The sequence below is a fragment of the Vicugna pacos genome, chromosome 26 (genome assembly GCF_048564905.1).
Source record: "Vicugna pacos chromosome 26, VicPac4, whole genome shotgun sequence".
Lineage (NCBI taxonomy): Eukaryota > Metazoa > Chordata > Mammalia > Artiodactyla > Camelidae > Vicugna > Vicugna pacos.
The window spans coordinates 9,058,830-9,203,008 of NC_133012.1; the positions used below are offsets into that span (position 1 = coordinate 9,058,830).

Here is a 144,179-nt window from a genome sequence, read left to right on the forward strand (position 1 = left end):
CCAAAATTAAATTAAAAAGCAAGTCCTAAAAACTAAAAGTGAAATAAAATAGTTGGTCTTAAGTGTATATTCTACTCGTGGCATAACTACATAGAGTAATTCTTTCAAGTGTCTTTAAAACCGTCATTTGACTGTACCACCTAGGGACAAAAGTAAACACAAACTTTGTCATCAGAGTATCCAAAATCTAGGTGATGTTAGTATCATTAAAATAAGAAATTAAGACTTCCGCTTCTGTAAAGATGGAGTGGAGGTACTTTTCCCTATTCCTCCCAGTAAGTACAGCTAAAATCCCTGAACATTATATAGAAATAAGCATTAGAAGACTTTGAAAGGTGGACAGAAGAAGGCAGACTGGCCAGGAACCTCGGGATCCAAGGAACAATACAGCGGTGAGTGCCCTGGGTTCTCTTTTTGCCTCGTGTATCCTGGACTGAGTGCCAGAAATACTGACAAGTACAGGCCAGTAAAGGAAGCAGGAAAAGCCTGGTCTCTTTAGCCAAAGGCCCAGCCAAGGGGCAGCCGAGCAAGACAGACAATTTGCAGACACTCTCCTCAAGTCAAACATCATCCCACCCCCATCCACCACGGCCGAATGGGGAGCCCAGGCTCCCACCGTGGCCTGACTGCTTGTTGCAGGCCCCCCTCAGCCTGCCTCTGACCAGGGTGGTGTCAGGGATGGACAAGCAGGGGGATGAAACTTTACCATCAGCAGTAGCCAGGACTCTCCCTGCTACGCTGTCAGGGGAGGTCACTTGGGGAGTAGTAACTAGGTGCTCCTGTCCCCCCCACAGGGGGCCTCGTGACGAGCCTGAACTTTCTACCCCCACCCGGCAGGAACAAGTTGCCTCTCCCCTATTACGATGTCAGTGGAGGCTAAGCAAAGAACCTAGACCTCAGTCCCACTGGCCACCAGTCAGGTGGCCTCCACCTGCTTTTGCTGGCGTGGTTTCAGAGGAGGCTGCTAAAATAGAAGATCTAAGTAAGAACCATAGTGTCATAAAGTCCAACATGTGTAGGATTCAAGCAACACTCACTCACAAAGAACCAGGAGAGTCTCAACTTGAATGAGAAAAGACAGTAGATACCAATACCAAGGTGACACAGATGTTATAATTATGTGACAAGGATTTTTAAAGCAACAATGTAAGGCTGTAATGAGTATTTATGAACATCTTTGGAAAAAAACAAAATTTCAGCAAAAAAGTTGAATACATAAAGGATAACCAAATGCAAATGTAAGAACTGAAATAAAAAACTCAGCTGATCGGCTCAAAAGCAAAATGGAGAGGACAGGGAAATGTTCCAGTGAACTTGAATATAGAAAAATAGAAATTACCAAATCTGACATAAAATAAACTGAAAAAAAAAAGAACCTAAGGGACCTGTGGGACTATAATAAATATGTAACATTTGTGTCCCAGAAAGAACAGAGAAAGAGAGAGGGTGTGCAAAAAAATAAAAAATGGACCTAGAGATGATCACACTAAGTAAGGCAGACACAGAAAGTCAAATATCATATGTTATCACTTATATGTGGAATCTTAAAAAAATGACACAAATGAACTTATTTACAAAACAGAAACAGACTCACAGACATAGAAAACAAATTTATGGTTACCAAAAGGGGAAAGGGGGAGGTGAAAGATAAATTAGGAATTTGGCATTAACAGATACACATTACTATATATAAAATAGATAAAAAACAAGGACCTACTGTAGAGCACAGGGAACTTTATCCAGTATCTTGTAATAACCTATAATGGAAAAGAATCTGAAAAAGAATATATATATATATATATATGTATATATATATATATATATATTCATATATATATCTGAATCACTATGCTGTACACCTGAAACTAACACAATATTGTAAATCAACTATACTTCAATAAAAGAAAAATAAAGACTAAAAATTTCCCAAATTTGGCAAAAGACATAGAGCCTACATATTCAAGAAGCTGAGAAAACCCCATACAGGCTGAACTCAAAGAAATCCATGCCCAACAAATCATAACCAAACTTCTGAGTACTAGAGACAAAGAAAACTCTTGGAAGCAACCAGAGAAGAATAATTCCTTACCTGTGGGAGAAACACAATTCCAGTGACAACTCACATAAGATTTCTTATCAGAAACTGGAGGCAGAAGGAAGTGGCACAATATTTTTCAAGTGATGTAAGGGGAGAGCTGTCAACCCAGAATTCTGTGGCCAATGAAAACAAGCTTGCAGAATAAAGGGGAAATCAAGACATTCTCAGGTGAGGGAAAGCTAGAAGAATTTGTTCCCAGTGGATCTACCCTCAAATAATGGCTTTATAAACTTCTGTAAACAGAAGAGAAATGAAAAGAGGAGAAACTTTGGAACATCAGGAAGAGAGAACAACAGAGTAAAACTATGGGTTAATGTGCTTTATGTTTTCCTCTTGAGTTTTCTAAAGGACATCGCATGGTTGAGGCGAAAATTAGAACACGTTCTGATATGGTTATCAGCGTAGGCAGAGGAAACTTTGTAGACAATCTGTATTATAAATGGGGGAGGGTAACGAGATGTAAAGAGAGGTAAGGTTTTGTTCATTTAACGTTGGTGAATGTTAGCGGTAGACTGGGATAGCGTGTATATATAATATAAGACCTAGAGTATTCATTAAAAAGGTTATACAGTGGGATATATTTAGAAACACTATAGACAAATAAAAATGGAACTCAAAAAAATGTTCAAGTGACCTACATGAATGTCGGAAAAAAACCAATTAAAATTGAAATAAAAAAAACCAGATGAAACAAACAGATAATAAAAACCAAAATGACAGACACAATCTCTCACCTATCAGTGATATTTCAAAGGCATTATGCTGAGTGGAGGGACAAAAAGCCTTCCTCAAAAGGTTGCATACTGTATAATTCCATTTATATAACATTTTCAAAATGAAAAATTACCCTGATGGACAAGAAATGAGTGGTCACCAGGGGTTTGGGATGGTGGGGGTGGGTGGGTGTGACTACAGATGGGTAACATGAAGGAGGTCACTGTGGTGACATAGTTATGTAATTAGCCTTGTAGGGGTTTCATGAGTCTATAGGTGGCGGAAAACAGCATAGAACTATCAATGTGCATTGTACCAATGTCAGTTTCCTGTGTTGATCTTATACTGTGGTTTTATAAGATATAACCCTTGGGGGAAACTGGATGGAGAGGTACAGGGCACTCTTCTGCATTATCTGCACGTTCCTGTGAATGTATAATTATATCACAATTAAATGTTTAAAAAATAAGTTATTTAAAAAATAACGTTTTGAAACTCACCAAGTTAAGTATGCACTCAGTGCTGTGGTAATGAGGAGACATAAGAGCTTGATTCAATATAAATAAATCAGGACAACTTCACAGAGGAGGCAACATTTGCATGGAAACTTGAAGGACAAATGTTTGAAGGCAAAGCACAAAGCTGAGCAAGGACATTTTAGGATTATGAAATTGTTGGTACCCAAGAGAGGAAAATGGGAGGGAAGAGCACATTTGGAGAAGGGCACATGATTCATTATGAACAGGATACGTAGGACTGTGGGAGAGCAGCGGGTCTAATGAATGAACACTGCCATTTCCATAGATATTCAAGGGGAACAAGTTTATTTGCCCATATCTATGCTGACTTACGTCTTTCCGCCCCAGTACAAATTTTATCACTATAGTTTCATGATAAAATATTGAGAAGCAAGAAACACTTTTTTCTTTTTTATGCCTCATGCCACTGACCTCCAGTTATCCTTCTTTATCATGCATGTGTGCTCAAAAAAGATGGTAGAAAAAGAGGACAGAAGCAGCCAGGCAGGCGTTGAGATGGAAGTGGATTTTAGACATTTGTTAACTGATGGTGGAAGTCACCATTAAACAAAAAAATAGAACAACTACCAAAAAATCGTTGATCCTGTGGGATGGAAAGTATCTGGAGTGCCCATCAGGGACAGGATGTACACGAAATGCAAGGTCGTGGGCTTTGTAAGAGGTTGCATTTGGGGAGAAAGCATGCTATGGTAATTCCCCAGATACTCAGAACGCGACCCCGGAAAATCAATACAAATGCCAAATGTTTCTTCTAGTTCCAAGTTACATTCAAATGATTGTAAGATGGACTTGCATCTGGAGGAAAAAGAATGAGGCTATTGTTTGTCCTTATGGGTCAAATATTTCATTAATTCATTCATCCTTTCATTTATCAAATATTTATTATGTGTTGTGTGTCAGGCATTCTTCTAAACACAAGGGCTTTCAAAGCTTAAAAGTAGTGAAAGAAATTTGCCACATAAGAGTTTCAGAACTTTTGCCAGTAAAAAAAAAAAATAGAAACATAATTATGATATGCAACAAACTGGGGAAAATGTTGGCCAAAAATAAGAAAGACAAGTGGTTACTAGACTTTAAAATACAAAGAGCTCATATAATTTTGCAATTGAAAAATTGGTATGAAACTAAATAGATAATTTAGAGAAGATTTATAAATGGTTAATAAATATATAAAGTGATATACATTGTCACCATCAATGAAAGAAATACAAATTTAAACAAAATACTTTTCACTATGGCAGGAAATAAAATATACACTGTTGCCAAGGGTGAAAAAATATATGTACAGAAAAGTTCAAATTTTCGAAAAAGTCTTTTCTCAATATGAGTTGAGTCTAAAAATGTTTAATAACTTGGTTCTAGAAAGGATTTGTCATGAGGAAATAATAAAAAGGCAGACAAAGAATTATATATAGTTGGATGTTCGTTTAGATATTAGAATAAACAATTTTAAAACAACCGAAATTCCAATGAGGCAGTGATAAAATAAATAATATGACATTCACACATTGTACCATTATGTAGGCATTGAAAATAGTGTTTCAAAGACTGACACATCATCTACAAATACCAAATAAAGAAGTCAGGATACATACGTGTATGATTGTTTTGTAAAATACTGTTAGATATATTTTCATTTTCTTTTTTATAATTTTCTGTGTTTTCTAAGTTTTCTACAATAAACATATTTTACTTTTTAAATTGGTAAACTAGTTATACTTTCAACAATTTTGTAACAGTTCATTAAGGAATTATGTATCAAAACGTTTTTCTAATTTTTTTAATAACTGAATGTTTCTTTGTAGAAAGTTATTAATTCATAATTACTATGTATGTATTTGTTGATCATCTATCTTTAACAGAATGTCAGCTTCTACCTCTGAATTTGGTTTTTTTTTTCTGTCTGTTTGCTTTTCTCTCTTTTTTTTTTTTTGGTAAACAAAGTTTATTCTAGGAAGAGCAACTCATTGTCTACCTCTGCTCTATGTAAAAGAATTTCCTGCCCTGAAGGAAATTTTCTGTATCTGCACTGTCCAATATTGTAGCCATCAGACACACATTGTGATCGAGTACTTGAAATGTGGCCAGTGCAACTGAAGAACTGAATTTTTTTGTTTTATTCAATTTTAATTAATTTAAATGTAAATTTATATAGGCAAACTCTGTATTGGACAGTGTAATTCTGGAGCCCAGAACAGTGCCAGGCAATGAGTAGGTGCCAAATGAACACTAGTATAGTGTTTGGGGAGGTAAATGCAAATTACTTGATGATTTGGCATCATTTGATGACATTGGGATAAGAACAGAGATAAAGTTTTGTATTATCCGACACATAATGTTAATATTAAAAATGGACTAGTTTGGGAGTTGTTGGCCCTAATATCAGAATGAAATGGGAAATGGTGGTTCTAGTGATATTAATAAATGCTTAAGAGCAGTATAAATAGAAATCATTTAATCCTCCCAATCTCAAAAGGTAATATCATTTCCCCCCATTTTATACATAAGGAAACTGAGGCACAGAGAGGCAAGGTGACTTACTCAGTGGAGCCAGGGTTCAAATCCAGGTAGTCTGGTTTCGTCTGTGTTCTTAGCCTCTATGATACAATGTGTAAATGGGCAGGTACCCTTTCTAACGACTGCGGTGCTGTTTGGTGTCCAAGCTACACAGGTCTAACGTTACAGCGGACTGAGGTGGATTCAGGTGGATTTTGTAAGCTGGCTCTCCTGGATCGGAGCACAGTGAACACAGTGCACAGTATCTGTTTTGCTTGGTTTTCACTGCGTCTACACAAACTCTTGACATTCATCCAACAAACACGTACTGTGTGAAACTAAGTGCCAGGTGTTGTGTTAGGTTCTGGAGCTACAAATATAACGAAGCTATGTTACCTTCCCTCCAGGATTTCAAACAGTAATAAAGAAAGATACACAAAAAGAGATTATAAAATCTGATAAGTACAAAATGAAAATATAAAAATAGCATTCTAGGAGCCTAGAGGAGAGAAAGAGAGAGAGAAAGAACATTTGGAAAGAATTGATACTGAGGGATGGGGTCCCTATTTCCACTCCACTTTCTGCTCTGCAGATTCCCCTTGGCCATCATTCATGCTGTAACACACCCAGGGATCATAGTCAGGGTTTGAAGGTGTGAGTTTGACCCACATCTACCGTTTACTAGCTGGTGACTTTGAGGCAAGTCATTTTGGTTTCCATAATGGGTTCAAACTTCACTACCCTGTAGATCTTACGGATTTCTTTCTTCATGAAAGTCAAAGTGACATCTTGCCTGTTACAGTCCAGTACAAAAAATAAAGGACTATGCCAGTGTCAGGAAGGTCTCTGATTTTTTAATCTATGCCATCTAAAGGGGGTGGAAAAGCAAGGCTTTTATTCTAGGAACTCTTGGGTGACTAAATGGCAGACCCATGCATGAATAATGAATGGAGTAGGCTCCCTGGAATGTGTCTAGACTTCAGGGGAATATCTGATCTAGCATCCCAAAGGATCTCATTTGCAAAATGTGGTGTCAGTGACTGCATTGGCACAGTGGTACTGCGTTACAGAAGTCTGGTTAGGAAGATGAAAGATAAAGGATGGCAAATCGAGTATGCAAGGTGGTGTCTGGAAGGCACTGTAGGCATTAGTGTTAAATCTACATTTCCTGTTAGTGGATCACAAGAGGGAGAAAAGCAGAGGGACCAGGAATATTTGAAAAAGAATAGAAATCTTTGAGCTATGACTTGAAGCTCATCAAATTAGCATTAAAGAAATTACATTTAAAATATACTCTCAAAGAGATTTCCCCTTTATCCTCAAAAAAGGAAAGAATAAATAAAACTCTAACACCGAACAGTTGACATCAGGCACCGTCACCCCAGTTTTGTAAGTAAAGAAAGAAAAAAATCTCAAAAGCTTAAGTGTCAAGGTCTCACCTGAAATCCCATTATTTGCACCACTGTGGACCCTCTTAGACCTATTTATGACCCTTTTACTTGGGATTAATATTCAAAATTTTCTTAAGATCTTTTAGCGAGTTAAACAGGAAAATAAACACAGGCGTAGAGCTTCACCTCATCAACCTTCAACCAGATTCAAGGATGTCGGGCAAATAAGCTATTGCTTGGCCTTTCCCGAGGCAAACTCACTTTCCTGGAGTGCCTGTTTGCAATGGCCAGAGGCTGTCTTCTTTGGAAGCCGGGCTCTGAGAATTCGCCTTAAAACAGAAGTTCCTCAGGCTACCCTAGGGAGCCTGGCATCTCTGGAAATCCTCTTATAAAAGACAGCCTTTGCTTAAAGCTTTAAATATCTTATAAAAGGCAAGGGAAGGTAGTGGCAATTATCCAAGGGATTCTAGCAAGAGAAGTGAATTTGGGCCTTCATTACCTCACTTTGTAGGCAAAAATCTCTCAGAGCCACGCTTTTCAATTATTATTGTGCAGAAATCTTGTTAAAACACAGATTTTTAACAAGGGATCTTGCTAACATGCAGATTTTAATTCAGTAGGTTTGGCGTGGGGGTGGAGAGCCTACGTCTCTAACAAGCTCCCAGGTGATGCTGACGCTAGTCTGTGGACCACACGTTCAGGAGCAAGGTTTTAGAGCATCTGCTTACTGATAGAATTTGCCCCAATTCTCCACATGCTATCTTTGGAACAGAGGGTCTCAGAATTTAGGTCACATTAGAATTACCTTGAGGAACTTGGAAAAAATGCCAAGTTTGATTTGGTAGACCTGGGTAGGGTCTAGGCATTTGTTTTTCTAACAAGTACCTCAGCTGTCCCATTTTCTAAGAAATGTTACTCTAGGGGAAATACAGCGGTGACCCAAGGTGTCCAAAAATACACGAGAAATGCTCAGTGGGGCCCAACACACAGCCTTTGGGACCAGTAAGTCTTAGCTAATAGGAGGTTTCTGTAAGTAGGGAACAGTATAAAATTCAATTAAAGAAGTTCAACCTATAAATTCAGCCAAATAAGGTAAAGTTAATGGAAGGGCTCACATGGGCTTCTGCGTTGCTAGGCAGATAAAAGGAGTCTCAAATCTCTTGTGATTACACCCCTTGTAATTTCATGCCGAAGGACCTGCAAAGTGACAAAGGTAGGAGCAAGCTGAGGGTGACCGGATCTGGCAGCTGTGACCCCGGAAGAGGGTGTGCACCAAACCCTCCAGTAAGAAGTAAGCGGACGCATGTGGCCCAACAGCCAAAACTGAGTCATGCTTTTGGTTTTCAGAAACTCCCTGGAAAGGTCTCTTGGTCTCTGCAAGCAGAGGTCATTCTGAGAGATGTGTGTTTGTTAGTGACGGTAAAGAAGCAATACAAAAGTGAACAAAACTGCTCCCTGGTGCAAACAGAGGTGGGTTCCTCTATGCTCCCCCACTTAGATAACCCCTCAGGAAGGAGAGGGATGACGGGGCGTCAGCTGCCCTTACGGAACTACAGGAGGACACAAGGTGGTGGAGAAAAGCAAGGTGGCGCTAAACAGGCGGTGAGTTAGGACCCAGAAAGATGAGATTTTGCAGTCCTGGCTCAACCACTCAGTGGCTGTGACATCTTGCATCATCGCTTCACTTCACCGGGTCGTGTGTCCTTCACGTACAAGAAAGGCATCAAGCTAGATTTAAAACGAAGTCCCATCTAGTTTGGGAACTCTGCGTTTTCATGACTGCAGCAGCTGTTTTCTCCTCACCAGGGCTACGATGAACTGAGAAGAACTGGGGGAGACGTCTGGGGACACTCACTGAAGCACGATGCCATTACATAGTTAGTGTATATGACGGTTGTCTGTGTAGACTTAATTATTTACTTTTCTAAGTTCATTATGGCAAAGTTCTATGGTGTGAAATGCCTTATACTCAAGAACTTTGCCTTTTGTTTTCCATTCTTTCCGACCCAGCCACTGCTTCAGACCACATACCTGATTCCCCAAACAGGTGAAGTCTCAGATCTAAAATAAATCGATGAAGGTTGGCTCCTTTTAGCAGTGACCTTGCCATTAATCTGTCATAGACTTTTCCGGTTGGTTTATTTGGAATATTCAGATAAATTTTTTTTAACTTTTATTAGCGGAATGGTAATCCCTAATACCTTCTAGTTCAGGCTTGGGAGTTAGATTATAGAATAGATTTGGACCCCATGTGGAGATAACACATCCACAGCTTAAACTTCACCTCCTATGTGAAGAATGCTTTGATTCCCTTACATGATAATTTATTCCTTCCTAATTTGACCTTATAAATCATTGCCCTTTCCTGCATTAGCCTTGAGCCTATCTCTAGGTGTGAGTGAGTAGACAGGTAATATATAATTTAAATTTATACCAGACACTGAAATGATGAGGTAGATTAAAATATGTATTAAAACCAGGCATAGAACTTGGTAAGGATCTCTATGTTGGACTAAAGTTTCATAGAGAAATGGAAGTCTTAGTATAGGAATGGGGACCCCTGGAGAAGGAGCTGGACAGGCGGGAAGGAGGAGTATTTTTCATACTGTAGCCCTGGGTCGCCTGCAGGGATGCAGAAGTCCGGTTCTAGTTCTGATGAGACATGCTCTGTAAACTTAGGGGAGCTTATTAACTCCCCTGATTTCCAGTTTCCTCAACTATCAAATGGAGATAATACTACTAAGCTCCTAAGGTGCAAATGATAATTAAATGACACATTCAACAGAGCCTGGTTCGAGGTACTCAAGTCAATGTAAGCTCATGATAATGAAAATGATATTGGACAGAAACACCAGCTGAGAGTGAGTAGGGGTTGGTCTATGGCAGATGGAATAAACCATGGAGATAAAGTCTAGGGCCAAATTCAAGCAAGAATAAAGCCTAACATGGGAACTAAGGGTCATTGGGCATTTTCTGAAATTAACTAATTTCAAATACTTACAACCCACTCTCTTTTGGTACTTCCTTTGTCCGAAAGCTATGAGTTTGGCACTGTTGCCTGATTATTCTGCTTTATACCTCACCCTCAACAGAGGATTTGGAACTTAGTGAAAGGGAATAAATTAACTTATAGTATTTCTTTCTCCAACGTATCAACTGCCTATGTTGTGACCCATAATTATTAAAATTATAATTGGCTATTGCCAAGTAGAGAACTGGAAGCAAAGAAATGAATTATGAAAGAATGGAAACTCTGTGGATAATTTTTATTCTTCTGAGTAATTTGTGCTACTCAGTGGCCTTCAGACAAACGAATCAATAACTATTATTTAGAGCTTCCCTCCAGCTTTGGGAGCCTTTTCTCTATCAGCGATCCTGTAATTTCATCAATACGGTGTCATTAGCCCTCCACAGTTAGCAATTAACCTTTATCCAACAAGCTCAGTTGTAGCTTTAGGATAAAACTGGCAGTCACATAGAATATGCTCAGATTTCAGTGGTATAGCTTGTTCTGTTTAAGATAGATGAAACAGCTGTTGAAGTTATAGTTCGAGCTCAAGTAAGTATCGATTCGTAAGAACCAATTTCCTGTTTTTAAGGCAACCCGAGGAAGCAAGGGGATATCCATATCAGTCACTTTTAATTTTGGTAAGAAGTAAAGTGCTCCCCCATAGGGGCACCGTAACATTCCGGCTTCTTGCAGGACTCATTAACGACAGCTCCATTTCAGATACCAAAATACATATTAGTATTCCAGTTACACTGCTGTTTGTAGAGTGCTTTCACACGGTTACTTCCAGTGATCCTCACAGCCACACCAGGAGGTAGTGGTAATTATGTCCTTTATTCTGATTGGAAAGTAAAGTTCACAAAGGTAAGGTAAATGGCCCTTCCTCCCACAGCCATTAGGTAGCACAAAGCCCTGGTCATCTTTAATCATTTTCATGAGTACTTTTGAGCAAAATCACATTCCTGGCTCCTTGCCCCAGATCTGCCAGTAAATTTCTGGATGACCTTGTAAGTTCCCTATCTGGTCCTCAGTGTCCTCATCTATAAAATCAGCTATAATAACAGGGTGTTGGTTCAATGAATGCTAACCTCATTTCTAGATCTGAAGTCTATGATTCCAGACATCTCCAAATTAATTTTGTATCTCAGCAAGAGTACTTTCGTGTTAATTATTGATGAAATTACCTCATAACGTCCCAGTCATTGTCCTATAGTATATTTCATAAGAGTAATGATATTTTTAGTAATATGAGCACCCTATTAGCATTTGTCTTTTCCATCTTTGCAAAGAGTTTTTGTTGACTCTTTTCTTTAAAATAGTGTCCAAGATTGAGAGATATACTCATAGGAATATTAACCATTAATTTTCCCCCTAGACCTAAAAAAAAGCTTCTGACATGTATTATAAGTAATTGGAATGATTTAAGTAGTCAAAACAAAATAATTAAGAGATGGATGGAGCAGGGATTCACTCCTACTGTTTACATTAATGTGAATTGGCTGGCATATAAAATGTCATTAGTGAAGGAGAAAAAGATTCCAGAGACAGGTCTACAAATAATCTGTGTATTAGATGAAAACATTCCAAGTAGAGAAAGAAATGCCCCACTTTAATTTGTCATAGACTAAATTAAATACAGAAAGAAATATAAGCTTTCGTTAAGAAGATTAACTTTTTGTTTAATATATAGGGACCGTTGGTCTCAAAGATTAAAACTGAATACAATCCAGTAGAGACACTGACTTTTTTAATCCAGAAAAACCTTTTGCAGAGAGAAAAAGGAGAAAACAACCTATTAAATCAATTAAAAACCCTGGAATATGTTCTGTGAGTTGTCTAGCTCTTAAAGAAGAATCCTATAGACCTTGCTTTTTCATCTTGTTAGAGTTGAATTCTGAAGGGAGTTAAATTCTCTTCAACTGCATGTTCTGCCAACAGCTCTGAGGTCTGTAAGGGGTTTAACGGGAGTGGACGAGGTCTGGAATACACCGAATGCTGTGATGTATAATCTTCAGCATTTCATTGAAAGTCTTGCCTTTATTTTTGTGTTTAAAATTATGAATTAACTTTAATAAAAAAATAATATGTCTTTACTTAGCAATACTGCTAAGTTTTAGAGCAGGACCATGGGGAGGGGTAGAGGGAGGGATGAAGATGCAGATAATTCTAAAATATCTTTCATTATATGATTAAGTACATACATGGAGCCCAGAGGATGGTACAAACATCTTCTCCATGAGTGACCCTTTCAGATCATGTTAATTTCACTTAGGATGAGTGTCGATGAATCCTTCTTCTCTGTTCTCTTTTGATGCAATGGATTACTCTATGCTGACAGGCATTCATAAATATTTTCTGAGGAGTTTATCCTTCTATACCCAAATATTTTTGTCATAAACCTTTAATTGTGACCCATATAGATAAACAAACATCTAGAGAAGTGTAGATTAGATGCACATTAACACATAAATTTGACTTTGCGAAGTATTAGTGTTCCTTAAAAAATTTTGTCCAGTGTTATCAATAAACAGAAAAATACACAATATAAATACCTATACTAACATACAAGTAATGATTATATTTTTTTAACATTTTTTATTGATTTATAATCATTTTACAATGTTGTGTCAAATTCCAGTGTTCAGCACAATTTTTCAGTCATTCATGGACATATACACACTCATTGTCACATTTTTTTCTCTGTGATTTATCATAACATTTTGTGTATATTTCCCTGTGCTATACAGTGTAATCTTGTTTAATGATTATATATTAAGAACCAGATTTTTGCACAAAGAAATATATTTTTACTGGGTTGAATCAGAGATTAAAAGGGGAAAAAAAGAGGCTGTTGGGGTTGAAGGTGGCTTCTGCTGGTTGTTGAGATTAAGTTGTACACATACCTTCACAGCATCTCTTCCAAACTCCTCATCCAGTGACATCATGTTGGAAGTTTGAATCAGCCTGGGTGGGAGTATTTATACAACAGGGTTCAGCAAACATTCCAAATCAGAATGTGTCCAACCAGTTTTGGAGAGCTCATTGGTAAATAATCACCAGCATGTCCACATCGCTGTCTAAGACCCTAAAGAACCTAAAGAGGACTTTTACAAGCCTTCATCAATTTCCAAGACTCCTTAATTTACACTGTGTATAGAGGGACTTACTCCACTCCTTTTCTTGCCTTCCCGTTGTTTGGGTTTATACATTTAGATGTATTTGCAGCAAATTTAATAGCTAAAATTCTGCCTAAAAATTTCACTGTGCTATATATATTAAATATCATAATGCTCCAAGAAAAATATAGTCATATTACACAGGTTAGGAGAAAATAAATAATAAATACATAAAAAAGGTAAGAATTGAGTTGCAGTAACATCAGCAGGATGGCTGAGCAGGAAACCCTGGACCCTCTTTTCTCCCATAGACACAACAGTTTGGCAATAACTTCTGGACAAATTCCCTTAGAGAGAAATCAGAAAGTGTACATTGTGACAACAATAGCATAAAGTGTGTGTGTGTGTGTGTGTGTGTGTGTGTGTAGTATAAATGTAGAGGTTCTATGTGTGATTGAACTTAAGTTGTAATTAGCTTACAATAAACTTATAACTATAGGATATTTTATATAAGCCCCAAGCTAACCACATACACATACAATACTTATATAAAAGTTTCATCAAAAGATACAGACTGGCTGAATGGATTAAAAAAATGAGACCCAACTATATATGGGTTTCAAGAACATCACTTTAGATTTAAGGCCATGCAATAACTGACAGTGAAATCATGAAAAAGATATTTCAGGCAAATGGTAACCAAGAGAAAGCAAGCAAGAGAAGCTACATTTATATCAGACAAAGGTTAAAAACTGTCACAAGAGACAAAGAAGGACACTTTATAATGACGAAAGTGTCAATCCACTGGGAAGACATTAAAAATTATAAGCATATGTGCACCTTACACAAGAGCACCTAAACATATACAGCAAACACTAATGGGGCTGAAGTAAGAAATAGACAACAATACATTAATAGTGGGAGACGTCAATACTCCACGTTCAATAATGAACAGAACATCAAGACAGAAAGTCAATAAGGAAACAGAGGACTCAACACCTAGACCAAGTGAACTAACAGACACGTACAGAACGTTCCCCCCAAGAGCAGCCGAGCACACATTCTTCTTAGGTGCACGTGGAGCTTTCTCCTGGATAGATCACAAGTTAGGTCACAGAACAAGTCTTAACAAATTTAAAAGGATTGAAATTATGATTTACCAAGTGTGTTTTCTGACCATAACAGCATGAAGCTAGAAACCAGTAACAGAAACTAGAAATCAAAACAGTAGCTGGACAATTCACACATAGGTAGAAATTAAACACTGCACTGTTGAACAGCCATTGGGTCAAAGAAGAAGTCAAAAGGAAATTAGAAGATACCTCGAGACAAACAAAACCGAAAGCACAACATACAAAAACTCGTGCAATGCAGCAAAACTGGGGCTAAGAGGGCAGTTAAAACGTCTGCATTAAAAAAGGAGAATGATCTCAAATAAACAGCCTCACTTTACAGCTCAAGGGACTAGAAAAAAGCCCAAAGTTAGGAAAAGAAAGGCAATAAAGATTAGAGCCGAAATAAATGAAATAGAAAAACAGTAACAAAAAAACCAATGAAATTAAGAGTTTTTTTTAAAGAAGGTAAACAAAATTGACAAACCCTTAGGCCAAGAAAAAAAGAAAAGACTCAAATAAATAAAATTGGTAATTAAAGAAGCAGCATTATAAACAATGACACAAAGATAAAATGGGTAAGAGACCACTCTGAGGAATTGTATATCAACAAACTGGATAACCCAGAAAAACTGAATAAAAAACATAAGTTACTAAAACTATACAACCTACCAAGACAAAATCATGAAGAAATGGAAAGACTGCATCTACCTATGACTTGTGTGGGTATTGAATTAGTAATCAAAAAACCTCCCAACAAAGAAAAGTCCAGGACCAGATGGTTTCACTGGTGAATTCTGCCCAATGTTTAAAGAAGAACCAACACCAACCCTTCTCAAACTTGTTTAAAGAATTGAAGAGAAGGGAACATTTCCATTTTATAAGGCCACCGTGACCCACAAGCCAAAGACACCACAAGAAAGGAAAACTATAGGCCAATAGCCTTGATGAATATAGACGCAAAGATCCTTAACAAAATACTAGCAATCTGAATTTAACAGCACATTAAAAAGATTATACACCATGACCAAACGGAATTTATCCCTGGGATGCAAGGATGTTTCAACCAGTAAGTGTCAGTTAATATGATGTGCCACATGAACAGCATAAAGGATAAAAAATCACATGGCTGTGTCAGTAGATGCAGAAAACATGTTTGACAAAATTCAATTCCCTTTCATGAAAAAAACTTGCTCAACAAACTAGGAATAGAAAGAAATGACCTCAACATGATAAAGGCCATATATGAAAAGCCCACAGCTAACATACTCCACAGTAAAAGACAGAAAGTGTTTTCTCTACGATCAAGAAGGCAAGAATGTCCACTCTCACCTTCTATTCAACCTAGTACTGGAAGTCCTAGCCAGAGTAATTAGGAAAAAAGGAGAAGAAATAAAAGATATCCAAACTGGAAAAGAAGAAACAAAATTGTTCCTGTTTGTAGACAGCATGATTAACCGAATAAATGTTTTTATGATTCCATGTCATCTCCACCATGTTTATTACTTGTACTTCATGTTTTATTTTTTTAGTGGCTGTTCAAGGACTTCTAATATACACTGTAAGTTATCAGAGGCTGCTTTCAAATATTATGCACCTTCACGTACAGTGTAACAACTTGTACTATTATACTTTCCTCCCTCCCATCCTTGTGCTATCTGTGTTAATACATATTGCTTCTGTATATATTTATAAACTCCACAATGCATAATGCATTGTTACTACTTTTGCTTGAAACAAAAGTAGTTTAAAATGGTTGAAGATAAGGAAACGTGTCTTTTATATTTATCTTCCTTTTTACCGTATCTGGGTATCTTTACTTCTCTGTGTAGATCCAAGTTTCCATCTAGTATTCTGCTCCTTCAAACTAGAAAGCTTCCTTGAACATCCCTTGCAGTGCAAGATTTTTGGCAATGAAACCTCTTAGCTTTAGTTTGTCTGAAGTCTTTATTTTACCTTCCTTTTAAAAAGAAAGCTCCTTTGGGTAGAGAATCTGGGTTGAGAGTTTTTTTTTTTCTTCTTTAAATACTCTGAAGATGTCACTCTGCCATTGTCTGATTTGGGCAGTTTCTGAAGAGAATTTTGCTGACATTCCTGCCTACGTTCCTTTATGTGGATGTTTCGTTTTAATCTGGCTGCCTTCAACATCTTCTCTTTATCCTTCATTTTCAGCATTTTTACTATCATTTGTTCAGGGGTGGTGGGTTTTTTTTTTAATATTTATTGTTTTTTTAAAAAAAATTCTCTAAAATACTTGGATCTGTTTGTTTTCTTTCATTCAATTTGGAAAATTCTGTGAATTGGTTTGGGCTGCATGTGACAAAGAACCTCAAATGACAATAGATAAAAACAAAGTAGGAGTTTGTTTCTCTCTCATAAAAGGAATCAGAACATGGGCAGCCCTGAACTTTTATGGCAGCTGGATCACCATCAAGGGCCAAATTATTTTTATTTTTTGTTTTACAATGTTTTTTTATGGTGCCTTGTGGTCTAACATGGGTGCCTGAAACACAGTCATTATTTTAGCATTCCAGCCATCAGAAAAAACAATGGGGGAAGGGAGAATGTACCCCTTCCTTTAAAGATGCTTGAGAAACTTCTTAGAAGTCTCATAGGATAATTCTGCTTGTGTCTCTTGGCTAGAACTTAGTCACATTGTCCCACTGGTCCCAAGGAAGACTGGGAAATACACCTTTTATTCTGGAGGGCCATCTAAACAGCTAAAACTCTGGAGGTCTGTGACTAAGAGAATAATGATGATTATATATGAAGATGGAGCTCTTTCCCACAGCTGCTCATGCAAGTCATCTCTATAACCTGTTACAACTACAGATAACTGGTGTTTCAGTTATCCATTGCTTTGTAACAACCACTCAAAAACTTAGTGGTTTAAGATAACATTATTTCCTTCTTTCTCATAATTCTATGCTTGGATTGGCTCCGTTGGATGGTTTTTCTAATGTACATGGAGTCTGCTGAGCTCACTCCTGAGGCTGATTTCAGATGAGAGCTTGGCCAGCACTGGAATATCCAAGACAGCCTTGCCCACGTGTCTGGGGCCCCCGTAGGGAAGGCTGGGATGTCCAAAAGGCTGTCATCTCTGTCTCTTCCTCCATCAGGAGAGCCAGGTCTCTCTACCTGGTGACTGAAGGCTCTAAGGAGGCAGGTGTAAGTTACCAGGTCTCTTAACGCCTGTGCCCAGAACTGTCACAGTGGTACTTCTGCTGGTCAAAGCAAGCCACAAGGTGATCCCAGATACATGAGCAGGAGGGGGAGCGTATAGCTCAAGTGGTAGACTGCATGCTTAGCATGCATGAGGTCCTAGCTTCAATCCCCAGTACCTCCTCCAAAAATAAATAAACAAATAAGATACATGAGCAGGAGAAACAGACTCCACCTTTGTGTGGTAGGCGAGGCTCATGCACAGAACGAGAGGAGGAATTGCCGTCGGTCATCTTTGGAAGCCATCTACCACAAGAGGTCACCGCCTCAGTCAGAGATTCTCAGTAAGCTAGGAGTTTGCTAACATTGTCTATATTAGGATGGAAGGAAGAAAAGAGGAAACTCGTGGGTGATGGGGTTTCATATTCAAGAGTGAGGATCACTGGCTCACTCTGTAATCTCGCCAGAGTCCCAGCAGATCTTGGAGGCAGCACATAGAAGTACCATAATTTCTAAACAGAGCGGCTTCTAAAACAACAGAATTTCTCTCCCATAGTGCTGCTGGCATTGTAAACTGGTATGGCCTTTCTAGATAACGTGTGTCCCACTGACTCGGTAATTCCAGTTTTAAAGAATGTATCTAAAGCACGTTATTTTAACAGGTGTGAACAGATCCACAACCAAAGATGTGTAATGCAGTGTTTTGCATACTGGTGAAAAACTGGAAATAATTGAATATTTATTAGAAAGGGGAGATTTATCTAGAGGGCTAATAGAATACACTACTGTTTTAAAGAATAACAAAGTTTGCCAGGTCTTCACCATATATGTATGAGTTGGTAAAAGCAGCCCAAAGAGGAGGATATAAAATTACACATGTATACATTTCACATAGCTATCTTTTTTTTTGCAAAAATATACATAAACAAGTGGAAGGATATTTATATATATATAGATAAAGAAGTTAATAGTGGTCATATTATGGTTTCTATTTCTTTTTCTCACTTGTATTTTCTAAATTTTTTTTACAGTGAACAAGCATTATTAATGTACTAAAATAATATTATATTCAATATTAAATAGTAAGGCTATTATTGCATGGTATTCCACTTGGCTTGGTTTCTGTTTTCCAAACATAACCATGTGAGTGAGTTTATGTGAGTTCTCGTTGTTCTAACCAAGGAACGGAGAATTACATTCAGACATTCCCTTTCTGGATGTGATTTTAATTTGCGAGCCCCGCCGTCCGTGTGAGGCTTGTTGCATCACTTCTTATGAGAGGTTATTGTTCCGCCCTTCAGCAGCACGTGGGAGTCCTTACAACAGAACTAACCTTGGGGTTGTCACCTCTGGTAGCAAAGGAGGGCAGGGCCCTGGGAACCTGGATGTTTTCTAAACCTGCATAGAAAGCCAGAGAATCAAAAAGAATGGGAATCATGGTGGAAATATTTATTAAGCTATAACTTCATTTCAGAAGGTCAAAATCCCACATTATTTTATGAGGTTTTAACTAACTCACTAAAGTCTTACCAGTTATCACGTGTCTGATTTGGGGAGGATGTTCAATAAAACAGTGACCTCTGTCAATACGGGAAGCTGGGGAGAGTTTAACGTGGTTTATTTTATCCTATCTGGATTCTCCCTTCCTTCTGCTAAGTTATTGGTTTAATGGTGGGCCAGCAGCCCAAGATGGTCCAAACAGAACGACGGTCAAGAATTTTGTTCTGTCTTGGGTGGAGAGACACTTTCTCTCCCCCAGATGCAAATGAGGAAGCTGTTAACTCTGATTTCTGCTTGGCAGCCATTCTGTGAAGAGTAGGAATGCCAGACTGAACACAAAGGTGATGCTTGGAGAAGGGTGAACCTCACCCTGTTGAGGAAAATGATATTAGACTCTTGACTGAATTCGACCTGGAGCCTAAACTATCTCTGGACTTTCTAAGTGATAATGCCAATAAGTTGTTTTTTATTATTTAATTCAACTTAAATAGGTTTTTCTAATTATTGGATTAGAAAATATCTTAATAGATACAGATATCTAGGAATGGAGTTGCCGGATGTGGTGGAGGGCACATCGTTTACAATTTTGGTAGACAGTGTCAGACTGCCCTCGGAGACTCTCTGCCAGTGTAATGTGCATGCTTCCAACTTAGTGTGTTCGATTACCCATTTCTTTGCACTTTTACCAACCATAAAAAGTACCAGTATTTTTCATCTTTGCAATCTGATGGGTGAAATACAATGTAATAATGTAACTCTTCATTACTCTTCTATTTTCTAGAATAGATTTAATGTTCCTTAGGACAAATCTAACTTAAATTTGCCCATTAATGACATATCAGTATTTTTTTTTTTCGGTTTAAGACAGTCTAATTTCAGGCAATTATGTGGCCAGTTCAAATGTTGACTCTCTTTTGGGGCTGTTTTCCTCTTTCTCCTTCTCTGACACAAGATAGCATCTCATAAGTTAGTGCTGAAGAGACAGCTTTACCTGACCTCAAGGTAGTGGAGAGGAAGGTCTTGGGACCCCTGCACTGCCTTCTAAATCCTCAGTGGTCTCTGCTTAGGACTGCCTGTCCTGACGCCTGGACTGAGTTTGCAGATTGAGTCTGCAACCCATGCACGCATAGGATCTGTCATCTTGATTTCTGTCATGGCCTAGATGATTCAGCCCCACCTCGGCTCTGGCTGGCGTTTGTCAACATTCCTGAGATCTTCTGAGCTCCCCAGTCGATTCCCCGTCAGTGTCGTCTGCATCCTAGAACTGTCGTGATGCTCCCTGCTGACCACAGCAACTCCAGCCCGCGCCATCGAGATTCCCAGCCTGCAACGTCAGTCCTCTTTCATAAGCACGTCAGCACATCCGGGGGCTTCCTGGTTTCATGGGATCAGAGGATGATCCCAGTGTTGTAATTTCGATTCATTCTCTCTCTTTCTCTCAGTCTCCCTGTAACTACTTGAACTCTGCTGTGACCAAGCACTATGGCCACGTGGCTACCTTGTGAGGAAATATTCCTCGTCATCACGGTTGACCCGCTCCTGTCACCTCCACACATAGATTCCCAAGCTGAGCATGGAGCGATGGTTCCCTCTTCAGCTGGACTAACATTATGACTTCTGGGATTTGAGCCGGCTTAAGGAAGCCACAACGTACTTCTCTGGGGCTTCTTTTCCCCTCTCTTTGCTCTACTCCGTCCTCTCCACGTGGCAGTGGCTAGGATGGGCATTCTATTCTATCTGCTTATCTGGTGGATCCTTTCTTTACATCATAATTCAACTCCATTCTGCACTGGCATTCTCCCCTTTCTGAGATCATGAGGTTCCAGGGAAGAAACTACGAGATGGAAAAGTGAGGTGCAAGTTTTCATGGGTTTATTGGCTGGCATCTTGTTTCTAGGAATTACCTGTTTATAGTCTTTTTTATGTCTATGGGATCCTTTTCCTTCTTGATTGTAATTGTTCTGTGTGGATTTATTTTCAATCATTCACTCAACAAATATGGATTGACCCTGTTATTTTCCAAAACGTGTGCTTGGTACGAAAAGCAGAGTTTGTGTTTTCATGGAACTTATATTTTCATAGAAGAGAAATTAACTGAAAAAAATAAAATTTACATTAATTAATGTATTATTCCAAAGTGAGAGACATGTTCTGAACAACAAGAATAATAATTGAGGGGGAGTAATGAAGAAATATTACAAAGACAGGAATAAAAGGAAGGTTTCTCTGGGGAAATTATTGTTTTAACTAAATTGTTGCCTCCCTTACACCATAAACAAAAATAAACTCAAAATGGATCAAAGACTTAAACATAAAACAAGGTACAATAAATCTAGAAGAAAATATAGGCAAAACATTATCTGACATACATCTCAGAAATGTTCTCCTAGGGCAGTCTACCCAAGAATAAACAAATGAGACCTAATGAAACTTACAAGCTTCTGCACAGCAAAGGAAACCATAGGTAAAACAAAACAACAACCTATGGAATGGGAGAACATTTTTGCAAATGAAATCGACAAAGGCTTGAACCCCAGAATATATAAGCAGCTCATATGACTTAAGAAAAAAACAAACAACAAACAAAAACAAAGCATAAATACAGGACAGAAATAGACTCACAGACAGAGAATACAGACTTGTGGTTACCAGGGGGGTGGAGGGTGGGAAGGGATAGACTGGGATTTCAAAATTGTAGAATAGATAAACAAGATTACACTGTATAGCACAGGGAAATATACACAAAATGTTATGATAACTCACAGAGAAAAAAATGTGACAATGAGTGTGTATATGTCCATGAATGACTGAAAAATTGTGCTGAACACTGGAATTTGACACAACATTGTAAAATGATTATAAATCAATAAAAAATGTTAAAAAAAAAAAGAAAAAAACAAACAACTCAATCCAAAAATGGACAGAAGGCATAAACAAGCAATTCTCCAAGGAAGACATACAAATGATCAATAGGCACATGAAAAAATGCTCAATGTCACTAATTATCAGAGAAATGCAAATCAAAACTACAATGAGGTATCACCTCACACCAGTCAGAATGGCCATCATTCAAAAGTCCACAAATGACAAATGCTGGAGAGGCTGTGGAGAAAGGGGAACCCTCCTACACTGCTGGTGGGAATGCAGTTTGGTGCAGCCACTGTGGAAAACAGTATGGAGATTCCTCAAAAGACTAGTAATAGACTTACCCCATAACTATTTTATAAACTCTGATATTTTTGTTAATTCTTTTGATTTTCTTGGTAAACAAGCATTATATTATCTTGTCATATTGCACTGCCTTAGGCTTCAAGTACATTGATGAATTAATAGTGATAATAGCAGAAGTATCACCTTTATTACTTAATGTAGTTGGAAAGAATTATAAAGCTTCATCATTATATGTGAGGGATGTGAGAGGATTCTTTTATATAATCTTTATTACATTACAGTGGTATCTTTTTACTGTCTGTTGAGAGTTCTATTATTATAAAAAATGGGAGTAGAATTTTATCAAATGCTTTTTAAGCATCTGTTGAGATAGCCGTATATTTTTCCTATTATATCTCCTAAAGTAGTAAATCACATTAATAGATAAGCATATATTCAGTCTTCTGCATTTCTGAGAAAAAGTCTCCTTTGTCATAAATTATCAGCTTTTAATACACGGTAGCTTACTGAAAGAATCATTGAGATTTTGAAAACCTGTGACAGAGTCTGAGTTTTTTGTAGGTACCTGACTCTAATCAGGTCACTTAATTTTCATTAATGTTATTAGTTCCAAGTGTAATAATGAGTATATTTTACCCTATTCACAAAGTAGGTGTTAGGATTGGATGAAGTTGTAAAATTCTTATATAGTAAAAAAAAAAAAGTATATGTATCATTTATTACTTAAGGTATTCAAGAGAACTGAGTGATTATACTTACATTCCCCAGACGGTAAGCATTAATGGTGATGAACCACTAATGAGGATGAACCAGTGCACTGAATTACCATGTTGTGCAGATCTTTCTTCCAGTGGCATTGGCTCCACCCACTGAACAGATGAGGAGCCCAAGGCACACAGGATATGTTAATTTTCCCTAAAACTGCATCAGTGTTAGAAACGCTGTCATGGCTTTGTCTGAGGGCTTGGTGATACTAACCAGTGATTCTTGATTAGTAGTGGCTCCAGCTACTTCTTCAAGAAGAACGACGGCACTTCGATGGGTAGAAGGAAAATGGCCCGTGGGGTGATATTTTGAAGGTTGTCCACTAGATGGCATTGTGAGTCCATCAGAATTGCTTTCACTAGGTATTTATTCACCAGTTAAATACTAATTAAAGAAAGATATTAGTAAATGGAAGTTAGTGATAATAGCACTATCTTTGAGAAAGCTGCTTGTTTACCTTGCGTATCAGCTAAAGGCAGCAACAATGTACAGTTATCTAGAGACAACGTTGTTTAGTCCTCACTTCAAAGCAATCACCTCCTTAAGGAAGATAATTATGCTGTAGCCAATGGACCGGATAAACCTTCAGAGCAACAAAAGGTCAGTGAGGAATTCTACCCAAAAACCTAAACATATTTTGGTTCTCAGTTGAATTGTCTAAACTCTTTGTGAGATAAATGAATTCCAAAAGCATTCAGATAAAATATATCAATGACAGGCTTAAACTTGGCTTTGAAAGGAAGCTGGGTAGGATGACGATGCAGGAGCAATTTTAGGTTTAACCAAGAGAGGGTTCCTTATTCTGTCATCTCTGTGGGCTTGCTTTGAGCAGAAGAACACCTGGATGGATGGAATTTAGGTAGTGATAATAACAAATATTATAATGATTACTATTTTTATGTTAACTCATCTAATGACAGGAAGTTAACTGAACTTACATCTATGACTTTTTTTTTTTTTTTTTTGCTGGGGACACTGACAGTAGCATGTACCCACCCTAAAAAAACACTGGCTTTTCTGGTTGATTCTACTGTTTTCCTAACATCTCATTTATCCCCTCCACACACGTCCACTTCCTCCAGCACACCTTCACGTGTCTCCCCTCTTGTCTGAAACCTTTTGGAATCATGATGTGTAAAGCCAAGGAGCAGTTGCCTGAGGACACATCCTGCTAACGGAGGCACAAAATAAACGGAGATAAAGCACAGATGTTCAGAGACACAGTCCAAAGCAATGGCAACTTGACACTGAGATGCTGAGTGTGGTTCCCAGGGAAGGAGCTTGGCGGGGCCACTCTCACTGCTCAGGGTACCCCCTGTCTCCCCTGGTCTCGAAGCAAAGCAAACGCTGAATGCTGTTTTTGCTTTTTGCCTTTTATCGTGAAAGGGAAAATCTTCAGATTTCTTCCAGCTAGAGAAAATAGGTACTAATGCTGGTCTTTCGTAAAAGCAAAGTGGCTTAAAGGGTACTTGTGAAAAGCAGGGGATAGATACCTGCACTCACTCTTAGAATATTTCAAAGAATGAAACACTTCCAACTCTCTTCAATCTCTTGAGAAAGAAAGGACACTCCCAAGTTGGCAGCTCTCACTGCTCAGAGTGAAATACGGTGGTCTGTGGATACCATGTGGAATGATGGGTGGAGATCTGTCCCCAGCGCCCACACACCTACCATTAGCTCTAAGTACAGCTCACGCCTTGTCCTCAGTCCTACTTTGAATGTTCTTATTATCATATGTTTGAAGTGATTGCCTAATGGAGATCTCTTTATACCTATGAAACAGGAGACCTTTCATCAGCAATTTTTTCATAATTTGTATACACGGATAGGCCTGATAAGGAAGAGACCAATTTCTGATGGCCAATGAGTCTTCGGAAAGAAGGAGAAATAGCTCAAAGGCGTGGCACTTGGTAATTCATTATCTAGAGCCGAGATCTGATAGAAAAGTTCGTAGATGTCAAAGATCCTAAGAAAAGCCGTTTAAACAGTTCTCCTGTGACAAAATTTTGACTTCAAACTTTCACGGTTTCGAGGAATTCTATCTTGATGGTTAATCAGTAAATGGTCAACATGTGAGACATGCCACTCGTCCGAAATCAAAGTTCAAGTCGAACATTCTTAGTCAGGTTGCCTAGTTTTCAGGTGTTGAGTCATGCTGACGAAGGGGCAATGGAGCAGGGAGGTCGGAGAGAGGAACTTTCCTGCCCTTACATAAGTCATGTGAGTAACAGTAGCTTCATTCTTGCGCTGGAGAGCTCTCTAGGTGCCTGAGTCAGAATTCCTGACCAATGGGAGACAGGGAAGCTGGAACTGTCCCCCTTTAATTCAGTGGGAGAAAAATGTTTGGAATGTCATTTGCGCAATGTGACCTCAGTTCAATGCAACAAGCCCGGGCAGGTGAGACAGAATCCACTGTCCTGTAGGGAGACGTCTCAAGGGTATACTTTTAAACATTTCAATTACAGAAATTCTTATCATGGGATAATGTTCTCCTCAACACAAGGAGAGACCAAAAGGTAATGTGATTCATTAAAACAAAACAAAACAAACATAACTGAAAGTATGCAATCAGAGAGATGTGGGCTCTTCTCGTTTGAGAATAGGTTTGAATTTTGGAAATAGCCAAAATGTAGGTGGCTTGGAGGCAGTGCAGGGGAGAATCTCTTAAAAAACTGAATAATTGGAAAGACTGCAGTGCTCAATCTTCTTTTTTAAAAATAGGAACCTCTTTCGGTTTTCACAAAGACTCTCCCTGCCTGGGGTCAGGGGAGCTTGAGATACAGAGTTGCTATAAGTGATACAGCCACCTCTCTCCCAAATCAGACATTGCACGAGAAAGAATGCATCACCGGGATAGTCACCTTGATAGACCTCCTAGGGTTTTAGTTTCGTCATCTGTAGAATGTGGAGCTGAACCAGAGAGTTTCGAAGGCAGTGAGTGTCTATCTGGGGTACACAGCAGAGTCACCCAGAGTCTTTGAAGGAGATGAGTTCCTTGAAATAGGTAGTGGTGTTTTAACCCATAGCATGGACTTGGTCCAACACACGACACATAGTTACGGTTGCCAGATTTAAGCAAATAAAAACACAGGGCAGCCAGCTAAATTTGGATTTCAGATAAACGATGAATACATTTTTAACATGAGTATGTCCCCAATATTTATCTGACAACCCTACACATAATAGGAAGTCTGAATTTGTTGGTGAATGAATGGATATCATCAAGCCTGGACTGGTGGGACTTCTACGTAAAGGACGTGTAGTAGGGGGCATGTGTTTCAGTAGTTTCTGTCACAGCACGTGGGGAGTCTCTTGCTCTTTTTTTTCCCCAAGGGTTATCAGCCTTGATTGGAGTCCTTTTTCATCCTTTGACAAGAAACGTTATATCAGTTGGAATGCTTTAGGCTGCGAGTAAATTATACCTCAACTGAAATAGCTCGAATGATAAGGAAATGTGTGGATTTACTTAACAAAAGGTCTGGGGCTAAGACGAAGTCATCAGGGACCCATGTGTTTCCATCCCCTTTCTGCTGGGACATCCTAGGTGTGTTGGCTTTCACGTTCAGGTTTGTCCCTGTGCTTGTAAAATGGCTAGTGCATCACCATATACCATGTCTTTGTATAAATATAATCAGTCAAAAGGAGGAAAGGCACTTTGTATCATACATGCCTTTTTTTTCCCCTTTAACAGAAGGCAGTGGGGACTGAACCCAGGACCTTGTGCACGCCAAGCATGTGCTCTACCACTGAGCTATAATCCCCACCCCTATACATGTCTTTTTAATTGAAGGAAAAGGAAAATCTTTCCTAGGGATTTCTACCCTCGGAATAGTTCCTCTTGAAACTCGTTGGCCAGAACTGGGCCACGTGCCCACGCACTAGCCTAAAGGGAGGCTGGAATGCAAGTTTCCACTCTTCCTAGTGGGAGGCAGTCTCTGCAAGTGATGAAGGAAGTGGCCGGAAGTAAATATGGTCGAGGCAACGGAGTGCCATTCCCAACCATCACATCTAGAATAAGCCTCTTCTTTTCAATGACACCAACACATGGATGGATTCTTGGCTGGTGGAGCAGTCTGAAGGAGTGAGGAACACTTCACAGTTTCAGGAGGTAGTTCTTTTGAAGGTTTTTATGCATTAAACTGGGGCAACAAACAAAGACACATCTGTGTTGGTCCCAACATAGCCCTTTGCACGTCTTGTCATTTAGCCAGAAGGATTAGAACGTCTTCAAAAGTTTATGATTACTTTCCTTTTAGCCCAGAAAAAAATTATTTAAACTTGGAGAATCCTTTTTCTTTCCCCCATTATTCACCTCAAATTTTCAGGCCAAACGTATGGCATAATATCCCATTGAGTATATGCACAAACATCCTAGAAGAGCTGGCAGAATGTTCATTTCAGAGGGGGGTTTCTTTCAGTTGGAATTCATCCTAGTGTACTTTCTTTTGGAACTATGCTATTAGAAGAACGGTAACACAGAAAATAATTTTCTTTTGATGCCCGTGACTGCCTAAGATTCTTTTTTTTTAATCAGCATTGACCTGTAGCTGCTCCTGTTAGGAACAGTGCCAGGACTGGTGCTTCTCCTTTTCTTTTTCTTTTTTTTTTCTTTCCCTAAATGGAGGTACTGGGGATTGAACCCAGGACCTCATGCATGCTAAGCATGTGCTCTACCACTGAGCTATACACACTCCCCTGCCCTAGATTCCTAAAGGGCTCTGCACACTGGTTTTTAACCTCCCATCACTTTGATCAGGTGAAGCAGACCAATGTGCATGTTTCTGTGTGGCGAACACTTAACTAGTCTCAAGACCAGCAAAAGAGGTTTGGCCCCGACTTTCACACAGTGTTACATGCTTTTGTTCACCATGTAAATGGGGTGTGTAACTGGGGTAAATTCTTTCACAATGCTCTTAAAGCACAGATATTAAAGTGTATTTTCTCAGAGCTTATATAAAATTCCAATTGGTGTACTGAACACGTTTTAAATGCTACATATGGAGAAGAGAGAACGAAAACTAGTATTTAATGAATAGCTTGGCTATTCCAGACATGACGCTAAGTGTCTGACATCTTTGAATTTATATAATCTTGAAAACAACTTTTTGAATTATTTTACAGGCTATTGATTCATCCAGGGCTGCATAATCCAGCGAACATCAGAGACAGAATGAGAATTACTGCCAAAGACTACACCTGCAAAGGAAGAGATGGGGAGCTTTTACAAATACACACTTGATAAGGTAGTTTTTTTTTCTTGGTCTTTATCTTTGCCTGTCTATTAAAATAGAATTTCTGCTTAGGGTTGAATTACAGAGCAGGTTTTAAATCCAAAACAGCACTCTCACGGTCATGAGCAGGATGTCCAATCAGAGCGATGTTTTTTTGGAGAAAGATTTGCACGTTTTCTCCCGCCCACTGACAAGGATAGGCATATCCTCTGGAATTCACTGCATTATACATTCCTAGCATAGCAGGTCGGTCGTTAATTATTCTCAGGAAGAGTGTTCAAAGTTCCCTTCATCCTTTGGGTGATATGATAGAACAGTGAAGAAAAAAACAAAACTAAAACCCCTGGTATAAGCACCAGGGTGCTTAGGTGGTATCTGATCCAATATCCCATTTGTTACAGATTCTTTAATTTCCACACTGGTTCGTCACCCTCTGAGAGAAAAGAAGGGGAAGACTATAGATTTTTTTACTTAGGGGACAAGTCATTATTGGACTTCCCTGACCTAACTAAGTAAATTTGGGTTATAGTACAAAATAGCACAGTTAGAACCTAGAACCATATGCTAGTTCTTCAAAAAGGCTTTGAGGTATGCACAAGAGTTTATAGTGACTACTTGAGAAAAGTGTTGGACTTTGGAGGAAGGCTGCTTGAGAAAACTCTAAAGAAGATTAACCAACATACTTTGGTTATCTCTGGAAAAAAAGAAGAAAGAGTTTAAAGGTACACGCATTAATCCAGCAAGGTAATTACTCCCCAAGGATTTTCTTGCAATGCATGTGGGTTTTCATCTTTGTTTCCCAATGACTTAGACATAGTAAGTGTTTAATTTGCTGCTTTATGGTAGAAAATTCGTTGAGTCAACAATTATTTGTTCAACAATAATTTATTCAACAACTTTTTAGTAAATACCAGACATTGATACAGGGACAGAAATAGAACTGTAAACTGGGATGAAAGACAGAAGGTGTCACTGCAAAGAAGAGCCAGTTTCCAAAATTCAAGAAAAAAGATGGGAACAAATTCTAAGGGATTTATTCTTTAGAGTGAGCCCCGAATGACAGATGATTCTTCTACCGTCCCACCCACTTATTACAATAAATAGAGCAGTAAGGCCCAAGGCCCTTGGAAATTCTGCTCACTAAAAAAAAATATGTCTACATTTTTTGCACATGTAATAATGTGCAAAGAACCTGTGAGAAATGTGTTTTTGAACAGAGCTAATAAAAACAGGGAGTATTAAAAAGTGTGATGTTGGTCCTTTACGATGGCTTAAGTCAAAGATCGTCAGCTGGCGTATGGGTTTCAGTGTTGCTACCCTAAAGAGATGGCTTCAGATTACAGTATTTAAACAATGTAGTTTACTCTCTGAACTCTAATATTAACTTTTGCTTAGAGACATGGCCTTTGAGATCTAACCTGAGCCAAAGGAAAATTCCCTTTGACAGTCCCCTTGCCAGGGGACCATTCTTCGCCACTCCCAGTACTCCTGTCCTGGTCCTTCTGGTGCCTGTCACTGACTTGTTGCTGAACTCGCAGGGGGTCAGAACATGATCAATTCTTCCTCTAAACCCTTGGCATCACCTAGAATTGCAGACCAGACAGGCATAGAGCAGACCTGCCCTTAACTTGCCATCAGTGTCAAGCTAACTCAGACCAGAGGGATCATTCTCTGATCGGGAACAGAGACCATGAAATTGTGTAAAAACTAGTCTTGTACCCTGGTTCATTAAGGGGGTCACCTTGGCTTACACAGCTAAAAGGAGAGGTTCCCAAAGGCTCATGAAACCGAGGAGAAGCCTGACCCTAAAAATACTAAATGTATCGATTACAGCCGAACACTATATTGTCCCCATATTCAGACAACTGAGGAAAGATTTTCAGTTCTAATCCCCGTGTTGGTCTCTCGAAGACATCCAGAGTCTCAAATACATGGACCTCATCCTTGACTTTTTTAAAATGCACTTTTAGCCAAACAGCTGGTAAACAGTTTCCTTGAATTCATTCAGGTATATTGTCTTTTCCAAGAGTCCCTTTGATCGTTCATTTCTCTGCTAGTCTAACTTCTTAACTAATTTCTTCCGTGGGTGTAAGGGTCATCCAGCTTTCTCCTACAGTAGTATGCAAATCTGTAACACTCCGAATGTGAGCATCACAGTGCTAGACTGGCTGTTACAGTGGAGTCTTTTGAATTGGAATAAAAAGAATAATTTCGTCTCTCTCTGACTTAAGCAAGACGCGAATACCTTTGAAGAGTTCTGGAAAAGAGGCCTTGCCGTTTTCACTCGTTCTCCCTTGCACATTCTTCTGTGAGTTTTGGTCTTGCATCGGTCTTCTCCGTGTTTTCTTAAGCAAAACGCAGCCTACTAAGTCTGGGAAGTAACCCTCCTCGGTTAAGACTTTGCTTCCTGTTTCTCTCTTTTCCTTTCCCGTGTATTTCTCCGATGGTCCCTTATTCACTACCCATAGCGTTTAATACCCGTATAATGCAAAGAGCTCACCGTGTTCCCTAATGGATTTGTATGTGTACATATGGAACATATCTTGAAACAGGTTTTAATTTCATGTAGCTGTGCAGTCAGCTGCTGGTTTCTGCTGCTTCTAGAAACCTTGCCAGACCACCTGCGGACCTCTAATACTTTCTGACCAGAGGGCAACTGGCAGGAATTAAATATGTTATGATCATATTCAACGAAATTTCATGATTCCAGTGCCCTAACTCAGAAGCAATACTGACTGGCCTTCAGAAAGAGACAGAGGTTAACCAGACCCTCCTTCAGCTGTGGTGATGCTTCTCTGAGCCAGGAAACACTGTTGCCACTTAAGAGGAGCAGAACTCAGACCCTGCACAAACATCAGCCATCAGCTGGGCAGATGCTGGGTGCACCTTCCTGGAATCAAGAGGAATTATTGTGACTGGCTTTGGGATCACAGCAAATGATAGGATCAGGCTAATTGCAGCCTTAAGGAATCCCTACCAGAAGGAAATACTCACTAGACTGAAGGAAAAAGCTAGTTTAGCTGACCTCCTGTCTAGCAGGTGACCTGCTCGGGAGTGTGTGCAGGACACCTGGGAAGCCTTGTGGACCAGTGTTGATGCAGCTGATCTGAAAATGGTTGTTCCCTTCCTCCTCAGTAATCCACCCCAGAGTGGCATAATTTACGTAGATCACAGGTTAACAGTTACACTCCTGAAGCTCTTTAATTCTGTCCTTCCAATCATTTAGTTAGCTTGTATTCCTACATCATTTGACTCCTTATATAGCCCCCGCCCCCATAAAGGGATGTTTTTAGGGAAAGAACACACATACACCGTACACACAACCTGTTGTTTTGTTGTTTCCTGAGACCCAAAAGATATTGCATTACTTGAAAGAAAACTTCATGCTTTTATTTTGTGAGTAGAGCGGTAGGTAGAGTGAAATGTGGGGGTCTGCATGACTGGAAGGAAAGGAAAAATGACAGGGAATGGGTGCTGTGTTACATGAGACTGGTGAGGGAACTGATGTTATTTAGAAAGTTTGAGTCCAAATTCCAGAGATGAGCAGTTACGTGCAGAGATGTAGGGATGTGTAGAGACACAGTTTGTTCAAAATCAACTTTATTGAGACATCATTTATGTACCATCTACTGCATCCATTTAAAGTGCACGACTCAGTGAACACACCTGTAGAACTTGGTGCCACAATCAAGACAGAGGGAATTCCTAGCACCTTCCAAAATTTCTTCTTGCTTCTTTTCTGTCCATCCCTTCTTCTACCCTGGCCCCAATCAAAACAGAGCTGCTTTTTTGGTCATAGCTTTTTTGCATTTTCTAGACTTTTACATAAATGGAATCATACTCTTAGGTCTGGCATCTTACACTCCACATGACGATGTTAACATTCCTTCATTTTGTTGTGTATAGTGGCAGTTTGTTTCTTTTTCTTGTTGAATAATATTCTGTTGTCTGGATGCCCCACCCTCTGTTTATCCATAACCTCCTGGAGCCCAGCTGGATTTATTTCAAATTTTGATTATTATGCATGAAGCTGCTATGGATTTTTTCCAATGTGGGTTGACTGTGTTCAAAACTGCTACAAATACTTGTGTACAAGTCTTCGTGTGGATATACATTTTCATTTCTTTTGTGCATAGACTTGGGAGTTGAACGTCTAGGTTATGTGTTTAACTCTTTAAGAAATTTAAGAAAGAGTTAAAAGCTTCTTTTCTGAGCAGTTGAACCATATCACATTTTGTCACCAGGGATGTATGAGAATTCTAGGTGCTCAATAGCTTCACCTACATTTGGTATTGTCCATCGTTTTAATTATAGCCAGTCTAATGAATACATGGTGAAATCTCACTATAGTTTTAATTTCAATTTCTCTGGTGATGAATGTGGCTTACATCTTTTTACGCAATTTGTATGCTGTCATTAGGGAAGCGTCTGTTCCATTCTTTCACCTTTTTTTTTTTTTATTAGATTCTTTGTCTTCTTATTACTGAGTTGTAAATGTTTTTTATATTGTCTGGACACAAGTCCTTTGTTGAATATATGCTGTGCAAGCATTTTCACATTCTCTTGGTTGTCTTTTAATTTTCTTAACAATGTCTTTCAAAGACCAGAATTTTTTATTTTGATAAAGTCTAATTTATTGATATTTTCTTTTATAGCTCATGGTTTTTGTATCCTATTTAAGAAATCTTTACAAAACCCAAGTCTATAGAATTTCTCCATTGTTTTCTTCTAGAAATTAAATAGTGTCTTAGGCTTTACATTTAGATCTGTGATCATTTTGAGTTGATTTTTGTGTATAGTTTGAATTGACTTTTTTTGCATATGGATGTTCAGCTGTTCCAGCACACTAGACAGATACATGTGGATCTATTTCTGGACTCTATTCTGTTTTGTAGTTCTTTATGTCAATACTACACTATCCTGATTTCTATAGATAGTATAAGTTCTTTTTTACACTATCAAGTTCCAATTTCAAAATCGTTTTGGCTATTCTAGAGTTATATCAAATTTCCAAATAAAATTGAGAATCAGCTTGTCAGTGTCAGTGAGAATGCTGGCTGGAATTTTGACTGGGATTGCTTTGAATCCATAGATCAATTTGGGCAGAACTGACATCTTAACAGTTGAATCTTTTAATGGACCTGTGAATTCTAATGTACCATGAACTGGAACCTTCCAAAAAACCTATGAACATGGATTATTTCTCCATTGATGTGATTCTTCCTGAATTTCCTTCAGCGACGTTCTGTAATTTTCAGTGAAGGGTTCTCACCTATCTTTTGTTAAATGTATTCCTAAGGATTTTTGTTTGTGTGTTTGTTTTTAGGTATTCTTGCAAGTAGAGTTTTTATAATTCAATTCTCTAATTGTTTCTAATTGTTATCTTGCTAGCATATAAAAATACAATTAATTTTGGGACATTAACTTCGCATGCTCCAACCTTGCTAAATTTACATATTAATTCTAATAGTTGTCTCGCAGATTCTTTGAGGTTTTCAACACAAATACTCACGCCAGCTACAAATAAAGACCAATTTTCTTCTTCTTCTCTGCCTTTCTTTGTTTTTTGATATTTATTTTTGTTTTTTTCTTACTCTCATTTCATTGTTTTGTAGTCTGTTTTTGCCCTTTTTGCTCACTGGGCTTAACCCAACACTACATTAAAACCCTGATCTGGTGAAACTTAGCAGAGATCTCAAACTAAGGCAGGACAATAGCTGACGGATTAAAGAAGAAACAAAAAGAGATACTGTGAAGGTCTACAGTTAGCCGGAGGCGAGCCTGCGATGTGTGCCTGGCTCTCCTCTTGCTGTTGCTGATGGGATCAGTAACAGCGAGGTCGTTTTGAGCTGGTTGGAAAGAAGGAGAAAATATGTGAGAGCTGTGAGTGGACCCGTATTAGCTGTGGCTGGAAAACTCTGGACTTAAGAGCTTCTAGTGATTTTCAAGTGAGTAGGCCAGTATGAGCCACAGGCAGACATGCCGGTCAGACCCCTGTCCCCCTCCCCCTCCTCCGCGCGTCCACCCACGCAGGGGAAGCAGACTCTGTTTCCCTCTGTCAATTTCTGGACCCTTTTCACTTCTCCAGCAGTAACACCCTCACTTCCCAGAGAGCTTTCCTTCTTCCCCTATCAAAAGCTCTCAGGAAAGATCTGAATCCCTTTCTGTGACTAAATGGTGCTCCGACCTCACACCTTGCCCATTGGTATATTTTGACAAGATGTATCTGAAGTTGTTTTAAGTCCCAAATAAATAAAAGCACAAACACCAGAGCAAAGCATATAAAGGGAAGAAAAGAGCATTTGTTGATCATCTACTGTATGATGCCCAAGGGTTGTTACTTAATCATAATAAGACATAAAATAGGATTTGTACCGTCACAGATTAAGTGACTGGGACTTAAGAGGTTAAGCCTTTTGTTCAAGGTCATATAAACATTGGAGAATAAATGTGAACCTAAGTTTGAGTTTGAAGTATAGGCTTTTTCCATTTCCCTCTTCTGACTCTTCAATATTCCTGAATGCTTTTGTTGTGTCATATATTTGCTGATTTATCACTGGCTATGCAATAGTAGATTGTACATTTCCTGCTTGCAGGAGTGCATTCGCCATTATATTCCCAGCCTCCAGCACAGGGCAGGGCAAATCGTAGGTATTCATTGCCAGCTTGTTGAGTTGACTTAAATACTAATGCAACTAGGTGTCTATTTGTTTTACTTATTCATTCATTAAACAAATACTTCGTTGCATTTAGGCAGTGCATCTAGAATGGAAGTCGCGTAAGTAAATAAGCAATTAACTCTACACAATGATGCAAGCTGTGATGCAGGGATGAATGAAATACCGAGGAAACACAAAAAAGAGTTACCCAGACTGGCCTTGGGGTGTCAGCAAAGGCTCCCCGAAGACGGGGTATTTTGTCATTGAATGTCAAGGGTGATGCAACGTGACAGAACGAAGATACTCTAGACAGAGGAGGCGGCTGTGTGTGCAAGGTTGGAAGTGAGAGACAGCAGACACTTGTAAGAGAATGTAAGTAGCTCGGTACGGTTGGGACATGGATGTGGGACACGGGAGGCTGAGAGATGAGGGCAGAGTATGACCCAGGTGCCAGCTATGAGAAGATTATTACGGTGCGTTAAGGCTTTACCCCAAGGGAGGCACCAAAGGACTGTAATCCGCAGGTGGCAGAATCAGATACTGCATTTGGAAAGACTGTCCTGTCTTCTTTGTGGAAAGTGATGGAAGCTGGGCAGGACACCATTTGGGAAATAATCTGAATTCTAGGTGAAAGATGATTGTGGTCTAAAGAGTATGGGACTGGGGAAAGTGGGTAGATTTGAGAGAGAATCAAAGTAAAGAATTTGGAGACTGATTCATCTCGGGAGTAATGCAGAAAGGATTGGTGCGGATGATTCTTAAGTTCTGGGTTCGGGAAAATGGTGGACAGCTGTGCACCTGAGGGAATTATTCGTCTGCAGAAGAATGCCGCCGGTAAATGTCATCCCAGACAGCATCCTAATGGTTTCACTAAATGATCAGCCCCCTGCTCCCCAGTTAATATGCCACATCTCTTTGCAATGTCATCCTTTTCTGAGTCACTAAAGCTGCAAACCTCTTGTTCACCATTGGTTCCTCCTGCCTTCGGCCCTCCCTCCGGTTCCAAGTCGTCGTCCAGGCCTGTTACTCATCCTCACCAGTATCTCTTGAGTCCGCCCTGTCCTTCGATTCCCACTGTCGTAACTCTAGTCCAAGCCCTTATCGCTTCATGCCTGAGCTATTTCTTAGCTTGAATAGTTTCCTTACTTGTCTCCATACCTCCAGTTGCTCCCCAATGCAATCCGTCTGGCACCCCATGGCCAGAGTGATTTCCTTTACATGCTGCTTTCATCGCCTCTCCCAGCTCAGCCGTGTTCAGTGCGCTCTTCTCCAGACGGATGAGTTACTCACCATCTCCCCAGCATGTCTTGTGCATTCCTACCTGGGGAATCTTTGTGTGGAATGTGGCTGTCTCCTAATGCTTTCCTCTACCTCCCTAAACAGTCTTCATCCTGTTGGGCTCAGCTCCACTCCCAGCCTCCATGAAGTCTTCTGTGATCGCTGTGGCCTCTGACATCCTCTGGCCCAGAACATCAATCTTGTTCACTTCCTTGTGTTCGTCTCTGTGCACGTCTTGTCTCCCTGTCTCAGTAGTCGGCTTCCTAAAGCGGAGACAGCAGGCCTCTTCTCCAGCCTGCGGTACGCATACAGTGGAGGATGGACCAGGTTCTGATCAGCCCACAAATGCCATTATTTCTTGTGGCCATGTGTGTTTGTAGTTGAAGACAGGTTATGCCCGTTTGGTGAGCATTTGCCCGCTGTTGGTGGCGTACCCTTGCTGGTCTAGGTCCCAGCAGTGACTTGTGGTAGGTGCCAAGATCACACTCCTTCTGATCCGCATTCCCACACGCAGCCACTGGGTCTCTCGCCCTGGCTGACCCTGAGTGGCTGGGTCTGGGGATCCCTCCACATTAGCCAGTGATGGTGCAGAAATCAGCTCCTTTGTAGGAGTCTCCAGGAAGCCCTAGTTCTCAGCCTTTGTCACCAGCCCAGGTGCCTCTTATCCTCTTGGTTATCACCCCTTTGGGAGGCATTTGGTCCTTTTAAAAAATGAGCATGTTTCCTCTCTGGAAACCACATCTTAATACCAAAAAATTAAGTCCTATCTATTTCTGGGAAGAGTACGCTTTCTTATTGTTTTCCCCTCTTCCTGGCAAGGAACATGCCTTCACCCTGCATTCACACAGCTGTTGGAGTGCGCCTGGGCGTAGGGGTGCTGGAGGGGGGCCGATGAATCACCCAAGTGACAGTACGCAGAGCAAGCTAACCCGTGGTTGCCGCCCTACACAGAGGAGAGGCTCATCTCAGTTTCAGGTGCCTGTGCCCAGAATGACTCTCTGCCCCAGAAGCATTCACCAGTGCCTGTCCTACGCTGTGGATCAGGAGGCTGCCTTCTACTGACAGCGTTACCACGGCACCCTTGCCTAGAGCTCCCGGGAGTCTGCGCAAAAGGATGGCACCTCCCGGCCACTGCAGGGTGGGAAGAGAGAGGGACCGCGTGCTCATTTCCTGTTCCCTTCAGTTGTAGCAGTGGCTCCACCGTCTCTGGCCAGGGACTCGCACCCTTGTCTGTAGCTCTAACTCTCCAGGCTCCAGTTATGTTACTCTTCCCAGGTATCCTTTCAGACCCAAGGGTGGTGACAAGTTGCTGCTGTAGCTGCTCCCCTAGCACGTCAGCATCCCCTGATGGTCCCCTTAACCGGGGTTCTTCTTTCCACTTTCCTTGCTTAAACTCCTTTGAACGTGCCATCTGTCTGCCTCATGAACCCTGAGGGATACAGTGCCTTCTGGAAGAGCACCCAGAATAATCTGTGCCTTCACAGAGGGTACAGCCAGGTGCATGGATCTCTCCCGTGGCACCAAGCATGGTGATGGACCGCTAGCAAATCCCTTGCTATCCTAGACTAGGAGAGATGATTAGTGAGCCAGACGCAGTTCTTTGTGTGACTCCAGGGTTCCGGTTGACAAGCCAGACGGCCAGATGTGACCCCATTAGCACCGATCCTCTGTTGTAAGGTGGGCTTGACCCTACCCCCTGTGGGGTTCACTCCCAACTCAGAGGGAAAGATCAGGACTGCATCGTCTTGTTTACTGACGGCGGTGCTCATTCACTAGACTCGACAGCCTGTTCAAAACCCAGCCAAATATCTCTGCCATCTTCCGACTCTAAATTCTAGGACATCATTCTTTATGAGTCTAGCTGGTTTGCCTCCGTCCTAGAGGGTGGCCCTGACGGAACTTATTCCAAGAGGACTGGTGCTTCCGCACCACTGCCTGCAGGGTGATTTGGAGGTGATTTGCTCACAGCCCTCTTTCTGTTTAATGAGGGCAGTGTCCATCCTCAGAAGTAGGAGAGCCACTTGTCATTTGCCATCATCAAAGGAGACACTCTGACCAGAAGCCTCCTCAGAGCTTGCTGCTTCCCGGAGGCGTCAGTGATTCCTGTTTTAATTATGTTTCTCCATACATCATGGTTTTGAAATTCCCAGCTTATCTCCCAGTTATTTTAGCTGGCTGTTTCCCCTGCCAATCTTAAAAGCAGTGTTACTGCTCTTGGCTTCTTAATGAATCTTCCCAGTGGGAAAAAAAGGAGAGAGAAGATCTCAGGACCTTTTCCCTCAGGATGTAGTGTGACTGTCTCCTGGGGAAGGATTTCTTTTTTGCTCACATGTAAAAGGTCCAGAAGGGCCAACACATGCAAATTTGAAACAAACGTTTCCAGAGCAGAAAGTCCAACACCAATCCTGTCACACACGCGTAAAACAAATTATCCAATGGGAGCTGCACGTAAATCACTCAAGAAGAGTGCCAAAAATTCCACTACATTCCTTCCAGAATCTAAAACCCAAACATGTTAGAGTTCCAAGCTCTTACCTAAAAAAAATTCTGAAGGGAAAATGAACTGTGAATAACAATGGAGAAAGTAGAAGCAGTTCATCCACCTGATGGGACCACCTGCTAATCAGCGTTCCCACAGTATTTCGTATCCAGCTGTGAATCAAAACTCTTGACCTAAGTTTATGGCTTAAAAACACCAGAGACCCCTGTCATCATCATCACTGTTATTTACCAGGGACTGAGCCAGAATCTGCATGATTGCGATGTTTCTTGAAGGAGACTGATCTCTGTGGGTTGTGTCTGATTTGGGGGAGGAGTGTGGGCCGGTTCCATATGCTGAGGTTAATGGGCAATGCAATAAATCACAGTCGTAGAAAAGAAAGGCCTTGGAGTGGGTAGACGAGTGTTTTAGTTTCTTAACCCACTGCACACTCATGGAAGAAAGAACTCTGTATGTGTTAGGAAAAAAAAAGACACTTCCATACCTTTAAAAATTGTTTTAGTAACATGTTCTTGTACAAGACACAGTGTTTAGTGCAAAAAGTTTCTAAAAAGCATTTATCAAGGTAGAAGGGAAATGATTCTTATAGCAAAATGTCTGCCCTCCCACGTGCAGAAAGTAAGTGGGGCCAACCATGGGAACCCCAAAAAACTGGGAAAAGAGAAATGGTTTCAGCTATAAAATCAGTGCCCTGAAATAGACTTAGGGGTGTAAAGTCTTGCACTGAATTACAAGGCTCGATTCAGTGCATTCACGTATTCGTTTGCTCGGGCTGCTGGGTGGCTTAAAACAGCAGACACGTGTTGTCTCACAGTTCTGGAAGCCAGAAGCATGCAGTCAAGATGACAGCAGGGCTGTGCTGTCGGTGCAACACGTAGGGGGACCCTTTCTTGGCTCTTCTGGCTTCCGCGCTGCCCGCTGTTGCTGGAGTTCGTTGGTTTGCAGCTGCACCACTCCCATCTCTGCCTCCAGTGTTGCATGGTGTTCTCCGTGTCCTCTTTCTTCACGGATGTCTTCTTATAAGGACACCAGTCATACTGGATCAGTGGCCCATCCTGCTTCAGTATGACCTTATCTTAGCTATTATATCTGCAGCAACTCTGTTTTGAAATAAGGTATCACTCTGAGATAGTGACAGTTAAGAATTCAGCATCTCTTTTTCGGGGGAGAGGACACAGTTTAACACAGAATTTATATATTGAAATATGGCAAGAATAAGATTTACAAATTAGGAGCTTTCTTCTGTTTCTTTTCTCCTTTTTTCTTCCTTCCCTTCCTTCCTGCTTCCTTCCTTCCTTCCTTCCTTCCTTCCCTTTCCCTCCTTCCTCTCCTTTCTCTCCCCTCTCCCCCCCTCTCCTGGCTTGCCTAGACATAGCATCTTGGTGAAGACTGAAAAACAGAACTAGAAGACATTAAGTTGATGTACATAAGAAAAGTCATGAAAATACCCAAGAAAATATATTTCAGAATGAGAAGGGCAAACTGCCTGTGTGATGAGGAAATCTCTGAGGATGGAAGCTAGCATAATGGAATTTTGAAGAAAGAGTAAGAAGATTGAAATATAACATGGGTGAGAGAGAGAGAGCGAGAGATGATTTCCAGAAGTTGGCTGTGTTGCCAGGAGGAGCCAGCCTTTAGCACCACTGAGAGCATCCCGTAGCTCTGTTACACCTCCTGGCCTTGGAGGAAAGCCCGTGTTTTGCTCAGCTGCGTCACTGTGAGGGCTCTGTGGAGGGAGGAAGCAGGACCAGTTTTGCTCATGCTGCACAAAGTGAAGATTGGATGGGGATTCTTTAGCAACAGAGGCACAATAACAAAAGACAGAGAGAAGTACACAGCGGAAGTATCCAGCCTGAAGGACAAAGAAGCAGAGCGTGTCCACTAGAGTTTAATATTGTGGGTCCTCTATAAAAGGCAACTATGCCTTCTGCTTCCTTAGCTGAGAATTAGTCCTTAATGTCACCTGAGGAAGCCTGCCTATTCTTCTCCTACATTCATTAAACAAACTTCCTACTTTAGTTTAATTTACTCCTTCAAGGAGAGCATTTGTTAGATGTTCACAGACTCTGTTCTAGACCATGGGACAATAATTTTTTTTGAGGGGGAAGCATTTTTAGTAAAAATTTGCAATTCTTTTATCTATCTATCTATCTATCTATCTATCTATCTATCTATCTATCTCAGTTTGGTTAATATTCACTGCCTTTGCGAAACAGTTCGGCCTTCAATGTGCTGACAAATTCAAGACTCTGAGTTTGTAAGATCTAGGGTCAGACCTTGGGGCACAGTTAATTCACAAGCTCGTGGTGACCTCATAAGGCATCATGGCAACAGCATACTGGTTTCTCCCCAAATAAGGATAGGATCTCACGATACAATGTCATGTTGGGGATTTTCTGTTTTTGTTTTTCCTACATGCTCAGGTAGGGGGGTGGCCTCCAGGCTCATTGAGACTGACTGGTTCTGCAAAGGAGAATGTCAACCTTGGAAATGTGAAAGGACTTAGAAATTAAAACTGGAATTCAGGATTCCCACCCTTAGGTTTGGTTTCTCAGCCTCTGAACTTGGCTGCTAAAAATTATCACAAAAGCTGGAGATCTGGGACTTTAGTTACAGGCAGCAGTTATATAGTGTTGTTGATGGTGATGTTGGTGGTAATGATGTTGGTGGTAATGATGGTGGTGGTGATGATGGTGATGATGGTGGTGGTGATGATGTGATGAAGATGGTGGTGGTGATGATGGTGATGAAGATGTGGTGATGATGGTGGTGACGATGGTGGTGGTGATGATTGTAGTGGTGATGATGGTGATGATGATGCATAAACAACTGGCTTGACACAAAGGAGCCAAGAGCTCTCACAGGCTCTTAGAACTCTCTATAGTTTGTATAATGTCTTTTAAAATTTTTAAATGAGCATTTGGCATTTATTATCCATGTATTTATCTAAGCCCATCTTGAACTTGTCTGTGTTTTGACTTTACAACTAGTTCAGGTAACAAGTTCCATGTGTTTACTTCTCTTGTAGACAAGAAGCCCTTATTTTTTATTTAGAACTTATTTTTATTAAAATTGATGGTTACGTAACTGAGGTTGATTCTCCCAGAAAGCTCTCTCTTAAGGGGAGAGCATTCCGAGGGTATCCTTTGCAAAAATGGGTCTTTGGGTACTTTACATAGCACATCACTCCAAAGTAATGCAGTTACACGGTGATTTTCCAACATTTTAAGCCACCAAAATGTGCTAAAAAAATTGCATGGGATCTTATATAAAATTGGTAACAGATGCACTAGTTTACTTACAGACCATTTAATTTTTCCCCAAAGAATTCAACCTCAAATAACACACTGTCATTTTTATAAACACTTGGCTCCTTCAGCTAGAACATCAGCTCCATGAAGGCAAAGCCTTTGCTTATCCCCAGCCACTAAAATAGTTACATACACATAGCTGGCATCCAGTAAATAAACTGAATAAATGAAGCAATGTGTGAGGTACAGAAACCACTCCTGAGCCTGAGGCTTCCTCTGTGATTCCCTTTCTCTCAGCTTTTACCAAACTTGAGCGTCCTCCGTGAGGCCCTTCCTGGGATGTGAGGTGGATTTTGATTGGCAGAGGGCCTTGCTCTAAAGCTCACGCATGTTTTATCTTACTGGGGCCTCTCAACCTCCCTGTGAGGTAAGTAGGCACGTATGGCTCCTTCTCCCAATTTGCAGATGAGAAAACAGATTCAGAGATGATGATGCACTTGCTCACAGTCACATGGATAGAAAACGGTAAAGCAGCAGGGCTGAAACAGCTCCAAGTGCTCTACACCAGAATTTCTCGCTGCCTTGGCTGCAGCTTATAGGAGAAGTGAATTTTAAATCATGACCCAGAAAACGCAACACACACACGTCTACAAATAAAGCAAAGGTTTTACTAATGCCCTTACTAATGTAATACAGCCTAGTATTTTTATTCTATTTAATGAAAAACTATTCTAATTGCAACCACAGACGGAGAAACAGCGCTGTCTGCCACCTGCATGTTCTTGCATAAGTTCTCCTCTCCGATCATCCTTTCTCTCCATTTCAAAAATGAAAGAATAATTGCTTTTGTCTCCTGCCGGGCTTCCCAGGCTCTAGGTGAAGTCAGCCAGTCTGGGGAGCAGGACATTCCCTCCATGCTGGAGTCAGGGGACAGGAACCAGCTAGGCCACCGTCTGAAAGGAAACTGAAAGCTTTTATGGGGGCAAAGGCAGAGAGAAAATCAAATCTGAAAGCCTGGACATTGGGGGCAGGAAACAGTTAAAGGACCACTGGATACAGCGAGCTGCCAAGACCACCACAATGTTCGAGCAAAGATCAGACAGAGAACAGATGTGAAGTCACCAGAGTCCTTCAGGGGAAGATAGTGGCGACATAAATTAACCTTGTCTAGGGCCTGACCAGGGGACCATGTGCTTTTTGAAGTCTTCAGAGTGAAGCCACTTTTTTTATGGGCCCTCCAAGGTTATATACCTTTATCCAGCAGAAGAGGTTTAATTAGAGCCGCTTGCTTACGGGGAAGGGACTTGAGCGCGGTGGGGGCTACCAGGGTGACTGCACAGAAAATAAACCAAAGAGGCTGCAAAACAGCTGAAGTTTCCTTCGTTCTCTTCAGCTGATAAGATTCCCTTCACCCTCAAGATTACGTTGGTCTGTTTTCCTGAAACTGGAGAAACAAAGAGGTGAAAACATTCCAGACTCCTGGCCCTTCAGTTTGGAAGGATTTTGGTCACAATCTCCTTCGAAGCTGGCCTTCGTGATTGATGGTGAGGTTACACCGCACCCAGCTGCCAGAGGACGGGGCCTCCGGGACCCCTCACCCGCGGGGCAGCACCGCAGGAGCCACCCCCGGGGATGTGGGCGCGTCTTATCAGTGGATATTTATCCCACAGCTTTGAGGAGGGCCTGGCAGTACAGCTCCCAAAAGATAAATTCTCTACTCAGGGGAGGCCCAGCTGGGGAGGGATTTGAGCCACAGATGGCTTTGTTAGGGCAGTGTCCCAGAAGAAGATACGGAATTAGGCTCACCACTGATAAGGGCCGATGGAACAGAAGGCCACTAGGAAATCCTGATCGAATTCCTTTAAGAATCTGAGAAAGGACAGGAGCCGCGCCTGGTGGGCAGCAGAGGGGATGGATGCTAGAGTCTAGGCCGGTTTTCCTGAGCATCTCCGGAGTGCCCGGTCCCCTGGGGAAGGAACTGGGGATTGAGCCAGGTTAGGGGGTGGGCAATAGAGGGGGACAGGAAGCTGCTCTGACCGAGGGTGCCAGGCTTCCTGAGTCCTTGGCTGAACGTGCGGGGTTCCAGTGGCTGGGGACCAGTCAGGGCAGACCTGAGTCCAGTCCGTGCTTACTTTGCCACAGGCAGCTCTCCCATAGCCCCTTTCAAACAGGCCCTTTGGGGAGAGACACAGATTCTGCCAGGCCAGCCCAGGGCTCACCATAGATCAGTGCGTCCAAGAGACAGAGTGGCAGGGGCTGTCCCCTCACTCGGATGGGAGAGCAGTTCCTACTTTCTGTTCCCAGGGCCAAGTGTATTCGTGGCTGGGGGTCTGGTTGGGGGATCTAAGGAACACTGAAACAAGTCCTCTTCCTAAAGCATCCCTTCCAAACCGTCTGAAATGCCACCTATAATTGAAGACGAGCAGTGCCGTTAAGAAGGAAACAGTCCCCAGGGAGATGGGAGGGAACTGTAATCACTCACCTCTCGCATCTGCCCCTTAACGTCAGGCTGAGGTGTTCATCACTGAAGGGATGGAAGCTTTTGGGGGAAGGCACACAGGTTTGAGCAAGAGGCATTTCTGGGAAAGGCTGTCTAGGGTAAAGTCAGCCGTGGGGTCTTCGGTGAGTGTGTGTGTGTGTCGGGGGAAGGGTGCACTGGCAGCAGACACAAGGGAAGAAGGAATCCGGGAGAATCCAATGAAAGGGATGAGGCAGGGCCAGCAGAGGCGGCCGGTGCTGACTCGGACATTGTCCCCAAGGCTTCCCTTGCCCTTCTGTTTCTGTGTTTCTCAGGCTCCTAAATTCTGTGGGGCTCACGTTTCCTTCTGCGTGAGATGCTCTTGCCCAGAGCAGAGGCAGATTTCCGTCCAGCTTAAGTCCAGTGAGACCTAGACTTCTGATGCCTGTCTGCGTCACCTCCACCCAGCTTAGGAACACAGGAGGCACATAATGACATCTGCTGGAAGGCGGGTTCTCCCAATGGATGGGGCGTGCGCATTTCACACCTGTGTGTGGTCCAGGGACTTGGTGCTCGCTCTTCCTTCCCCCTGCAGTGCTCCCCGCCCCCCTGGCATCAGTGGGTGCTCTCCTAGTCGCCCCTCAAAACTAAGCTCAAACACCATGTCGTCTTCGTAGCCTTTTCTGTCTTCATGTGGTTTCTCTTAAGTACACACCTCGTAGACCATGTGTCACAGTGCATTATCATTGCTGACTTCTTTCTTAATCTTACCCACTTGACTTTGACCTTCTTGAGTTCATTGGTATCTCATTTCTAGCACATCGCACAGTACTTGGCACCTAGCAGGTGAATTGATTGGACCTTGTATAAAGTCACTTCCAAGGGACCTCGCCAGCATTCCCAGTGATTTTTTTTTTTTAGCCTACTTATGGCCAGTTCAGCACTCAGCAGCAGAGAGAAAAACCACACCTGGGTTGGAATATGAGGAGCTCTGTCTGCTCATTTCAGTTTGTCACGAAGAGCAACCTCCCCTTACTTACCAAGTCAGGCTCCCTTAACGTTCCTTCTAAATACTCTCTGAACTTGGCGTCTGAAATGGCAGGTTGTTAGTTTGGCATAGGAAGCTGACGTGCATTTCTGGGACTGCTGAGTAGTGAGGGATTTTCGAGAAATAAAAGAGTCTGTCCAGTGGTTGCAAATAGAAGCCATAAGACCCCACCTGGTTGTCTAGTATGAAGCTGTGCAGCTGGGAGGCAGATGTGCTGGGCCTGCCTTTCTGGTGGTGCAGAGAGGATGGACAAAGGACTTTATGCGGGCGTTGGGGGGGGCGGTTTGATTTCACATCTGATTTTCTTCCTTTGGATAAATGCAGACCCTAATTGCTGAACCTCTCAAGAAGGGTCGCTTCTTCCCAAGCTGAGGAGGTTGGTGGGACAACTTCTGCAAAAGTGAACCACCCAGATTAAAGGTAGGGTCAGCACGCGGGTCCTGGTTCACACAGACTTGTGAGTGCAGGGTGTGGACTGCAGAGTCCTTTGCTGTGGCCATTCTTTGTCCTTGGTTTATTTTTTTAATTAATTAAAAAACATTCTTTTTAAATGTCAGGTTTTTTCTTCTTTTTAAAATAACATCACTTTATTATTTTTTCGGTCGTGAGGGAGGTAATTAGGTTTATTTATTTTTTAATGCAGGTGCTGGAGATTGAACCCTCCCATCTCCTTTGTTCCTGCATTTTTATATATATATATAAAAATATATAAGAGGGGAACATGTATTCAAACCGCAGTGGCAGATCAGAGCTAAAGGGTGCGTTGCATGTATGTGAAGGGTGCTTCTGACACCCTAGTTTTGATCAGTGCCCCAAGGCCACCCAATTAAAGATGTGATTCTATAGTAGAAGCCATGTGCTTGCTCTGCAAAGGCAGCTTCAGGACACGCTCCTAGCAGCTCTTCCGGCAGCGTGGTTGCTCCTAAGTCACTTCTAGATAGAAATTCTGGTGTTGCCCCCAATAGTGGGAGATAGCAGTGTCCCGCTTCCAGAAGCCAGATACCGTGGTCACTTAAGAGTCAAGAGCTGATCTCTTTCCTTCGTTTTTCATTCTCAGAAGATGTCTCTTTAATGGAGTGCAAAGAGGGTTACTTCATCTCCTTATGACTTTTTCTTTTGCTTTCTCTCCCTCTCCCCCTCCAGCTCTTTTCTTACTGTCAAAGCAGCTACTATTGAGCATTTCCAACTTTTAAAATTAGGCTAAGTGATTAAATTGCCCTAATGTGTTAGGAGTATTCATAAAAATGACTTTATAGGTGGTCTTTGATCTTTCTAGTCATCTGCTTGGTTAAAACGCCTCTGCCAGCACAACTTGGCATTTTTTCATATCATCTTCATAGTCCATAGTTTTTGTAAATAACGCCAGTGTTTCTGAGAGAACTGAGCTACAGGAAAGGTGGGTGGAGATATCTGCCCCTTCTGCTTTGTTCCAGTTATAACTTTTAACTAGTCCTTTGAAAAACTTTATGTTAAGGTATCATGGGGTGTGGCTCACATGTCTGTGAAATGTCTTACAGTCACTCATTCACCCTCAGAATAAAAACCAAGTCATAGAAGAAAAAAAAGTGGCTTGACTAGCATTGCAACTTAGTAACTATCATGTTTAAAATCAAGGTCAGAGAGAAAAAGGCAGGATACAATATATATACGTGATGTATGTATATTTATGTCCAAATTCTATGTCACAGAATGAATTAGTACATGAAGTAGAGAAAGTCTCGCCATTACTTGAGTTGGTGTGTTTCTATTTCAAAATGACTGGCTTGAGTTTGGAGTTTCACTTGATTAATATGTTAATGAATATGAATAAATTAAAGCATGTTTACATTTCTGTAACATGTATTTTCCTTTGTCTCAGCAACGGACTTATAGAACTTTGGGGAAGTAATGTAACCTCTCTGGAACCTTGTTACGTGTTTAGAAAAAAAGAGGACCAAAGTATTTGCTTGATGGGCCACACATTAAAATCAAGACATTAGGCTGAGTCAGTTTTGTTGGGTGCTGATAGTTCTAACAAGGGCATAGGCATTAAAATTAAATGATTAAGTTGTCTGGAAGCTAGAAGTGTAAACATAACTGTAAGTGAGAGATACACTTGTTTATCTTTTCTACTGTGGCTGTTAGCTTACCCTCCAGGTACGTCGCATCACACACGCAGTTTGGCTGTGTGCGCACAGTGAGTATCTGGCCCGCCGTCTGTGATAATGCGGACGTACTTGGTATTCAGCTCTCAAATATGTTGTAAGATTTTCTTCCCTTTTTCTCCAATAAGTGCTGCTTGGGGGAGGTGTATGATGTGCCAATTAATATGTATACTTTTTCAACAGTTGTGACTTTTTTCCCCCTCGGAGCTTGGAGGCAAAAATGTCAGGTTCTCTGCTGCCGTCACTTTCCATAATTTCCCTGTTTATCCCAATGGGTGCTGTGGACCATGGTCTCATGGCAGGTGCACGTCAGTGGACCACATGGCAGCCTCTGGGTCAGCCCTGGCCCCAGGCCCTCCAGGAAATGAGGCACGTATCGTTCTCAGGACACAACCAGCCCACGTTCAGACAAAAACCCTTGCTCCTTTCCAAACTGCTGACTGCCAGACATCAGAGAATTTCACTGAAAAATTATGAGTGGAGTGGACTGGGGAATATTACTGAGCTTCACATTAGGAACTTGGGCCATCATTCATTAATTTATTTCGTGAGTGTAAATGGAGCCCTTTCTTTGTGCCAGAAACTGCTCTAGGTGAAGGGGATATAAAAGTTGAAAAAAAAAACCACCCTAAAAATGACAAGAAAATAAGCAAGTAAAGAAATGATCAAGACTCTTTTGATGGAGCTAGACAAAAACCTGAAATTAGGTGATGTGGGGAGAGGCTGAATGGCTGCTTCCAAGAAAATGGGTTGGGAATGTCCAATCTGAGACAGCTGTATGAAGGTTGAGGCTTGAACGTCAGCAGAGAACCAGACACACAAAGATAAGGAAGTGGAGAATTCAAGCACAGGGCATAGCAAGTCTGGAGGGCTTAAGACGGAAGATGCCTAAGATGTTCCAGGACACAGAGGAGAGGTGGCGTGTTCGGAAGGAGTGAGAGAGAGAGCATGTAAATTATAAGGAAGCTCATGGAGGGCTTCATAAAGCCCAGGGGAGAACTTTGGATTTTGTTGTCAGGATAATCAAAATGAAGAAAAGATACAGTCTGAATCATTGCTTACACTTATTGTTAGCTAAGGGATGGGAAATGGACCACTGGGCGGAAGAATGAAAGCAAGAAGATGCATGAAGCTACTGCAATACGCAGGCCAGGTGAATCTGGGAAGTAAATCAAGGAGTTGCTGGTCAGTTAAATCTAGGAGTCTGCAACCAAGTAGAGCCACGAAGGATGCAGCTGGATATAAAAATCTGTGGTCTAGAACGGAGTCCAAAGAGGTAGGTCTGGAGTCATTGCCATATAAATCTATTTCAAGCCATGGGTCAAAACAATGGCTCCTAAAGTGAATGAGTAGACAAAGAAGGTCCCCATCCTCCACTCTGGCAGCAGCAGGGGATGTAAAGATGCAAAAAGCCATCCCTGAGATGAGAAGGGACACGGCGTTTTCCACCAGACTCTCAGCCTATGAGAGACAGGTCTCTGCCCTAGAGAACTCGCAGCGTCAGGCAATATGGGGAATTAGTGGACTGACAAGCCTAAAATACAGTCCATAGTAATAGAAGTTGGCCAGGAGAAGCCCAGAATTTGAACTCTGTAGCAAATACGCAGTTCTGAACCTTCCCTGCCCCCTCTCTTTATGATTTAATACTTGGCAAGAGAAAGGTCACTTGACAATATTTATTAGCTCATTAACTGTAAGTGTTTCTGCTGCCATGGGAGGCTTTTTTTTTTTTTAAATAACAAGTCTATTCTTTTCTAAGCTACGCTGCAGGTGTCTCTCCATCATGTAAGTGAAATGGTGAGCACCAGTCCTCTCCTGGCATCCACGATCCGTAACAAAATATTACTTTCTTTCCAGCTGGTTAAAAGGAACATGATCGGCCTGAATCTGGCTTGGCGGACTTACATGAGGCCAGCTAGGCAAATATCAGCTTTGCCTTGACCTGGGACGTCTCTCAAAGATGGTGAGCGAGGGCTATCGTGTTCCTGCTGTTCAGACCCCCGTTCCCAAGAAAAGAGAAAGGAAACAAAATTAACATGCACTGAGTGCCAGATACTATATTAGGCCCTTTATAGACACAATTTAATGTAATTCTTTCAGAAGCTTTATTAAATAGGAAAGGCATTTTTGTCACTAATGAGATGAGGAAATCGAGCCTCCAAAAAGTTAATTTTGCTCAGTCACACCGCTGTTAGGTGATTAAGCTGGGATTTAAAGCTAAGTCCGTGCTTTTTCAAACACATAATATTCTATGTCCAAAAAACCGTATAATATCCTCAAACACTGTACACCTTCTCATTTGCTTTCCAGTAAAGTCTGAGCTTGCTTATAGCTGATTCCAAGGCAGCAGTAGAATAAAATGTCTTTGGGCTCCTGATGAAAAAAATAATTATCTTCTTAGAATTAAGGGCATTGTTTCTTTAAATAAACCAAAATGTATTTATCTAATTGTTTTGTAATGCAAATATGACCACAGTGTAGTTCTTATTTGTTTTATTTTAGTAGGGGAAGGGAGATTTGTAATCCCACCAGCTCTAATGGGTAGGGGCATGCTGCCTGTTGACCATAAAACCACCCAAAAATCCATGAGTCCGTTCATTTCCAGCATTTGCACAGACTCTTCTTTGCCCTGCACCCTTGGCTTGACTAACTCCTAAGAATTCTCTAAAATGCAAGTACCAGCTTTTCTGAGAAAGTTATCTTCCCTCTCATGGTACCAAATACAACTTTCATTGTTTTAAATGACAGACCCTGAGATTTTCCTTTAATTGGCTTGTTGGTCCAACTGCTAGTGTATTTATTCTTTGAGAGCAGGGATTTTATCTCATTCATCTCTGTGTTCTCGGTGCTTAATGGCTGCTATTTTAGGGGGTTCTTGAGTTAGTTGTTGAATGAGTGAATGAATCATTAGTTAATATGATATATTAATATTTCACACCAAATCTAATGTTGGCTGCCATTGATAGATATGATGATCTTTGAATCCAAAACCCATGGCATAGTGACAGCTGGGGGACAAACCTATCAAAGACCTAATTCATTGCTTTCTCCTCCTTCTCTCCCTGCCTCTTTCCCTTCCTCTCCTCCTCCCTTCCTCCCCCACCCAACACGCATGCACGCACGCACACACACACAACCCGTTTTCTCAGTTCAGGGGATCAAGAAATCATCCCATTGCTTTGCTATAGGATGAAGGACTTTTGAGGTTAATCTCTGTAGGTCTCATGTGGTGTGGACATTGTCTCTATTTGACACACATCCATAACCAAGAGCCCTGCCGAACTTTTAAAGAGAATGCTGTCTTTTGGAGGAGAGATTTGCCAGCCTTTGAGAACTGTCCCACAGGGCCTGGAACTGAGAGATCATATTCCTGTGAGTTGAGCAGATTGGTAGGAGAGGATGATTAACCTTGACAGGCCAATTGGTTAAACTTTTCATCATTTTCGAGCTTCAGAGTTAATGCCTGTTTAAAATGAATCCAGCCATTCCAGAAGGTGAGAATACAATATATTTAAATAGAATCATCACAGAATGTTAAAACAGAAAGCCTTTCCAGGGTTTTGAAATAACTTGATTTTATATGATAATTAATTGAATTCCCCACTTACCCTATTCCCTTTGAAGTGAAAGCTATGGAATCACTTTTTTTTTAAATGAAAGCATTAAGGATTATTTATCGAACTTTTCTCCACTAATGGGGCCTTGGAAAAGGATGTCTCTGCTTTGCTTTATCCTGTCTTTATGATCAAAGAGGCTCTTATGAGCCCAGCTGAACAGAAGGAAAAATGGCTTATGATTCAGAACCAGCCCTGAGGTTGGTGGAGATGATAATAAAGAAGAGAAAAGAAATTGCGTGCTGATGATATTAGAGAGATTGGCTTTTCAGGAGAAAGCATTTATTCTACAGGTTTTGGGAGAATTTATGAGATAATTAATATTGGCAGTCCTACACATTTGATGCAGGAAAGGCTTTAAACAGCAATGGACTAGATGCCTACCGATGTGAGAGGGAGCGTCCTTTGGATTTAAAACGCTGTCTGCATTTACCCGAAGGAGATTCAAAAGAGTTCTTGTTCAGTGGGTGTCGGGGACCAGCAGCTACAGTTTTATAAATTATCAGCCATTATTTTATTTTTTTTCCTTCAGAGTGTCCCTTAGATCACCTTTCAGCATTTTTTTCCTCCTTTCTGAAGCGATGTGCCCTGTAGCCAGAAGAACCGCACGTCCTAGAATTTTGAGAAAACCGGTCTGATTTAAAAGATTTAAAATAGCCTTTGCTGTCGGTACACCCACCCCCACATGGTAGATTGTGTGACCAGTTTGGGATTCAGAAAGCATGGTCACCATAGGTCCAGCCATTCCAGATGAACAGTTGCATTCCAGCAGCTCTCAGACGATTTGATCATCCGGGCTTGCTGAGGAACCCCCTCCGGCTTGGACCCCACGCAATATTGTTCCCCAGCAAAAGAAACAAGGAGAAAAAGACGGCATTGCTCTCGTACAATATTATGGGAATACTATTCCGTACAACTTCTAAAGTGCAGACAAAAATAGTTTTTTTTAAAATTATGCAATGCAAATTGTACAACAGTTAAAATACACAACCAAACAAATAAAAGGAAAACATCCTAATCCAACCAACTAGATATACTTACTGGCTCCTCTTTTCACGTTTGTCTATATAAACGCATTTTTGATATCTCTTTTTCCTTAACAAAGCATGGGGTCCTGACGTCCAGGTACAGGTTTGCCACTATATTTCTTGTTTAGCAATGTGTGGTGAACATCTTTCTATATCATTAAATGTAGATGGATGTCATCCTTTAAATCATTGCCTAGAACTCTGTGGCAAAAATGTGCAAGAAATTATGTAGAGCCCTTTGGATGTTGTTATTTTGCTGTTTTGCAATTGTGTACGATGCTAAGAAAAGGCATGACTTCCTTCATGTAAAGTATTTGGGTGCCAATGTGGAACTTGGTCCAGTCAAAGTCTGCAGATCTTGCTGGAAGCTGCCAGGAATGATAGCTTGCTCCGGTGCATGATAGCCCAGTCATTTTATGCCCAGACATGTCAATGACACACTAATGAATTCCACTTTAATCTTTATTATCATTTGCCATTGGCTTCCCTTGTATTTCTCAAGGACTCTCTGGTGTCCAGACCCACTTTGTTGATCATCCCGTTGCCATTATTTTTCTGGCTGATGTGGTGAGCATGGCTCTGAGGTCAGTCTCTGGTTGAGTCTGTCTGGATCACATTTTCGGGTGGTGCATCACACACCACGTCTGCTCCCTGGCTCCAACCAACAAGACTTTAAAGAGATTTTTTTTTTTTTAAAAGGCTCAGAAAGGTTCTTGGATATCAAACAGCTCTTATAAAAATAACATTTTTATGACTTAAAATGTAAATGAATCAGAAACATATGGATTAAATTTCCTTTGAGATACCCAAGGGTTTAAAAACCGAAGGGACGAGCACTTGCAAAATGAGTTAAATCGAGTTGTGCCAAAAGTAAAACAGTTGAAAAATTGCCGGGAATGTTTTGCTCATCCCCTAGGTGTGCGTGGGTTCCCCATTCTTTTTTTTTGAGAAGTACTTAGATTTTTTAAATTTTGGTCACTCCATGAAGTGCACTGAGGACTAGTTCAAATGGGCATTTGGCTCTCCAATTAAAGAATTGATAAGCAGAAAGTCAATTTTTGATCAACTGCACTTGAAATATGCCTTCCTTCTTCAGTGTCTAGTAGGGTCCCCCTCCAGCTGCGATCCTGCCCGTCCGGGGTGAAGAGAGCTCCAAGAGGACTCAGACTGTGTTGGCAAAGGTTAATAGGATCTATGAAACAAGTCCAAATTAACACTCTTCTCTTTCATTCCCTTCTCTATCAGTTGCCCCAGGATCCCCTACCCCTGTGTCTTAGGTCAGTAAGCACAGAAGCAGAGCCTTATGACTGGGGTTCTGGTGTAAGTGATTTGCTCAGAAAGTGCTCTCAGGAGACATCTGTAAGGAAGTGAAGGAAACAGATAAGTCAGGGGCAGAAGCTGAGCAAAGATGTGGTTTCAGCTGACGTCCAGCTTCAGCCTGACTCTACAGGGAGCTCTGAAGCTTGAACGGCTCCTCTGCGTTGTCCCACCTTGAGGTGCCATATTGGTCAGTCATGAGCCGCCGGCTGCCCCTGGAGGTAGGAGGAGGTAACCTCCCGCGGTTTGGGAGTGGGGCAGCTCCAGCCTCTCTGCTGCAGACGATCCTTAAGAGCATTTCTCCAGACAAGAGGAGAACTGCGAGGCCTAGTGGACAGCACCCAGAGCAGTTAGGGAATAGATATAATTGTACGTGAAGGGGATCTGGGCGGGGTATCAACGGTGTCCACTACATCCCTCTTCTCAGAGCTCTGAAGACATCTTTCAATCCACTCTCCTGCTTTCCCCACATTCAATCAAATTCTTTTTCTTTTTCTTTTTATTATTTTATTACTAAAGGCAGTTTGTCTGCCCTTTATCTTCTTTGCCTGTTTCTTATTGCAGTGGTGCTAATCTAGGCTTCATGGTCCTCATATCTAGACTACCGTCCCCATTTCCCAGCTGAATCTCCACTTTGGAATATCCCCTAATCCAGATGATCCCAGACAGGGCTGGATTATTATTCTCCTCCAAACAGCAGTTTCAAATACCTAAGAATAACTTGTAGTTCTCAAGTATCTATGGGAGCAGTTCTCATTTTTTTTAAAGATGTAAGATACTTTAAAATCATAATGTACTCTTTGGAACCCCATTAAATGCTAACCTAATAACCTTAAAATAAATTTTGCTATATCTGATTTTATGCTAAAGTGGATTATAACATGAAAAGTAAAGCTTAAGAAAACTAATAGGATAAAATAGAATGTATCATTTGAGCTAAAATTTTACTTACATAAAATAATATCTAAAGCACTTAGACCAGGGTGGGAAAAGAGTAAATGCTCAATAAATATTGGCTAATATTATCACTGTTGTTGCAGTAGTCTCCTTGCTGGTCTCTCTGGTTACATTTTTGTCTTCCTCCAATATAGATGTTTTACACAGAAGCAAGAGCGTTTAAGACGGTATTGAAACCCAGATCAGATTGTTATATTACCATCTTGTGTATATCTCTTCCCAGTGTATTTACAAGGAAGCCCAATCTGTACCTTCACTGGTAAACACAGCACAACCCTGCCCTGCCCCCGTCTCCAGCCTCAGCTGCAGCCACTGCCCGACACGTGCTTCCGAAACGTGGGCTTCCTCAATTTCCTTATATGTCAATCTTGTTCCTGCCTCAGGGTCTTTGCATCTGCTGTTTCCTCTACCTGGAAAGGTCTCCTTCTGCTGCGCCCCCATCCCTCACCCTCACTTTGCACGATTGGGCCATATTTAGGTCTCAGTTTAAATATTTCTTTCTCAGAAAGTCTTTTCCTGACTACATCATTCCTTCCTTCCTTCCTTCCTTCCTTCCTTCCTTCCTTCCTTCCTTCCTTCTTTCCTTCCTTCAACAAGTGTTTATTGAGCACCTCCTCTGTGCCAGGCACTGTTCTAGTCCCAGAAGGAAAAATAAAAACAACCATCACAATAGAAAGGCAACACTCCTTGACCTCATAGAACTTACCTATAAGCAGAGAGAGAGAGAGAGAGAGAGAAACAAAATAAGTAAGCAAATTAATATGCATGAGTGTGTGTGTGTGTGAGAGAATAAAGATGACAGGGAGATGAGATGTGCTGGAGTAGAGTGACTGCTGTTTTCAACAGAGAGGTCAGAAAAAACCTGTTTTAAAAACGTGATCTTTGTTTGAGCAAAGACCTGAAACAGACCCAGCAGCCCGACACCACTGTTTATTCTGCATTTCAGTCTTCTGTGTTTTTCCCCCCAGAGCTACTTACTAAAATTGATAATTTTTTTCTCTCTTTTTCTTGATCTTTATTCCCCACTGGACTGTAAATTTAATGAGGACAGAATCAGTCTGTCTTGTTTACTATTATATTCCCAGCCTTTAACACTCTACCTGATGCATAGAAAGTATTCAGTATGTATTTATTCAGTGAATAGGTGAAGTTATTACTGCACCAAGTATTAGAAATCAGAATTACTCTTGAATGCAACCTGTTGTGCTGGAATGAAGCGAGATGCCATATGTGAAATACTGTGTGATGACAGAGGCTAAGAAGGGCATAGTGAATGGAAATGACTTGAACCATCACGGTGTCTCGTACCTTTAGGACAGAGATGGAGCATAAATACAAGAGAAATACCTTGGCTCCCACCTTAGCAGTGCTGTCCATTCCATCAGACTGTAGCAGACAGGAAAAGCAGAGCCGTGGTCCACCTCCGAACCTCTGATCTCTGTATCCACCCCCAACCTCACCCTCTTTCCAAACATGAAAGAAGGAAGCAGCACCCGCCAAGTCTCCCAGGTCTATCTCACTTTCCCCAGTGAATTCCTAAGGTACTGAGAAGACAAAGGCTGAATGTTTTTCTTAGGAAAAAAATAAAAACCAGGAAGCACTTTCAAAATTAGGAAATGTAAGAGGTAAGGTGCCCTGTCTTTGTACATACTGGCCCGAGGCTGGAGAGCACCCGCCACCAGAAGGCTCCTGAGAGAGTCACGCCCCGTGCCGGCAGGGGTGTGGGATGTGCCCCGTGGAGGCGGCATTTCTCGAGCTTTTTCCTAGACTGCATTGTTCTGCCCAGGTGGAGAGACTTAGGAATCAGAAAATATCCAACTAATATCCTAGTGTTATTCTAAGGAAGACCAAGAAGACAAATTAGGAAGTTCTAGGCCAAGAAGTCAAGGGAGGTACAGTGTCTTGTAAATTATTCTAATGGATGTATTCAGAGAGAATAGTTATGAATTCGCTTAGATTACTGAGGAAAAATGACCTAGCAAATTGGATTCCAGGTGGAGTAGGAAGGTTCACAGTTTGGTCAGTGGTCTGCTAGACACTTAAGATATGTGAAATACTGTCTTATTTCATGTTTCTTTGATAACTAAGGATATTCAACGTCACGTAATGTTTGTTTACAGACCGTGTGTATTTCCCTTTTGTAAACTGTCCATATTTTTGCCCATTGACATATTAGGGAGTTTAGAGTGTTTGTTATTTATCTGGATGCAAAAGTTTTGTAATTTTTGCTTATCTTTTAATTTGGTGTATTTTTTAATACATAGCAGTTTGACACTGTACCAATTTATGATATAAATTTTAGGGGATTGTGATTTATCTTGTACAAAGTCTGCACATTAATTAGAATAAAAATAATCCTTAGCAAATTTAGTCTTTTATCTAGACGTGTGCTATGTAGTTACACTTCTCTCTCTTTTTTTTTGAAATAAACTTTTTTTATTTTGAGATATTTATAGATGCACATTGAGTTGTAGGAATGATACAGAGAGATCACGGGCACTGTTTACCCAGTTTTTGCCGATGGTAACATCTTGCAAAACTTGTAAAACTATAGTACAGTATCACAAGCAGAGTATCCACATTGTTACTGTCAAGGTGCAGAGTATTTCCATCACCACAAAGACTCCTCTGGTGGCCCTTTTGCATCCACAACCCCTCTCTCCCGCTCATCCCCCTGCCCTCATCCTCCCAAACCACCAACCTGTTGTTCATTTCTGCACTTTAGTCATTTCAAGAAGGTTATATCCATGGAATTACATAGTATGGAACCTTCTGGAATTGGCTTTTTTCGTGCAGCACAATTTTCTAAAGATTTATTCAAATTATTCTGTGCATGAATGGCTTTTCCTTTTTCAGGTTTCTAGGTAGACAGGCCTGCATTTTCCTCTCTTACCTGTGTGACGTTAGGTCCCTTTCTTGCCTTGCTGCGCTGGGTAGTTCCCAGCACTGTGCTGGGTTAGAGTGGTGGGGGCTGATCCTGCAATTTTTCCCGAGCTCAGGAGGAAAGCATTGATTCCACCATTAAGGACGATGTTAGGTAGAAGTGTTTTGTAGGTGTTCTTTATCCACTTGAGGAAGTTTGCCTCTATTCCTGTGTTTCTGAGTTTTTGTCATGAGCAAGTGTTGAATTTTGTCGAGTGGTTTTTCTGCAGTGATGAAGGTGATGATGTGACATTTCTTCTTTACCTGTTGATATTGCAGATTACCTTGATTTGTTTCTGAATATTGAACCAGTCTTGCATCCTGGCATAAGTCTCACTGAGACATGGTATGTATTTCTTACATATTGCTAGATTCTACATGCTAATGTGTCATTGAAGATTTGTTTGTGTCTATATTCATGAGAGATACTGGACTCTATAGTTTGCTCTTTGTATACTGTTATTTATCCCAAGTGTTTTTGTAATTTTTAAGTTTTTTTCCAGTTTAATATATAGAGTTTTACATCTTACCAATTTATAATATAAATTTTGGTAGCAGGGTAATACTAGCTTCATAAAATGAATTGGAAAGTATTCTTTTCTCTATTTTTCTCATTATATAATGGCAAAACTATACAATCTCTTTGAAAAAAGGGAAAAGTCCAGGTTCCCATTCAACCCTGTTGCACCTAAGTTGGGGGGCGGTAGGGTCCTTGTTACTGCTGAGCAGTGTCTGCTCTTTGCAGTGTCTCCACTGACACCGTGGCGGGGGCGGTCTCATTGCTGAAGGATGATGGGGAAAGTCCTGACTCTCCAACTAATCTACAACGGAGGCAAGACTATACAGTGGGGAAAAGACAGTGTCTCAAATAAGTGGTGCTGGGAAAACGGGGCAGCTACGTGTCAAAGAAGGAAATTAGAACATTTTCTCACACCATATGCAATAACAAACTCAAAGTGGATTCAAGACCTAAATGTAAGACCTGAAACCATAAAACCATTTCCTAGAAGAAAACATGGGCAATACACCTTTGACATAGGCTTCAGCAATATCTCTTTGGGTCTCTCTCCTCAGGTAAGGGAAACAAAACCAAAAATAAATAAATGAGACCTAATCAAACTGAAATCCTTTTGCACAGCAAAGGAAACCATCAATCAAACAAAAAGGCAGCCTACTGAATGGGAGAAGGTATTTGCAAATGATGTATCTGATAAGGGGTTAATATCCAAAATATACAACAAAAAGCTTATACAATTCAACATGTGTGATCTCCGGAGGGTGGCTTCTTTCCAAAGAGGACAGTGTGGAATGGAAGAGGGGGAAAGTAACTTTGCAGAGGAGAAACCAGGCGAAGCTGCCTCAGCCAGGTGACCAAGGTCGACATCAGCAGTGGTAAGTTAGGTGTTCATCTGTGCCCTTGAGACGAGGTGACGAGAATAGCACTTAACCTCTGTGCTCTTCTTCCCCAAACATGTAGCTCCAGTCCCATTATAAGACAAACCTCAGACAAATCTCAGTAGAAGAAAATTCTACAAAATACCTGATTAGTACTCCTCAAAACTCTCAGGATCATCAAACACAAGACAAGTCTGAGAAATTGTCACAGCCAAGAGGGGTCTAAGGAGACGTGACAGTGAAATGTACTGTAGCATCTTGGATGAGATCCTGGAGCAGAAAAGGATATAAGGGGGAGACTGAGTTCGTATGAATAAATATGGACTTTAGTTAATAGTAATGAATCCATATTAGTTCATTAACTGGAACTAACAATGTACCATACTAAAGAATAGAGAAATAATACTAAATAATAAAGAAAACTGGCTGTGGCCTATATGGGAATTCTCGGCATCATCTTTGCAATTTTTTTTTTTTTGGAAAGCTAAATCTATTCTGGAACAAAAAAATGCCTGCAGGATAAATGAGTGAATGGAAGGAACAATAAAGAATAAGAAACAAGGATAGAGATTTTTTTAAAAAAAATTGTGTAATGGAGGAAACTTTGTGGAAAATTATATATTTAGTTAGCTTAAAAATACAAACTAGAATCATTTATCCTTTTCTTTTGCCTTTTAAAAGTAGGTGCAAATAGAAGGCAAAAAAAATTTGGACACCGTATAACAAAGCCAGCATGTGGCCAATAGCATTGATTTCAGCTAATAGCTTATAATCACAATAATCAGGCCAGGGCCAGTGAGCCAAGCCATTGGAACTACTTTTCCAATAGAATAATTGCTTTAATTCAGACCAGGGAACTATTTGGTGGGGAGGTATGTGGTGAGAGGAGTACACAGACCCACTGAAATTATTAATTAGTTTACCCAGCTTTGGCCAAAAGACACAGAAATTACTGGCTCCTATGAGAGAAACAAAGCGATAAAGTGTATGAACGATTTTTCATGATTGTGATGATTGCATTACCGGACAACATATTTTGGATTCTTTTTGCCATAGAATCATTATAAAGCAATGTGTGTGTCATCTGACTGTGAATTGCTTTTCATAATGGAGATCAATGATACTCAGCTTTTTGCACTTGCAAACATTTCCCATCAATCTGATGCTGATACCCTATTTTGAATTGTTTCTTTTTTTAATCAGCAAGGGCATTTTTACGTGTTTAATGAGTTATTTTCTGCCAGTTGAAATAAAAGTATGTTTTCCTTCCTAACATGTATTTATTATCAAAATTTAAAAATATGTTGAAAAAGAAAAAGAAGAAAGCAAACCCTAATCCCATCATGTTAACTTTTAAAATGTATGTCCCATGAGGCTTATTTATTTCTTATTCTTGAACTACAACTTTGACTATAGGCATATTCAATTTGTGTCTTAATTAATAGTTTAGCATAAGCATTTTCTCATGGTATTTAAAATTTTTAATACTCACTGTTTTGAGTACTGTAAAATATTAACTCAGTTGTGACAACATGATTAAGTAATTTGTTAACCCATTGGATATTCAGGGGGTTTTCCCCAATGATAGTTTATTCACCCATATATGTCTCCGTGCTGTGACTATAAGTGGTCCTATTTTTGAAACTCCCAAAAGAAACAACTGGGGTCCAAATAGCAAGTAAAATATTAAGGTAGTTTTTAAACTGTCACGTTCATTTCAAAGCACATTCATCTCATTTAGCATCCCAAAGATGAAGCGTATACCCAGTTAGCTGTGTCACAAAGTAGAAAACATACTGCGTCCTGGACATCACAAGGCAGTTGCCTCTAAAACGAGACCTCAGACTTCAGCTTCGTTTTCTCACAGGGTATCGGGCTCTCTGGGAGAATGGTTGTCTGAGCAGCCGCTAAGCTGTGCTCATGTTGAACTTCCAAAACCGGGTCCATGACTCTAACGGCTGGGATGAGAGCATGCATAGCAACAGACTCTAAGTCAGGATGGCCGGTTGGTTCCCCAGCAAGCCAACGGACAGGCTTCTCAAAGTTATAGTTACTTCTGGTGGAAGTCTTGTATTACTAAAGATTCCTCTTTCATTGGAAGATGATGGATTTTTCCCTTCATTTCCGAGCCCTTAATGTCCACTCTGTTGCCAAGCAATAAGACAGGGGTGTTTCCACACACTCCCACTACATCTCTGTGCTCTTAGGTGCACATTTGTAACTCTCGACGTCCCATCAAACATTATGTCACACTGGGCTTGGCTGTAATAGCCATTTCTCAGGCTACCAAACGTATGTCTAATGCATTGAATTTAAAAAGTGTATCGCTGGTATGAAACACAGGCTGATCGACCTCAACAATCAAAATGATCACATCCTTATTTCTCAAACTCACTAGTCAAAGAACACTTTGAAAAGACGGTTTTACTAGCATTGTTGTCGCCAACTGATACATATTTAAATAGGACTTGGGATTCTTTTGGGGCAGCCATCAGGATGGTTCTTCCAGATGGTTCTTCTGTTCCTCACCTGGCTGAGCCCAGATCCATCGTTTGCATGATTATTGGTTGGTTTTTATATAATCTCAGTTAGTGATGAAAATGAGAACACTTTAAATGCTTACAGTGTCATCTATGGCAGCATGAAAATGGCTTTTGACCTAAAATTGCTAAGCTTTCTTTTGAACTAAAAACAATTCTCCTAAATGGATGCCTAATTCATGGATATCTCATTCATTCATTCACAGAATCCCTATTGAAACCCTAGGCTATACCAGGCACTGTTCCGGGTGCTGCGAACAAAGCAGACGGGAATCCCTGGAGTGTGTCTTCTCCTCAGCCCAGGACTGATGCACTGCTGCCTTCTGAGATGAAGTTGGAAATACCTGGAAGATCACTATTGCTGGAGAAGGAACCTTGGCCAGACACTGGAAACTCCTTATGTTCCCCTCCGGGTTTCACCTCCACTTATGAAGAGTGAGCAGTTACTGAGGTAACAGAGGAGGCATCAAGAGCTTCTAAAAGGAGAGAGAGAACCCAGGGGACAGTCTGCTGAGGCAGCATCCAGTGAGCAAGTTCTCCACTTCAGGTGTGTTGGGAGCAGGGGAGCTGGTGGGCCAGAGGGAGCAAGGAAATTATTTTTCAAAGACAAAACAAAACAAAACAAAACAAAAAACCCTGCAAGACTGAATGGAGTATAGGCTACAAAAAAAAAAGCCCCAAAACAAAAAACCCCACTAATCTGTAAGAAAGTGAAAAACAGGGCTTAATTTTCATTAAGAATTGGAAGCAAACCAGAGTTTTAAATCAGAACAAGAGCCAATAACGCCACAGTAGAAACAGAAGTCAGAAAGCTGGGTTTTACGGCTGATTTAGAACTATGAAGGGGCTCAGGATTTGGGGATTTTTTTTTTTTTTATTTTGGGAGTGTATGAGAATAAAGAGTAGCTTAAAAAGGGTGACTGAGGCAGACTTATGGAAAGCTGAGGATCCAATATTGTCAAGTGGGAGCTTTTCATCCAGCAAGCACAATCACAGAATGTGCAGGGTCCGCCCTGTGCTTCACAGCGCACTTGGGGGCTTAGAAAGACATTAGGGCCACAGCTTTGGAGTGATTCCGTATCTTGTCTGGATGGAAAGAGGACAGCCATTAGGGAGCCTGCCAGACATGGTATAGGAATTCAAGGGAGAGCCTAGAAGAAAGACAAATAGATTGAATTTGTCCAAGGAAGACAAATAAGAAGGAAAAAAAAAGAAGTAAGGTAAAGGATGGAGACAGAATATATTAACTTGTACTCCTTGAGAACTTAGTCTCTCATCACATCCTTGAAAATATTACTTGCACAATTTAGCCCAGTTGTGTTGGAAGAAGACAAAGAAGAGGACAGGTTATAAAAAGGGTCTTGGGAGAAGTTAGGAAAATATGGAACTTCATCTATTCTCCTGTCATTAAATACCAGCTTCAGCGAGATGAATTGTGAACTTGGCTAAATGAAAGGAAATGAATTAAAGGGTGGTTTGCTACTTGGTTGCAAGGTTGCCTGTGAATTTTTGCCAAACTGCATGCATGAATTCCCAACATAAGGCTCCTCTACCAAATCACTGGAAGAATCTATGAAATTGAGCTCACTGAACATGGTTTGTCTTTCTTTCTCTATTCTTTATGTTTTAACACATCAAGAACTGTTTTTATTATAAGCTAAGTTTTTTTTTTACCCTTTTAGTTTCAATCATTTTCCCTTAAAATTTGAAGTAAGAAAATTTCAAGGAATAAATAAATAATTTCCTCTGAGTTATATTAACTGATGATCTAAATATACATCCTGAACATGGGAAAGAGTATTTGGGAAAGATCTATGCCTGTAAAATATTGAAGTTGTAAACAGAAATTTCTCTGGTTTCCCCCAGTAGGGCGCGGCTTTGGGATGGTGATCTCAAGAGAAAGATAGTAATTGTTTCCTGGTTCACCAGCATCACGTAGACCCAAATATTAGCTGGGCATAAAGAGTGTGGTAGTCACTAGATCTGAAACGAGTCTTTTTCTGGGTCCTTAAGGCCCCACTGTGACCTAAATTACACACAGACGTACACACGTACAATTGCCAGTGACATCAGTTGAAACTTCCTGTGAGCAACTGGGAAAGGGTCTTGGCCCAGAATTCCAAGAAACCCAACCTGAGGTTTTAAACCATAGTCCTTCCCCGTGCTTCGCAACTGATTCAGTTTCCAGCGAAATTATCATTGTCCCTGGTTCCAATAGCAAACAAAGGGGAGAATTGGATTAGAAAGGAGAAACATTTTGTTGAAAAAAAAAAAAACACAAGACATTACTCTCTGAGAACATTTCAGAAGGGCCCAAAAGAGACAGAATTCTGAGATGCTATTCCCAAGATCTGTCAGGCTACCTGGAAACAGATGTTTCATGTAACTAAGGTAGTGACCAAAAGTGAGCGGGGTAGGGAAACGAGGTGAAAAAACACTAACACCTCCTCTTTCTTTCAGTCTTATTATTTTTTTCTCCCCCTGAAACCAAAGCTTGATTTGCTATTTGGCTCAAGGAGCAGAAGAGGACAGAGGAAGTCACAGTGCATTTCCACTTCTTGTCCAGTTTCCAGTCCCATGTCAGGAGAGCTAAACCTTGGATGGCCCGGCAGTGTCCCTAGGGAGGTCTGCTTGGCGGAGAAAGGGAAGGAGCTTGCGTTGGAGGACAGCCGTCTGCAGCGCTCAGCCCACAAGCTGTCTGTCCCCCCTGACCCTTGTCAGTACAACAGCGGGGAGAGCAAGATACAGAGTACTCCCTTTCTCATCAAAAAGACAAGAGTTTTGTGTCCAGCAGGCACCAGCCAGTGCCTCCTTGGCTAATAGCCAATCTGGCTACAGGAATTTGTCTGCAACAAAACAAATCAAAGCTGCCCTGTGACTCGAACGGTAGGTGGTCTGAGTCCACATACACAACGGCCTCTCCAGGACTGACAAACGTCACAGTTAGCTGATTTTTGGGCCGGTTATACGGCAATATTTTTCTAAAGATAACATGGCTTAGCGTCACCATCACTGACATCCCACAATGCTTGTCTCTACTAGACTGGATTGCATTATAATGTGAAATCATTGAATTGTCAACATTTTTCTACTTTTTGAAAATAGGGTTCTGAATCCCAGGGAGCCGAAGGGAATTGCCTGCGGTTTAGTCAGCTGTTCTTAAAAATAGCCAAGAATTCACATCTCCTCCTGGCTCTTCCAGGCTTAGTGATTCCCCTTCGGTGGACGCAGGGCTTGCACTGGATTGCGCACAAGTTGGCACGCAGTCCAGAAAAGTTTTGAACAGATTGTCCCAGGCCAGTTATGTCCTCGAGAATCCACTGTCTTTTGCTCCCAAGTAAAAGATACATATGAGAGGAGTTAACTCCTCAAGGTTCTAGAGGAATCAATGGATATACCAAGGCCTGCCACTATGTTCCAAACAGATTTGTCTAAAGGCTCCATTTCCTACTGAGCTAGTCTGGATGTCTTATCTGGAGGAGCACCTAAGAAAACTCACCATTCTGGAGAATTCTGGAGGATTCTGGGGCTTGCAGAAAGTATCCACCGTGGTGTGGAAACTCTGGTTTCTCTGAACTCCCACAGAACTTCCTGGAGTTCTGAGCCTTGTTGTAAAATAGCACCAGGCAAAGATAAAAGTGTAGAAAAGTCTCTTTTCTTTAAAGGGCCAAGTAATAGAAGAAATAAAATAAGGGAAAAGAAGCTATAGAGTTTTGAAAATGAAATATTAAATCCTGATGCAATGGAAATATTCAGAGCAAAGGACACATAGAATGTAGTTTAAATGGGACCTGGGGTACAAAATGAGTAAGGCTAAATAAAAAATTAATTAAATCCACATGAATGAGATAGCATCACTTTGTGGTTACAACTGCAGATTCTGAAGTCAGACCGACCCGACTTTTGGTCTCAGTTTGGTCATTCATTAGATATGTAGCTTTAGGAATATTACTCAAGACCCTTTCTCCCAAATTTTTCATTTGTTAAAGGGATTAACGAACCTATCTCAGAGATGTTCATGAGCCTTTACACTGACATGAAGTGTGTACAAACCAAGTATGAAGTGTGGCACAGATTAAGTGCTCAATAAATGCCGGTTAAAGTTATCTTGAGATAAAGTAATCTGGAGTCTATGAATAAATATATATTATAAATGAAGTGAGTCTGTATATATAAATAAAGTGAATCTGAAGGAAAATGAAGAGAAAGGGCAATTTACTTGGTGGACAGTAGCAGGAAGCAATTTAGATATAAGAAATATGGAAAAATGCCAAAAAGTATGGTGGCCATATTATCTGAAAAAAACAAATTAGCACACATATCTTGAAAGTAGGAGAGCTTGTTGCTTTGGGAATTGCTATAGGAAATCCAGGAAAGGTCATCACTGCACGACAGTGTGAATTATATTTTCAAAGGAGGAAATTCTTTCACTGAAAGCTATGAGAAATTAACATCTTTTCTTGGGTTATACTTTTGAGCTACAGCCAACTGTAAGTTACTTAAACTTTGATAAATGAACGTGACTCTTCACTTTGCATTTCTAGATGCACTGATTTGATCATCTGACTATTTGTTCACATTCCACCAGAAGTACTTAATGGAGAAGAGATTAAAAGCCAACTAATCTTGATTTGCTAGGTGAGTGTAATGGCTACCAAAGGACAGAATAGCCACAGCAACTTCTTCATCAGCCTGATCCTAGATCCTGGTGATGTCCTTAGAGACTCTGCCTGTAACTTGGTTCTGCCCCAAGTGCATAGCCCCAGTTTTATGAAATGAAGGCTTTTGGGATTATAAAGTCCCCCTTTAACCATAGTTTCCCTTCCCTCAGTTTTGCTTACTTGTTGTCAATCACGGTCTGAAAATATTAAATGGAAAATTCCAGAAATAAACGATTCATAACTTTAAAATTGTATGCCATTCAGAGCAGTGTGATGAAGTCTCCTGACATCCAGCTCCATCTCCCTAGGGCGTGAATCATCTCTTTGTCCAGCATATCCGGCCCGTTAGGCTCTAAGTAGCCATCTTGGTTATCAGATTGACTATGGACTGTTGGCATCAGCAGTGCTGGTATTCAGGTAATTCATATTTTATTACCAATGTTTATTCTATTTCATAGGTCTATTTGTCTATATACATGCCAGTATCACATCATTTTGATTACTGTAGCTTTGTCATATGTTTTGATATCAAGTGTGATTCTGCCAACATTATTCTTTTTCGAAATTGTTTTGGCTATTTGCAGTCTCTTGAGATGCAATATTAGCTTCTGGATAAATTTATTTATTTCCGCAAAAAATGCCATTGGGATTTTGATAGGAATTGAGTTGATTCCATAGATTGCTTTGGGTAATAAGGGCACCTTTATCAATACTGAGTCTTCCAATCCATGAACATGGAATGCCTTTCCATTTATTTGTGTCTTTTAAAATTTCTCCCAGGATTGTTTTCATTGGGCATCTTCATGCTCTTTACAGTTATTTTAAATATGTGTCGGGCAGCTCATAGATCTGTGTTTCTTCAGAGTTAGTTTTTTGAATTTTATTTTGTTCCTTGATTGACTCAGTGTTTCCCTAGCCCTAGTCAGGTAAGACAGAAACTAGGTGTCTGGGAAGCCTCCAGAGAAGACAGAATGTTAGACTGACATCCACTCTTTTGTTCTCAATCCTGAGACTGAAGCCCTGATAAAGAGGGTTTCCTCCCACTTGCTCCAGGCAAAGCTGCATAAAGGGGAAGGGAATGAATAGCCATGCCAGATGCCACCAAGTTTCCCCTTTGTGCTGGAATCCATTCTTGGTTTACAATAGCCTGCATGCTGTCGCTTCTCAATGGTCTCCAGAGTTCTCATAGAGGTATTATGGTTCATATATTGTTGTTAACTTTGTAACTTTCTCTGGGGGAAGGAGGACCTGAAGCTTACTAGTCCTCTACATTACTAGTGTCCCTCGATTAATTAATTTTTGACCGAGTGGGAAGGCAATTTAATGGAGAAAGGGTAGTCTTTCAACATGTGATGCAGCAACAATTAATCATCCATAAGGAAAAAAGAAAAAGAAAAAAGAAACTTTGATCCTTACTTTGCACCATATTTAAGGTTAATTCAAAACAATCGTAGACAGGAATGTGAAATTTAGAGACTATAAAGGCAATTAACTTGTGTATGCTACTTCTTGATAATACCATTTATATGGAAATGTAAAGGTCTTAGAATAGTCAAATCTTGAAAAAGTGAAACAGTGTTTGAATACTCACATTACCTTATTTTGTGATTAATATAAAGGGACTATAAATGAGACAGTGTGGTCCTGGTTTAAGGACAGATAAATAGACCAAAGGGACCTAAAGGAAAGTACAGTAATAGCTTCTCACAGAGTCAATTTTTTTGACAAAGGTTTCATTGTTATTTAGTGTGGAAAGAAAAATCTTATCATCAATCTTATTGTTCCAACTGGATATCTTTATGGAAAAAAAAAAACATTGAACCTTGACCTATATTTCACAGTATACAGAAATCTCAACTGAAGATGGATTATAGACCTAAATAGAAAAGCTTAAAATATAAAGCTCTTTGCTACCTGGAGATTATCTTTGCTACACTGAAGTAGACAGATTACTTAGAATATAAACATCACTAACAATGAATGAAATACTTGAGAGACCAGATTTAATCAAAATTTAAAAAAAATTTGTTCATTAAAAGATATTGTTAAGATGAAAAGGCAAGGCACAGATGGAGAGAAATATTCAAAATAGACAGATGACACAAAGAATTCGTATCAAGACTATATTAAAAACCTTTCACAAGTCAATAACAAAAAGCAAGCAACTCATTAAAAATGAGAGCAATATTAAAATAGACCCTTCACAAAAAGAGGGTGTACAAATGGTCGATGAACCCATAAAATACACTCAACATCCTTAGTCATGGAAATGCAGAGTAAAACCACAGTGATTACCAGTACATACCCATTAAAATTGCTAAATTTAAATTAACTACAAATTTCAGTTGCTGAAGAGGACGCAAAGCAACACGTGCTCTCATGCAGTATGAGTGGGGATATAAAACAGTACGGCCACTTGAGAAAATTATTAACATTTACTTTTATTGAATTGAACATACATCTATCTTATGAACCAGCAATTTTCACTTCTAGTGATTTATCCTAAAGTAATGAAAACATGTACCCATCCAAAGACTTGCACAAAAATATGCATTGCATTTTTATTCACAATAGCAGCGAAATTGGAAACGATCCAAATGTCCATCGACAGGAGAATGAATAAGTAAATTGTGATATATTCACACAGTGGTACTGCTGGTATTCAGCAATAAAAAGGAACAGATCACTGATATATGTGACAATATAGATAAATCTCAAAGTAGCATGCTGAGCAAGAAAGCCAGACACAGAAGAGTACATACTGTTATTCCATTTTTTGAATGGTATCTGTGGTTATAGAAATCCAAATGGTAGTTTCTCTGAGCTATGGAGGTGGGCAAGGTAGACTGGGAAGAGCCCTGAAGACACTTTGCCGTGTGATGTCCGTGCTGTAGATCCTAACTGGGAGGCTGGCTACATGGGTGTACACATTTGTGAAAACTTATCAAGCTGTTCACTAAAGATCTATATATTTTAAAGTGTGTGTGTAAGTTTACCCTCAGACAATTTTTTAAAAAGGAAATGAAATAAAAAACATTTTTAGTTAAACAAAAACAAGGTAATTCATTATTAGCAGATGAGCATTAATGGAAATACCAAAGGTTATTTTTCAGGCAGATACAATGGGGGTTGATGAAGATGTAGTTGAAGCTGTCATAAGCTGTAGGTGGTACAACTTTTAAAAACTGTTTGTGGAGGAAAAGGTATAGCTCAGTGGTAGAGTGCATGCTTAGCATGCACGAGGTCCTGGGTTCAGTCCCCAGTCCATCCATTAAAACAAACAAACATACAAACAAACAAACCTAATTACCTTCTGTCCCCCCAACATAATTAAAAAAATAAAAATAAAAACTGTTTAGACTTATATATAAACCCAATGACCCAGCAATTCCACATCTCTTTACCTAGGACTATATATTAGTAACTAGGATTTTGCAACAGGTGATATTCCATGTGTATCTGCAATTTTCGTAGAAGGTGGGAAATTCAATAGCAAGGTCAGAATATAGGAAGTAAAATTTCTATTTAGATGGTGAGAGTGATAGACATTAACTGGTGATGGAACCTGGGCTCCTGAAAAGAGCTGGGACTCAAGGAGGGTGAGCCCAGTGTAATGTATCGGGAGAACTGCAGACCCACCCCAGCCCCATGAGACCTTGCCAGCGTGCCCGAACGACCCCCACAGCACAGCATCCCACCCGCCCTTAGCTCCCACCCAGTCACAGCTCTGGACTTTCCCAGTAACTGAATAACACCTGCCGGTCCAAGGCTCTAAAAATACCTCCAGGTAGTCTCACTGTTTCTTTTTAATTAAAACTGAATCTGTTCTCTGATAAAACAGAACAGTCATAACACTGATTACAAGTGGCACCTTTCTTCATGCAGGTTTTCTCCCTGAATCCTTGTCTTGTATTTCCAGAGCATTCCCTTCAGAATTTACTATGTTCCTTACACTTCCCTGGCACAGCAGGCTCGACAGCAGGTTGAGACGGAAGGGCACTTAAAGCAAAGAGAACAGCAAAGTCAAAGGCACCAAGTGAACAAGAAAACAACACAATGTTTGTGGAATTAAAAATAATTGAGTCTCATTGGACTGTAGGTAGTAAAGGCACCTGGGGTGGGAGATGAAGCTGAAGCTTAGCCAACCTCAAACTGGAGGCATTTTGCACATAAGCTGGGATTTTCAACTTTTTCTCTAGTTGACGTGAGTTTTTAACCACTTCACTCAGCTACAAAGATTCAGGACTCTAATCACTTTTTTATCTACCTAAGATTTTTTTGAAAGGCAAATGCTCTTGAAAGTGTAAGGATTGTCTCTCTATAAATATATTCATGTGAGGAATATAAAGCTATAGTTTGGAAAACAGTGCGGGTTTGTGTGTGTGTGTGTTTAATCTGTGCTTGACACAGAGTAGTAAGAAAGGGTCCGGTTTCCTCCCGTTGGTCCTGGCTCTCATACCATAAGCACCGACCCAGTTTCCACCAAGCCCACTCTCCGCAGACTGCATTATCTACTTCCTTTGCAGGTTTGTGTTGGAATGTTTTAAAAACTCTATCTAGGGATGCTTTAGTGAAAGGCAGAATTCAGTCTATCTAAAAAGTGAAAGGAAAGGACTCATTAGTTCCTCTCCTGACCAGCTCATTCACTCTTCTGCTGGTTCCTCAGCTTCAGGATCTCCAGTGCGGTGACCTTCTCTGTTCCTCCATTACATCTTTGACTTTTTGTTTCCATTCCTTTTGCAATTTAGACAAGACCTATGGATCAGCATTTAAAACTCTCTGGGTATCCTTTAGTTTTTCACTCTCTCGTAATTTCTGCCCAGTAAAACCCAAAAGAACATCTTCAAGTACAGGGGAAGAGGAATAGGAAATGAGGAGTATGGAAAAACAATTAGATAGGAGCCAAACTGGAAGTAGGAAGTCTGCCATGATGCTCTACCTGTAATCTAGGCAAGAAATGAGAAGAGCCTACACTGTGACAGTGGGACATGAAGCACCAGGATCAGATTCTAGGGATATCGAGGAAGCGGAATTATAAGACTCCATTTCCAGCTTTTGCGGCTAGACACTGGCCAGCTGTTCACTAAGACTGGTAACAATGAAAGAGTTGACTTTGGTAAAGAGGACAGAATCCACTTTAGCTAAGAATTTGAAGTCCTTTTGAGGTCTCCACATCGAGCTTTTCTGGAGGTCAGGAGAGAGTTGTGGGATGTACTGGTGACTTGGGAGCCATCAGCAGGTAAGCAATAATTGGAGCCAGGAGGTTTAATTAACCTACAAAAGGAAACTGTGTTGAGAGAGAAAACGAGAGACCCAAGACCAGAAGAGTCCATTAAGGAAATATGTCAGGAAGCCAAGTGAAAAGAAAGTAAAAAAATTGAGTACTGAGCAGAACCAAGTCTTTTGGATTTAACAAGAGTTAATTACTGACTCGGAGAATGTGTAATCATATTTAAGGCTAGAAACCAAGTTTGCAGTAGGTTTAGAAGTGAACATAGCATGATGAAATGGGGAAAACTTAGAAATTGTCATTCAATAAGTTTGGCTGAAAAAGAAAAGAGGACAGTAAGAGGACAATGAATGGATGAGGCAGTATTATAAAGGTGGCAAAAATCTGAGTATGTTTAGATGTTGATGGGAAAAAAACTCAACAATAAGGAGAGATGGATGATTTAGAAGAATATGGAAAAAATAGATGGAGTAAGGATGCTGAGAGGTGTGTGGGGATGGGAGCCAGGGCACAGGCAGGGAGATTATGTAAGACTGAAAAAGATTTCCCTGTTTTCTTTGATTTGAAAGGTAAGGATCAGGGATGAAAACAGATGTAGGCAAGTAGGCTGGTGGGGTCTGGATTGGGACAAGGGAGTAGCTGGAATTTCTTCCCAAAGGCATTTATTTCTAATACCGTTATTTTAAGGAAGTGAAGGGAGAAAACTGAAGTCAAAAGATTTAGATTTAGGGCAGAGGAGAAGGAAAATTAAGATGAATACCCAGCTGAGACTGCAACTGTAGATGTATAATTTCAGATTCTCAGCCTTGCCTTCTAATAGAATCACCTGGGGAAATTTAATAAATACTATTTCCAGTTTCCAACCCACGAGATGCTGATTTGATTGTTTTGGGCAGAGCATTTTTTCTGAACGCTCCCTAGGTGATTCTAACGTACAGAGTTCAGAAAGTTCTGCTCTGATCCCTTTGTTTTGTGACTTGGCACCAGCCAGGTTCAGTAGTCCAGGCAGAAGTCAGGGAAGGCAGATGGTGGGACTGACCAGAGCTGGAGTTTTGCTGGGCGGGTTCAGAGGAAAGACAACGGAAAGATTTTGAAGGGCAGGTCTACAGAGTCCAGACTGAGATGAGAAAACGGAGACATGAGGGGATTAAAAAGACTGAAAGAAAATAGCGTAGCCAAGGAATGGGGAACACGTCGAAGGAGGAAGAAGGTGACTGACCTGGACACAGTGAAGAAAGTAGCGTCCCCTTTCAGCTTTCTGATGATCTATCTAAATCCACTTCTTCAGCCATGTGCTCTTAAAAATATTTTTAAAGACATTTTTAGACAAAAACTATAAAAGAAATAGAAAGTAGAGTTTATAGAGAATTAGTGATTATGTCAGTGCTTTTAAAGTATGGAGGAACAGAAAGCCTGGATACTGGGGGAAAATTCTCCATTAAAAAAATAGACATATATAAAATATATAACTTACTTTTAATGAGTCAGTCTAAGTTTACTTGTAACTAAGAATATTTAGCACCCAAGAAAGTAATGGAATCTTCAATTTATGAGGCACTGGATAGTAGCAGTAGGATTTTGGATAATCCCTCTTCTGGGAGTGAAGATATGAATAATTCTTTTCTCTAAAGAAAGGATGTGATTAATAGAATTTAGGGATCCTGGCTATATTATTATTAAGTTATTAGAATGATCTTTTAATTTGCATATAACATAAAGTTTTAAGTAATAGAAGGCCCAGAATGAGATGAATGATAAACAAGGCACAAATAGACCTCAAGACAAAACTCATATACTCTAGTTTTCTGTAAGCTTCTAGGGGGAAAAAATGTGAGCTGTTCTTAAGAGATGAAGTGGCAATAAGATGGGGGAAAAGCAGCAGAGGGCTTCAGATCCTACAACAACACAAAAGGAAGTCTCAGTGGGTTGAGAAAAGAGAAAGACACATTCTGAGAATACGCACATTATTTCACAAGGAGCCTTAGAAAAAAGACGGAGCATTATTCATTGGAATTTTTTCCCCCATTGTTCTCTCTCATTAAAACTGGCCCTGTTTTATCTTCCTCTGAGACTGTTTGAATTGTAGATTCTGATGTCCTTTGAACTTTGTTCTTTGATAAAAGTTGGGCAAAAAAACACATACCGCATACAACTGTGGACCTGAGATTTGAGACTCATGATAGTCCGGGGGAGAACTTCCTGCCCTGGGCCGAAAAAAGGAAGACGAGTGTTCAGACTGACCAGGAGGCAAAATATTTCCATAGTCAGTCATTAATATTTACTAAGAGGCATCAATGAAGTGCAAGTTTTTTAGATTCAAGGGATTTTTTTTAAAAAAAAATCCTGTTTATCATCCCCATCAGGATGACAGGGGAGAAGGACACATGTCCCAGGAAGGGCGTGTGTCCATCAACACATTTCCACCAAAATGGTTTCTGGAAAAAAAAGCACGTTTCTGTATGTTCCTCCTGTATGGTGCCTTTTGAATAGCCTGAAAGTAAACATGTGACAAATAAGGGCGATTATGGTGGAGTTCTGCTTTCAACTGTTTTTCCTACTCTATGACTTTTTTCTTCCTTCTTGGAATAGAAACTATAAATGTAGGCATTTATGAATTAGGGTTCTCTTTGATTTGAATATTTTTATAAAGGCGATAATTTAAAATGATCGAGGTCTGTATTCCTTTTTTTTTCCCTTCTCACTGTTTCTCTGTGTCTTAATAAATTTACCGTGATGTCTATTCCAACTGGCTGGGTTGTGTTGCGTTCATGTTACCTGGATCATTCTTCCTCATAATTGAAATACATAAAAGCTGAAATATGGCTCTAGGGAATTCAGTTGGATCCCATGTGTTTGCACAGAATGCAAAGCCCATCATATTCTCATAATGTAATAGAAAAGCAGATCCCAGAGCAACAGTGCTTCTTCCTTCCAGCACTAGACATCTAGGGAAGCTGACCCACTGGCCTCCATTCTGGAGGAAGACAGAGGTTAGGATCCAGACTTACCAACTTCACTGCACCCCTGACCCAGGAAGTGGAGTAATAGTGAGGCAATACGTACCAATGGGAAGTCAGGGACTGTAATCTGAATAACTAGTTCTCCATGGGGAAGTGGACAGAATTCTCCCTTCTGTACTTACTGTGGTCAAACATACGGAAAAAAGGAAGGTTGGACTGATGAAATGTTAATACGCCCAAGGGGGAAACACAGAAGTAAGAGGATAGTATGTTTAATTTCTAGGTAGCAGCCAGAACATTTTGCAGTGTAATCAACTCAACACAATTAATTGAGAAATTGTCAAGGTTTCTGACTTTGCCAGAGAAAGATGGTTTTAAAAAGGAACCCAACCAGTCTGGTCAAAGGTTGCTGTATTTTGAAAGTCCATCTCGTCCTTGAACTTTTATCGTCATAGGATTTAGCGGAGTTGTTGAGTCACGTGGAAGCAAAGACATAAACCACACAACTGTGTGTGTTTTGTTCATAAAGTTATGCAGGCTTTTCTCTTGGGGCAGCTGTTTTGATGGCAAGAACTAAATGGTACTTTATGTAGTTTAAAAGCAGGGACAATGACACATCTATTATAGCAGCTAAATTGAAAACTAGTGACAATACCAAATGCTGGCAAGGATGTGAAGGAAATAGATCCTGTCCATTCCTGGTGGGAGTGTAAAATTATACAGCCACTGGGGAAGGTAGTTTGGCAGTTTGTGAAAAAATTAAACTTATGTGAACCATATAATTCAGCAGTCACACTCCTGGGTATTTATCTCAGAGAAATGAAAACTTATATCCAAGCAAAGACCTATATACAAATGTTCATAGCAGCTTTATTGGTAATAGGCAAAAAATGGAAATAGCCCAGATGTCCTTCGAAGGGTGAATGGTTTAAACAAACCATGGACCATCCATACTATGGAATACTACTCAGCAATGAAAAGGAACGGGCTATTAACACACACTGCAGTTTGGAGAGATCTCAAGGGAATTGTGCTAAGTGAAAACATGACAATCTCAAAAGGTCACATAATGTACGATTCCATTTCTATGATATTCTCAAAATGACAAAATTATAGAGATTGAGAACACATCAGTGATTGCCACGGGATAGGGGTGGGGTGTGGTGGGGGAGAGTGGATATGATTTTAAAAGGGTAACATGAGAGAGATCTTTTGTAATGATGGAATAGTTTCTGTCTTGACTGTGGAAGGTGGCTATGTGAATCCACACTTGTGATAAAATTTCATAAAACCACACACACACGTAAAACTGGCAAGATCTGAATAAAGTATGTGAATTGTAACAGTATCAACTTCCTAGTTTTGATATTGTGCTGTGGTTAATGTGGGATGTTACAGTAGGGAAATATTAGGTAAAAAGTACCTGGGACCTCTCAAATAGTTTTGCAACTTTTTTTGTGAATCTGTAGTCCTTTCAAAATAAAAAAAGTTGGAAAAAATGGAGTATAACATGAAAATGGGGTCACCCCGTGAAACAGTGTCTGAAAAATGTGACCAACTTTGTCTTGTGGAGATAAGAAAGCCAGAGTGACAACTTGTGAGTATGTAATTGGGAAAACAATTCCCAAACAGAAACTGATTTTTTCAAACAAAGAGTCTGTTTTTGTGTTTCTGGAATCTAAAAACCTGATTCAGTGTGTTTATCGACACTTTCTTCTAATTGTGATATGTCATTTTTTCCCGATGAAAAATGTTCCAGAAAACCAAGCAACAACATATATTTCTGTACAACTTCAAGACGCTGTTGTTTGCTTTGAACTCTTGCCACCTCTCCTTTTGGAAGACACGCAGCAGTTGATAACAGCCACTGGAGGTCAGACTTCCCCATGGCACCTACTCAGGCATTTCAGACCCAGCACAACTGCAGAAGCCCAGACCTACAGATTAATAGGATGCGGACCTTCCTTTCCACTTGTGAGAGCTCACCAAAGCAGACAGAGATACTGATGCTCAAGGTGATTACCTGGCTCGGAACACAAACAGATCTAGGGATTGTGGAAGAGATAACAAGTAGTTTTATATAAATCCTGGCTGAACACATCATAGTTAATGAGGAATTCGGCAGAGGGCTAGTGTTTTCCTGGCCTCTGGATGAGACACCATCTTCCTTCCCACAGTCTGGGCAAGAGGAGCCCCACATTGGTCCCCATCCAGCTATGCCCCTCGCCATGGAACAATGGCTGAAAAAAAATCCTAGATTTCTTCCCAATAGTTAGATACCACAGTGTGCAGTTTTGAACAATGGAGAGCAGAAGATAGTTCTGAAAAAGACCTTAACAAAGAGAAGATCTTAGCCTCCTAGGGCTATGGACGACGGAGCGCATTTTAAAGGGGGGACTATTATGAAACACAGAAGAAGACAATAAACCAGGATTGGTATTGCCGAGTTCTAGAGGTTGGTTGTGAATTCTCTGAAAAGCAGATCACTGAATCTGATTGCCAGGGCGTGGCATGAAAACACCAGTAGCTGAGCTGCTGTGTTGCAGTGTCATGATGACAAGGGACAGGCACCAAACACCAGCACCACGCACACTGACCCAGAGAAGATGCTAGTAATTTCCAGTGTTGCTGTCGCTGTGTCCCGTTGGTTCTCTGAAGATGGGGGTGGGCGAGTCATAAGGAAACCTGTGTTTACACTTTTGCAGCACCACCTACTCAGACCCTCTCACAGAGGGAGAAGACAGTTTATCTTCCCAGGGACTGGAAAGGAGTTTCCAAGTGGTCAGCATCACAGATCAGGCATCACTTGGTCTAGAGGCTTCAATGATCACATCTCTTCTCTCTCTCTATATTTATAAGTGGTGTTCAGCTTTGGGGACATACATGTTACTGAAATGGTTCCAGAGCCTGATGCCACCTGTTCTCACATTTTGAGAGTCTAATTTAGCTTGTACCAAGGATTTCCAAGAGTCCCTAATGTCCCCTTTGCATACCTTCATACTCCTGCTGTGCAAAGTTGAATTGCGATGTTGTCACTTAGGATTCAAGTGCACCAAGCTAAGAGTCTAGCCCAGATGAAAAGACATTTCCTGAGGTCACTGCCTTGGAAACTTGAGTTTGGAAACAAGATACACAGCTTGTATCAAATGGTGGTAAATACGGTCGTGGACTGACTGAAGCCATAACAATGAAACCTATCAACTTTAACTGAGGTTGAGAAAACAAAAGACATTCCAGTTTACAGTGGCCCCAAGCCAGCAGGCTGCTGAGACGGGAGAAAAATCAGACTGCAGACTGAAGAATGCTATCTTCTAAGAGGAATGTGCTCATGAAAATTTTCAGGAACTGCAGTTTTGTCAAGTTTCTGCCAGAATGTTAATCAGCCAGGACTTCAAAGTATTACCGGTCAGGTAGATAGTCCCTGGCAGGTGCAAGGAAGAGAAACACGCAGACTCGTCCCTGAGCAAATTTAGAGAGGAGAAGACCCAATGTTGTATGCTGGCTCTTAACTTTTTTCAGCGACTCTAAATTAAGCTAGGTATTGATGAAAGACTGAACGATCACCTAGGCCTTTGAGGATATAGGGGGTAGATTATGGAGGAGGCAGGGGCAAAAAGAAAAAAAAAATGCTGCCCTGAGAACGAACTTGGGGTTTTCTGGCTTACTCTAAGATTAAATGAACGTTCCTTGCCATTGGCAAAAAGTTGATTTTTAAAGTCTCAGCTTTTATGAGCTCGCATCCGTCTCCTCTAAGGTCACTTCTTTTGATCAAAGTTCCAGCTCTAAATTTTCTTTTGAGAGGACAGGGAAAAGCTTGTGATTCGCAAAAACATATTTATCCACCTGTGACTCCAAAAGTTCTGAGCTGCTTAAGCGAATAGGATAAAATCCAAGTCACGAAAACCCCGCATTGTCAAAACCTACCGTATCTGAAGCCCGACCCTCAGTTCGTTCTAAGGCCACTGCCTTCAGAGAGGTAAACACCTCAGTTTCGGACACAAGGTTTCCTACCCTATGTTAACAGTTGTTCAGCGTCTCTGAGGTCAGCAGAGAGTCGCTGGGTTGTGACAAAAGCGTGCAGTGTAGCAGATGCTAACAGGGCTCTGCTTTTGGAACCACCTGTCTTGTTCCTGCTACAGTCACTTCACAACGTGCACAGGGCTGCTCAGACTTGCTGACACTCAGTCCCAAATCTGCAAATGAAAAGAAAACGCCTCTCTCCATAGGGTTGCTATGAGAACTGGGGAAAACATAACGGTCTGCATGTAGTAGTAGGCGTTCTGTGTATGGTAGCACATTAAATGCACACTCTTGAAAAGTGATTCAGTTTGAACATTTATTCTGGGGACTGTCTCAGGTCCTAAACCAGATTTTCTGCCTTCGCTCTGAGAAGCATTTCTGAGACCTCAGAAGTCCTTGCAATCTCATTTTCCCCCTAGTTTTATTGAGATATCATTAGTGCACAGCACTGTGTAAGTTGAAGGTGTGCAGCGTCATGATTTGACATCCATGCATCATGAAGCGATGACCACAAGAAGTTTAGCGAACATCCATCACCTCATATAGACACAAAATTAAAGAAATAGAAAAAATTATTTTTTCCTTGTGATGAGAACTCTGGATTTACGTGCTTAATCATTTTCATCTGTAACATACAGCAGTGTTAGTTGTATTGATCATGTTGTACATTACATCCCTCCTACTTATTTATCTTATAACTGGGAGTTCGTACCTTTTGATTGCTTTTATCCAATCCCCCCTCCCCATCCCCAGTCTGCAGTAACCAGAAATCTGATCTCTTTTTCTATGAATTTGTTTGTTTTTGAAGTACAGCTAACCTTCAGCACTGGGTTAGTTCCTGATACACAACACAGTGATTCAGTAGTTCCATACATTTCAAAATGATCACCATGGTTAAGTCTGGTTACCGTCTGTCACCGTACAAAGACGCTACATAACTTCTGACCATATTCGCCACACTGTACATTTCATACCCGTGACTCATTTATTTTGTAACTGGAGATTTGTACCTCTTCATCTCCCTCGCCTATTTCTCTCTCCCCCCCATCCTCCTTTCCTCTGCCCTTTTTTCCCTTGATAATGTTTTCACTGGACTCTTCAGGCTCGGAGTACAGGTTTCCTTTTAAGAGGTGCTGTGTGAGTAGTTCAGAAGCATCAGAAAGCAGGCAGCGTAGTCGTGGAAGCTGAAAGTGAAGTCAGTAGAGTGTGTGTGTGTGTGTGTTTATGCTAAAGGCTTGCAATATTCGTTTATTTTTAAACTGCATGTGCCTTCTTATCTCGATTGTAGTTTGTCTTCCTGTTACCTGCCACTTCCTAGCATGACCCTTTTCTTCTCTCAGATGTGATCATGAGCTGCTTCTGTGCCATTTCTCTTCTGGTTCGGTGTCCCACAGTCTCTCCGGAGAAGTGGAGGTGACTCCAGTTCATCTTCCCATTCCTTACTTTTTGTCCTCCAAACTTGATAGTTATTTCCTTCCCGAGAAAGATAAAATTCCAGGGTTCCTCCTCCCACTGAACCCCATTCTCCTTTCACTCTGAGCTATGAACCATCTCATAATTATTATTCTTCACATGAAACTCTCTGCTTAGATTTCCTGTTCTTTTATTGGTGCTGGTGGATAAGAAGACGAAATGTGAGCTAGAAGATATTATAAAGTCCATTTTTATCTGAGTGAATAAGGCACCAGAAGAGTTCCAATTAAGGCTTCAGGGTAAGGCTGGAGCAAAGAGAAAAAAATACATAGAGAGAGGTTCTCACTAGAAGGCCACAGAGCTCTGGCCGTAATCTTGTCTTCAGTTTTTGAATGAACATAAAAAAGACATCAGATTTACTGAGGAATCAAAATGTGGGGAGATAATTAAAATGGAAATTGAAAGAAGAAAAGCCAAATTATTGCAGTATATTAGAATTATGGACTAATGCCAAGAGAACACAATTTAACAGGAGTGAATGCAATAACTTGTATTTGTATTTGGTGTTCAAAAGGAGTTGACTGTAGAGTGGAAAATTAATTAAGTGTTTAAAAAGAAACAAACCATAATGATGGAGACATGTCAAAAGGACACAGAAGCTAACTGAAAGCTAAACTCCCAATGGCCAAAGTTGGAACAATTTAAACAAGATAAATAGTATCAGATTGTAATCCAGAGTGTAAAGTAAATATCCACGAATCCATGCTGATATAAATAAATGATTGACTAAATAACTGGGAGACAAGGGAAATCTCCTATTAGAAGAATTCCAAGTAATGTTTGCAGATAATCTGACCTCATGGAGGAGGAATATCTCTCTCTACATTCTTGTGTGGGTTGGGCATAGGGTCTTCCTTCTAAAAAGTTTAGTGTGGAAAGGAGGAAGGAGAAAGGTAACTTCATGGAGGAGAAACTCACAACACTCTGTCTCGGTCAGGTAGGTGATCCAGGTTGACATCAGCAGTGATGAATCATCTTGGTAGCATGTCCTCTTGGTATGTGTAACGAAAATGGCACTTCACCTCTGTGGTCTTCCTCCCCAAGACACATACCCCCAATCTAATCGTGTGAAAACATCAGAAAAATCCCAGTAGAAGAGCATTCTACAAAATGTCTGATCAGTACCTCTCAAAACTCTCAAGATCATCAAAAGGAAGGAGAATCTGAGAAACGGTTGTCGTCAAGAGGAGTCTTAAGGAGACACGATGATTAAATGTAATGTAGTACTTTGGATGGGCTCTTGGAACAGAAAAAGGACATTTGATGAAAACTAAAGAACTTTGAAGAAAGTGAAAACTTTAGTTAATAGCAGTGTATCGATGCTAATTTGTTCGTTGACAAATGTACTCCACTAATGGAAGAACAATTTTCTGTATTATACATGTGTGCAACTGGCTAGTACAGCAATAGATGGAGGAAAAGGTGGGCCAGTATAACCTGGCAAGGCAAGAGGAGGGGACTTGTACTTAAGGAGAAGAGGAAATGGGTGCCTCAACAGATGAGGGAGAAGATATGTCATGTTTTGCTACAGACACAGCTTTTACCTCAGTCAACTTCTCCATCCAGATTAGCAATGGGAGACAGTAAAAGAGGGGGTAAGAAGGGAAGAGGGTATAGCTCAGTGGTGGAGTGTGTGTTTAGCATGCATGAGGTCCTGGGTTCAATCCCCAGTACCTCCATTAAAAAATTTTTTTAAATAAATAAACCTAATTACCGCCCCCCCAAAGTAGGTAAAAAGTAGAAAAATCAGAGTAAATAGAATACGCTAGATATGATGTTTAAAAAATCCAAATGCAACAGTTAACTACAATAAATGTGAACATCTAAACTGAGTTAAAAGACAGAGATTAGCGTAATGGATTTTGAAAACTCTAGCTATAAACTATTCAAAAAAGCACATAGTGTTTTCATACTTACACATTAAAATTTTTTAAATGGAATAAGGTATCCTAGGAAAATACTAAGAACAACAAAACAATATCAAATGTTGAAGTATCTATTAATAGCAAGCAAAACAGATTCACACTAAGAAAAGAAAAAGAAAAACTCACTATGAATTTAGTATTAGGTTTGACTTATTATAACTGAAAATCCTCAAGTAACAGTAGCTTAAAGTTAAGAAAAGGATATCTCTCATGCCCATAAAATGAAAAGAAACGTAGGAGAGCAGTCTTCGGCTCCAAACTTTACCAGCACAAGTCAGGTTGAGAGCCAGTGTTCTCAGGAAAGCCGTACTCCCCTGACCACTTCCTGTGTGGCTGTGGAGGACACCTGCCCTAGGAGGAACCTGCATAACGTCCGGAGAGGGAAGGCTGAGATCAAAGAGAAAAATGCCTGGCAGGGAGCAGAATCAGGATCAAATCAAGGAGTTTTCTGTACTCCACAGCGTGGAAGGCTCTCCGTATGCCTGTCCAGCAGGATTTCAGAACTGCTATTGACTGACTGCTGTGTCTCTCCTATTCTTCCATTTTCCAAACAGGAGCTTTATTGAGGGCCCCTATTCCTGCTTCTTTGTTGTACATTGAGCACACGTGTCTGAGACGTATCTATCTGTTTAATTCATAAGTGATGATATCACAGAGTCACGGTCAAATCTGAAGGAAAGGACTGTGCATGAATCAAAGATCTTGGACTTTGAGCTTAAAATAGTCAACAGATGGAACTTTGGTTTATATCCCTTGGGGAGAGGGTGGTTCTATTCTGTGTATGGAAAGAAGAGCAAAATAGGTATTTAGAGAGCAAAAGGGGTGGACTCTAGCAGAAACTGATTATTCGTGCACCAAATTCATTTCCTCTTCTTCCTGGACGTGCAGCTAAACTTCATTTCCCATTTGTCCTTGCGATTCTAGTCAGTGGAATGTGCATGGTGGTGATATGTACACTTTTTGTCCTGAACCATAAAACTGTCCTATACGTGAGCCTCCATCCTGTTTCACCTTCAAGCAGCTTGATGGAGACAAACATGGGGACTTTGGAAAGCCAACTATTAAAAATGGTGGACCCACAGGATTGAAAGAGCCTGGATCCCTAAATCACCGTGGAAATGAGCTGATCTTTTGTTTAAGGCTGTATTTTAGACTTTATGAAAGCTAGAAATAACCTTCTATTCTGTTTGAGCCACTATACAGTTTTTAAGACTATTATTTTTTAGAGAAGTTTTAGGTTCACAGCAAAATCATGGGGAAAGTACAGAGATTTTCCATATACCTCCTGCCCCTACACACGCATAGTTCCCCCCACCCCCACCATTATCAACATCCCCCACCAGAGTGTTTCATTTATTACAGTTGATGAATCTCTGTTGACACATCATGATCACTCAAAGTCCATAGTTTACCTTATGGTCCACCATTGGTGTCATTCTGTGGGTTTGGACAAATGTATAACAGAATGTATCCATCATTATAGTACAATACAGAATATTTTCACTGCTCTAAAATCCTCCATCTGTGCATCCCTCCCCCATACCCCAACCCCTGGCAACCACTGATCTTCTTACTGTCTCCATTGTTTTGCTTTTTCCAGAATGTCATATAGTTGGAATCATACATTATGTAGCCTTTCATGTTGGCTTCTTTCCCTTAGTGGTAATACGCATTTAAGTTTCTGCCATGTCTTTTTATGGCTTAGTAGCTCATTTCTTTTACCATTATACATTTTGTTTTGTTACAGCAGCTAGCATTACCTTAACTATTACAACACAACCAAATTAAAAATTCCTTTTTATTTGTATTTTCATCTTTCCCAAAGCACATAACATTCTCTTTTAGAATCGATAGAGACATCTAATACAGTATTCCTGACATTTGCAATAAAAATATTACTGCTTGCTTTTGTGAACTCTCTAAACCATGAGTTGTCATGCTTTTATTCCCACCTATTTCTCTACTAGAGTCCCTCTCTTATATTTATCGTCCATTCCTCTCCATCTCAATCCCGATATATGCTAGCTTTTGCTGGTATTTTCTTTCCCTCCAAATTTCCATTTCACTGTGTAGGAGAGAGTGTTTATTGTTCCTCCAATGTCCACGGTCCGCTTGAATCATAGTAACAGAATCCTTGACTTTTTACTGTATATATGACCAACCAAAATAAATATTGCATTTTCCATTGTCCTTTGTAGCTACATACTGATGTTTGACTCAGTTCTCACCAACTGAATACAAGCAGAAGTTTGTGCATCTTCCAGGAAGTATCTTCTTTTCTGCTTTCTGGGATGTGGAAGTAATTATTAGAGTTTCAGCAGGCATCTTGGACCTTGACATGACCTTGGGGATGGAAGTCATGCCTGGCAGAAATACGAGATAAAAAGAGACTGAGTTCCTATCACTAAGGAATAGCATATCAGCTCTGGACAACAGCCTACAATTTTCCCCCCAAGGGATATCATATTATTTATTTTGCACCCACATTCTTCCCAGCAGTGGAAAATTTAGTTAATTCAGAGAAGACTCAGAGTAACACATAAATTAGGCTGCTTGAGGTGTAACACAGGTCATTGAGGCTCTCTCTGTTCTTTCAGTATTTTTTCTATCATTTTAAGTAGTTTTCATCGCATGTCTTTTTGCTCATTTATCTTCACTTTTGCAGTGTAGAATTCACTGTTAATTCCATTCAGATGATTTTTTAAAATTCTAGATACTGTATATTTTCACTTCTGTAAGTTTTATTTAGGTCTTTTTATATTTTCCATGTCTTTACTTAACATGTTCAAACATTACACTGCTTTCTTGAATATACAGAATATAGTAATAATAACTGTTTTAATGTTTTCATCTATTATTATATCACCTATATAATTATCCATCTGTTTCTTTTGATATTTCTCCTTATTATGGATCATATTGTTCTGCCTTTTGTATGCCTTGTAATTTTTTATTTGATGCTAGGCATTGTGAATTTTACATTGTACCATATATTTTTGTATTCTTGTAAATATTTTCTAGCTTTTTTCCCTTAAATGTAGTTAAGTTACTTGGAAATAGTTTGATCCTTTTGAGGCTTGCTTTTGATATTTATAAAGTGGGACCAAAGGAGCCTATAGTGTACGGCTGATTTTGCCTACTGAGATAATACCCTTCTGAGCACTCAGTGCTCCGTGAACTTGCAACTATTCCTTGTTTTCTGGAGGGGACATAAACTATTCCTGGCTCTGTGTAAGTTCCAGAGATTGTTCCCTCTTCTCTTTTCAGGTGGTTCTTTCTTCCCTCTCGGGTAGTTAGTTTCCTCACACACATGCCCCGAGCAATGCTCAGCAGATCTGAGGGACGGATCTTCAAAACTCTGCCTCCACGTCTGTCTCTCCTCTCTGATGTTTGGTTCTATGAATTCTTACTGGCTTTGCCTCTCTGGATTCCTAACTCTGTCTTCTGAACTCAGCCAGGCTGTTGGGTTCCTCCTGGTTTTCCTTCCTGCACTACAGCCTGGAAACTCTATCCAGGCAGTAAGCTGAGACGTCTTGTTTGTTTCCCCCTATCTCAGGAATTACTGTCCTGTGTTGTCTGGTGTTGTTATTTAAAAACCATTGTTTCAAATACATGTCTAATTGTTTAGTTGTTTCAGACAGGAAGGTAAATCTGGTCTCTGTTACTTTATTTAGTTGTTTTGTAAATAAGAGAAATAAATTTTTCTCTTGGATGGCTGCTCTTGACATACTTTTAACATTATACTTACAGTGTTATACTTAAACATACTCCTAACTAAACATGCCTGCTCGATTTTAGTTGGATGTCTATTGTTCTAAATAATTATTCATGAATCAATATATTTGATGAATATATTTTTCCTGGGTGGAGGAAAATAGTCCATTGTGCATTTCTCATGATGTTATAAGGTTATGTAATATTCAGCCACTGAGGAAACATTATATTTGAGGACTAATTAACAAAGGATCAGCTTCTCTCCCAGAGCTATAATTGGACTCTTCAGTAGTTAATAGGTTTAGTTAGTGAGCTGGTTCTCAGATGTTGGTGTTAACTCTTAAACTCTAGGTATACACAAACACACACACACAGCATTAAAAAAAAAGCGTTGTTTCTCCAACCGGATGGAGAACTTTCTGAGCATATAAACAAAGAAAGCATGCATACCATCCAGGCGATATGGTTTTATTATTTTGCTCTAAGTTCCATCTTTACCTTCCCACAGGCAGTTACATAGATGCTTCTTTTTGTGCTTGTCTTTAACATTTTCTATTTTCACATCTTTTTACTCAGTTTAGTCTAAGCTTCAAAGATGATGTAATAAAAGGAGAACTGAAATCAGACGGATTTGAATTTACCAGCCGTGTAGTCACTGCATATTATTTCTTTTTTTTCACTGTATATTATTTCATCACTTAGTTTCATTCATTATTCATCACCTAGTCTTAGTTTATTTCATCTATAAAGGGAATATTACCTACATCACAGAGTTGGTGAAAGAACTAAATGAGATAATTTGGTGCATGTAAAACTGTGCACTCAAGTGTATTACAGAATATGTGTGTTAAATAAACGTTGATGGATTTCCTTCTTTAAATTCAACATTCCTTTTTCTCTCATTTACCCTCTGTTTACCCTCTATTTTTTGAAGAGAACCTTCCTAATAAAATATTCAAAATGAAAAAAATTTGAGAATCATCCTAGTACTTAAAGGGGCTACAGAGGAAGGTGTTATTTATAAGATTGCTCTAAATGCATTTTATCACTATTCACCTTTGATCTTAGATGCAAATTATCACTCAAATGCAAATATCAGATAAAATAATCTTTAGAAAATGCCAACTCAGGAAGTAAGAATTGCAGCCTCTGAAATAAGTATGTCCACGTCCAAGAAGTCACTTTAGAGGTACTCTGGGCTTCTATTAAATCTCTGTCCAGTACTAACATTGGCTTGCATTTAATGCAGGAGGTAATGAGAGGCCATTTGAGTTGTCTCTTAAAGAACTTTTATTGCTGTTCTCCGAGGAGAGCCAAGGACTTAATCCTCATCTGTAAAGTGAAGACATTTGATTAGATAACTTCCAGCTGTAAAAATCATATGATTAGCTAATTACTCATTTTCGAGGTCTAGCCCTTATGTCACATGAATCAACTTATGTCAGTTCAAGCCTGGTGGACCTAAGCCATAAAGAAAAAGGTTTGCTTTGCATTGTATCTTGGCTTTACACCCACTGCACTACAAAATAATAATATTAATAATAATAATAACTTAAGAAAGATAACTTATCCTGAAGGTAATTTTTAAATGTGTAGAGCAGTCGAGAGCTTCTCCGGTAGGAACTGTGGTTGTGAAGTGTGGCGAGGGAGAGGAAGAAGGAAAAAGAAGGGACAGGACTTAGAGTCTTCTTTCGCCATTACTTAGCGCCATCTTGGTTCTGGTGGCAATGACAAAGGTAGAACTTTTTTTTCCTCTCATGTTAGCCCTTTTTGGGGCTTGTTCTTGTCTCTTTTTGGAGACAAGAACAGACCTCTTATCTTTGGGCTGAATTTTTACAAAGACTGAGCATTTCCATCCAGTATGTTCCATGAAGGGGAGGAAGAAGGAAGACTACATAATCTATCTCCCAACTTTCTAACACCATCTTCAGCATTTCTTTGGCGGCACACTGGATGTTGGCTCTGTCCTGAGTACCTCCTCAATCTTAAGCATCCGTGAAAAAAACCACTTCCCACCTGGGGCATCTGAAAGAAATCAGAGGGAAAATATTAGGGAAAATGTTTCTTCAGCCGCCACTAGCTTTCCTTTCTTCCCCCATTACCTTCCTAGAACAAGCCAACAGCTTTGCCGTTTCTTCTGTTAGATTAGTAGGGCTATTTTTTACGACATTCTAGGCAGGTTTTTGCCCCTGGTATCAGTGCAGCCATGCTACACTGAACAGCCAGCAGCGTTCAGTGTAACATTTACAAACTCTTAGAAGGCAAATGGAAGATGACCCTGATTAAAAATCTGCATAATCCTTTCCTATGGGGAAAGACTCTCATGATTTTATCTAAACATATAAAGACCATCGCATGACAATTGATCTAATTACAAGCACAGAGGTAATATACATTGTGTCTGTATCACCAGGACCTTCTTGTTCACCAGCATACTTTTCAATGACACAGGAAGGATCTTGTTAAAAGAAGTTTGCACAGGAGGAGTCCAAAGATTTCTCAAATATTTGGGGTACACAGTTGAATGTGACCACTTTAACATTAAGATCAATCTTATAGTTAAAACTACTACTTTTGGAAAGTTTTATCACAGTAAACATGCTTGCTGGGATTCACCACCAGTCAGTCAATAGCTTGCATTTTATCTTGAAGCAAAGGACTACTCTGAACAGAACTGTGCTCTATCCTTGGGTAGGTTTGTTAGTTAAAATGTGGGGATTAAAATATATGGTGAAGCTGAAGGCAGGAGGCTTGAGTGCACACTCCCTTCTTTCATCCCGCAAGCACTTACCGAGTAACTCTTATGTGTCAAAACTGTCCTTAGCGTTGTTTGCACTGTGGTCAAAACAAAACAAAACAAAAGCAGACAAAATCTCTGCCCTCGTGGAGAGTCCTTGTGGAGTCTAGTGGGAAAGACAGATACTAGATATTTAACAACCCAAATAAACACATAATTATAAAAGAACAGGTTGCTGTGAGAGAGAACAAACGTGGTTCTCTGTCTGAATTACTTTGCAGAGGAAGTTCCTATAAGTTCTATCTGAGAAGGAAACATTTCAGTTGAAACCTCAAGGATGAGTAGGGTTTAACCAAGCGGAATGTTCAAGGAATGAGGTCCAGGCAGAGTGAGCACCAGCACCATCCAGTAGTGCTCAGAGATTCACGTTTCACCAACAGACTCAACTATCAGGGGAGAGAGTTACTGTGCTGTGTTTCTAAAAATCGGAAATTTCCTGGGTGGCATCACAGAATTGGATCATTATTGTGTATGGAATCCGTAACGAAACACTCCAGGGATTCTCTTGCCTGGATAAAATTTGACATTTGTAATGGCTAAAAATAAACTCTGGCTAGTAAGACTTGTCCTCTGAATTTCACAGAAATTAAAGCCCAGCTTCTATTTAAGATGATATTGTCAGACATACAGATCTTGCCAAGAGGGTCAGAAAGTCTCAGGAAATACAGAATTAATACCTGTAGATATTTTCCGATGCAAGGGAAGACCTGGAGACTGATACACTTTTTTTTTTTTAACAAAAGGATCACTTTGCCACTCAAAATCTATTTTAAAAATGCTCAGAGGCTATAACATTAAAATTTTGTTTTACTTTTATTCTCAGAAAGCACGGTAATGGTGCCTTGTTCACAGGTTACACAGGACTCAGAAACACTGCAGTATTTACAGAAGAATGCATATGTAGTCCAAGTTCTGTGGATCTTCATCTCAAATCTGCAAAAGTCATAGAGTTCTAGGCTGTATTATATGAAAAATAGTAGACCTGCGTGTCCCTTAATTAACTCAAAGAGTTTGTAGACATAATCTTAACTTCATTACCCTCTTAGAACACATTTCCCTTTGAACATCCGATTCAAAGACTATTAATAGATGTTACTGGCTCTATATTTAAGGTTTCTCTAGACTTTGGTCTTTCATTTCTGTTCTGCACTTAGCTGTTAAAGTTATGATGGTTTCTCTTTCCTCTCAAAGACTCCATCTAATTTGGCAAGGTATTTTCTGTTTATACCCAAATATGGCACCTTCAGTTCCCCCCAAGGGAGGAAGGACAGGGGCAGGGAGAACTGACCAATTGGCCGCAAAATACGTATTCCATTTTAAGCTACTATAGCATTCTTTTTATTGGAGAGTCTACATTTCTGGATGTAGTCTTGTACCATTTAAACACTTCTAAAATCGCAAACAAAAAATCTCTCATGTTCAGCAACAGTAAACACAATTGTGTGTCTTTACAGTGGCCAGAAGTTCAGATCTTCGAAAAAATATGTTGGAAAATCAAAACTTACGGAAAAATTCCAAAATGAAAAATGGCTTGACATACCTGAAGTTCCAATTTCTATACTTTGCACTCTATTTTATTCCAGACTACATGACACAAAGACAAAGTTAATAACCCGTATATTTGCAACTGTGAGACTGAACTTAATGTCACACTTGGAGATGTTACTGAATGGTTAAAGATCAGAAATTTCACTTTTGACTTTATTCATTTGAGACTATCTGATTTTCATTTGATTTGATTTCCCAAAAAAAAGCATGTTGAAATCCACGACAGGCATGTTATTTATGGAGAATTTAATATCTTGAAGAAGCAAGATAATCTGGGTCTATGGAAATGGTTCGGTGAATACTTCATTTGACCTCTCATGTACTTCTGCCCACCCCCAAAGCTCTACTCCACCAGTTCTTTCTCCGACATTGTGACACCTGATCCTGAAATAATGTAGCTTGTAATTCAAATACAGCCGTAGAACACAAAAATTAGTCAGGTACTAAGGTTATTGCAGTTTGTAATACGTTTGCTAACATTTTCCTTCTGTTGCATGTTTGTTTTTTCTTCTTTCACATCCTCTTGTTTCAATTTTGAGAGAGCCTGCATTTTCTTTTCTCTCTTTCAAGATTACTAGCAAGGGCAGGATGTGTTTTGAAGTTCTAGGCAGAGCACTAAATGAATGTGACTACATATTTGCTGAAAATATGACATGTGCTTAAACATGATTAATACTTGCTTTTCTCAGGCTTCCAGAGCTCCTCAGTTCATGCCTTTAATTCCAAGTAGTTAAATAATAACATGGATGTGAAAAGGTGAGAAAACATTCAGATAATTTCCTTAGAGAGAATAATCTTTTTGCTAATAATGGAGCTGTTGCCAAGATGCGTGTCTTTCTTAGCATTCCCAGAATTAAAGTAGCTTCATAACATTTTAACTGTGTGATAATTTCCAACTTACAAGAATCTCTTTAGACTTTAAATCAGCCCTTAATAATTAGTAAGGTTTTATTGAACCCTCACTCTGTGCCTCGTACCACGCTGGCCACTGTTAGAACACAAAGATGTCATAAGATGTGTTCCTTCTTTACGGGGATTATAGCCTAGTTAGGAAGACTGAGAAGACTAACGTCTCAAAATAATTAGGGGACATTTTCAGATAACTTGTAATGTGTTAACAAAGAATCATGGTGAAAGCTACCATTTACTGAGTGCCTGTTGTGTGCCAGATCCTTTCTTAAACACTTTAATATATTAAATATGATTCCAGTTACAAGGGCTCTGGGTGCTCAGAGAGGGTGAGATCAGTACGGGCAAGAATAATTCGGAAAAGCAGAAACAGCCTCGCAGATGTAGTGAACAAACTGGTGGTTACCAGTAGGAAGAGGGAGTGGGGAGGGGCGATTAGGGGTAGGGGATTGAGAGGTGCAAACTACTATATATAAAATAGATCAGCTGCAAGGACAGTTTGTACAGCACAGGGGAATACAGCCATTATTTTGCAATAACTCTAAGTGGCATATAAGCTATAAAAATATTGAATTATCATGCTGTACTCTTGATACTAATATAATACTGTAAATCAACTGTGCTTCCATTTTTAACAAAATCCTTCATAAGATGTGGGAAAAAAAAAAGAGGGTGAGCTACATTTTCCAGAAAGGCTCGGGTCTGGAAAACATGGAGGACGGGGAGGTCGTCTGGACAGGGAGAGCCTGACAGTCACAGGTACAGGTCCTGGAATTTTGAGGGGAGCTTCCTGGTAGAACCTGGGGCTTCAAAGCAGTAAGGACTAGAGTAGAGAGTGATTGCATAACACCCCCGAATTTTCACCCTTCTCTATATCCATGCCCCTTGCAATGTGATCCACAGTTCATCTCATCAAGAGATACATGCTACTTTCTACACCTTGAATATGGCTTAGCCCTGTGACTGGCCTACGTAGCTATGTGACAGTGGGACAGTTCTAAGTCTGCATCTCAAGATGCCTGTCATCTCCTCCCTCCCTTTCTTTCACTCTCACTCCCTCTTGGACCCCCGCCTCTGGGTCCCAGAACAAGCGTGGCTAGCCCAAGGGTCCACGAGAGTCCATGTGGAGCAGAGCTGAACCAGCCAGCTCGATCCGGCTGATTGTTTGAAGAAATGAGTCAGATCAGGCTCTAGGGGAGCAAAATTTGCCAACCCCCAAATGTCTCTTTGGCATGCTGATTATTTCAGGCTGGAAACAATCAAGGCACGGAAGACTGAGGAAGAAAGTCTGCCCTTCACCCTCACTGCCTGAAAGAATGCCAGTAGAGGACCTGTCCAGGAGGGGAGCCATCATCACAGGGCACTGTAGGACGGACTAGATGTGTAGGCAGAACTAGCTGTGTGGAGTGTGTAGAACTAGCAAAGTCTGTTGAACTTCCACTCTGGGTCCCATTGTCTCCATATTTGTTTATCAAACATTTGCTCTTCCATCTCCATGTCAATTGCTTCAGTCCCCTCTGAAGTCTCAAACCAGTACCCCCAACATCCTCATCTGTCTGAGGTGAAGATGGTTTTTAAGGTGATGGCTTCAGCCATTTTGGTGACTTACTCAGTTCTCCTGGATCTCTCCCATTGTGTACCAGTCATTAAACTTTGGTTAGATCTTTTTTTCCTGTTAATCCGTCTCATATCAACTTAACTCTTAGAACAGCCAGCAGAACCTAGAAAGGTGGACGAAACTGTCTTCCTCCCTGACAAAGGCATTTTTCAGTTGGAAATCTTGCGGTGGCCTCCCATTTTATTGAGCATGAAAACCGACGTGCTTGCTGGCTTCATTTGAACAAGCCCCCGTGACACCCTGACCTCCTGCTTCTCTGCACCAGCCGCTTGTCCTCCGTGCTTTAACTCAAACATCCCGAACATGATCCGACCTTAGTGCCTTAGCTCAGGCTGTTTCTTCCTGGCATTTTCTTTCTGAAGCATGTGCTTTTCTGCCTTAGGACTTTGATGAACTTCGCCTCCACCTGACCATGCTTTCCCTGGATTGTTTTGTTTTGTTTTGTTTTTTGTTTTCCCTGGATTTCTACATGACCGACACCCCCAAGACATTCAAGTCTTTGCTCAGATGGGGTTTAAGAAGACCCAGCTAGAAGGAACACTCTACAAACACAGAGAATCTTGGTCACTCTTAGAGCAATGGGTGCCCTTCAACAAATATCAGTTACATAAATGAAAGGCATGAAGATGTAGTAAAAATCAATGCTTTGGAAAAGGGGGGGGGGGACAACCACCACAGGTATCTGAGGGCTCAAACCCTGTCTCTTCTTCTACCTGCTGTTGTGATTCTTTGGGTATTAGTTAGCATCTCTGTGCTTCATTTCTTCTTCTGTAAAGTGCGGTTACACTGCTGCCTACTTCAGAGGACTGATGTGAGGAGCTCATTTATACAAAGTAATTAGAGTACTGCCCAGCAGATTATAAATGTTAAGTCAATCGTGGATTTTATTATTAATAGTACCTATTTCAGAGGTTTGGTGTAAGGATGGGATGACGTCATCTGTGTAAAGTTCTTAACTTAATAAATGCTCAGGAGATGTGAGCTGATGAGCCACTTGCTGAATTTCCAAGACACTTACTTCTCCTCTCCCAGGAACTGTTGAGGATAGCACTCCACATTGAGTGTACAGTATCTTTATAAATAGCCTTTCCTTTATGAATCCACAATACTCCTTGCTCCATACTATTTATGATTTAGCTAAGGTCTTCCTCCCAGAAATCTCCCTGGACAACGGTCGTTGGCCAGTTTTCCTCTCTCCCTAGTGTGCTATCCCATGAATGTCAGTTTTCTCCTCACAAGTCACCATTTGTTTCTTTAGTGGAAGGGTTGTGTGCGTTGAATTATCAAAGTTAACACTGACCAGCAGAGACCTTGCACTTAAACCAGATCTTTAGGAAGAGATCATTAGCATTCTTTCATTTTGGACCAGTCTTTTGAATCCTGGAAATTAGCTCAGATCGATAAAGGCAGAAGAATCGACATTTTCTTAGTGACTTATGCTGTTTAGTAAGCGCAACGCCTTAGAATACATATTTGCGATCGGATTTTCTCCTAAGAGAGAAGGAAGGACCTTATTATGCTTCTCACATTCATTATTTTAGACATTACGTTGAGAGAAAGCAGAGGAGGCACTGGGGGGGAATTGTTTTTCTATAGGTCATTGGATCATCTGATTATTGCACTCTGTTTCATTGATCAGTATGGACTCTAACTGTGCAGATATGAACAATTACTAAATTCAATGAAAATAAGATTAAAAACCCCACCAAGAACTAGAGAGATGATAACAGAAGATCTCATTTTGCTGGTCCTGGGAAGTTTCCCACTAACCGACTTGTCGGCTCATTCATTCATCCCCCTTCCCAAGCCTCCTGTGTGGTCTTTCTTCCTAGAAGAACTGAGTCTATGATATTTCAATTCCTGGAAGCAGTTCACCGTGCCAGCATAACATTTACTACCAACACATGACGTGTAAGACTCATTTCCCCAATTCCCTCGTCAGAGTGGACAGTGCTGATAACCTTTCTAGAGGGCTTACATCGCTGTGCACTGAACTGAACTCACCAAAAGATCCCAATTTTAAACTCAAAGCGAATGTGAGAAATCTGTTATGTGGACATGAGGACGAATTTGCTGAGTGTATCATTACACGAATAGACTACAATTCATAGAATTGTGTAGCTGAAGGGAGTTTGAGAGTTTTCCTCTGTCAGCATGATCACCTTTGTTGATGCCTGTATTGAAATCACAACTTCAAGTGGATGATTGTGCATATGTGTGAGTGAGTGAGTGCGTGTGCGTGTTGTGGAATATCCCAAGAAAAAAGTCAAACCTCTTCATAATATGTGACGGTGGGTTTGGCAATTCTTGAATCCTCCAAAGATCAGTATATGAATATAGGTTTTAATCTTTTTCTTTTCGCAGGAGTGAAAACTCAATTCTATGAAAAAAAAAAAACCAACCAGATATATAAACCATTGTGTGATGAAAAGAGCATTGAGCTAATTGGAAGATAGGGGTTTATTATCTGGTTTTTTCACTTATCAGGTGTGTGACCTGAGGCAGGTAACAGTATCTCTCTGGGACTGATGTTAGCAGAATCTCCAAAAATCCTTCTCAATAAAATTCTTAGGAACTATGATTTTTCTCAGGCACTCAGGCTATTTGGTTCAGGGGCTTCTTCCAATGGCCACCATAGACAACCTACTTACTTATGCCAGAAAGATTTTGGGAAATTTTTTCTTAGATAATTGATCCTGGAATAGAAGTTTAATATGTTGGTATTAGAACACACACTATGTTGGTATTAAGTGGTAATACATACAGAATATATATTTACATGGAATATCCAGACTTGTTCAGCATTCAGCTTTTAGTGAAATATGGCAAGTGGTTCAGATCAATGTGCTTTTCCTAAAACAGCCGTGGCTTGGAGTCAGTGCACATTAGACTGGCTATAATCTGCCTTCCACTGCCCCCTCTATTTTGCTTTCTGCAGAGCGATTATAAATGTTCAGAATGATGACTTCAAGTTACTTCAAGATCTTCAGGCATCAAAAAAGTCAATTAAATAAACTATGCTAAAAATACTCCACCTACTATGGGAGGAAAGTCACTCAGTTTCTTAACAAACACATTGTTTTTAAGAGGAAAAAAAAGATTCTTCGGTGAAGCAATCAGTCCACACATATTTATTGAGCATGGGTTTTTCTAGGTATTACAAAGCATTTAGAGCTTTGAGATACATTCTTATTTGCAAAAAAAATTAAACGAATGTGAGTGGAGGAAACCCAACAATAATTAATAGTAACATAGGTGTTTATGGTTGCCATGGTGAATTCACACGTATCTCTCCTAAATTACTTTGTGCTTTTCTGTGCTCTAGAGCATACACATCCAGCCTCTTTGAAAAGTAGATTTCTGAATGCAAATTAGATTCTTTGAGTTTGAGGCATTACAGGAGATTTGGAAGGCAGAGGTGGGACGCTTGCTTTTGCTTGAAGCCACTTTGTGAAGATGGGTTTTTCTGTAGTCACAGTGCAGTGTCTAGTCACTAACTTTGTGGGTATGGAGGGACATTAAAGACATGGTAGTAACGCTTTCCAAAAATCTGAATTCCAGCTCTACAGATAGGGAGAGAGCCCAGCAGTCCCCTGGTGGGTCCTGTGCTGTGAACGTGGCGGTGATAAATTTCCCCTCTGTTGGAGCATTTAGGAAATCTTGTTGGAGATACTCCTAGGTCATCAGCCTGTAGCTCATTCTGCTATAATTATCATTTCTGCGAGCACCCAAATCTCTGTATTAAACCCCATTCTACTTAAACTGACTGGCATGATTCCCGTTTCCATCCCCAAATATTTATAGACCAGTGAGTGATGCAGGCGTACACAGAGGACAAGGGCAAGCATTGCAGAGTTTTATGGGCTAGATGATCAAGCTGCATCTTGAAGAAAAAATAAATAAACGGACATTGGATAATTCTTTGAAATTTTGGCATTAGCTTTATTCAGAAATTCATACTTGCTCTTTGTTTCTGTAATGAATATTTGGATTGTGCCCCAGTCTGCAGATGGTAAGACTGCAGAAGATCCTGAAAGCCACAGCTCATGGACACTTTTGTCTTACTAACTTCAGTGTAAAGAGATTCTTAATTTTCCAGGCTCCAGTGAGTGAAACGATCCCCCAGCGAGCAGTTTCTGTTGGTTTAGTCCTAGACCTTTACAGTAAAATTATGAACAAACCAAAATGTGTTTAGATATTTTACAGATAATGCTAAGCCAACAAAAGCTGTAGAAAACTATGGACTTGGGATAAAAATTCTCCTGAGTCAGCCCTCTGGTGCCGAAGTATTACAGGGGTTTTTAGTTTAGTTTTTTAGCTTTAAGGCCCCAAATCATGAAAGGTCAAAGTAGAAAGTGGTGCCAAGGGATTTTAGGAATGCTGCTTAAATGGACAGAAACCTCAGTCATGTTAAGAACCTCCTGTGCACTGCTTTCATCATTCCTTGGACTGTTATAGAATTTTCTCCCTTCTTGACATGAACAGCTCCAAAGCAACCTGGTCTTTTACTGGACCTCATTCTCTTAGTTACAGAAAGCACGTGTCCTTGGCTTCTTCTCCACGAGGGATAAAATGATGAGCATCCTTTCCTCCCACGTATTCCCCCAAGTGACCACCCACCCCTGGCCTGACTTCTTTAATGCAAGTCTCCTCCTGATGTACAGACACAAAGGACAGCATCTTGGTCATCTACTTCTAAGATCTGGGTGTCTGAGGCAGCTCTACTTCTAAACATTTAGCAACCACAGAGCACATCAAATTAGCTGAGGCCAGCACAGGGCTAAAATATCTTATTTTCCCATTTGCTTGGGACTTGACAACTGGTTGAAGTACGGAAAATAATTTCCTCCAAGAACCACCAAAGAATCAAAGGATTTTCCTGTTCTACCTTTCTAGAAAATGCAACAGGCTTCCATTCTTTGTCACTGGGTGGCCATGCATATTGTATCCCTCAGTTACTAGAACCACTGGGAGACTGTAAATGGCAGAGAAGACAGAAAGTAACAGTTGCCAACCCTGTGAAGTTGCTAACATGAGTCCTCACGTTTCAGACGGACCACTCTGGGGACTTCCAGCTGTACGCGGAACAGGACGGCGAGAAGTAGACAATGGAGTGGTCATCTTTCAAAATTAACTTTAGGGTAACTTTTACAGACCACAAAAGGATCACACTCCAGGAATTCAGAAGATGCTCTGTAGGATGGTAGTTAGCAACCTAAACTAGGTGTCTTCACTGTACTGGCTGGAAAGGTCTTTGAATCCTGCCATACCAAGGGGACGTCTCCTTGTCTGCTCAAAGGCTTTAGTTTTCTCAACTTCACTCTCCCTCCATCCTTGATGAAATCAATACATTAGAGCAAATAAATGGTCGGACCTTGAACCTTGTCTTTGTGGTGAAAAGAAATCTGGCTCTGGACTGACTTCATGCATAGGTAGCCTGCATGGTTGGCAGAGAGAGGAATGAAAAGGCTCAGTTCTCTGGCAGATCACCCCACCCATGGCTGCACTGGATACTCTCAGAAGAAGTCATGCCTGTAACACAAAGCCCCTCCCGCATTAAATATCAATGGCCTTTCAGACAGTAAATGCTTTGTGTTGTTATCATTTACACCCCAAGATGAATCCAAAAAATAATTTTAGGTTTTTACTGAGGCTTAAGGAAGAGCATAGGGCACTAGGTGCTTGACGATTGAGAGACTGAAGACGTGTTTGGAGGGTGAGTGAGCAGATTGGAGAGGCTGGGACTTATTAAAACAAAACAAAATCAAACAAAAACTTTCTAAGCTTGCGGAACTTAGATTGGCTCCCTCAGCATTAGGTTTTGGTGTTTGTTTTGTTTTGTTTTCTCATGACCTCTAAGAGGAATCTTCCATTACTGAAGAATAAACCACAGTTTAATCTCCCCAGAAATGCAGGGAACATTCTCTTTGCCTCCTCCTTGCTAGAGATCCATCTTTAGTGGATGAAGTTTCTCCTATTTCCTGATGACGAGGGGAGTGAGAGTGTCCGTAGGAAGAAAAGATGCAAATAAGAACATCTCCACTGCTACCCACGGAAGACAGGAAAAAAGAACAGAGGGCATCTTTTTTTTTAACATTTTTTATTGATTTATAATCATTTTACAATGTTGTGTCAAATTCCAGGGTAGAGCGCAATTTTTCAGTTATACATGAACATACATATATTCATTGTCACATTTTTTTTCTCTGTGAGCTACCATAAGATCTTGTGTATATTCAGAGGGCATCTTTAAAGAGGAATATACACAGTGAGGCCAAAAAGCTAAAGAAAGAAAAATAAAAGGATTTTGAACTGTGTTGTCTCTTCTAAGCTTAAAGTATGGTAGCAAACACAGTTTTTCAAGAATGAAATTAAGTTGTTTGAAAGAGTTGGCCTGCAGTATCTGTTCTCATAAACGTATTGCAGATGACAAATAGTATGTATTTGTTGCTTAGTGCTTTACAAATCTTTTCCTATTCCTGCAAGGATGAATGTGTCGGAAGACACTGAGATTTCTAAAGCTAACTCGATTTGCCAGGGAGGTTTATCATCCTGGAAATATTAAAAGGTAATGCTTATTTTTGTGTGGGGTATGGGAATTCTTTGAGGTGAAATGTAAGTACCAGGAAATCCCAGCAATCACCACCGCAGGGGAGAAACATTTCATGTTCGTTAAATTACGAAATGTCATTTGACATTGAGTTTTTCCCCCTTAACTCACAAACTGCTGAGTTAACTCAAATCTGTACTAATTGGGGGTTTTGTTTGGCTCAAAATTACAGGCTCTTACAAAAAAAAAAGACACAAATGTCCATATATTATACACCACTCCTAATTATAAAATAAAAATGACAGGACCGAATTGGCTCGATTTCCCATTTCATATATCACGTGTGGTATTAAGTTCAATAATGACAAAATGTATTGAACGTACTGGAAATACAAAACTTTCATTTGTCATACACGCTTCATACGTTTCATCTTTGAGTTTCTTATCATAGGTTTTAATGATATGAAATAAAACCAATTTCCCATTTACCCTGTGTGAGCAGAACGTGACCCTTCCTGAACTATGATGACTTCTGGGATTTTGTGACGTTGAAAATCACATCATTGGCAGAAGCATTTTGCTCAGTTTCTTTCTAGAGAGGCTATTAAACTCGATGAGTGTGCCCTGGCTAGAACTAGGAACTCGAAACTCAGAATCAATCCTTTGCTCTTTGGAGAAAAGTATGAAAGATACTTTTATCCTCTGAAGGAGAGTGGATCGCCTACATACACCACCAGTTTTCCGGACCCTACTTAACTGGATCAACGGTTCTCTTCTCTTGCGTTGGATAGTGGACTCTAAAGACATGAGGAGTGAATGTCAGAATCAGCCGCTGGGAAATCTGTTCTCATGTCCTGATCTGTTCGGTGTTACCCCGGCTAAAATAAAGATGAGAAGAGCTTCACCAACTGACCTTTGTTCACTTAGGTATCTATACCTCATCCCTCTCCAGAAATAGTAACTTGCTGTCAAGAACACAAAGGAAGAGAGAACACAAGAAGACAGAAGCAACTGGCACTTAACCATTTCCTTCTGTCCAGAAAAGTCCAAATCAAAAGAGTCAAAGTTTCGGAGTTATCACCATATTTTTCCTTTTTTGAGGAGAAACTGATCACTTCAATTATCATTTATCTCTACCTCAAACCTTCTTGAGTTGAGGCTTGTCTTCAGGAACTAGTAGTGCTGAATTTCTCTTCGTGACACGGGCTCTGTAGCTCTGTCAGGGATGGGAGTCCTGGATTCCAAGAGCAAGGAAGGGTATTTGAAAACATGTAGACCAGTCTCCTCATTTTACACAACATGAGGCAACAGAGGCTTGAGTGTTCAAAGAACGAGTCCAAGGTCACTCAGACACCTGGGAACAAAGACAAAGCCAGATCCCACAGAACCTCTGTTCCGTGTAACCTGCTTTTCCACCTGCCCCGTGCTACTTCTTTAGCTCTCTGAATTTCCCGTGCGTTCTGTTTATCCCTTCTAGCACTGGCCTGCATGAGTGGATATCACCATCGGTCATGAACCCTAATAGATGCAACTCCGAGCTTTGCAGGCAATCGAGACACAACCTCAGTGTCATCAGGAACCTTCCTCAGCTCAGTCGGTTTTGGCTTTTTGTTCTTTTGCTTCTACTGTTGTTTTGTTTTGTTGCCTGTGTTATCTTTGCTCGTTAGACACCCATCCTCTGCTTGAATTACTACGTTGTTAGAGGATGCCTGAATTTCCGAGAGAGGCCACTCCATTTCTGAGCAACACTACTTGTATGAGGAATTCTGCACCATTTTGAGCAAAATATGCCAAACTGTAAATTCCACCAGCTGACCAAGGTTCGTTTTCCAGGTGAGGGGAAAATGGCTCCCTTCCCCACCCCAGTACAATAGAAGAGCAGCCCTTCCCCCTTGAGTCTCAGTACCTGAATCTTTGAAATTTAATAAGGCAGTTCCATCCCAGGAGGCATTCCGAGGGAAATCTCAAACCCAAGACCTCTCTTCTGTTCCTGTGTGGTTGACAGTTGCCATGGGAATGGGGAGGGGGGTGCTGTCCTCGGGCGCTCTGTGACCTCATCCCAGCTCCGTTCCTGGGAGGACCTAAGTGCCTGCTAAGGTTTTTATAGAGGTCGATCATCTGAGCCTAGCAGAGGAAGTGCTGGGTCCCTCTGCACCAGAGCAAGGGAACATGATTTATTTAGTGCTTACCGAGTGGCTCTAACATCTTTGCCTTGCCTCCTTCCCTGACAAACACAGAAATTCTAATTTTAACTCCGGTCTCCTGTTTTCAGTCATAATTCTTGGGTGGATTTCAATGGTTTCTAATTAAAAGGAGAGACCACTGCAATAAACCCTCAGCTGATCAAAGATCAAAGGTGTCCCGTGGACACCTCTCAAGCGCGGGTGAGATTCCAAATGTTCAGTCTTTCATTTTCCTGTGACTGTAAACACGAGAAAGCAGCTCAGACTGGCTTCAACAGGATCTTCAGTGTGACTCAGCCAGGGCTGGGAATTTCAGCTGAGAATATACTTAGGCGATTTTGCAAACTAATGAGAAACCTGATTCTGTCCTTGGAGGGAGACACCACCCAGAAGACAACATGGCCACGCGGTACATAAAGAGGAGACTGGGAGCCTGAAAAGGGCCGCCAGGAGCCACCTAATGTGAAATCCAAGGCTGGATTTTGTATTGATCTTGGAGTGGGGCAGCCAAGAGCATGCTTTGATAGTAAAAACCCCATCTCTAGAGACTCCGGGGCACTCTAGGGAAGCCTCAGATCCATCCGTCTTCATTATTTTGTCAGGAAATAGAATAATAAGACCTGTGTTTAGTTCCTAAACAGCTTTAAAGGTACCTTTGCCAGTTTATAGGCAGAACATCAGCGTGCATCGTCACAGTCAACATCTTGCCTAGGTGCTCCTGGTTATAGATGTGGTCAAGAAGTAGCCCATCTCTAAGACACTTCTGAAATACATTCTTGCATGAAAAAGCATCATTCTAGTTTCAGAGGGGCCGTTCTTAGAAATTCTAGTAACCCCCTGGAAATTTCAGAATATCCAGTAAAAAGCCATCTTTTTCTTGAATCATAAAGATATTTCTCATGTAGAGTGGGACTTCCCTGAAAAAATGGTATATTACCAGCCAGTCCCTCACTATTCGACTATTGCAGGAGGCCTGTGATGTGCATGTCATATTATGAGTAAAGCTTTAAAAATTTATTAAAGATTAAAGACACATTGAAAGATATAAAAGTAATATAGTGAATTCTCACGATCCATTATGCAGCATAAGAAATAAAAAATGTTCTGTAAATTTGAAGCCCTTCTATATTACCCCCAGTATCATCTCCCCAGGCCCCTGAAAGTAGTCTCTATCCTAAATCACATACATTTTATTCTCAAGGATTTCTTTGTAAAATTAGTGCACAGAAGTGACTCAAATGTTTATAAGCTTTATATAAAGCATATTTTTGCATATCTTTTTCTGTAATTTGCTTGGTCCACTCAACATTATGTTTGGAAGAGTTGTCCACGTTGATAAATTATTAGTCCATTGATTTACACTTCTCGTTAGTATTTTTTTTCATTTTCCTGTTGATATATATCTTTATTTTGGTTAGAGACATATACTCTTAACTTCAATAGATATTGTCAAATTGTAGTTATACTAATATGTACTCAAGATACACAATGCATTAGAGTTTTTATTTTTTCACATCCTTGCTAACATCTGCTATTGTCAACCTATTAACATTTTTGCCAGTCTAATTTTATCCCATTATGGTTTTAATATTCATTTCTCTGATTTCTAGTGAGGTTAAACATATTGTTGGTAAGGTTTATATCTTTATACTAAATTGGTTTCCCAATTTCCTTCTCCATGTCTTACACTAAATATTGCCCTCTCTCTGTGTATGTCTCTCTGTCTCTCTCTGTCTCTGTCTCTGTCGCTATCTCTGTCTCTCTGTTTCTCTGTCTCTCTGTCTCTCTCTCTCACACACGCGCACACACACACACACACATACCCTGCAATACTTTCTGCTGGTAGGTAGTTCTGAAAGACAGAAACAGATGATTTCTCAATTCTTGACATAAGTTCTGACTAAAAGAAGGTTCTTTTTACCCTTTCCTGAAGAACTACTTTCATTCTGTCACTTTTCTCTTTAACAGTCTCCCGTGTCTCCCTGTTGCTGGGCAGAACAGGTTCAAACTTCTCATCAAATGGCCCCATTTGCCTATTCCATTTTATTTCTTGTCCCAGTGTTAGCCCACTGCTCCAGGCGGCTTTGTCCTCTTGCTCTTCCCCTCATGAGACAGCTTAGTGACTATGGAGGCTGCCCTTAGAACTTCCAGAATTTTGTGCGTGTGGAAAATGCCGCACAATTTTTACTAGCCTGTAGAAACGTTGAAGGGCGGAGTCTTAATCTTTCCTACCTGGTGCACAGAGGAATCGTTCGTTTTTGGATGAATGGATTGTTTCAAAGTGAAGCAGTTGGGTTTTCCCACACGCCTGTGCTTTAAAACCAAGAATTTTCAGCAGATGGCTGTCTGCAAGGTGAAGTCCAAGGGGAAAATAAACATCCCCCCAACCACCACCATAAAAATATCTGTCCAGTGAGTCACATTATGTTCAACCCTGAACCCTACTAAAGGGACTGCTTATACATTGAAATGCTGAGCGTCCTTGAGAAATACTGTAGGGAAGGGGAAATATTAATTGTTGGACATTGTTGAAAATATTGCTAGGTTATCTCGAAGGGCCTGAGACTCTGAAAGAGTGAAGTAGAGAGGTAATAAGTTTGTATTTATAATGGGTGTAAGGAAAAAGATCAGTTGTTTTCTGGAAAACACAAGCAGAGATAGGGCATAGGGCATGTGTGGAGATCACAAGTGGCTTCAACATGCAAAAGTTTACTTTCCTAAATAACAGAGGGCTGGTAGGGAGTCCTCGAGAAATCATCTGAAACCAAAGTACCTTCTGTGTCTGCTCGGTCCCTGTAGGCTTCAACTATCGACTCCACACCCTAGACCTCCCAAAGGAGATAAAATAATTCTGCTTTTATCTCACTGGCCAGAACTCAGCAACATGGTCACTCCTGATAGCAAAGGAGGCTGTGAAATGTAGTGTTTGAGCTGGGCATCTTATGTTCTAGAATAAATTTAGAGTTCAGTTATTAAAGAAGAGGGGGAACTTGATACTGGATAGACAACTAGCAGGCTGCTTTCATAACCAAAAGGGGGAAATAAGCAAATGGAGCATCAGGAAGAAGTAGTGCCTGAAACTGGACAATAACTTTTCATACACCTCGAGTTTATGTGGTATAAACACTATTGCTGGTGGGTCGTGGAGGCTTCTAGACTGATCTATAGTACTACGTTGAGTAGCCAAATGATAATTAAAATTCATTTTCACCTCTCTTGGTCTCAATTTCTTTACCTAAAGAAATGAGGGTATTTATTGTATCAATAGCTTTCGGTTTTCTTAGCAGCAGAATTCTTTCTTCTAACACATTTTTTTTTCTTTTACTTTATCATTTTTATTGATTTATAATCATTTTACAATGTTGTGTCAAATTCCAGTGTTCAGCACAATTTTTCAGTCATTCATGGACATATACACAATCATTGTCACATTTTTTTCTCTGTGATTTATCATAACATTTTGTGTATATTTCCCTGTGCTAACACAATTTTTTATGGATTCCCAGATAAGTGTGATAAAAAGGAAGACTTTTGCAGTTGAAGTAGGAGTAGTGAGCTGGCAGCTTCCTATCATGGTCTTTTCCTTGTTCTACAATGTGGCCTCGGAGAGATCCTGGGGCTCCAAGTAAGGGAATGTGAAATCCACTGGTCTTGATGCTTTTCAGACTTGAACTTCTTAAGAGTTTGATGACTCAGACTAAAACGGGGATTCTGCAAACCTTTGTCTGTAAGCTTTTGTCTTTCTCTTCTTAGTTAGGATTTGGGGAGAAATTTTTTACTCAGGGAGAAAATAAGATTCTTAATTTTTATTTTTATTTGGGGAGAAAAATAAATAAAGTTCTGGCTTTTAAAATGTTTGTTTTTATTGAAGTATAGTTGATTTACAATGTTGTGTTAGTTTTAGGGGTATAGCAAAATGATTCAGTTTTACAGACACTATATATTCTTTTTCAGATTTTTTTATTGTAAGTTATTACAGAATATTGAATACAGTTCCCTTTGCTATGCAGTAGGTCCTTGTTGTTTATTTTATATATAGTAGTATGTATCTGTTCGTCTCAAACTCCTAACTTCTCCCGCCCCCATCCCTTTCCCTTTCCCCTTTGGTAACCACAGTTTGTTTTCTATTTCTGTGAGTTTATTTCTGGTTTGTAAATAAGTTCATTTGTATCAATTTTTTAGATTCCACATATAAGTGATACCATATATTTGCCTTTGACTTACTTCACTTAGTACGATAATCTCTAGCTCCATCCATGTTGTGGCAAAAGGCATTAAAAATTCTGATTTTTAAAATTTCCATTTGGGAAGAAAGTTTGGGAAGCCTTCTAATATCTGACCCCTTTTTGCATAAAATGAAACATAAAGTCTGTCCCTGTTCACAACACTTCTTTGGAATTCTTTACAAGCATAGATGGACACCTTGCACATACCTTGATATTTGCTAGAATTAGATACATAGCTAAATTAGATGTGTTGTTGTTAGGACTTCCCCCGCAATGATATGTTTCCTTCCTTGAAGTGTGGCTTCTGAAGGCCACAAAAAGCATATTGTAGATAATCAGTGTCTGATCACACTTGATTTTCTACATATTTCTTAGTTAATGCTTGGATTCTATCCCAAGGTAAATAATGAAGGGAAAACTTTGACTCAACTCCATGTAGTCAATTTAGTATAGTCATGGAGAGGGGGAAGATGTTTTCCTACAGGAACTGTAGCCAAAGTGTTGGAGTTTAAATTTCATGTGTGGCTTTCCTTTATGAGGATTAGCTGCTGTGCAAGTCTGAAAAAAAAATGCTACGGAGAAGTGAAATTATAGATGGAGACAGTGTAAAACCAAGGGTGGCTTTTGAGTCACACTTAATAGGAATCTAGAACTCTTTGCACTTTCCAAGTTTTTGCCATCCTACTGGGACTCTTAAACTTAAATAATAATCTCTTTTCCCCTTTAAATAATTCTTGTCCTACTTTTAAGACTACTAGGGGAATAAAATAAAACACATGCAAAACTTAACCATCAGCATTACTAAAACATATGTAACGGCGTGCAGAAACACTGCAGACCTTGTAAAAATGCATGTAAGACCTCAGAGAAAATCACCTCGAGTACAGGCCCAAATGTATTTGAATGGAGAGCGTAGGTTTGGTGGGCAGGAAACTCAGGGTTTACTTTCAGCTTTGTCATTGCCCACATCTGTGCCTTCTGTGTAATCATTCTGGTCTACCTGAACTTTAGCCTTACCCTTCACATAGTTGAGTGATATTTTTCTCTTGTCTTCCAGAGATTCTGGGACCATTATGGTCATTTTCATAATACTCTCAGGTCAAATGAGAAAAGATGATGGCTCAATAACTCAAGAGGTATGACTGCTGTGTCAAACACTAACAAAACCAAGACGGTGTGGCTCTCCTAGAGTCATGGAACTGGCATTAACTCTACGATCATTTGCAAAAGATAGAAGTTCATGATTATCTACCATTTTCCCTAGATCCTTAGTTCTATTGGCCGGATTTCCTTTAGTAGGTCTAGATCATTTAATCTTCCCTTTACTCTTGACTTCCTGGCTTTATCTCCTTCATATTTAACCCCAGGTTAAAAAGACCAACTTCTGTATTCAGGGGGTTTCCTTCCATCTTAAAATCGAATGGATTCCCCTTGTGAAAGCTCAAAGTGGTAGGAAACGAGTTGCTACAAATCAACGGCCTTTAAGATTTCTCTCTTCAGTGTTGAGGTCACCGGGGCCCTCTCTCAACTCTAACAGCTCTGAGCAGCCAAACAGTCCCTAGTCCTTGACCTTGAAATTTGGGCTTGGGTCCACAATTTTCAGAACTGGGAGTCAGCCCAAGTATAGCTCTTGTCTGGCTGCTGCCCAAAAGTATGGTAAAACTCCTAGAAACAAAATATCTATAAACAAACAAAATGAACTAATACATTACCTTCATGCCGTTTGAATTGAAATCAGAGCAACTCCTTTTAAAAAGTCACGTAAAAGTAGCTAAAGAGTTTTCTATTTGCTAAAAGATGTTCTTTAGCAACATGAAGGGTTTTAGGAACCCAGTGGGTTAGGTTTTAGGGAAAGTTTTGTATGACCTCCCATTAAACTTGGTTCTGTAACTACCCTTGGCAACTGTGCTGTGTAAGGTTGTGGTCAGGGACAGAATCAGGGCCAGGCAGCCTCTGTGGTCACAGGGCCCCGTGTTCAGAAGCTTGGTTGAATACTCTGTCGCAGCCTTCTTGAAATTCTGAATAATTTCATCTTTGCACTTGGGTTTTGTATGTGAAGTCTGATGGGACAATGGAATATGGGCAGGAGAAGAAGAGATAGACACCAGCATTGTTTGTCTCCCTATGTGTGTGCAGTGTTCACCATGAGGACACAATTCCAGGGGACCCGCGATGTACGGGAAGTCACAGAGATGCCAAGTGAGTGCAGGGTAAGCTTCTTAAGTCTATGACTGAGTAAGCAAGGATGCTGACAGCCCCACGAAGCAACACCTTCCAACGCCTTGGAACTCAAAAAGAAGGCAGTTCACTCTGAGAAACACTGACAACCAAAGAACCCTATTCTATCAATTTTTATTTGCATTGTCCCTCTGTGTCAGCCAACAGCTTTTATTGACAATGATGACCCAGAAGGAATGGCAGGACAACCCAGAGTTCCTTCACTTGTCAAGTGTTTTCTTACTTATTAGTAAAACAACTGTAGAGAGCGTTACATGTAGCAAGAAGTGAAACTGAAAAATTTGTGTTAATTTTGTGAAACGTTTTCACTGTTCCGGTAACAACAAAGTACAGACATGTGTACAAGCTGTACAATGCAAATTGTGTAAATTTGGTGATTTCGCATTTTAAGTAAATGCTCTTATATTTGCACTGAAAGACAGGCAGTATCTTGACTAGAACAACCGGGAAGGCCTGGGCTAGAACCACCCCGCTAAGCTACACCAAGATTCCTGACCCTCAAAACTGTGTGAGATAATGGATGTTTGTTGCATTAAGACACTAGATTTTGGGGTAATTTGTCACGCAGCAGTAGATTACTAATACAGATTTTGGTACCTGGAAATAGCGTTCGGTTGTAACACAAGCCCAAAATGTGGGGGTAGGTTTAGAACCAGGTAGTGAGTAGAACCTGGAAGGGTTTTTAGGAGGGTGTTATTCAAAGCTTAAAGGAGCCACAGAGAAACTGTAGAAGCATTACGTCTTTTGAGATGACTCCAGGTGAAGGCTTAAAGGCTGGTGAGGGAAATGTTATTGGCAAAGGTTATTCTCATTACGTGGTGGCATAAAGTTTAGCATAGCTTCACCACACTAACGCGGAAAGTAGCCCATGTGCCTGTGAACCAGGAGAACCAGCTGAGGAGACGTGTGAGCAAAACGTTGATGTCTTCTTTTTCCTTCACCTTCTTTTTCCAGATTAAAATGTGAGAGGAGAGTGATAAACTAAAGAGAAAAAAAAGGAGGTTAAACCAAAATAGGCTGAGACATCCTGGTCTTGAAATTTCTAGCTTCTCCAGATGACAAGTGATGGTAAAGTCAAGAAACAACCTCTGAGCAAAGATCAAATTCAGGAAGCTGTTTTCATTCTCCAAGGATAAGCTGCAAAACATACACACAGCCCTGTCCCAGGATTTTGCTAACGTTTCTCTCGCTGTCACAATAGAATCATAAGGGACCTTGATAATCTTGACACTCTGCAGAGCATCACGCTAGTCTCTTATAGTGATGACATCATGTAAATTAAACCTGCTGAGTAGGACTTGGTAAGTATTCTGGATCAGATCTGATAAAATACAAATGTGAGACAGGATGGGAGGTATTCTCTGCACAATTCAGGGACTTTCCTTTTTTTTTTTAATTTATTCAATTGTCTAGAGTATTCTGGGATATCCCCTCCAAGGGAAAAGAAAAGTTATTTTACTTTGTACCTCTTACTACTAAGAAGAAAGAACATTTCTTGGTAAATCTCTTAATATTTTAGAAAAAGCATTTACCACAGTGGGGAACAGTGTTCCTTGCATTTATACAGTGACTTGAAAGATGGCCAGTTTTGAGTGGTGGCCAGAAAAAGAGAGGCCTGTGCGTCATGTCCTGGTTCTGAAACTACCGGCCCTGCTACTCAGAGGGGTATGCAGTGTTTCCACACGTCTCCACAGTAGATTAGGGTAAGTTGCAGAATCTTCCCGGGCACCAGGACTTGAGTCCCATCGCAGACTCTTAAGGCTCCAGAGCAAGGCCATGCCATCTCTGGCATAGAATTATTCCCTGTTTAAAAGCAGCTCCTGGGGGAATTGAATGAGCAAGGTGGTTGAATAGGAAGCCCCAAATCCTGTTCCTTTACAGAGACAACTGACTTAACAATAACAGCCTGCAAAGCCTTCATCAAAACAATGAAATAAATGAAGAAGTAGCAGTACTGAACACAGGTACAAAACTAAGGACAGTGGCATTGAAAAGATACGGAAAGCCATACCATTTCACTGCGTTTCATGGTAGTGCTAACCCCAAGCCAGCACCAGGTGGCGCAGCTGAGAGAAAACCCCCAGCTTGTGGCTTCTCCTCGGGATGCAAAGGCAGGAGTGGACTTTCTCTCTGCCGTCGGGCTCTTCGGAGGGCTGGCTCTAAATGATTTTCTACATTGTTATTTCCTGACGTGTGTCTCTGTGTCCCTTATGCTATATGCTTATGTTTATGGGTACATTTCAGTATTCATAGCAGGTCAAGAGTCTTCAACCCGCTAAAATAAGAAAATTTTCTGAAACCAAAATCCAAGGAGCAGAGAAAGTGGCTTGGAGCTAAGGGGTGTGATCCTTTATTCTGTCTCCCAGCAATGTCCCAAGAGGCCTTGAAGAGGCCAGTTAACCTCTTAATGTCTGTGCTTCCTTTTGTGTGAAATGGGACTCATAACCTTTATGATGTAAGGACACTAAGCAGATGAATTATTTAATGTTAGATGATCTATGATCTGCCACACTGGATTATTTTGAAGATGCCCATACATTATTCATCGCCAAATGCACTTCTTTTAACATTATTAGAGTACGCAGCCTCTCACAGATTCCAGATACGACATACACTTTCTAATAGGTGGCAACAGGGTACATGCTGTGGGCTATTTTTAGCTGAAGTGAGTTCATCCTAGGTGACCCAGAGTGCGATGTTTCAGGGCTCTGTGAAAACAATGAACCCGGCTGCACAGTGGATGGTAACTATCACTGTCTTTATTTAGAGCTCAGTAGACTGTCGGCATTCAGGGATTTCATAGCACACTTTGCATTCTTTGTAAGCATCATCAGAGGTTCATGTCACAGAGTGACCTGTGGGTTTGTGGTGGCAGGAGTTTGAACTGTGTGCACCAAGAGCCTGATGCATAGGGACCAGTCACAACAGCCCCAAGGGGAGCGAGCTGGATTCTCCTTGTGTGGGACTCACCTGAGCCCTCGTCTCCTCTCTCAGATGCGGTAGCCGTTCTTAAGTGGTAAAACCTCAGTATATTTGCGAAAATGGCTCTTCTGGGAGAAATAAACCATGGCTAGTGCTGGTGATGAAACTGAAGAAGTCGAAGAAGTGCTTATTCTCAGCCAGAAAAGAGAGATTTTTTTAATGAATGAAGAGTGGGATGTTGAACTTGGCAGATTTAAATCCATGATACGATGCAGCCCACCAAACGGGTATATGGGAACCAGAAAAATCACTTCATGAAATCATTTTAGCAAGAGTACTTCTGAAATCAGGATTTTATTCATTTATTTTGGCATTTTTACTCTTTTTTAAATATGGCTAATCTGAGGGTCAGAAAAGGAGCTATTTTACTTTTCAATTTTACCTTGTCGTATTTTCTAGGAGAGGTTATAGGCTATGGTAGTGGTCTACCACATTCTTTTTTTTTTTTGCATTTTGTAAGACGGAATCACATAATCTCCAGATGAAACTCTTACCTCTTCCGTTTTGACATTTGAACCATTAAATTCCTTATTTTGATGTATTGTAGCAGTATTCAGAAATAACGTTAAATAGAGATAACTGACGTTTCTATAGTTCTTAACTTTAACCGGAATATTTCTGGGGTTCCTTGAAGTGTATTTTATAGAGCAGGTGCCCTCCTTGAAGAAACGATTCTATGATAAATTAACCTTTAAAAATCTGCCACGCCCGGTTCCCGTGTTAGAGCATCAAAGAGCATATTCACCTATTTATTAAATTATTCACTTATTTATTAAATGTGCTGGGCACATCTAAACCTTAATCTTCTGTGGTTTAATTTTGTTTAATCCTGGGATAAACAATCTTCCAGAGATTTTTTTAAAAAGAGAAGAACTTTGAGTGTCTTATGAAGCCAACATAAACTTGACGCCACATTAAAGGAACAAATTTGTATTTATATCAGTGTTTAAATCTCATTCTTAAGTGAGGTGGCAGATATGTAGTCATTCGCTGTGAGAGCAGCAGTAGGAAGGAAGACCCCTGCCACGATGTCCCCAAGGATCACTATGGGATGGACGTCAAGTCCTCTCCTGAAATGAAGTCACAAGCAAAAGCTTTCCGAAGTGAGCGATTTTCACATGAAGGATGTGTTGACTTCTGAGACAAAATGTGCCTACATTTCCTCTTGCAGACCTCTAGATTAGTTTAATCTAAACAATATAGAGCACAGTGTTTAAAACTTTGATCCACTGACAAGTAGTGTCCCCGATGGAACCACAGTGTTCTCTGCCACGTGACTGCATTTACATCCCATCATCCTCCAGTTCAGGTTGTCTTGTTCATCAAAGCGACCTTGTCGTCCATAAGGAATTGACTACGTAATAACCTTTACAAAATCAAACTTACAAAATAAATTTATAAAAATAAAAATACTTTTTATCTTTTATAACTTGGGTGTCTGTATAAAAGTCAGTTTGAAAATGTTTAAAAGTTCTGTGTTGCTGTTGGTTTTGATGAAGTGCCATCTGTGCTTTTCAGGGAACTTTGCTTAAAGTTCTCTTTTGTTTGTTACTTGGTCACATTTGAACATCATGCATCCATTTTCCCCCCTGAATTTTAAGACACTCTATATGTTTTGTTAATTATCTATCCTCCAAAGATTTGAAGACGTTCACGTGTAAATCCACACTGCAATAGTTTTGGATAACCTTTAAAATTTTTTTTCTATTTCCCTCATGTTTATTGCTATATTTAGACTTCCTGTAGTCTCTTTAATCAATATTGGTAATGTTAATTTTCCTTGCAAGTATCATGTTTTTCCAGATTTAGAAAATCCAAGAAATATCTATTATTCATGTCTAGAATAAAATATACCCTATACCACTTTCTCTCTAAACTTTTTCTCAGGTTGGAAAGGAAAAAGGGAGAAAGAAGAGAAAGACAGTGATTGTAGGAAGAGCAAAGGTGGACTGCAGGAGACCCAGAGTGGGGAGAGGAACATAAAACACTGCTTTATTGCTCCTTTCTACAGAACTTTTGTCTTAAAAGAGGAGTGAGAAAGGTGAAGGTAAATAAACAAGGATGGGCTTTCAGAGGTTTAGGGAGTCCACTACCAACCAAGTTTCTTCAGCTATTAAAAAAATGATTTCTACCATCTATACCCAGCTTTGGGTATGAAGATTAGGTAAAATAGTCTATGGTTCCCTGAAATACAACCCTACATAAATATAAACTAATAGCATTATTTTATAAATTTCATATGGTCAATCCTCACTTCTCTTCTGGCAAGTTTCCATTTTTAAATTATGTCTTTTATTTTAGGTTGAGAGAGGTGAGCAATGTATGAGTTACTGATGGATGACAGGTTTTGGCTGACCACAGGACTGTCCAAGAAAAAAAGGCCTTGTAAGCTTAGTTAATATATTCGTTATTACTGATAAGGAGTTGTAACCACCCATATGGCCTGCTAGACTACATGTTTAAGAAAGTTTCAGCAAATATTGATCACTTTGGCACTATGACTGCCCTCCTTGAAAGAATCAGTACTTAGTGAGAGACGAGGAATAAGTATTTGAGAGATGTGATACCTTGACAAGAAACTTGTTCAAAACAGAGAAAGATACTGGCCGGTAGCCCAACCACGTATCTTCTGTTCATTAACCTCCTTCTCACTCTTCTAGTTGCTAACCTCTCTCTCCGCGTTCCCTTCTGTCTAATTCCCCACCCATGATCTGGACAATTGGTGGTTGATTCTATGGTGATGACTGTAGAAAGCTATTTGACTTCTTTCGTATCTATTCTTAACAGCCTTTGCCTATTGTTTTGCTTTTCATCTATTGCTCTGTGACCAGGGGCAACGTCCTGCTGGTAAAAAGGGCTTATTCTTCCTGAAAGCCATCATGTTAGATATTCCACAAATGTCCCTAACTTCCTCTTGCTGATACAGTCACTTCTGTGGGTGGCAAATAGTGTTTTGGTCATGAAGAGTGTGAACTGAGAACCGAGAAAGAGAGAAAAAAAGATGCACTTAATTGAAGCCCAAGGTGTTAAGCCCACCTTGTCATTCTGCAGCTCATTCAAACATCTACAGAAGTGTATTTCTCTGGAGGGAGGCACCCAGATGAAATGCCCGTTCTCCAACGCTATCTGTGGGCATCAATTTGCCCAGCTAAGGAGAGTGTCAATGGAGGGGAAATGACGATGGTTCTGTAGAATTTTGTAAATTAATCTGCATATCAGATGCCCCAGTCTGGGCACATTGCCTTAAAAAGAAACTTCATGAATTTGATGAGTTTATTTTGGAGCGTGTATATGAAAAGAACTATCCCATGAATGTGAAATATTTAGATAAGCCGAGGCCACAGAAGCACAGTCGTGACTGGGCGACAGAGGTGCAAATCTAATTTTCTCATATCTTCCTTCTTCCCCACGGGCTAACCCAATTTCTTAAGATAAAGTGACTGAGATGGTTTAGCAAAGCCCGAGAAAATCAGGTGAACAACTGTAAATAATTGACCTACACCGTGAGCCACAGGGAGCTACGTGTCACTCGGGAAACTAATATCTGTGTGATACTTGACTGACAAATCACTTTGAACAGCAGACCCTTACATTCCTCCTGTGCTGCAAGCAATATCTTGATTATATTCTACTCTTCACATGGAATAAACAAGCTAAGATGCAGATATATTAAATGACTAATCCTTTGCTTTATCACTGCTAAGCACAGTGCTGGGACCCACACCCTGGTGGCCTAGCTCCAGATCCCTCGCTTCCCCTGCCCTCAGCAATTACCGATGTTTGGGGGGGGTGGGTATGACCCACCCAAATGAGAATTAAGCAGGGTACGTAAAAGGGAACACTGAGTGAAGAGCCTCACTCTGCTGTCAAAGTGCAGCCGGTGGGTCCCGACGGTGTGTTTGACTATTGGTAGCTGACTCCGAAGCAGCTCTGAGATGAGACCAACGGGCTAGCTAGACCTTATATAATGGTACACCCATAGAAAAAATACTGCTTCATACTTCTGTCAAATGCATATTGATTCAATCTGCAAGCAGTGCTTGGATTCCCACTCCGTCTGTTGCCAACATATCCACCCCAGCGAATTCTTTAGGCTCCTTTGGTCCTGGCTGTCCTCCACCTCAAAGGATGAACAAAACCTTGCAAACTTCTCTTTCTTGTTTAGTCATCCCCTGTATTTTAAGATTCATTATTAAAACCCTTCAAAGTTAGAGCATTCAAAGCAACCCCTCTGTGTTTGAAGAACTTTGGGTAGTCTCCAAACTTGGGATTTAGACTTTTGGACTCTTAGACCATTTCTTATAATGAACATTGTTCTTTCTGGAAATTTCCTGAAAGATGTAGAAATCCGTTCTTTAACACTCAGATTATTAATTATTCAGAAGAGGATGAGCAGGCTTTCTAGGTAACTCCTTCAGCCTGTTCCACATTACTTGTTAGAGGAGGACACACGGGTCTTCGCTCCCTTATAATAAATGCCAGCAATTGAATCATTGTTTCTAAACCATGATTAGAGCTGTCCTGAGAGCTTCATGCCAGGGTCCCTTGGTTTCCTACATTAGCATATAGTTACATGGTTTCTTTGCTCCAAGAAAAAGTCCCGAGACAACTTTGCTGTCAAAAATATGTTTTTCCGTAAGTGGGAGGTCAATAGGATCTCCATGTCCCCGGTTGGGAAGAAGAAATGAGATGCCAAGTGTGACTCCCAGTAATCATCTACCTTTCAGGGCTTGATTGGGTAATTTTCTCCGAGGATGAAGAAGCTGACAGAAATGCTTTCAAGATGGAAAGGGAGCTTGTAAAACCCGCTTGACTTATTATTTTCTGCCTGAAAGCAATAAACATCTGTTTCCTTGATAAAGTAACCAGGTTGATATTTGAGGGGAATAAGGCTATTTAGTTGGCTTCCAATTATTGATTCTTCTTGAGAACATTCCCCTGTGGGCTCTGTGCAGTGAAACATTGAACATCACCCCAAAGCCTCTAGGTTCCCTTATGCAGTGTGTCAATAGCCCAAATTCCATGCCGTGAGACATTTTTTTTTTGTACTAGAAAATGCTGGCAAATCTGTTGAGCACAGAAAGTAGGTGATGGCTGTTCACTTTGACTGAGGTATTGGAGGAGGACAAAATTTAGGGAAGATCATCTTTTTCACATACCAATGTGTCCCACTCTTGAAAAGCTGGAAGTAATTTCTTTGGACTTAGATGTGAAAATAGATCTAGAAAGAGATGGTTCTTCTGTCGTGTGTGTGTGTGTGTGTGTGTTATATCTGAGTCTTATTATCATACTTAGAACACCCAGACTCTTGGCTCTTGGTTAACAAAAGTTTATTCTATTATATAGAAATAGTTGTTTATGCCCTTGATACTCAAAGAGAGGCCCTTGGACCAGCAGCATTGGCATCACCTGGGATTGTCAGAAATGCAGAATCTCAGGCCTGAGAACTACATTTTAACCACAAACTGCATTTTAACAGGATCCCCAAGGGTTTCACGTGCACATTCAAGTTTGAGAAACTCTGCTTAGCACATCATAGTGGAAAGAACAGAAAGAACATGAGCTTTTGAGCCAAATAAATTGAATTCCAACTCTGCCGTTTTGAAATCATGTGATGTTTCAGGACATTACTTAACCCCTGTGTGAAAGGTTTCTTATCTGTAAATTGAGGACAAGTATTAATATTAGCATAGTAGAAATACAGGTGGTGGGTGAGAGCAGTTGCATTAACAATAGGTAACGTTCACCGGGTGCTATGTTAGTCAGCATCTTGGCAGGAAACAGAGTCCACTCAGATGTTTTCAATAAGTGGTTCTCAACTCTGGCTCCATTACCTGCAGAGCTCTTAAACAACATAAGTGCCTAGACCTCACCCCAGGCCTGTTACATCAGTCTCTGGGGATAAGGGCCCAGGCATTGGTAGTTTTCAAAAGCTCCCTTGGTGGTGATAATGTACAGGGAGAGTTGAAAGTCACTGATTTAAGTGAATAGATTTTAATGAAGGGACTACTTACAGAGATTTGGGAAGAGTTAAGGAAACAAAAATGGGATGTTGGAGCTCTCAGGGACCAGCCACAGAGGGAAGGCATTAACCTTCCTGGGCTTCAGGGACCAAGGGAGCAAACAGTGACCCTGTACAGTGGAGGAAGGGCCACCCGGTGGAGTTTAGTAATGGAGGGACTGGATTGCTGCCAGAGAAGTAAGCAGAAGGGGGCAGGAAGGAATTCCCTGTCCTCTCTCTCCTCCAACCTTCTGGTTCCCTGACACTTCCTCCCATTGGCTGACCCCATACTGAAGCTGGCTGGCAAGGGAACGTGGGTGATGTAGTCCTCCAGAGAGGTCCCCCTTCCTGGGGAGGAAGCAGGAGAGAAAAGATGGGAGAATGAGTGGTGGGAGGAGGAAGGGTGGCCACAGGGTCAAATGAAGAGTAATCAGCACAAGCACTTACTGAGGACCAGGCTCCCTTCCAAGTGCTTTACACGTATTAACATTTCAGTAAATGGCTTCATTCTTTTTCATTAAAATCCAGTACTATTTTTATTGAACAAGGATATGTTCCAGGTCAATTAATTATTGGAGATAGTTCAATATTTCAAAGGTTTCAGATGCACCATCACCAGAAGAGAGCTTCTAGTGCTTAGAACACAGGAGATACATTCTCTAGACCAGCTGAGTACACCGAGTAGATTCTTGATAATCGGTTGGTTGTAGGAGTAACAATCTGGGTAATGAAACAGTTCACCTTGGTCCCAATGACCCAGCTTTTTAATTTGTCTTAGGAAACAGAAAGACATAGTGGACACCCACCCCCCAAGTGGCAGATCCTGCCAGAATTTTAAGACCAATTACCTGAAGAAGTCTACAAGACCAACTCTATAAGTTCTTTTGTTCTCTGTTGAAAGATGCATTTTGATATAATTAATAACAGTCTGGGAAGATAGGTAGCAGAGGATAACTGGATGGAAGGGCAGAGGAAGAGTCCCGTTCGGTAGAGACAACACAAAAGATAGTCTGGGTCACATGTTAAAGCTATTGGATTAAGACATACAAGCTACTATGTATAAAATAAGTAAGCAACAAGGATATGTTGTACTGCACAGGGAAATATAGCCATTCTGTTGTAACAGCTTTAAATGAAGTATAATCTATAAAAATATTGAATCACTATGTTGTATACCTGAGACTAACATAATATTGAAAATCAACTACACTTCAGTTTAAAAAATGTGAAAACTCAAGCTGTTGGTGAAAACTTAACCAATAACATTTCAAAAGATTTTCTGCCCCAGAGGGGGACTTTTACTTATTTTGATCCAGACTAAGGAGACGAAATCAAACTTCAGCTGATTCTCAGTGGACTCTCTTGGAATGTAGTAGATGCAACACTGGAGCAGGAAATGCATCAGGCAGGGCTCATCTCTGCAGGGTTCCCGTTCCGCATATGCGTCAAAAAGATGGAGCCAGAGAAAATGAGGAGTGGGATTGAGCCCTCGGGATGGGGGCAGAGCTGAGCCATTGATCAGACGGAGCACAGGCAGAGTTCATAGAGGGCATTGCTCCGGGCCCCACTTCCCAGCATTTTACTTCCTCCGACTCCATTCATCCGTGCCTGCCAGGGCTTCTATCAACCTATTGCCTTTACAGTGTATTATGAAGCTTCACTTTGGGAGAATGTGCTCAGAGGGAGAGAGCCTACTTCTTTCAGGCAACCTCCTTGCATGTCTGTCTGTCCAGTGCAGGTTGCCCAGATGCCTAATTAGAACTTCATTCCAAGTCCTAACCTTCAGAGCACACTGAGAAAACCTTCTTAAAGGTGTCAGTCGACGTATCATTTTAGAAGTTTCCAGAGAAAAGAAAAGTCTTCTCGGCCCAGAGACACTCTTTCCTAATATTGTCATCCAAGCCCTGCAGCAAGTCAGTGGGAAAGAGAAATTGCTCTCAAAGTCCATCAGCATGTAAACCTGCTTCGACTGCTTTCCCATGCAGACACTGTGCTAAAGCGTTAAGGACGCTGGTGGTGTTTATTTAACGTGCACTATGATCCCAGCTGACACTTCCTAGTGAGTTTATTGCTGCTGTGGAGTGAACGCTCCCCCACTCACAAGAAACATAAACCTGCGTGTCAAAAATGAAACATGGTCAGTCCCGATGCTTAAATGGCCTGTATCGATTCCCCGGCAGTCTAACTGCTGTAGTCTGGTGCCAGTCCTCTAATTTGTGCCCTGAAGTGTACAGCCTCACTTGATTTAGATGTCAGAATAAAGCAGCACACCAGTTTGAGAAATCAGCTGAAACATCCTGGAGAATTGGTCTGGATATCGTCACCTTGCATAGGAAAAAAATCATGGCTCTCACATAAACAAGGGGCTAAATAATATTATTCCCATAGTCCCTTGGTGTGCGTTTTATCAGAGGAAATGTCCTCAGAGTCCAAGCTTGCTGTGTTTTGTGCTTTATCTGTACAGCAAATTCCATTTAGAGAAATTTAATGCCAAAGCTGTAAGATCTGCATTCCTGGAGAGTGACTATTTAGGGCATTGTCTTCGAATTTGAAGTAAACACACACTCAGAATGTTTGTATGAAGCTCTTTCAATGGCCAAGATAGGCTCACTATTCCTAGGAGTTAAAATGACTGAGACGCCTTGAAGAACTGACCACGGCATCTACGAGACGCTGCTGGTTTCATAGCCATTTTCTCTGCCTCAGAGAAATCATCTGCCATTTCCAATGGCGTCAGAGATGGTAGTTGAAGAACTAACAGCATGGAGGTTGGCCAAACTTCTACTTAATATTGGCAAAATGCAAGAAAAGTGAATTATCTCCTTCAAACTTAGAGAGAGAAATTCAAATACTGAGAATTATAATCAAGACTTAGACACTTTTAAAGCAAGAGGGGTCTTAAAGATCAACTACTCTTTACAGCAAAAGAGACAAAAATTCAAAAAGCGTAAAGTGACCTCGCCAAGTTAAAGTGCTTGCCAAGAGGTCTGGAAAGGACTAGATTCAAGCCCTTCTCCCCCAGACTATTTATTTAGTTGGTCGACTTTTTGCTAGAATAGTGTGTGTTTGCTTTACTCTTGCAATTCCGGGGAAAGCGTCTTCACTTCCTTTGTGTTGACATTTGACGTTGTTACAGAGACGACACTGACGTCCTGAAAAAGTCGGTAGCAAATAGTTCTTCAGATTGCCTGTCTTTAGAGAGCCCTCTTTCCCAAGTTTCTCAGTTTGTGGGTTTCTTTCAGTTTTCTTGAGGCATGAGGCATTTTGACAACTGCTCTTTACTCTGAAATATTTGATCATATATGGTGTCGTATAAACGCATAGTGTTCGTTTAACCCACACTCTTGGTGGTCAGCAAACATGTAACCGGTAACCCAGTGGCTGCTACAGTTCCTCTGCTGATCAGCAGTTGAGGCTTTTCAAAATAGAACAATGACTATTAGAAATGGGGTTTCTTTGTTTAAAGTAATGGCTAATGACCTAATGGAACAGATGCCAGAAATGAGTCCTCCAGGATGAAATGAATGGTCCTCCTAATTTGTGAATAGGCTAAACTGTTTTAGAGACATGAAAAGGGTACGGGAATCCAACAGATTCTTCAAATTTACTCTTAATAATGGCACCCGGGCTGCACTCACTCCCATGTCATTGTGCAGACGGTTGTGCCCACAAAATGTCAGCCAAAGGCTTGACTGCCTCTTGCTTCAGAATTCTTTCATCGGCCTCGTGTAAATCTTTCCATCAGAGTGTGGCTACGGCATCTGAAAGAAGAGATGCCCAAAGGTCCTGGGTTGCTCAAGACTGAGGAGTTTTCTGGACTTGGGACATCAGTGCTAAGATTGGGACAGCTGTGAGCAGACTGGGACAGCTGGTCACCCTACTCACCGCACGGTCTATGCATTGTTATATGCCTGCTTGCTAATAAATGATGATCTGTATGTCAGAATTTGGTCTGACACTTGTTTTAATTTTGCAGATTTTCTGCTAACGAGTTTGTTGTGGAAAAACCTATAGTGCTCAACTGTTCCTAACTGTTGGTGCAATCAGTGTTTATTTTTAAAAACCTAATCATGGTTCTGTGGCCAAATCGATATAAGTGCCTATCTGACACGTAGAGAGGGTGGGAAACACATTTTTCATGTCACACTGGTCTGGGTATTTGTGTACCTCGATGGTTATACAGATATAAACCCACACGCTCAAACACAAACACCAACAAAGACAAATGCGATAGAACCCTCCATAAAGAGTAAATGAAGAGGGTGATCAGATGACTCACACTTACCGACCGTAAATTATCTTATCATCTTGTGGTTACAACTAACAAAAGCTTACTTAATTCTTTCATTTACATTATAAAAGTTTGCAAAAGGAGGAAAACATCAAGGGTCCTTCCAAACAAGGTTTTGAAAGTTGTTCAAAGTGACTCACAATAAATAGCGATGATTACAGCTTGACTTCTGGTAACACAAAGGGATCTCTTCTATTTAATGTAACAAAGAGATACAATTTGCTTTGCTTCTTTCCTGAAGCAGTGATTGTCTGCTGGATTTCTGTAACTTCCACAGGACTTATAGAACAAAGGCAAAAACACGCCCCAAAAGAAGGGGGTGAATTTTCAAAAAAGAATACTTTCTTATGAGGTTCTGTTGGCTGAACCTTAGAGAACTTGTCACTTTATACCCTGGACAATTTATGTTCTAATGCAACAGCATCACTTACCAGCAACTTAACAGAGTGTCTGCATTCTAATCCAGTGTGGTCTGCCATGATCACTCCGGATGGATCATGGTCTAGAGGGTCCGTTTGCTTGCCTGGCTCTTCCACTGTTCTACTGGTATGGTACTGAACCACTGAAACTGCAAACATGTTGCTTCGACCCAGTGCTATTAAAATGATCACAAAGATATCACGCTACAGGTTTTATCGATGCCGAAAGGCAGAACAGCTGTAGCCTCTCTACTTGCAAATTGAAATCCTAGCTGTGAATTTCAACAAATTAGATAAATTTAGCTAATTGTCTCTACAGTTCATTACTGGTGAGTAACAAATTTCAGCATATTCCTGGCATTTTCAGACTCGAGGATATCTTTTTCACAGATACCTGCTGGGGCCAGACTATATTTTCAGATTCTCTTGCCAAGCTGGTCATGACAAATCCTAGGTGGCCTCCCATCTCTTCGTGGGGCTTTTTGTCCAGCTACACTCTGAAAAGCAAAGTTACCAGCTGAGTCACTAATTCAATCTTCTTTTTTTTAGGATGGTGAAATACATTCCACATCACCATTCCCAGCCGAACCACAAGCTCAGTCTGCACCATGCACCCACTCATCTCATTTCTTTAATTCATTTAGGCTTTGGAGAGTGAAGGAAAAGAGGATCCTGGGAGGGTTTTATATTCAGCCTTTGAGGGCTTTATCACCTCAGAAAAAGCAAGTAGAATAAAAGGTGAAATCAAGAATTCTTGGTCAGCAATTGAGTTGGAAAATTTATTTCAAGATAGAGGAATTCAGGACTTTTGGATGTTTCTCACCCATGGAACTGGAGTTGGGCTGCACGGTTAATATGGGTTTTCAGGGGCAAATCAGGGAAATAACCCTGGATCCTGTGGAACCATCAGGTGGAGATTTGACTTGACGTGCATGGCAGTAGATGGGAGGAAAATGGCGCCGCCATAAGCTCTGTTCCACACCCCGCACCCCAATTCCCAGCATCAGGATGAAGCAAGGACTTTTGCTCCATTACTGCTTGTTCTCATACACAAACCTCCTCTTCCTCTCAAACACAAACACCCACAAAGGCAGATGCAATAGAATCCTCCATAAATAAAGAGTAAATGAAGTGGGTAATCAGATGACTCACACTTACCGACCATAAATTATGTTATCATCTTGTGGTTACAACCAACAAAACCTTACTTAATTAATAGAATTCAGAATTCAGGAAATACTTTACTTCCACTCTATTCTGATTATCCTACCTCCTCTTTCATATACACGCCTCGAGAGATTTATTTTCTCATTATCAGGTGCCTGGGATGGTCACGTTAATTAGATTTCATTGGGTCTGAACGTCAGGTGGGACGTATCACCCAACGTGACCTGCTTGGAGCAACTCTTACCAAAAAAGTGATCCAGCATACATTTCAGAAAGATGACCTTGTTCTTTATGTTTGTAACTCAGTAACACGTACCAGGCAGAAAAGTAAATCCTCCACCCACCAGATAACTGCTTTTCATTAACTGGGTCACTCCCTAACTCTGGAGGGCTTAGCCAAATGGAGACCATATATAAATACACTATCAGGTGGAACTTTTGAGATCTGATTTAATAACACTCAAGTATCTTTTTGAATGAGTGGAAGCTGAATAGTTCAGGAGTTACTCTACCTTCAAGAATACATTCTCTTTTGAGTTTGGCAGGGAGTGCTTCTTCAGGCATGCTGTCCAAAATTTTAATAGCTCACCCGTTGTAATGGACTTAACCACACATCAGCAAGGCTGCCAGCTTTAAACACTTAGCACGCAGCACAACGTGCTGGCCTGCAGGTCAGCCCTGTCCCTTCTGTGGGGACCTCCCTAGGCGTTGGATGCAGAGGACATGACACAGTTTTTACTCCATGGACTGAGTCATCCTGACACATCTGTTGTCCCATGTAGGACCTAGAGAACACAGTGTCCCATCTTCATCCTAGAGGCCAGGTGGGGCTAGTTCCCACATTAGATGTTTCAGGGGCTGAACTTTTATCTGCCAACTGCTATGGATGGTCTAGCATCTTTTAGAGAGCCTGCAAAGGAAAAGGCTCACTGCAGTTTTTTCAGAGGCCACCCAATCGGTTTTTACAGGCTCCTTCAAAGATGGGTATTATAATACATCAATTGGTTCTCCACAGTTGGAAGAATCATGAAATCCATAACCTATGTCCCAGCCACGTCTGAGCCCTGCACCAAATAGAAAAGCCTTCTTTTTCAGTGACTGCCTTTCTCTGCTAGTGGCGAGGGACAGGGGACAGGGTGCCTGCACTGGCTGTACTGAAACTTAAGCCACGTCTGTCATGCTGTTGATACTTTTTCTTCTCAGAAGCAGGCATGCCCCACGGAAGGTAAGTGACCAATCCATCTTATGCGCTATCCTGTATTCTTAGAAAAACCCCACCAGTTGGCATAACTTGTATTTGGACTTACCTTTTCTTTACTTCTATTAGAAATGAAAGCTGGAATGTCCCCAAGATTTCCATTTAAAGAAAATTCAATATGCAGAAATTTAACAGGTTAGCTTGGGAGTTCTTACTGATTGTTAAAAAGGTCTTCTTTCCAAAAAAAAGTCTCTAATAAGGTTATTTTATGTATCCAGCTCCTTTGGTGTCATTTTTTTAAAACTCCCCTTCCAAAATTCAATTTCTATGAAGTGTTTAAGAACAAGGTCTATTATTTATGTTGTAGTATAACTAGAATGAATTCAGTGACTCAAGCAAGCGATAGTACAATCCGAATAAAGCAGAAGTAAAGGATTTCCTCATTTCTGAATTCTGTGTGCTTAGGTTAAATGTGACTTTCCCAGTATCAGGGAAGAACATTGATGAATACTAAGGAATGAATGAATTGTCGGGCAATGCAACAGAGGCCAATGGAATGATGACCAAATGAAGAACAAAAAAGGGGGAAACATATTTTAAAGTGTCTTTGTTAGGTTTACTCTGGAATCCCGAATACAAATCTGGGTATACTGATGCCAGAACATTACAGATTAACTCAAGGGTGTTAAAAGAACAGGACACGTATGATTAGAAAGTGGCAGAGTGATTTGTGGGCAAAGAGCCGCAGAACTAAATGCTGTCCATGTTGGTTACTTCAGCAGGAGGCCAGCCGTGGAAGTGACAGCTCAGTAATTGAAGAATGCAGGAGGGAGAAGAATCTTTGAAGGGGGTAGGAAAAAAGGTTAAGTAGGGGCAATGGAATGGAATAAAATGCCCTTGTTTATGTATTTAAAAGACCCTCAGAGACAACCTTCTGAATTCCAAATTAGCTGAGTCACCATAGTGGTCCCTCAGACTTAAAGAGATCAAAATACCGAATCACAAAGCCTTGAAATGATTGTGTTTGCAGCTCAGAGAGGGGAAAAGGTAGAGAATAAAAATTGTCCTTCGATGTCGGGAAAATCTTTCTACTTCCAGATGGCGAGAAGGATTAGGTCATGAAGGCAGTCCCGGAGGGAACTGACAGAAATCACTGTGAAGCTCTTAAAAATCAGGCTCCCCAAAGCAATAGAAAATCCAGCAGGTAGAGAATGACTGTGTTAACAAAGAGATGAAACAGACACAACAATTGTCCATCATCTCTCCCCTCCTCGGAGCCACGGGTCTTCTCTGTTTCTGTTAGTGGCATCACCATTTCCCCAGACACCAGGTACTTTTATGTTCCTCTCTCTGTTCAGCCAGATGCCAGCTCCAGTGTCACAGAATGCTTTTTTTTTTTTTTGTCAGTTTCCTCTTTTGCATCATTACCTTTTTTTCAGGTCTCCCATCCCCTCTCACTGAGACATCTCATGGGAATCCCAGATCCTGTCTTTGTCCCCAGTATCTCACCTTCCTACCCATGTTTCATATCCCTATCAGATTTAGTCTCCTAAAGAACAACTTGGATTTTGTCACCTTCTTGTTCAAAAAAACCTTTTTTTCTTAAAGGAAGCATTCCAGCTAATGAATCATGAAGGTATGACAGAGAAGCACCACTTTGCAATCCTTAATGAAATAACATCTCTAGGCATTGATGATCATCTGAAAATCATTTGAGAGAGAGAGGAAAGGGAGCCACATGATGTCTGACCACATCTGATCCCACTCATCCATCTCAGCGTCACGAAAAAGAGAGACTAACAGTACCTACTGATGGAAGGACACCATTTAATGTAGGAAGAATTCATGCCAATAAGTCAAAACTGAATCTAACCCAGTATCTAGTTATTACCTCTAGTTTAAAGAAAATAGAGGAACAGAGAACTATGTTAAATAAAACCCTGGTGGTATAATCAGTAATATCCAGAATATGGAAAAATTTAAGGGATCAAGGACCTGGTTTCTTCAACAAATAAAAATGTCCATAAAAAGAGTAAGAAATAGAAGATGAATTCATAGATTAAATGAGAATTCAGAGATACATCAACCAAGTGAATAAACTTTGATTCAAAGAAAGTATCCATAGTCTACAGTTACAGGTCAGTGCATGACATTTAAAGCCTATCCATCATTCTACATGAAGTAAACCAGAAAGATAAATACCATATGATATCACTTATATGTGGAATCTAAAAAAAAGAAAAAAAGGACACTATGAACTCATCTACAAAACAGAAATGGACTTGCAGACACAGTAAACAATCTTATGGTACTGGGGAAGGGGGGTGGGAAGGGATAAATTTGGGAGTTTGAGATTTACAAATGTTAGCCACTATATATAAAAATAAATTAAAAAAACAAATTTCTTCTGTATAGCACAGGAAACTATGTTCAATATCTTGTAATAACCTTTAATGAAAAAGAATATGAAGACAAATACATGTATGTATATGCATGACTGGGACATTGTGCTGTAAACCAGAAATTGACACATTGTAACTGACTGTACTTCAATTAATAATAATAATAATAATAACAATAAAAAAAGAAAGAAAGCTGACCTAGATACTTGATGTAATGAAGGTATTCTGGTAAATTATAGGAGCACAGGTGGGATTCAGTGATATTATTATGGCTTTTTTTTAAAAAGAATTCTTACTTTTTACAGATACACACTGAAGTATGACATATTAGGAAAAATGAAATATTATGTACAAATTTGCTTCAAGATAATCAAGAGGGAAAAGGGAAGTAGGTGTGGATTTAGGGGAAAGAAAATTGGCACATGTAACAGTTGTTAAAGCTCGGAGATGGGTACGTGGATTTCATTACACTATCTTTTCTAACTTACATAAGTTTGAAATAGCCCACAATAAAAAGCGTTTTAAAAAGTCAATCGACAAAGACATTTAGCACACTGATTTTGTTATATCAAGGTGACCAAGGGGATTCAGGGCACTGAGCCAGATAAAATGCATTGCTTGAGAAGTGGGCACAGGAACTGGATTTTCTTTTTCTTTTTATTGCCTCCAGGTAGCAATAGATTTTTTAATTTGCTGACTTTCTAGGTACTCCCCCTTACCATGCAATTGTCACCCCCAGCCACCACTTTCAATTAATTTTTTAGTTTTGGTTTTTTTCCCTCGATCCCACACAACTCCTAAGTTACTCACTATTTGATGGCAGCCATGACTGAGCATATGATTTCATGGTCCAGTCATTTGGTGATTTGGTGATTTCTGTTGGGTGGGTGATACAGATCTTTTCTCTGTTAGATGAGAAACTGCAGAGAGTTCAATCTGTTGCTTGTCTGTCTGTGAGCTCAAATCAATTAAGAATTTTGAGTCCACTGAGAAAGAGAATGATTCTGAGATCTGGACAGTGATTTTTGTGTTACTGTGTTTCCTTTGACCTATGGCTGACATGGTAAGCTCTCTCTATGTGTGTGTCTGTAGTTCAGGAAGGTCTTTACTGCTTATTGTTGAGTTCTGCTACCTCCAAAGGGTTTAATAAGTTAGAGTATAATGTATCTTAAGTTAAAGGAGTTCTGTTCTTATTGATCGGTAGAGATAATATTTCCAAAATATACAGAAAATGTGGAAATCGAGCTTGTAAAATTTAAAATGTGCTGGGCATTTAAAAGAAATTCTTACAGAAGCCACTAGCTGAACAATATTTTTATGTATTTTGCTTGAACATAATTTCTGAGCCTCTTAGGGAACAAAACTTTAGATTAATATGAAATTGAGTTAATCAATGAGTCATCACTGGGCACCCAGATAGTCTTTAAGTATGACTACATTCTAAAGCCTTGATAATTAAACATAATTTTAAATGTACATACCTTTGCTTCTGTACTTCCATGTTGTGGAATATCTGTGTCTTTGGGTCACATTAACAAACATGGTTAGTTTCCCATTGTGAGGATGTGTAGAAGGAAGTGAGGGAGGTAGAAAGCTGCAACGTGTGTATTCACCAGCTTTGCTGGTCTGTTAAAATCTTGTATATGGCAGAAAGTTCTCCATTCTCCCCCTCCCAGTTTCCTCTGTGAAATAGAAGTCAGTTAGTTTGATAAAGTTATCATTGCGATGAGTTTTGAGGCCATACTGAACACAGTGGTGGCAGAGAAGGATGGCTATGCAGGCACAGTAATGGGATGTGGTTCTGTTGATCAAGATTAAGAGAGTTTCATCTTAAGTGTCTGGTTGTTCTAGAAGGTAGAGCCTCAAGAGGATGATGAAAGACAAACCCTGCACAGATACAGAGAGGTGTTGAAGGTCTGCAGAATGGAAAGATACCCTTAGATTGTAACACTTGAGTCTGAAAAGCAACAATAAAATGTGCTAAAATTTTTATGAAACCTGACTCAGCTTTGATGGGCTTATCCATTAGAAAAATTGTCTGTGTATTCTTTACTGCCAAATACTATGTTTATGAAAAACTAGAACGTGATTTTCTACTTCTTCCAATGATAAATTCATTTTAGAGTTCTTAACAAGGGGTTATGCTTTACTTTTTGTGTGATCTGTCCAGACAGCCTATATTCCATATCATTTAGTCTCCTTTGAATGTATTCTGATGCAACAATGATTAGATGAACTTCATCTAAGTTTTCTACTTTTATATTTGCATATCTTTGAATAGTGACCCAGTACCACCAATCCAAACACTCATGAAATAGAAAGGGAGAAATAAAAATAGGAGAAAATGATGAGCTAGGAAATAAAAGACCAAAACAGCAATCGAAGTAGGAGGGGTCATTTTTTTCTTTCTCCCATTTATGTATCAAGCTGTAATTCGTAGCTTTGGGAAAGACATAAAATGCCTTTTTGGTGACATAAAGTGCCTTTTTGTTGCCATAACTTGAATAGACTTGCACCTTGCTTTCAACTCCACATTTCACGTGCCCAGGCCAAGCGGCTTCTTGGAGACCTTTGGGCTCCGTCCCTGACTGGTGTCCCCAGACGTGTCTGGCTCCTCGTGCTGTTCCCTGCACGCTGGTCCACTGGCAGCCTGGTGCAGATTTGACTTTGATTCCTTCCGAGTAGTCACTCGATTTCTGATTCTGGTTTCCTTGTGTTTCGTGGTCTGACCATTCGGTGATCTCTGTAAGTGAATGAATGGTTTCTAGAGACCTTTCTCTCGGGTGAGAGACAACAGATAATCGGGTTTGTTAGTCGTTTTTTGTTTGTCTGCCTGTCCATGTGGAGCACAGATAAATTGGAAATTCATACCCACTGTGAAGAGAACAGCTTTTTGATATGGATCAGTGAGTTTTATAATTATGTGTTTACGCTTGACTCATGGCTGAAATTTTAGAATTGAAGCTCTTAGGTGTCTCTGTGCCCACATGATCATGTGTCTGTAATTTAGAAAGGCTTTTACCTCTCATTTGTGTGATATTTCTCTACCTCAAGATGGTTTTACTAAATTAGATTATAAGACTTCTTAAAGGATGGCTTAATGTCTGTTAGCACTTGTATAAACGGAATATTCCTAAAATTCCCAGAAGTTAAGGAAATTGAATCTCGTATACTTTCAACGTGCTGGACTTAAAAATTATCTTTACAAAAACCAACTCGGATATGTTTTGGGAATTCAAGTTTACATAATTTAGAGAAAGTTTTGGCAAACAAGACTAGTTTAATATTTTGGGTTTAATAAAAATGACTACATCTTCTCTGATTTATTAGGGTTAAGCATAATATATAGATAGATTTTTATTCTATGTGAGAATGCATAAGTTCTGTGCAGACTTATATAGGTTTATTGATTGATTAAGCTAGTATTACTAATGTTTAAGATTGTTAATATTTATAATTATGAAAAATGTAAATTCGTGTTTAGTTTAACCAAGTAAAGCCATTATGATGACATACTGTATTTCAGCAGCAATTGTGTTTTACAATACATGGGCAGGAAGATAATTTCCAAGATTTTTAGGAAACCTAAAACCTTAAATTTACACTAAGTTGAGTTAATAGGTATTCATTTAATGGCTAGATCATTTCAAAGTAAGATGGAATACTGAAACATTAACACATAAGCATAATTTTAAGTTTATATACTTCTCTCCTCTTATATGTTACAGAGAAGCCATATATTTGAGTCTGTCGAAGAATACGTTTATTTTTATTACTCTGAGAAATTGTGCCGTACGTGTGTGTGAGACTGTGGATGTATATTCATGAGCTCAGCTTGTCTGCTGAAGAGTATTGGTGTGTGACTGGCAGTTCATGGTTACCTGCCTCCTAGTTTTCCCTGTGAAACAGATGTCGCTGTGGTTAAATAGCGTGTGTGAATGAGACTCTACCAGGAGCAAGAGTGGCAGGAGGTACGACTCTGTGTTTAAGGTGTGTAGGGTGTGTTTCTGTGAAAGAAAAAGAGAGTGGTTTTTTCCTAAGACAGAATGACTGGTAGGAGAAATCTTGCAGGACATAAACTGAACGGCTGCCAAAAATTCCTAGAAAAGGAATTTTATTGACTAAATAAATGAAGATAATAAAGCAAGCTAAGGTTTGGTGGTTTATTTATATCAAAAAGAGCTTGTGTTTACCTTTGCTGTACCCAGAGATTGTAAAATATTTCTTTCTTTTTCTTGAACCTTCTGAGTAATCTGATGGAATGACGAAGAATGACATCCTTGTTAAGCACAAGGAAGAACTGACGATACTGAACTTGAATCCTCCAGCCCTTGATGTTTTAGGCAGTGACTAGGCACAAAGGACCACCCTGCCCCTGCATTTACCAAAAAAAGGAAAGCCTCTACTCTCTTCTCTAGTCCCATAAGTTTCACAGTTCATCCTTCCTCACGACTCTTGCTTACCTGTCTCTATAAATCCCACGTGTTCTCCCTCCTTTTTGAGACAATCTTCATTAATAGGTGGCCTCCCCTGTGCCATAGTCTGAATAATCTTCTCCTTAATCATCCAGGAGTACAATCCTTAAATGAAGTGACTTTGACAAATTAGTAAGTGTAGCAAGCCAGGTATATAAAAAATGGTATATTTTATGATGACTCTAGAAATGAGCCTTGAAAAAGATATGAAGCTGAGGTGGGGGAGGGGAAGTTTAGCCCACTGGTAGCCCTCAAGAAAACCCACACTGTCTTCCACATGCACCACCCCTACGGAAGGTTGAAAAGAGCCAGAAGCCAGGAAATTATTACTGAATTTCCAACATCTTATGAGACATTTAAAAAAAAATACCCGTAATAGCCTTTAATGCAAGTTCTTCCAAATTCTGAGCTGGAATTTTTGGTTAAGAAAAAAATTATTAAGCTCCAAAGGGCTGATAGCCATGGAGGACTCACAGCAGGACATTTATGCCATGAACCATCCTTCCATGGGTGCAGGAAGAGTTGGGAGAAAATCATTGGTGGTGGATGGATGGGACAGAAAGGAAAGATCAAAGGGCTATTTATTATGAGAAAATATACCCAAACCTACATATTCAAATATGGACTTAACATATGTATCTCTTGAAAGGCTATACTCTTTTCTCAACCATGTTGCTATGTTTAAAATTTTTTTGGAAATATAGAAATGTTCAGAAAGCCAAATTAGGAAGCACACATGAAAAGAAATCACTGTTTTATTTTTTTTACCCCAACCTCTGTTGGGCAGTGGGGCCGTCCACTGGACTTGGCCCTGGATGTCTTCTGGCTGTTTCTAGAAAGCCAATGGAGGGATCAGGCACTTCCACCACTAAGGCTGTCCAAATCTCAGTTCTGAAAGTGGCAGCAGCATTCGAAGCAGCATTTTAGACTGATGTAGAATTTCTTGAATGTTTGTTAAGAAAAGGAACTACATTACTTTGCAGTCATTTTCTCAGTCTTGGATAGTATTAAATCACTATACAGTTGACCCTTGGACAACACGGGGGGCTAGGGGCACCCTTGGTGTATATGCTGTTCTTCCATATCCACAGTTCCGCATCCGCGATTCAGTCAACTGCGGATCATGTACTTCTGTAGTGTTTACTACTAAAAAAAATCCTAGTTTAAATGGACCTTCGAAGTTCCCACCCACATTGTTCAAGGGTCAACTGTATTTTCTAGGTACATCCAATTCAATGGCTCATGATCCCTAGAAACATGAACAAAGTGCAATTAACCAGGTATTTATTTCACAACAGCAGTGTGTCTTTTAAAGGAAGTATTTGCAAAGCAGTTCTGAGTTCTTCCTACTTACGTCCAAATCATCAGTATCGAAGTTGGCAAATAACACAGCTGCTGGTGATAGAGGCAGTCAAGGTAAATGTTTTAAGAAAAGTGTTCAAGGAGCTATTCTGTTCCCTCCCTCGTAGAGGCTAATTTATCCTTTGTACTCCCTTCCTTGACAGGAATGGAAATGCTCTGCTCTGGGAACGCTGACTGCACTACGGTTAAGTCGTTGGTGACTGCTAAATGGCTTGCATCCTAGCAGGACCAAGAGGTACCAGAATTGCGTGCGCCGGCGCATTTGCTCTGCAGAGAGGCTGCTCAAGGGGCTCGTACGTGTTTGTCATTACAGTTTTCACCTCTGATGAAGTAGTGAGCCAGGGTTTGCCTTCAAATTCCGACTGGTATGAGTTTATAGAAACACAACAAGCAGGGCACATACACTGAGGCGGCAGACCTTGGGAAGGTTAACAGGAAAATTCACAGCTTCTCGCCTGACACCTAGTCTAATAGCTCTGGAAAGTGTCAAGAGCATGCATATACCTACAGGCTGCTGCACAAGCATCTGGTCGACCTCTGGAATGGCTGAACACTAGCCAAAAAGTGGTAGCTGCTGCCCAAAACTGATACTTGGCTAATTTTAGACACTGGACGTGAGATGTGCTGTCAGTTAGTTTCACCAGTAAATATCATGTGAGCTCTTTTTTAAAATTTTATTAAGAAAAACATTTCCAAAAGTTGGTTACCATCCAACACCATACACTTGACCCCCTTCACTCATTTCGCCACCCTCCTGACCCCCCTCCTCTCTGGTGATCTCTTTGTAATGAACACAGATGTCAAATCATAATGTTGCACACCTGAAATTTACACAACGTTATTTACCAAATTTTACCTCATTTTTTTAAAAAGGCAGTTATTCCCCAACTTCTGCATTTAAGGATTATTTAATAAAATTTAGCAATAAGTGCAAAAAAAAGGGGGGGGGGCCTTACGTTTTGTAAGATTAGCAGTCCCAGTAAGGCTCTCCCTTGCTAGAAAACTGGGGAAATTATAACTGAGAATAGGAGAATGTTAGCCTTATTCAATTAACAGCTGTTACCAAGTGGTCATATGTACTTGACACTGTAACAGCGCTAGACAGTCAAAAGCGGCTTAAGACGTGGGTACAGCCCTTGAAGGGCTTCCTGTTTCAAAAGAGGCTGATAAATCACAACCTCACTCACAAGGAGGGCTATACCGACAGTAAGAATGTTCTCTAGCTTTGAGGATGGTAACCACCCACCGAGGGAGTTAGAGAAGCTTCACAAAAGGACTGACATTTGAGAGGGCTTAAAAGGTTGAGCATTCACTATCAAAAAGTAGGGGAGGAACAGGATTGCTTTATTGTGAACCCAGCACTAATCTCAGCAAGTGGACTGAGTTAAAATTCAGGATTAATACTAATGGTATCTCCACTGGGGAGAAGAGACCGATACAATTACGTTCTGGTGTATTGGGCCAAGTTGTTTGATTCTTCTAAGCTAAAGTGACTGACAAAAAACTGACTAGAAACAATCATGACCATGTATCTAAGTAAGTAAGGACTTGTGTGTGTGTGTGCTTGTGTGGTTCAACATTATCAGGTCAAGTTCATTGACCATTCAGATACAAGCCACTTGACAAACCTGTTTCAGGAGACTGGCCCGGGGAGGCTAAGATTCAAATTCACACTAACAGATTACAATGGGTTTGTGTGTGTGTCAATATTTTATCTCTAAACTCCCCACAATTTAAAAGTAACTGAGCTTTTAATTGGAGAGAAGGTTTGGTGTGAAGGGTGGGAGCAATGTTATATAATATTTTACTTCCATACTATAACCCTGATTGCCCCATAAATATCGGAGGAGTATCTGGTGGGGTAAAAATCCCCTCATTTCTTTAAAATGGAGGTCTTCTATATCTTACAGTTCTGGAAGAGGGGGAAAAGCTACTGTTTCTTTTATTGAAGACCTGGCCTAAGACCGTATGCTGAAGCCAGGATTGGAGTTAAATTTAAGCCAGACTGACAGGAAGCCTTTTATCTGTCCATGACATCACACTGTCTTCCAACTACATCTTAATAATGTGAAGATATGAACAAACAGAAGGAGAATTAGTGTTTTTAGTATTTGTTGAGTACCTACTAGGTACTCCACATTTTTCATGGATTATTCCATTTAATTATTTTTTGTTACCTCTATTTTATAAGGTAGGAAATTGAAATGCAAAGAAGTCCATGTTCTAAGCTGACTCATCTAATATATGGTAGGACCAGGACTACAATCCAAGTTTTCTAACTCCAAGTTCCCTGTTCTTTCCAAAAGGAGACTGCCTCCTGTCCCCTCAAAGATATCCAAGTTTAGTTTTCTCTCTGCTGACACAATCTTGTAGGTTGTCCATGACAATCTTAAGTTGGGACCTCCCAGATGCAGACCTTGAATGAAGGATTTAAGTGCATGTTGTTTCTTTGGGAGGAAATTCTAGGCAGGATCCTTAGGGAAGTTGGGGAGTGAAACCAAGAAAGCAAGGAAGCCAATAAAGGGCACGTTGATGAGAGGATTGGCCCTGGGAGTCACGGTGGCTCCATCCGGGGGGCTTCTGGGATTCTGCACAGAGCACAGCTCAGAGCTTGGGCGAGCCAGCTGGGGTATCTGCCCACTGACTCCCATTCGTTATTTGTTGAAGGCTGTTCCTGGGAGCCTTAACCCTCTGTCTTGAATGAATGGCCACAGAAGGTCCTCAAGGCAGAGTTGAAAGTGCTTGCCTTCTGAAGTCCTGGGAATGGTGAGTTTCAAATGGGAAACGGGTGTGGGCAGAGATGCACGTGGTTTGCTACAGTTATTATGCTCATTTCCTAAATGTGGTAAATGAGGACCAGAGAAACTAAGTGTCTTGCCAGGTTACTCAGGGATTAGGAATACGCTGACAGTAGACTAGACACTGTCACCTATCCCCCCAAAATGTGTATCTAATGGTGAGAAAGGATGAGTCTATTAACTTCTCAAGGTGTTTCCCTATTAACACATTTACTTCTGATGAGGAGCTATTCTCGTCTCGTCTTTCTGCTTTCCTTTCCATTGTCAGCCCTCATTGGTTCTCTTCAACTTGTAGAACAGTCAGCGTGGTCTTCAAAGTGCATTTCTCTCTGCCTTCTTATGGTATCACATCTGCCATTTTAACTTGTCACCTCTGTAAAGACCTATCTCCAAAATACAGTCAGGCACTGGGGGTTAAGACATCAACATTATCAATTTGGGGGTGACGTAATTCAAGCCATAACACTGTCTATCTGAAGAAGGCAGTTAGACCCATGGAACTAATCATTTATGTTAAATTCAGGAATAAGCTTCATTTTTCTGGCGTTTCAAGCGATTGTCATATTTAAAAGAATTTGGCATTTTGAAATTCTGAAAGATTAGCCTTACGATTAAAATGTAAACCATGTAGCTGAGTCATTGATTTTAGATTTGGAGTTTTAAGATGAAAAGGATGAGTCTTTGGCTAAGTTTGTAAATTATATTAGAATGTTTTAAAGAACTTGAGATCCTCGTATAATTTAATAGATTTATATGCAATGTCAAAGTATCTGGGAAAGTTTTGCTTGTTGAACATTTATTTTAAAATATGTAAAAATACAATCTATTATGTTACATTTATAAATGAAATTTAAAACATTTTAAGAGAGTGTAGCCAAGTCTGTAAATGGGACAGAATATTTAGAACAATGTAAAAATATTAATCAAAGTTCCCTTGGACATGATTGTTGAATGTTACTAGATTTATAACTGTAATTAATAATACATTTTTGGGGATTGAACTTAAGAGCTGAGGGTAAAACTGCATTTTCCAATTTTTCACTTTAATAAGTTGAATACTAATTTTAAAAATCAGCCACCAATAGCATTTTTCATGCATCAATCTGCCCTCAAGAATATAAAAATCTATTAGTTTTAAGAACATCGTGTGAAAAAGAGCTGCCTCTTTAACTTAAAGTGATGTTCTTCCCTTATTATAAAAGCAACACCTAAGTATTACAGAAACATTTAGAAACATTTTTAAAGATTTGAAAACATAAGAAAGGGCTAATAAAAGAAAAAAAATGATATAATCCAAGGGCTAATTACAGCAATAAACATCCTTGAAGTGAATGTCTGCATATGTCAGTGTTTTGGTGTGCGGTTTCCAGATCAGGGCAGTGGCAACATCTGGGAACCAGTTATAAAGGCAAACTCTCCCCCTTCCCTCCACGCACCAGACATACCGAGTAAGATTCTGGGAGTGGAGCCCAGCAATCTGGTTGTAACAGTCCCTCCAGGTGATTCTGTTGTATGCTCAAGTTTGAGAACCACTCATATGTGTGATAATTATTTCCCCAGGATAAGTACCTGGGACGGATATTGCTTGTTCAACAAAAATTTAGTTTTTTTTCACTAAACTATAGATTTTATTTCGATTATACCAGGTTTTCGACTCATGTCCCTTTCTCATTCAGGATCCAGTCCAGGATCTTATATTACATTTAGTCTTCATGTCTCTTTTGTCTCCTCAGGTCTATGACAGCTTCTTAGGTTTTCCTTGTTTTAGAAGGCCTCAGTATTTTTTAAGGGTATGTGGGAGGTATTTTTGCTGAATGTCCCTCATTTTGGGTTTGTCTCATGTTTCGTCATGATTGGATCGGGGCAGGGGAAGAATACCAGAGGGGTAAGGTCCCTTTCTCGTTGTATCTCAGAGGGTATGTCATATTGTCATGACTTAGCCCTGGTGATGTTAACCTTGACCTCTTGGTTAGAGTCGCCTCTGTCGGATCTTTCCATCACAAAGTTCCTATGTTTCCTTTCCATTGAAAGCAAGCCACAAAGGCAAAATCAACACTCCAGGGGAGGGACATTAAATTCCACCTTCTTAGAGCGGGTAGTACTTGCAAATATTGTTTGGAGTTGTCCTCTAAGAAAGATTTCCTCTCCCCACGGATTGACTGATTAATTGGTTTCTATTAGTAAGGATGCATGGTTGCTTATTTTATTCTTTGGGTTATAATCCAGTACAGTCTTTCGTTACGTGCTCCTCATGTTGTTTTGGCTTTGGCCAGCTCTTTCAGGTTGGTTCTTACTGTTTTTCCCCTCAGCTTTATGAAGGTGTAATTGACAAACCAAAGGATAACATATTTAAAGTGACAGTGTGATGAGATGCTACACATATACATTGTGAGAGGGTTCCCACCATCAAGTTGATCGACACATCCATTGCCTCACATAGTTACCTCCCCCCACCCCAGGGAGAATGCTTAAGATCAATTCCCTTAGCAAATTTCAATTATATAATATGGTATTATTGGCTATAGTCACCATACTCTGCATTAGATCCTCAGGACTTACATAGCTTATCACTGAAAGTATGCACCCTTTGACCAACCTCCCCGTTTCCATTTTCTCCCATCCCCATGGCAACTACAGGTCTATCCTCTGTTTCCGTGAGTTTGACTTTTTTTTTTCCAGATTCCACATTTAAGTGATACCATGTAGTATTTGTCTATTTCTCCTGTGTCTGTTGTTTCTCCTTTTTAACTTTCTGGCTCTGTGAGATGCTCCGTACTTCTTGTGTTTTCCAACAAGGATTCCAGTTTGCCCAGCCCTACAGTCAATCATTTCTCCATGGAGCTTTGGTTCCTTTAACTGAGAAACTGAATTCAGTACCTGGGCTCTGGGCGCTGGATGTGTTTACTGCCATTAGGGTATCACTAATCTTAGGCCCTCTCAGAGGGCACAGCTAGGAAATACATGTATTTTTAAGGATTCCAGTATTTTGCCATGTTGCCGTCTAATTTTTTTCCCATTTTATGTTATACCACTAACGTATGATAAAGTTAATTTTCCTATATCTTTGTCAAAAAATTTACTATGGTTTATTTCAACTTTACCAATTTGGTACATTTTTATTTTTAAATAATGGTATAACCATGCAATTGTATTACTGTGCCAATTAAATATCTTTCATATACGTGTGGGGTATTTTACATTCTCCTTTCATAAATTTTCTTTCTGTAGCATTTTCTCATTCATTTTTCTACCACTGATCATTTTCTATAATTACAGTACAAGAAGATATTTAAACTCAGTCTATTCTGATATTAAGATGACAGAAAAGGAACATACTTACTAATAGGCAAGGCTAGTAAATCCCATGGCTTAGTTGTATTTAGGGAATGAAAGAACAGCCATTCAGCTATCTATTTGACCTGAATCTCACCTGAAAAGACAATTGTTAGAACAAAGTCCAGAACAGAATAAAATATTGAAGCATCTCAGGTTGACCTCCCACTGCACTGGGAGCTGGCAGCAATCACTAACATCCTCTGAGTTTGTAAGAAGTATGGGGTGATGTGAAGTCCTTCTCCCCTTTTGAAGAAAAGTCATGGTTTAGTTTTCTCTGTGGCCTGATTTATAGGGATTGGCGAGCTGCACAGATTCCTTCCTCTGAACCTACATGGGGCATAGGAATTTTATTCTACCGATATAGGAAAGTTAAGACGGAGTTTGAAGGTGAAAAGTGTGGTACAGAGGATTATAACCAGGAAATTTTATTTATATGGTAGTTATTTGGTATAAGTTACTCAAAGACAGTTATACCACTTAGCTTAGGCTTAAAAAAAAGAAGATAATGGGTATATGAGGTATAAGACTAGATCCAGTGCCTAGAAAAGTATTTAAAAATCTGGCAATACTTTCCCCATCGACTTACTTCATCCATCATTCTTTGCTGCCATCACACTGAGCTAATTGCTATCCCGGGACCGGGCCAGGCATGCTTCTGCCTAAGGGACTTTACACACGCTCTCCCCTCTGCCTAGACCCTTCTTTCTCCACGTACTCACGGCTCCCTCCCTCTGCTCTTACAAGCCTGCTCTTCTCAGTGAGAACTCCCTGACCTTGATGTTAAAAATGACAATCCCTCACTCAGATCTCTTTATTAGTTAAGATAATGTTAGCAGCGATCACAGATAGAACCCTACCTCTCAGTGGCTTACCCTAATAAAGGTTTTATTCACCCAAAAGCCCAAATGGTGGATGGGTGGGAAAGGATAGTTGGTTCTTTTCGCACAGTCATTCAGGAACTCAGGCTGATGGAGGCTGTGCTATCATTAAGCATGTTGATTCTAAGCATGTTCTAGAAATGAATAAAGAAGGAAAGAAAGTGATCATCGTAGCAGGAGATTTTTACGTGCCAAGAGAGCACTCAATCAACATCCCCCTACCCACATATAACTGGCCTGAACCCAGTCCCACGATTGTATGTATAAGAGAGACTGAGCGATGAGGTCCAGCAAAAATGTTGGATTAACAACTAACCAGTCTCTTCCACACACATAGTGGGTCCTCATTAAGTATCTGTGGACAGATTGGATAAGTGAACAAATCAGGGCTGTGGGTATTTCCTTCTGTTACCGGGAAACAAAATAAGAATTACCTCAGTTCTTAGTCCCCTGAAAAAAAGATTTTTGACGAGAGACAGAAAGCATGATATAAGCAAGATTTTTACTAGTGAAGTAAAAAAAATAAAAGTGCACTCCTGAGAACTGGGAGTGGGCCAGTCCAAGAGAGGAAACATGGCGCCATGCCTTCGTTTTTCCTGTTTTTATGTCCTGGCTTCATGATTGATTGATTAATTGATTGACTGATTGACAACTCATGTTCCCTGTGCTCTGGTTAATTGACAGCTCAGGTTCCTTGTGTTCTGGATGATTCCTTTCCCCTTCCTCTCCCCCTGCCCAGTGCTCATTTCTATCCAAACTACCTAACACTTCCATAAGGTTAAATGGGGCTTTGAGGGACTCAGTGAGTGATAAGCATGGTTTCAGACGGTTTCAAGGGATAGAACAAGTGCTCACTTGAAACATTAGCACACAAAGCAGTGGCTGAGACACAAAAAGCACTTCTCATCAGGGCTTCAGGAACGCGGAGGCAGGCTCCAGCTCTGACTGCTGAAAGGGGGAGGGGGGCTGCGGAGGTTTTGAAGGAGGTAGGACTCTCTCAAGTTGGGTCTTTAAAAAAGGGTTAGGATTGCAGTGAGTGGACAGGGAGAAAAGGATGAGTCAGGAGAAAGCCCAGAAAAAGGATGAGGACGTGGAAGAATTTTAGGTGGACCTCACATAGCTATTTCAAGCTAGGCTACATGATCTTATGTTAAAACACCAACAGCTTAGAGCTTTAGAACAAGGGCTTATTTCCAGCTCACATTACATGTCATTGAGGTCAACTGGGGGCCTCCGTTCTACTCACCAATGTCTGCTTGGGGGACCGGGTTGATTGATTAGTCACTCATGGGAATATGGTCAGGAACTGTGGCTAAAAGAAACACAGAAGAGCTTACCTTGCCACTTATGTGCTCTGCTTCAAAGTGATGTGTGTCACTCCCATTTAAACTCACTGGCTAGAACTAAAGTCACACGGCCCATCCCCACGTGGGAAGCATCTGAGTATTTGGCAAACAACCCTGAAGACCAGCACAAAGGGCAGTGGAGACTGGAGTTAGATCAGAGAGGTACCAGCATTGCCTGCAATCTGTGAAAGCACCATACTTGAATAGAAACTAATTCTAGCTGCAAAATCTTGACAGACTCCCAAACCTACCTCTTCGCCCAGATCACTTTTAAATTCTCCATCTATTTATCTGACTCCCCACTGCGAATCTCCGCTCAGGTATTTGTGGTGGTTTCAATTTAGACATGTATTATTCAACAAATATTTGAGTAGCCATTCGGCTAGGCGCGGTGGACAGAGTGGTGAATACAGCAGTAATTCCCTGGTTTGGCTGAATGTGATGAATTGCTGGAGACTTTGTGGGCAAAAAAGGGCAGTGATGAAAAAAACAAGAACTGTTAGAGGCACAGGCTGATTGCTGACCTGTGCATGGCTTCCACAAGATGAATGCGCCATCTCGCAGGCAGGGAGGTGTCTTATGTGATCTCATCCACACTCCCTGGGGTTCTGGATATGATGTGACGCACACAGTAGGTGCTCGATCCAGCCAGCTGTTCCCTCTCGCACCCTCAGTTCTTCTCCTTTCTCTCTCTCCCTCAATCCCTATCTCTCTTAGTCTCTTTACTTGAAGGGACAGCACCGTCCCAAATTACATTCTGTCATGTGAAAAGGACCAACTGCATTCATAAAAGAAAAAATGCTGACAAAGAATATTGCTTCGGACTTTTCATTTCTTAAGTAAGCAGAGTGATGAATTTACTTAGAAAAGAAAGCGCTGAAGATCAATGTTATGCGTAATAAAATTTCCTAACAAAGGCAGGTGGGTTGATTCGAGTTCCAGCCAACACAGATCTCCTGCTGACCTGCACTCATTCTACAGTGCATTGTGGAGGGGGCCATTTACCCAGTGTTGGAAGCGTGGCTTTAAAAAAAAAAAATCAAGACTGGAATTTAAAAAACAAGCTTGCATTGAGAGAAAAGCAACTTGTGCCTTAGCTCCTTTATTTAAAAAAAAAGACTTAGATTCTTTGTAAAATTTAGTGAGAAACCTGAACTTGACTAAGAAAAGGCAATCAATATTATTTATTTTTCTGAGTTTCTTTATATTCTTGTTTATTTTTTTCCCATAGTAAATATTCTGACTTTTTCCCTAATAGTACACACACACACACACACATACATTTTCAAATGGTTCTTGGAATAAGGATCTAAGATACAATTATGAAAACCATAATATGGTATCTCCACCCCTGCCCCCAATAATTGGTAAGTACTTTATTGCAGTCATGTCTTTTGAAGTCTAAAGTTATAAAATTACATTTTGAATTTTAGCCCACAAGGCTTAGAAAATTACAAACTGAACTTCGCGATTTTCCAAGATTCAACTTCATTTCCAAGTATGAGTCAGCCACCTTAAGGCTGTCACGTTAGAATACTAGAATTTATATTTTCGTATTAATATAACTCTAATATTAAGGCACCAACTCTCTATGATAATAAGCTGAACATGAAAAGCAATAATTCTAAGCAAGGCAAAAATGCACTACTCTCTAAATGAAGTCACTTCTGTGTAGCTTATATTTCACGGCCACATTAAAAAAAAATAAATAAACAAAAAGACAATCAAGTGTAGATCAACCCTTCTGCTTAAGTTTCAGTAAGAAAACAGGACTGGGTTTGTTCAGGGGGTATATGTACGTCCCTGAAAAGCCTGGAGCAAAGTCATCTGTAATGCTGTCCCTCGTAGGCAGATTCGTGTGTTCTCTTGTTCAACCTGGTTATCTCCACTTTATTTCTGTAAAGGTTTTCTGAGCACTGGGGCCTAGAGGGTGGGTTTATTCAGCCGCTGGCATTTTGAGAAAGTAGGTGCAATGGAAGGAGAGGTGGACGAGGGCAGGACGGTGGTGAAGGGCCACGAAACCCAGGCTGAATGCAGAGACAGGAGAAGCAGGAAAGGAGCTCAATGATGGAAATTGTCAGGGACAAGGGGCTGGGGGCATTTGATGAGGTCCGAGTACTGCCGACGTGGAAGGACGCGGTGTGTTAGGGAGTGAGTGTCAGTGGACAGATAGGAGAATGAAAGCTGGAGTGTGGCTGTGAGCATGGATAAGGAGGCATGAGTGGAGAAGATCACTGCTGACGAGGGGGTTGAAGAACTCTGAGGATGTTTTGTCTGTATCAGCCACACAGCTGCCCAAACCCGGAGCTGCTCTGGAGAGCGGAGCTGTGGCCACGCGGACCTGGGGTGGAGTTACGCACTGCACAAGCAGAGTGAAAGCGGCGAGTGGGAAGGGGCACCCGGAGGCAGGAGCACTGCTTCTGCACGTTGCCTCGGGCACACTTACAAATACGGTAGACAGCATTTATTGAGATGCTGCCGCAAGCCAGACACTCTGCTAAGAGCTTTATATTCGTTTCCTCACTTTACTAGTCTTAGCAACATACAGCTCTTATTTCCTCCAATTTTACAGTTAGGCAAAGGGTGGAAGAAAGATTAATTTGCTTAAGTAAGCATGTTTAAATTTGTGGAGCCCATTATGGACCCAGACAATCGATTCCAGATTCCGCATTCTTAACCACTCAGCCAGGCGGTCACTCAGTTTGGAACCCCATCTGGATGAGGCGAAGGACCTTGAGTGGGAAGACGCTGTCTGGAAATCTTGTAAGAAACTGCAGCAGCCTAACTGCTCGATCCAGATTTCCGAGGAAGGCCCTTAAACTCAAGACATAAACAGAGACTCAACTGCTTTATGACAAATAGTTGGAGAGAAGGGAAGCCCTACTTTCCATCCTCCCGCGCTGACCCCTCTACCCGCCCTCCGAGAGAGGGGTGACGGAGAAGAACACCATTTTGACCCAGGAGATTGCTTAAGCGGTGGTGTGTTTGCTGACCTGGCAATTCTGAGACTGCTCATCGTGTGGTACCTCCAGCTCATCAAGAGAGGAACAGATACTGTGTGTGCTGGGGGGATTCCCCAAGCGGCAATCTGTTCAAGCCTGAACTAGTTCAAGTTATTGAAGCAGATGGCATTTGCTGCCCTAGGTTATTTCTAAATGGCTATGAAAACTACAGAGACCCCCTAAGTCTAAAGTATAAGAGAAAAGTTTGGAAAGAGCATAAACAGAAACTCTGGAACTACTTCATCCCTAGACAATTGATTCACTTGGAAAAAAATTCCTTTTTTTCTTCCAGGTTGAACATAAAAGTAAATTTGGGTTAGTGGCCAACGTGGAATCCTCATGTTTCTTACATCCAGATGAAGCAAAGTGGGCATCTGGTACGTAGCTTGAGGGAAGCCTGAGGAAAGAAATGCAGAAACTCTTCATTAATCCTGTTCCCTTTATCTGAGCAAGTTCACCTCCCAACCCGGAGACAAACAGTAGTTACGACAGTGTTGGGGCCATGGGGAGAGTAAGGGGACACTGCACACTCAGAATCAGGAAAAAGAACAGGCTACAGTGTCCACAGAGAGAGCAGGGTTAGAAGGTCTACGAAAATGCCACACTAGGACGAGCAAGGTCAAAAGTTGGAGGTGGGTCCAGACATGAAGAGCAAGTTGTAGAAACAGGGACGTGTTAACCTGAGAACAGGATGGTTTGGCACAGAACATCCAATCAGCAGTGCAAAGTAGACTTGTTTAGGGAGCCCAAGGGCACGTTACCAGACTGAGTGGTCTTCTAGTGCTTTCTAAATGCTTCTGCACTTTAATGTGTCATTCTATGCCCCTATCCCCCCCGAACAAATTCACATTCATTATAGACAAGTAAAAAATTATAGTTTAGCAAAAAAAAAAAAAAAAGAAAGAAAGAAAGAAAGAAAAAAAAAAACCAACCACAATGCAGCTCCATAGAAATATGATTAATCTTTGGTATATCCAGATTTTTTCATATATGTATTTCTGTTTTCAAAAACAGATCATATTATACACAGTGGTCTATGAATGGCTTTTCTCCC

At 40.5% G+C, this 144,179-nt stretch overlaps 1 long non-coding RNA gene across 1 annotated transcript; it reads left to right on the forward strand.

Annotated features, from left to right (window-relative positions):
- The first annotated feature begins 45,828 nt into the window (after positions 1-45,828).
- On the forward strand, positions 45,829-97,779 carry LOC140689456 (uncharacterized). Its single transcript, XR_012064426.1, has 7 exons — positions 45,829-45,919; positions 49,501-49,606; positions 57,761-57,827; positions 61,623-61,963; positions 65,961-66,054; positions 66,386-66,494; positions 97,323-97,779. It is a non-coding gene; the product is annotated as an uncharacterized lncRNA (long non-coding RNA).
- The last annotated feature ends 46,400 nt before the right edge of the window (positions 97,780-144,179 follow it).